Source organism: Salvia splendens, chromosome 12, assembly GCF_004379255.2.
Source record: "Salvia splendens isolate huo1 chromosome 12, SspV2, whole genome shotgun sequence".
NCBI classification, from domain to species: domain Eukaryota; kingdom Viridiplantae; phylum Streptophyta; class Magnoliopsida; order Lamiales; family Lamiaceae; genus Salvia; species Salvia splendens.
In genome coordinates, this window is record NC_056043.1 from 3,644,584 (window position 1) to 3,786,198 (window position 141,615).

Here is a 141,615-nt window from a genome sequence, read left to right on the forward strand (position 1 = left end):
AGGGCAGCATCAGATCTTACCGAGATCTAATGGATGCCTTCCACAGGAGGTTCTTTCAGAAAGCGGAAGCCCGAATCACTTCGGCTCAGCTGCTTTCCATTCGTCAAGGTCGCGACGAAAAAATCAGCGACTTTATGACAAGATTCCACAAGGAATGCCTGCAAGTAGACGATCTCAACGATCTGCTTGTCATCTCGGCATTCCAAAATGGAATCCTGCCCGGAGCTCTCTACAGGAAACTCGTTGAGTGCGGTCCGCAGACAGCTCAGGAAATGTGGGACATTGCGGACCAGTACTCCCGGGCCGATGAGGCAGACCGTCGCAAACGGTCGTTAGACAGCTCATCGACCCGAGGAGACAGAAGGAAGCCCGATCATAGCGATCAGGGGCATCCTCGCCGGACTCCATTTGAAAGAATTCAAAGGGCTCCGGTGCAAGACAGATTGGGACCCCGTCTCAATCCCGAGAAGCCGACCGCTCAGTTCGTACCGCTGAACAAGCCGAGAGCGGAAATTTTCGAACTGCACTCTGACCTATTCGAAAAGCCAAAGCGGATGACGAAATCAGCCGCGCGCCGACCACAGGATAGCTACTGCTCCTACCATCAAGACCACGGTCACGATACTGAGGAGTGCAGAAACTTGGCTGCAGGTATCGATGTTCTTGTGAAGGCAGGGACATTGAAAAAATACCAAAGCAAGCAGCCAAAGAAGAATAAGAAGCAGAGTGGTGCGAACTGCGCTCCTCAGGATCCGAAAAGGCAGCCGGATCCCGAAGACGATGACGAGCCGCAATATGATGGAGTAATCCAGACTATTGACGCTCTCCCGGCCGGGAAGACCAAGTCGTCCCTAAAGTCAGAGCGCAGAGGTTCCAATCGAGAGGAGCCAACGCATAAAAGGCTGAAGCAGGACGAAGTGATTACGTTCTCGGATGCTGATCCCGTCCCGGCCATCTCTCCTCACCAAGACGCCATTGTCATCCAAGCCGGAGTGGCAAACAAACTGATCCACAGGGTGTTTGTGGATACGGGAGCGTCGGTTAGCATTCTTTTTAAAGAGTGCTTTGACAAACTAGAAGTGGACCCAGCTCGGCTCAGTCCGGCTCCGCTTCCCCTGAAGAGCTTCGCCCAGGAGGACACCCGCCCTGAAGGTATTATCAGCCTTCCGATCACGGTGGGGAAAGCGCCTACTAGCTCCAGTACGATGATTGAGTTTTTCGTGGTGAAAGCTCGGTCCCCGTACAACATCATCCTGGGAAGAGACTGGCTCAACACAGTTCGGGCCGTTTGCTCCACTTATCACCTCACCATCAAGATCCCTACTAAAGGAGGGATAGCGGTCATCCGAGGTGACCAAAAGAGAGCAAAGGAATGTCTGCAAATTGCGCTTAGAAGTGCCGAGCAGTCAGATCGGCACCACCAAGCATAGCAATCACAGCAGCCGGAGTCAGAGGCGATGACCGAAGTCATACCGGAGCCGAACTCGATGACAGTTCAGCTGTACGAAGACGATCCATCCAGAACGGTTAAGATCGGCTTCGCGGGAACGCCCCTACTTCGGGAAAAAACCATCCAGCTCCTCAAGGAGTATAAAGACGTCTTTGCATGGTCTCCGTTGGACATGACCGGAGTGCCCCCCGAGGTAATCACTCATCGGTTAAATATTGATCCTTCAGTCCGGCCGATAAAACAGAAGCAAAGACTCTTTGCGGCAGAACGAAGTCAAGTCATCCATGACGAAGTCCGTCAATTATTGAAGGCGGATGTGTTATTCGAAGTGAAGTATCCTTCGTGGGTGGCCAATCCTGTCATGATCAAGAAAAAGGAAGGAGGATGGCGGATGTGCATAGATTTCACCGATCTAAATAAGCACTGTCCCAAAGATTGCTATCCCCTTCCGAACATAGATAAAAAAGTAGAAGCTTTGATAGGCTTTGAAATTTTTTGTTTTCTTGATCTGTACAAAGGATACCATCAAGTTTTAATGGATGAGATTGACGCTTCAAAAACGGCCTTCATTACTGATTTCGGCATTTTCGCTTATAAAAAGATGCCATTCGGTTTAAAGAATGCCGGAGCCACTTATCAAAGGATGGTAGACAAGCTTTTTCGGCACCTGATTGGAAAGGAGGTCGAAGTGTATGTTGACGATATAGTCGTCAAAAGCAAAAGCACTTCGGAGTACGAGCACAACCTCAAGTCCACTCTCAACGTGCTCAAGAAAGCCAACCTCAAACTTAATCCCCAAAAGTGTACCTTTTTGGTAGATTCGGGAAAGTTTCTGGGTTGTTGGGTTTCAAAGGACGGACTCAAGGCAAACCCCTCAAAAGTTCAAGTTGTTCAAAACATGGCGATGCCGAAGTCCATACATGACGTGCAAAGGCTAGCCGGATGTCTAGCCGCACTGAATCGATTCCTTTCTCAAGCAGCCGAAAAGCAACTGCCGTTCTTCACGGTGTTGAAAAAGGCACCAAAGTTCGAGTGGGGAGCCGAGCAGAAAAAGGCCTTTGACGAGCTCAAAAGTTATCTAGCCGAGCTTCCTATTCTCTCTGCTCCAACCGAAGCCGAAGTAATATTCTTATACTTAGCGGCATCGGATCAAACCATCAGCGCGGTGCTTGTACGAGAAGAAGGCCTAAAGCAGCTTCCCATCTACTTTACAAGCCGAGCATTAAGAGGTCCAGAAACCAGGTATCAACCTCTGGAAAAGATTGCTCTGGCATTAGTAAATGCAGCCAGGAGACTGCGGCCATACTTCTATGCTCACAAGGTATGCGTCTTAACTGATCTGCCACTTCGGCAAGTGTTGACCAAACCAGAAGCATCAGGCAGAATCGCCAAGTGGGCTATAGAGTTGGGAGAGCACACAATTGAATATCTACCTCGGAAAGCCATCAAGGGACAAGCCTTGGCAGATTTTCTTGCAGAAGCGAAGTTCGATCAAGCAATTCCTGTTATTGCCGAACAGAAGAATTCTGCCAGTGCCGAACTAGCACAGCCCTTGGAATCCGAAGTAGAGCCGCCGGACTGCTGGAGCGGGTTCGTAGATGGAGCTTCGAACAAGATGGGAAGTGGAGCTGGTATTTTACTTGTCGCTCCCGACGGACACGAGGTAGCCTACTCACTTCGGTTCCTATTCCCCACTACTAATAATGAAGCCGAGTACGAAGCCCTCCTGGCCGGACTCCAGTTAGCGCAAAGTCTGCTCGTCAAATCTCTCAAAGTCCATTGTGATTCACAAGTCATAGTAAATCACATGTTGGGTACAAGTGAAGCCCGTGACGAGAGAATGAAGAAGTATTTGGACAAAGCGCAAAGCATCAGCCGAAGTTTCTCCTATTTTCGGATAATCCGCATTCCCAGAGCGGAAAATAGCCGAGCAGATACCTTAAGTAAGTTGGCCTCAGATCCGAGCTCAAAGGCGGAAGAATTAATGCACCGAAGCATTGATGAAGCCGAGGTACACTCAGTATCCAGCTCGCCGAACTGGATGACGCCGATCTTGCAGTATCTGGATCAAGGACAATTGCCCGAGGATAAGAGAGAAGCTCGGAAGATCACGTGCCGAGCACTTCGGTACGAACTTCATGAAGGAGTCCTCTTTAGAAAGTCTTACCTCCAGCCGTTATTGCGGTGCGTAGGACCAGAAGAGACGGACTACATCCTCAGAGAAGTTCATGAAGGATCGTGCGGTAGCCACATCGGAGCCAGAGCTTTAGCTAAAAAAGTTCTGAGATGGGGATATTATTGGCCAACCATGGTACAAGAGGCAGTGCAGCTCGTCAAGAAGTGTACGAAGTGCCAAATTCATGCAAATGTCCCAAGGATGCCGCAGACCGATCTATACACTATGCAAAGCCCTTGGCCTTTCATGCAATGGGGCATAGACATAGTGGGACCACTTCCTCAAGCTCCTCGGCAAATGAAATTCCTTATCGTTGCCGTGGACTACTTCACGAAGTGGGTGGAGGCTGAACCATTAGCTACGATAACGAGCTCAAAGGCATTGGACTTCGTCTGGAAGAACATAGTGTGCCGATTTGGCATACCCCACATCCTCATCTCGGATAATGGGACTCAGTTCACCGACAAGACGTTCAAGAATTGGTGCCAAGAGCTGAACATTCAACAGCGGTTCACTTCGGTCTCCCATCCCCAAGCAAACGGACAAACGGAAGTAACGAACCGGATTCTGGTGAAAGGGTTAAAAGCTCGGTTAGAACAAGCCAAAGGACAATGGGTAGAAAATCTCCCTCAAGTCCTATGGTCCTACCGAACTACACCCAAAACCTCCAACGGTGAAACTCCGTATAGTCTGGTGTACGGCACTGAAGCCGTAATTCCGGTGGAGATCGGCGTACCCAGTCCCCGAACTCTAAATTTCTCCTCAGAAATGAATGACGACGGACTGAGAGCAGAACTAGATCTCGCCGAAGAAAGAAGAGAATTGGCGTGCATAAAAGCAGCCAAGTATAAGGAGCAAGTAGCCCGGTATTATAACCAAAGGGTGAAAAAGCTTCAATTTCAAGTGGGAGATCTCGTCTTGAGAAACAACGAAGTAAGCCGAGCAGAAAAGCTGGGCAAACTCGAACCCACATGGGAGGGTCCATATCGGGTGTCAGAAGTCCTCGGCAAAGGGTCTTATAAATTGACTCACATGTCAGGAGAACAAGTACCCCGAACATGGCACGTCTCCAACCTCAAGAAGTTCCACTTGTAAGAGACAAAGTCCGGTCAGTCTGTCTTGTGTCTAGTTCGGTCATAGGGGTACATGTTTTTATTTGTTTGTTTTTTACTTGTACCTTTTACTTGTCGTTTTATAAAAAGTTTAAAGTTTTTTTCTTTCATCTTTTTCATTTTTTCTCTATGTGTTTTGTCTCTATGTGCTTGTCGTCTCTTACAAATGGTACCAAGGTATATCGTTCTTTAAAGACTGATCCCCTTTTTAGATCGATTATTAAAGACTATTGTGAGTCCAAGCTTCTAAGGAGGATATAAGACCACAATTCAGCTTAACAAGCAGTCCGTCTGAAACGAACTGCAATAAGCCAACGATTGTGAGTCCAAGCTTCTAAGGAGGATACAAGACCACAATTCAGCTTAACAAGCACTTCGTCTGAAACGAACTGCAATAAGCCAACGATTGTGAGTCCAAGCTTCTCAGGAAGATACAAGACCATAATTCGGCTTAAGAAATAAGCACTTCGTCTGAAACGAACTGCAATAAGGGAAAGTCCGATCCACGCGATAAACCTCGCCGAATTAGGACGACCAAGTTCGGTCAAAGAAGTTTACCTCATAAGACCGGGGACGACCATGTCTGGTCAAAGAGGTTTACTGCATAAGACCACTTCGGTTAACTGGGAAAGTCCGATCCACGCGATAAAACTCGCCGAATTAGGACAAGGGAAAGTTCGATCCCGGCGACAAAAATCGCCAAATTAGAACACAAACCAAGTCCGGTCAAAGATGTTTATTTCATCAGACCAAAGACGAGTCCGGTCAAAGATGTTTATTTCATCAGACCAAAGACGAGTCCGGTCAAAGAAGTTTACTTCACAAGACCAAGGACCAAGTCCGGTCAAAGAAGTTTACTTCATAAGACCGAGGACAAGTACGATGAAATTTTTTCGCTAAGCTGTAAATACAGTGTTAGAAGCGAAAACAAAATTTCATTTTTCAAATCTTGTTCGGCATACAACTCAGCTACCCTACAAAATGGCGTTACGCTATTACAAAGGACTATTCTACTGTCCAGGGTTGCTGAAGTTAAGCCACCTATCTGCAAAATCCTCTGGAAGCCGAGTCCGGTTGTTCCGAGCAGATGAAGAATAAGCAGGTCGACGAGATGCTATCCTCGACCCAACACCTCTTCCGCGAGCCCCAGAAGCTCTAACCCCTCGGCGATGAAGAGTCTCTGCAATAAGCATCTGCTGATCTTGCTCGCTCATAGTCACAACTCCTCGGCGAATTTCAGTCTGTCCCTGTCTTGACGATTCCGGTTGCTCCTGAGCCCGTTCTCGTCTTGACGTTTCCGGCTGTTCCGGAGTTCGTTGTTGACTTGGAGTAGGATTTTGAACAAGGGAACCAGAGGCTTGATCTGGAGTGCGAGCATCTGTTGGCGGGAAATGCCTAAGGAATCTCTCGATTGCGGGACGCCGGGAAAGAATGATGTCGTACCGAGAAGCCCAGCGCCGTAATGATTTCACAACTTGTTGGCAAGCCGAGCTCTCCAGCGCATTGTTCCTCCGGAGTACATGATATTCCTCCCACAGTTCGTCAACTCGACTCTGAACATCTGATATGGTCACTCCCCCGCGCACACGGATGTAATCCTCGTACGCAGTCCTCTCAGCAATGGTCGTATTCAGCTCGGCCTCCAGATCCTTCTTATCGGACTCTAAGTCCTTATTATCGGCCTCCAGCTTCACTAAACGAGCCAGAAGCTCGTCATTCTTCGTCTGATCGGCTATAGCTCTTTTCTCAGCTTCGTCTAAAGCCGAAGAGTACAGCCGTTTCCAGTGAAGTATCTCCATCTCCTTGAGTACAAAGCAGCTATATTAGTTCGGCAGCTGTACCGAGCAGATAGTAAAATACAACAGGAATAAAGGCGAGTACGAAAAGCTATACGAAGACAAGTGTAGAGAATTTTTCATTCACAAGGAAAATTTTTTACACTAGGAGGGCTTCAAGGCCATTTTACAAGGAAGAAACTAGACTAAGAGAAGGGAGACGAAATCATACTCCGCCAGCTTCGTCTCCGGATCCTCGGTCTGGTTCAGCTTCTTTCTCCTGAGCTACCTCAGCCTCGGCCTCGCATCCTGCCGGCCTCGCCTCCGCCTCCTGATCGGCTTCCTTCTCCGGATGCCCGGCCCGCTCGACTTCGGCCTCCAGCTCCAGCGGCTCGGCCTCACCCTCTCCGTTGTAGGTCGAAGCGGGTGAAACGGGTCCCACGGAGGCAAAGATAGCCTCCAGGTTCTCGTCCCGATCAGCTCGACAACTCCGGACTCGGTCTGCAGAAAGCAGGACCGAGGATGAAGCGAGCTCCTCAAGGAGCGGCAGATTCTGAAGCCGAGCAGCTATCTCTCGGCTGTACAGAGGCAGCACGACGTCGGCCCCCTGCTCGCCCTTATCGGTAATTAGCCTTACCAGACTACCGACAAAGGCCGAGAACTGGCTGCTCAAAAAGAGTTTCTCCGTGTAAACACGGAGAGCCTCCCCCTGGGCAACCACGGCGGCAGCCTCCTTCTGAGCCTCCCGGTGCTTCGTCTGCTCTTGCAGGATGATGAGCTGGTTTTTGGCTGACCGAGCTTCATCCTGAGCCGAGATCTTAGCAGCTCGGGCCCTCTCAAATTTGGCCTCAGCCTGTTCGGCCAGACTACGAGCAAGATGCAACTCCTTCTGCATCTCCTCGTAGTCGTGGGATGCTTTGGAGAGCTCCACGGAGACGAGCTTGGCTCTCTGAAGATGAACAAGGAAAAAACTCAACACAATGGCCATCAAAAAATGTGGAAAAGAAGCCAAGTCAGAAAGCTTACCTCCACAAAATTCGTCGGCCATTGAAAAGGCTCAGGGACGTGTTCCGGGATGTCTGCAACCACCTCGGAGATGACCAGGTCTTTCCCCGGCACTCTTGGGGACTCATGAAATTTCCCCTTCCCTTTAGCCGAACACTGCTCCGGCTCTTTCGGATCCGAAGAAGAGGTTTTTTGCCTCTTCGGATTCTTCTCGGCTTCGGACGCCGAGCGAGGGGCTCTCTGCCTCTCCGGCTCCACAAGCTCGGAGGACTTTCGGATAGCCTTATTCAACATGTACACTGCCAAAAAGCAAGAAAGCCAGGTTAGTTTTCTTCGTTAAAGCAGTAGAGCATAAAGATAAAGAGAAATCCTCACCCTCGGCCTCTTCGTCCGAAGACGAGATGTCGAACACGACGTCGCCCTTGACGAGCTCAGACTCCGTGTATTGTTTCCTAACTATGGGAATCTTGTTGAGCTCGCCATCGAGCTCGTCCAACGGTTCAGGCCGAGGATGACGGATAACGGACTTCGGCCCTCTCCAGGGAAAACTAGGAGCCGCGGTCCTATCATAGTAGAAGAAGCGGTTTTGCCACTTCGGCCACTTCGTTTTACAAAAGGCCCTAAAGGGCTGTACAGGGATCAAGTAAAACCAAGACCCCTTCCTCTTAAATTGAAAGAATTTAAGGATCGCCTTCAAAGACAAATCCCTTCCTAACTCACGGAGTTCGGCAGCAAAGGCCGACAAGTGCCTCCAAGAGTTCGGAGTCACCTGGCCTAAAGGAAGCTGAAAAAAATCTAGTAAATCTATAAAGGCAGAAGGGAGGGGGAAACGAAGCCCGCATTCTAAGCAGGCCTCGTACACGGTGGCGTAACCCTCCGGCGGGGAGTCAGCCCTATGATCACCGTCAGGTACCACCACCTTCCCCCCAGGAAAAAAGTATTTTTCGGGTAGGGATATCACAGTATCCTTACTCAAAATACTATGGAAATACTCTACGGTCTTCTCCCCGGACTCTTTCCGGCCAGAAGACCCCTTACCCCCTCTCCTACTGCTACCCGACTCCGAAGAAGAAGAAGAAGATATTTTTCTTACTTTTTGAAGGTGAAGAAAGTCTGAAGAAATTCTTGAAAGCGGAAGAAAATTTCTCGAAAAAGAGAGAGTGCAGAAGAAGCAGTCGCAAAGGTGTTCAAATGAGGAAGAAAGAGCGTATTTATCAGATTCGGCGAAGATTTCAAAATCGTCGCACCGTTTCGAATCCCACCTTTTCAGGATTCAACGGCCGGATTTTACTGTCGCATTTAATGCAAGGCACGTCCCCTGACGTCAGCCTCCCCCTTACCGTTATCCAGAATGCCGAAGTGACTCACCTCGCCGAAGTGATTCACTTCGCTTTTCGGGGGGGGTAGTGATGGGGTACGAACTAAACCCTAATGGCAAGCCCAATAACAGTGACGGCCCATCAGCCCAGAGCCCAAGAAAGAGTATCTGTTCGGCACCAAAGAGTTCGGACTCAGCCTACAGCTCGGTAAAAGCCGACCAGTCAAGCTCTCCTCTCAGATCGGCAAGAGCTGATCGGTAAAGTCCAGCAGTTCGGTCTCAGCATTCGACCGAACTAGGAGTTAGTGGACTCATGAAAGGCCTCCACGACCTCCACTATACCCACGATCTATTTAGTGGTACGAAGCAGTTATTGAGCAGTTATTGCTCACCCACGATCTTGTTAGTGGGGCTGCAAACCACGATCCTAGTTCAATGTATAAATAGAACTTAGATCAGATAGAAAAAGGTTAAGCTCTCTAGAGATAAAATATCATATAGCAAGTCTGTGTTGTAAGCTGTAATCCCAGATCAAGCAATACAATCTTGCCCTCCCTTCTTCCCGTGGACGTAGATTTACTTCAGTAAATCGAACCACGTAAATTCATTGTGTCGTAGTCTTTATTCTCTACCAGCGTTTACTAACATCAAAAATTCGCGGATCCATCAAGGAGTATTTCGTTTTTAATCACTAAATTTAAACAAAGCGAACCAGAACAAGGAAAGGAGAAGGATTTTTTAGTTTAACGAGTACAAAATTTGAAATTTTATGTATGGTAATAATATGAGTATTTCGTTTTTTAATGGATATAGATCGAGATATAATAAGTTAATAAATAAATTACTCTATTTTACAAGTATTTTTTTAACATAAATAAAATTTTTAGAATTCGTGTAGAAGTCCTTAAAGTAGTTGGTTTAGGAATTTGGGCGTGGGCCTATTTGGCTATAAATATTAGACTTTGTCAACGCTGAAAGCTTCAAACAGATTATTCATTATTGTGTGAAATATCTAAGTTGTAACGCCTCAACTCCATTACGCAGTTGTTGGGGCATTCCGCCTCAAGTCTACCCACTTTCAATTCAGATCTGCTTCTTCACGGTGAGTTTCGCTGCATCAATTATCCTTTTCTAGCTCATTGTTGCGAATCTGTGATTGCTGTTCGATTGATCTGTTTTGTTTTTACGCTTTCCGATTTATAGGGGTTTCAGTAGTTAGATGGACTTATTGTTACCGAATTTGGAGTTTTCGAACTCCAGATTAGGTTGTTTTAGATCTACTCCATTCATGCCTGATTTATCGAAAATCTAGGTTACTCGTGATTATTAGGAATCATATGGAACAAAATTTCATTGTTGTTTAGGCAATTTCATTGTTTCGATCTTATTTCCTCATGATTTCAGTTTTGAATTGCAATTGTAGCTTGTAGTTTAACGATTTTGACCTAATTACAGCATGTTTGTAATGGTGTGTTGCGCAGGCTTGAGAGTTTGTGTGCGTTCATCTTCTGAAAAATGGGAGGAGGATTTAGGGTGTTGCATCTTGTGAAGCCATTCCTTTCGTTTCTGCCCGAAGTTCAAACCGCGGACAGGAAGATTCCGTTTAGAGAGAAAGTTATATACACCGTGATATCTCTTTTCATATTCTTGGTATGCAGCCAGCTTCCTCTGTATGGCATACACTCCACTACTGGAGGTGATCCTTTCTACTGGATGCGTGCTATTCTTGCATCGAGCCGTGGAACTGTCATGGAGTTGGGTATCACACCCATTGTCACATCTGGACTAGTGATGCAACTCCTGGCTGGGTCGAAAATCATTGAAGTTGACAACAATGTCCGCGAAGACCGGGCGCTATTGTAAGTTAGTATTTGTTTTGTGCTTTCCGCCACTTTATTCGCACAAAGGCCATCCTTTAACTGCCAATTGATTCATCTGTATCAGAGGTGTGTGTTTGACTCAGTTTAATCTTGTTTTGGCCTTAGGAATGGTGCTCAGAAGCTTCTTGGTATCTTGATTGCCGTTGGCGAGGCTGTTGCTTATGTTCTCTCGGGAATGTATGGAAGTGTTGGCCAGCTTGGAGTGGGGAATGCTATTCTGATTATTCTGCAACTGTGCTTTGCTGGTATTATTGTGATTTGCTTAGATGAGCTGCTTCAAAAGGGTTATGGTCTTGGTTCTGGGATTTCCTTGTTCATTGCTACCAATATCTGGTAACTACTAAACTTTTATTAAGTTTCTTAGTTGGTTCTTTAGTAGGAGTCTAGGGGACTAATGGTTCAGCAAATTAGCTTTTGGCAATGCAATAAAATTTTCTGCTTTCATTTGCAGTGAAAGTATTATCTGGAAAGCTTTCAGCCCTACAACTATCAACAGTGGCAGAGGTGCTGAGTTTGAAGGGGCTGTCATTGCATTGTTCCATTTGCTTATAACTAGAACAGACAAAGTTCGTGCACTTCGAGAGGCATTTTACAGGCAGAATCTTCCAAATGTGACCAATCTTCTTGCTACCGTTCTGATCTTCCTCATCGTGATATATTTCCAAGGCTTTAGAGTGGTGTTGCCTGTGAGATCTAAAAATGCCCGTGGACAACAAGGCTCTTACCCAATTAAGCTTTTCTATACCTCCAACATGCCCATTATTCTTCAGTCTGCCCTTGTGTCCAATCTTTACTTCATTTCTCAGGTAAGCCTAATTCCTGTTTCTGATTTCTTGTTTTTTTTGTTGCCTCTCTTGAACTTCATTTCATTACTTTGTACCACCTTGCAGTTGCTATACAAGAAATATGGTGGAAATTTCTTGGTCAACTTGTTGGGCACATGGAAGGATTCTGGATATACAGGCCAATCGATTCCAGTTGGTGGCCTTGCTTACTATGTCACTGCTCCATCAAGGTAAACTTTTTGTAATTGTTAGTCGATTTTTACAGGTCTCTTTAGCATGTATGCAAAGACTACCTTTTATTTCCTTTCTGGTGTGATATCTGAAGTTTATTTGACCATGAGTTCTTACTGATCTTCTTATCTCACACCATCTTTTCTCAGCTTAGCAGATGTGGCAGCAAATCCTTTCCACGCGCTTTTCTATATAGTATTCATGCTATCTGCGTGTGCCCTGTTCTCAAAGACCTGGATTGAAGTTTCCGGATCCTCTGCCAGAGATGTCGCTAAGCAGCTAAAGGCAAGAATTGTTAAATTCTGAACTCATAAACTACCTAGTATATCATACAGTAAAACACCTGCTTATGAAGTTCTATTTTGCTGAATACTATAATCCCACATTTCAGTTTTCTTTGCTCTATGATCAATTGTTGGATATCATGAATAAAGTTTATTTACTATTCATCCATTTCCATTAATTTGCTATATTTGTTTAGCACAGTGAATGCTGCTACGACATCCCAGAAAAGCCTTACTGATATTTTTATGCAATCCTGCTGATACTTTGCAGGAGCAACAAATGGTTATGCCTGGACACAGGGACTCAAATTTACAGAAGGAACTTAACCGCTATATCCCAACTGCTGCAGCGTTTGGAGGAATGTGCATTGGTGCATTGACTGTGTTGGCAGATTTCATGGGTGCCATCGGTTCAGGAACTGGAATCCTTCTTGCAGTGACGATCATCTATCAATATTTCGAGACCTTTGAGAAGGAGAAAGCAAGTGAGCTTGGTTTCTTTGGCTTTTAAGCCATAGGCCACTTAAGATAATCCTCAACCGTTATGGATAGTTTATACTGCACAAGCTGGAGCTTCCACAACTTTAAAGAAACTGCACCGTGTAATTTTAGTAGTAGTAATGTCTTCGTTTTTTTTTTCTCAAGACACGAGGTTTTAGAGCGAAAATATGCCTAGGTTTTTCTACTTTGTCTTGTATTAGCTTTAAATCTTCGGATACTTTGTATCTTTATTTTTTTATATAAATTCCGAATTTTGCTTCCTTAAACACTTGATGTAACTTAGTTAAATCTCGTCTCTGTTTATTTTATTTTAGTTTTTCGAATTTGCATGCCATATTGGATTGGAACTAGAGACTTAGATCCTTTTTTATGTGGTGTTCGGTTTTCAAGATACAATCTAAGATTGAGCTGTGAGATTATTTTAGTCATAGGGGGTTAGCTATGACTATCCATCTAAGATTGAATTGTGGGGTTGAATTTCATGAACCAAACACACTACAAATTTAATCTTGGATACAATCTTGCAAACCGAACATCCCTTTATGGTATCAAATCTTTTTTTTTTAATATTCTTGGTGGAACTGTCATTGAACTGGGTATCTACACACCCATTGTTATATCTGGTTTGGTGATGCAACTCCTGGCTGGCTCCAAAATCATCCAAGTTTCGGCTCACATTCTTCACACGAAGATCTATCGCCCCTATCTTGGCCAATTGATGATCCGTATCGTAGCATGTTGTTGGCTCGATTGAATGGTGTTTTGGCCTCAGAAACGGTGATCAGAAGCTTCTCGTTAACGAGACTGTTGCTTACGTTCTCTCGGGAATGTATGCAAGTGTTTGTCAGCCTGGAGCTGGGAATGCTCTTCTGATTATTCTGCAACTGTGGATTCTACTTTGTCTTTTGTCCCAATCATCTTTCCTTGATTTTATTCTTCCGAGTTTGTTTCATAGCCTTTTGTGTATTTATCCTGATTCACAAAGGAATAATAAAAGAAAATAAAATACCATTTTGATCAGTATCAAAAGTGGGGAGACTTCAACTAGTTGTTGCCTTGCTGGTGGGAAAGCATGCTGAGAAAGTAAGACGTGTGGATTCAATAGATTTTGAGTATTGTCATCCTTGTCTCTCTCTGCCTGTATTTAAGGATTAAACTGAAACACGATGGACCATTACCACTCTTTCTATTTATGACATCTACCACTAATCTCATAAACAATCATTTGACAAACAATCTATCCCATTATTTCGATGTGGCCGAATCAGACTTACCCCCCTATTAAAAGTCAACAATTTAGAAAAACTAAAACACTTTCGCTCTCGTTCCTTGTTGAAACGTACATGATCAGTGAAGGGAAGACCAACTAAACCCTAGTGAGATTCTATCCCAAAACTAATAAGTGATAAAACTAGACACTCATTAAATATTTAAGTTGATATTACCGTTTCACTTCACATTTTTTTATATTGAATAAGCTACATCTAAATATCTCAAACACATTTCATCTTTCATCTATTTAAAACTTCTCACTCAATACTTCTTCACAACTTCTTCCTCAAAATTTATTTGTTCTCTATCTCTAAATGTTGCACAATAGTAGTAGTAGTAATAAAAAATAGTCATATCATAATATCACTGGCCTTGCTTAAATTTAATACTAGAACATAAAAAGCAAAATAAAAATAGAAATGAGAAAACAACCTCACTTACAAAAGGATGGAGTGCCCTTTTCGTGTGAGCTCAAGCATGCGTGCTAATATGATTAAGTGTGATAAAAACTTCAATTGCAATTTCTAGCTACTACTTACTAGGTAATCATCTTTTAGAAAATTGTTTTTTTGTTAATCATTTATCAGTTGCAATTAAAATCATTTGTGCTATTAATTATATCCATATTTGGTTTGTATGTATATAGATTATAGCTAGACTAATGCTTGACGTGAAATCAAACTGACCAACCATGGGTGTAGAAGAAGCCGAATAATATAAGTAATAAAGTATTATGATTGCAAATGTTGGTAGTAGACTTGATTCTCAAGTTTAGTAGGTGTAATTTTAATCAGTCTTACTTATAACATGGTAGGCCCCCTTGATTAGGATTAATCAAATTTCTACAATCATTATTAACACTAATTTAATCTATAATTATGAATTTTTAGCATGCATCGTGATGAACTACTATATTCGAATCAACTTAGACCAATAGAATGTGATGAACAAGTTGTGAAAATGGCAACAAATGTCCATGAACATATAATAAAAATAGATTAAATCATTTGGGGTGTTATTTGTTTATTCGTTTTAGTGAGCAAATTAATCCGAATGAAATGAATCATTGATTTTTCTTTTACATATAAAAAATGGAGCAAATAAATCATTGAAAGAATTTAAATTCATTAGAGTGATTTGATACTTCAAGTAATTGGCAACGGAAATGTGTTTGTCTAAAGATATTGATTTGGAGTAATGTGATGAAGGAGCGTTGAGTCTTTAATTAATACAAAAGGAAGATAGAAACAATCATGTGTATTCAGTGGTTCATACTCCATGCCACACAATTTTAATACTTTTACCAATAGAAAACTCTTTTAAATATAAAGATAGTTCTTACTTATTAGTAGCTATAATAATCAACTAAGTTTTACTTTATTGCATTTCCAATTTAAAAATTCTTCAGCTTGCATGCTTATTTTGGACAGCACTACTATTACCACTTTTAGTAACATTATCATGCATAATTTGTCTCTTTACATTTCAAAAGGATTTTTTATTAACAAAACTAAAATTTGGTAGTATGTTTCATGTTTATTTCTATGTTGTTATCTCATTGGGATTGAAACCATAAAACAAGACCTTTTGACAATAAAGTGGAGACTTCAAATCCCAAGTGAATAAATCCCAATAAAGTGCTCCTAAGTGTTAAAATAAGCCTAAGAATAATTAATCATTTTTTTTTACCTAACAATCAAAAGTCTTGATATGGATAACTTGAAGTGAAAAATTAGAGAAGTAGATAGAGAGATAGCAACCCAAAAACATATACAAATATTAAAGTTCAATAAAATGGAAGCTTTTGGCCATTAAACCTGTCATGGAATGTTTGTAGCTTTCTTTGGAAAAAGAAATGTTATGTTATTAATAATAAGAAATGGGCCATTTTTTCTGACCAAAAAGAAAAAGGTATTGATACTATTACTACGTGATGCATCACTATCGTTTCATTGTCACTTGCATAATACATGCATGCACACTACATTTAATGTTGGATCTTGTTTCTGTATTTTATTCATTCTGTTTTTGTTCCTTTTTTCTTCATCAATTATTTCTTGCTTTGATTCATATCTAGGCGAGTACTACTATTTTATTTTAAATTAAATAAATAGTTTTTTCTATAGGTTTTGGAGGTTGAATTGTTTCGAGATTGGCGAAATTAAATAAAGACTTAAATATTAGTAAAAGATTAATTATATGTGACATTGTTTAGAGATAAAGTATTAAGTATGTTCTATATTTATAAGATATAATTTTATTTAATTTATCGATTTGATATAATTTGAAACTTTAACTTGAAGAAGACAAAGGAAAAAAGTGGAGTAGTAAAGAAAATTGAGAGACAACACACGTCAAACTTTGCGTTCGATTTTAGACCATGAATAGTGCTACTTTAATGTCCACATCTTCACTTTACCTATCTTACCAAGACTTGATTTAAGTCTTGTAGCAAGAGTAAATAATAGGAGTAATAGTAATTATTTTTTTGTGCTGTTTTATAAATTTAATGAATTATATATATAATGGAGATGGAATTATATATGTGGAATCGACAAATTATATATCGTTGTTGCCATTTAGCGATATTAGAACGTCCACTATAATGTGGACGCGGCTATAGCCGCGTTTGGGGCGGAAGCGGGGCGGCTTATAGTGGGAAGGGTGTCCGCCGCGGGGGTGGACGCGGCGGGTGGGGGAGGGGCGGCGGACGCGCGATCGCCGACTCCGGGGCGAGGACGCGGCTGAGGGTGGCTGGAGAGAGAAGGAGTGGGGCTATAGCCGCGGCTGACGCGGCGACGCAGCGGTTCGATTCAGGGGGCGGCGGTGGGAGGGGGCTGTCCGCCCCCTATTGTGGACACTCTTAGAGTGACAGATACATAGATTCCTCAACTTTCCTTGAGCTATATGGTCCTTTATGTAACCCAAAATAAACATGTTTGTGATGATTTAAATCGTCAAATCAAATTCTAGATATGATTTACTTTGTTAAATTCTAGTATAAGAAAAAAATAAAAATAAAAAATTTTAATTTTACATCTTAACTCGTCTATTAAAATTAGTCTTATTTCTATTTATTTATTTTTTTATAATTTTTCTCATTCTGTTTAATCTATTTTTTTTATTTTTCATACTTTATCAATTATACATGAAATAGTAGAAGAACTCCATTTCTTATATCCACTACCTTTCAATTCGATGTAACATTGAGATAAAAAAAATTAGAATATTATTAATTGAAATTGGATAAATAAAATGAAAATAAGTAACGAACTATGTTATCAAAATCGGAATATAATTAATTTTTGTAAAACCGACCAAAAATAGAAAAATGACCGTTGGTCATAGAGTATATTAGAAATAAATAATTATGATAAATTCGAGATGAATGCATTCCTTCTTCTCCGCGCATGCTTAATTATTTCCCGCCATTAATTTACATACTAATCCCCTGCTTTTTCCTCTCACTCTCAATCCCCCTTTATCTCCTTCCTTTTTCCCAAATCCAAATCCAATTTCATCTTCTTCTCCCTTTTTCCATGAATTGATCAATTCAGCAAAAGAAATCTCGTAATGGAACCAGCACGGCCCCGCAGCAGAATCGCCAAAACGTTTTCAAGAGTAATCAGTCTCAAATCGAGCTCCAAAAACCGCTCCAACAACCCAGGCTTCTGCCTCTTCCTCCCTCAGGAGAAGCTCCGATGCTGCGAGTCGCATCAATTCGAGAAGGAAGACGCAGAGGAAGCCATGGAGGAGTGCAAAACCCGCGCCGCCATGGAAGCCTTCGTCGCGAAGCTCTTCGCCACCATCTCCACCGCCAAAGCCGCCTACGCCGAGCTCCAATTGGCGCAGTTCCCCTACAACGGCGACGCGATCCAGTGCGCCGATCAAGCCGTCGTCGACCAGCTCAAGGCGCTCTCCGAGCTCAAGTACAGCTACATCAAAAAACAGATCGACTCGTCGCCGCCGCACGTGACGCTGATGCTGGCGGAGATCCAGGAGCAGCAGTCGCTGATGAAGACGTACGAGATCACGATGAAGAAAATGAGAGCCGAGATCGAGAGCAAGGAGGCGCGAATCGCGTCGCTGCAGCAGAGCCTTCGAGAATCAGTCGAGAGCAACAAATCGCTCGAGAAGAAGATGAACGCCAGCGGATCCTTCTCCGTTCTCGACGGCGTTCGATTCTCCGACGTCAGCCCTCGAGATTTCATTCTAGTTTTACACTACGCGTTGAGATCTGTGCGCGGATTCGTCAAGCTATTGATTCGCGAAATGGAGTCGGCAAATTGGGACATCGACGCCGCGGCGGATGCGATCCAGCACGACGTCGTTTTTAGAAACAGAGATCATAAAGCGTTCGCGTTTGAATCGTTTGTTTGCAGAGAGATCTTCTCCGGTTTCAACGATGCCGGATTCGCCGTCCAAGGCGGCGAATCCTCCGTTCGCGGAGAGACGCCACGTCAGCGCCGCGATTTCTTCTTCGATCAATTTAGGGTTTTGCGATCGGCGAGTGCGATCAATTTCTTGAAGCAAAACCCTAATTCGTTTTTCGGAAAATTCTTAAAATCGAAATACCTTCAGCTGGTGCATCCGAAAATGGAATTCTCATTCTCCGGCAACCTGAACCAGAGGAAAATGGTGAATTCCGGCGAGTTTCCGGAAACGGAATTCTTCAAGGCGTTTGCGGAGATGGGGAGGAGGGTTTGGCTGCTGCATAGCTTGTCGTTCTCGTTTGATCGGCGAGTCAGTTTATTTCAAGTGAGTCGGAATTCCAAATTCTCCGAAGTGTACATGGAAAGCGTGATGGATGAGGCTTTCGCCGCCGCAGACGGCTGCGTCAGGGTCGCGTTCACGGTCGTTCCTGGATTTAAGGTCGGGCAGACGGTGGTGCAGAGCCAGGTGTATCTCTTCCCGACAGACTCTCCGGCAAAGAGCTAGCTAGCTCCCCGCACGCGCTCTCTCACGCGCCGCCCCTGCAACGGTGGGGTCTCACAATCTTGAAATTAGATCCTCTCTGCACCATCCGGATTTTCTTTTTCAGGATTGCGATGTTGACAGCCCGCTTGGAAATAAAAGGTATGAGGAGGATCGCTTTTCAAGACGGCGGAGCAGCGGCGGCGCGTGGGCGTATTATGAAATGCGGTAATTTTAAAAGATGGGAGTAGTGAGACAGAATTAAAGGAGGGCCCCACGGATGAGGGAGAATGAAGTGGTTGTTTTTTTTTGGCGGGAAGGGGGCGGTGGAGAGAGGCGGTGAGATGGTGGGGACGGCGGCGCACAAAGTAGAGAATAGAGGGGCCCTTTGGCCGGAAAAAAAGAGAGGGTTAAATTATGGTAGTGTTTTTTTTATTATTGTTTTTGTTTTTTTTATGACGAGGAAAAGACAGATCGGAGATGTATGGAATAATTAATGTCATGTAAATAATTATTTAAAATATGGAGTATACGGTTTACACAAGTAGAGGAAACATCATTATATCATTCTCAATTATTCTATTTTTCTTTGCTGAATTTGTGAGTGCAAGTGCAATCATTAATTATTCGTAATGCGGAATGGAATGAAATTGATGAGAAAAATTTATTATTTTCCTTTTTGGAATATTTGCCTGTTCTTTGGAATGTGTTTAATTTACCATACTTGCCGACTTTCTTGGGGTAATTACTTATTTATAAATATTTTCTATTTGTTTCAAATTTGTTGGAGTACAAAATACTTGATTTTTGCATAAATTATTATACAAAAGTTTCGGCTATTTTTCACTTCGATATATTCCGACATTATATGAGTGGAAACGACAGTAACTATTTATCTACATAACATACAAATAATGATTTTTTTAATCAATATAAAACAATAATATACTCCACTTTTTGTACAAATGTAAAGTGATAATAAATCTGTTATGCTCCCTCCGTGCATGAATAGAGTTTTGTACACATTATTCTCTCTCTTACTTTTTATATGAAATTTTTGTGCTTATTCTAATACAAAACTTTCTCTTGATTATGTTTTATTAATTTATATTAAAATTCGTATAGTATATTGTCAAAATCGTGACGAATAGAAGATATTGAACTGCATAAAACTAAAGCCAACATCGAAAGGAAAAGATAAAAAGACTCGAGAAATTCAAAAGATTAATACTACTACTATTGAAAACTGAAATAGTGAAAATTCGTAATCTTTTTACTTTCAAATAAGGTAAGTAGGAGTATATAAGACTGATGATGTTTGGCGTTTTCTTTTGTCTTTGTCTAATGAAAAAATCAGAGTGATTTATAATCTAACATTTCGTATGAATGTTTTATCATTATGATGAAATGCATACATAGTAAAGAAGGTCCCTGTCCTGAAAACAAAATCCTGTTAAATCTTATCAATCGAATAATTTTTTTGGAGAAATGAATATATGTAAGTCATGTAGTAGTACAAGTTAAGAGATGTATTGACTTGGATAAAACTACATGTCGGGAGATGCTCCACATCAAAATACTCCCTCAGGACATCTGCAACGTCTATGCTCTTCGGGTATGCAAATGTCACCTTCTACAATAAAATACATTACACTTGCTGATGCAAAATGGTAGTAAGGGGTATGAATATTCACCATCAGAATCACGAAAAACACAGAATATTATAGCATCAAAGATTGAAGTATTGTGGCCGAGGAAAAAGGATGCAGGCAAAACGCGCGATTTCTCAGCGCACAAAATGGAAGCATTTGGATAGAAGTCAGTGTTAAGAGTTAAGAGTAATTCGTCAAATATCAAAGGGTAGTCTCTCAGACGCTCTCACAGGCGTTAGCGTTCTCATGCTTAATAATGACCACCTCGTGAAGTCAATCACCCATGTCATCTGCTCTTGAGATTTAGTATGGCATTTTCAATGACATAAACCATCTGCTCAAATGAAAAACAGAATAACTCCTATTCAAGTGACTCAAATATCCTAACGAGTCTTTTCAAATACCTTCAAATGGGGTTTGCTATCTTATGCAATACTACTATTAAAACCGCCAAAAAGAAAACAAAAAAATTTATGTGCTGGTTTTTAATCTATGCTTACACAGCCTAATCTCCAACAAAGAATTTCAATTTCTGTAATGAACACTGAAATAGAAAAACTGATCAAAACCTCCCAAAGATGAGAAACTTGATTTTAGTCATATTAGTCACATAAGCTAGTCTCATTTTAGTCATAACTTTTTACTATAACTCAAAATTTCCCGAAATTAAAGTAGATAATTAAAAATAATAAAATAAAATTCGAACAGCTAGTACATTATTTGAAACCAAAAATTAAACCTAAAGAAATACTAAAAAATGACATTGATTTAAACTCCTAAATTAAATTTTAATTGTCACTTTGAAATGAGTGAGGAATGTAGAAATGGATCATTTTCTAAAATTTAGAAACGTAAGATTGTTTTAGTCATGGGTTGCTATTGCAATTCAATTCGATTTCTTAAAGTGCCAATACTGTCTCAAGTCTCAACCAGCTCATCGCTCAGAGCAGAATCGACACTCTGCTATTGGTGAATTGGCCGTTGGCGGTGTGCTTCGTTTTTATGGTCCGGTTGAACCACTGTCCACCCATATTTTGCAGTGGTGAACCATATCCCGAGTCTTCATGTACGTTTCTTTTGAAATATTAACCTCAATTATCATATGAGATTTGGATGTCGAGGGCGTACCTCGTTTTACCTCCTAGTAATTTTATTGAAAAAAGCAAATACTACTAGTTTTTTGTTGGTTGGCGATGATTGAATATTTGCTAATATCCACATATACTTTGAAGATTCTCGTGATTTCCTCCACAGTATATTAGAGAACCTTGGCAAGATCAAATCAAAGATCGAGCCAAGGTTGGTTGCATGCAATGTTAAAGTGCATGAAGTGGACGTGAAGATGTTTGGAGCACGATATATAGCCAAAACAGTACGTACGTACGTACACAAGCTCACTGATAGACCCTTGATCTATCGGACTAGAGCACCAACGATTTGTAGCGAAACGAAGAATAAGATAAACCCTAGTTGAAGTGCTAGGGGGCCATTTCCGCCAGAACCGGAATGAGAATAAGTTTTAACTTTATTTCTCAATGATTTGAATTACGATAGAATTCTATTATATAGAATTCTAAACCCTAACACATGTCTTGCTAATCAAGAAACATAATTAAAATAAAAGATTACAAAAGATATGAGAAATAAATAAAGACAACTAACTAAAATAAAAGATACGCTAAAATATTGAATATATCTTCGACGAGATTTGCTAGATCGAGGACCCTATCAACTCTCCCGCCGTTGAAAACCACCTTGCCCTCAAGGTGGAAGGCAAAATAAGAACAGCTTAATTGATATCCTTCCTTCGTAGCTTCAATTGTAGCAGGATGAAAAGTAGTTCTTTCCTTCATTCCACCAATAGGAAGAATTGCGAGGTCCCGCTTTACGGGTTTATTCATGGTAAGAGATAGCATGGAGGTAATCATGGTGCAACCGACACTTGATCCATCCTTAGGGGTAGCACCTGGAACGTGAAGTTGAATGTTGGTGTTGGGAAAGAACTGATCCTCGGGATCCTTGACATCCATTAACCCAAAATGGTCTTCAACCAAAATTTCGTGAGCGCCAAGAACATCAAATTTCTCATCATTGTACTCTCCCCAAGGTCGAACGTCGAGTGTCACCGTGTCTCTCAATAGATAAACACAAACAACACAAACAATAAATCCAAAAGCATAAGGTCTGGATTTCAAAAACAGCCGCAACAAGGTGAGATCCAAAGCCAGGGAAATTACACGAAGCAAATTTTGAAGCCATATAAAGAAATCGTGAGCAGAATAGTGAGGAGGCTCTTCGACATCACCAACACAAGCAGAGACAGGGACGAAATCCGATGAGACCAAAATCTCGTCATCAAGCTTTCCAAGAATAACTCCATTGCAAACGACAAGACACATAGCTGCAAACCCATCAATCACAATGTGCCAATAAGGCATTATCCGAACAACATTATGAGAATAAACTCCTTGTGTTGCCATCATATTCTCAAAATCTCCAGGGTCAAAAATACGAACTCCTTTCATCGCACCAAAGTAGAACACTAATTCTCTTCCGTCATAGCTATCATTGTACCCAATAAGGATCTCCTTCCAACCGAATTGCTTGACAATTTTTGCATCGACGAAGTAACCTGCCAAAATAATTTTTGAGGCCAACTTCGGCCACATCATTTTCCTCTCACGTATTGCATCGATAGTGAACTGTGATACCATTCCATAGCCCGCGGACATGCCAACCACGCCAGTCTTCCATTGCGGCGCAAATGAAATAACATTCGTTGCCTGTTTGGGATCAAGAACCGGTGCAATCTCCTTTCCCTCTGAAATTGTGAGTTCAAAATCAAGTATTAATCCATCATCCACTATTGATTTCATAATGCTAGTAGACTCGCTAGGATCCCATGTAGCCGACAATTTCTCCTCATCGTTCTCACAAACCGGATTTGTGAAATAGGAACCAGACGGTATAGCGGATACATTGCTTTGACCACATAAATCCACTGAAACTCCCTTGTTCACTACTTCTGTATCCAATACATCTTCAGAAATCTTGTTAGATTCAACATGGATGAATTCGACCCCATCAAAAGCTCCTGGGTCAAATATACGAACCTCAGTTTCGGCAACCAATTGACGAGAAGCACGGCTCCGCTCAGTATCTTCACAACACGTGAGCAAGGAATGACCGTGTTGTGCAGTAGTCGGGCTGTCCGGCAACTTCATTCCCTTGCTGTCATAAAGGGTGGCAGGTGGCTCGGGCTGGACCTCCACACTGGAACTGGTGGCTAGCAATGATGCTGATGGTAGAACAACCACTGGTGACAACACATTAACTTGGGCGGAGCTGATCGGCACGCCAGCTACGGCGCCGTCCTAGGAGTAAGGGGGGCGTTTAGTGTGTGACTCGGCATGTGATGCAGCGAACTTTGGGGCTAACTTTAAGGCATCCTTTCGGTCTACATCATTCTTATAGAAATCTGGATCAAAGTGATGACAAAGGGCCAACAAAAACTCTTGCCAAGATGCCTCTGGATTGTTCTTTTGAAATAAATAGAGCCATTCGGACGCCGGAGAATCTATTAATAGAGGTACCAGTTCCAGACGATCTGATTCTGGAGTTAAGGATAAATTGAAATACCTCTCAATACCATAGATCACTCAATGGGATTTTCGCCAGAAAAATGAGGTGCCACAATGCCGAACAATAAACGCTCGCGATCGATGGCCTCGCTCAACTGCCTCTTCAGGCTGCCGAGTTCTTGCAGGATAAACTCATGTACGTCGTCGGACGAATCCTTAACAGGTAGGCTGGTAGTCATTTGAACGATACAGAAGTTGAAAGCTCAAAAGGGAGAAAAGAGGGATGGTGCGTGGGATTTTGTATAGAAAAAAGAGAAAGTATTGGCTTGGGATTTTGAGAATGTGATGGAGGAAGAGTAAACAATGGAAGCACCAATTGATAGACCCTTGATCTATCGGACTAGAGCACCAACGATTTGTAGTGAAACGAAGAATAAGATAAACCCTAGTTGAGGTGCTAGGGGGCGATTTCCGTCAGAACCGGAATGAGAATAAGTTTTAACTTTATTTCTCAATGATTTGAATTACGATAGAATTCTATTATATAGAATTCTAAACCCTAACACATGTCTTGCTAATCAAGAAACATACTTAAAATAAAAGATTACAAAAGATATGGGAAATAAATAAAGACAACTAACTAAAATAAAAGATACGCTAAAATATTGAAGATATTTTCGACGAGATTTGCTAGATCGAGGACCCTATCACTCACATTAAGGAGAAGTTTGTTACTGATACGAGAATATCTCTACGAATATCCCATATATCTATTATTTAGTTTAGTATTGATTTAGCATATCTTTCCATATATTCTTAGTATCTTTATTTCTTATTCCCTAAGTCAGAGTAGTCTTATAAATAGGAGATATTGTATTCTTTTATTTCAATCCAGAAATATGAAATTATCTTTTTAGCTTTTATCGTATTTTATCTTTTTGCAATCCTAAATCTTGGTTTGATCGACCGGCAAAGCTCCGGCGACTGCCTTTTATCGTGTTAAGGGAGTTCACCCTTAACAATTGGTGCTTTCATTGAGAGCTCATGGCCGACTTCAATCTTCGTTCATGGCCGGAGATATCGCAAGCATCCGAAGGCTTGCAACTGAATTCAACAACAACAACGTTGGAGTATATCCACGCTTGGCTCGCCCGACTCGAGACCCGATTGAGTGAGCATGAGCGTTGGGCAGCAGCCACGCTCCCTCCGTTGCGCCCCGAGCCTGACCCACCGGACGGCCCCCTGCTGTACGCCGTTGCACAGCCGCCTTACCAGCCCTACCAGCCACCATCGGCTCCTTATCAGCAAGAGATATACCCTTCGTTGGAACCTTACTACCAGCAGCCGCAACCAACGTATGGGCCTGCTCCGTACTTTTTGCCGCAACCCCATCACCAAAATCCTAACACTTACGGTTACCCGCCTGCGTCGCCTCGACAGCTACAACCGGTTCGAACCCGACTCCCGACCTGCTGGGACCCACCGCAAGAGTGGCAGTCCTCCGCTTCTGAACAACCCGCTCCATACCCCGACCAGCTTGATTGGCAGAAGGCATATCAGCCTTACACTCAGCCCCCGTACGCGGACCGTCAGCCCTATGCGTGGCCGCAACCGCCGAGCCATCACCTTCGACACTACGACCTCCCTCTGCCTGAGCAGCCTTACCACCAAGGAGCATCGCAGCAGCAAAGCACATCATCGCCTATTGAGCTGCCGCCCTAACATGCCGCACCAAGACCTTGGCAGCCCTTGCAACCGCTACCGATGACAACCCCATTATTTGTCTCAATCTCAAGGAAAAAAGAGGAGGATGCGAATCTGCCCGATGGTGAAGAAAAACTTTGTGCGAGAAAGAAGAGGTTGATAGAACTTAATAGGATGTTGAAGCAGAACGAGAAAGAGAATGACTCTACTGAAAAAGAGGTCAACAAGGATTTTTCGAAGCTGATCGAGAAAGGGATCAAATATGAAGATCTTAAATCTAAGTTAGAGAAGAAGGAAAAATATTTAAGGGTGCTGCTTGAGAAGCCGAGAAAAAACAAGAAGATGAAGATTCAGAGCCTTGTTGCAATTGAGATAAAAGAACACGACCTTGAAGTGGAAATGGAAGAGCAAAAGACTGGAGAATTGGTTCAGAAGGAGTGCGCAATCAGCCATATGATGAAAATATTGAAAAAGAGGGGTCTGACTTGTGCGTATGATCCAGGAGGGAATGTCTCGCCAAAGCTTAGGTTCGCGACACTCTTGGTTATGTCGTGGTTCCCACCTTGAGGACAATGTGGATTTTAACCGTGGGGGAGTTGATACGAGAATATCTCTACGAATATCCCATATATCTATTATTTAGTTTAGTATTGATTTAGCATATCTTTCCATATATTCTTAGTATCTTTATTTCTTATTCCCTAAGTCAGAGTAGTCTTATAATTAAGAGATATTGTATTCTTCTATTTCAATCCAGAAATATGAAATTATCTTTTTAGCTTTTATCGTATTTTATCTTTTTGCAACCCTAAATCTTGGTTTGATCGACCGGCAAAGCTCCGACGACTGCCTTTTATCGTGTTAAGGGAGTTCACCCTTAACAGTTACTCAGTTAACAACTAAGAGTGAGGACCACAAAGGTATATGGAGAGACAGATAGACAAACGTAGCAATGAAAGGAATAATAATAGTGAAGAAAATTGTTGGATGATCCTGTTTTTATTAAATCTGTAATCAAAGTTTAGCAAAGGATTCTAGATCCTTCTTAGTTATGCTATAAGTACATAATTGAATCAATGAAACAGTAAATTCACAATATGCTACGCATTCTTGTTTTGCTTTCTTTCTTCTTCATGTATTCCCATCTTTGTTTTCATCGGAAAATTGTTTGGAGACAATGTGTTTGAAGATATAGTTAAATTGTTTGGTAACGTCCGACTTTGTGGAATTTGGAAAAATTGCTACCTAACTTCTGACATGAATTTTGGTCGGCGTCACCACCGGAGCGCCGATTTTTCGCCCACGCCGGTTTGACGCCGAACCATTGGAACCGGCGTGGGCGAAATCGGCGTCAAAATCGGCGTCGCCATGCCGATTCCCGCGCTGACGCCGGTTCCCACGCCGATCCTCACGGGCGCCATTGTGGCTCCCGGATCGGCGCCAAACCGGCGTCGGATTTAAATATTTTTTTTTTTTTTCGCAAAACACAATATATACGCGCGTTGAACCTCATTTTCATTCGCACCACTTGTTTTAACGAGTACTCTCTCTCTACCTTACTTTCTGTACAAGATCAATAACGAGCAATGGAGAACAACTACGAAGGTACTCCAGTTAATCCCGGGGGATGGTCTCAGACTCCCCCGGCTCCCGGTGTAGGGTCTCAGACGCCCCCGACTCCCGGGGCAGGGTCCCATACTTCCCCGGCTCCTGGGGGAGGTGGTTGGCCTCCAATGAGCGGGTACTACAACGTGTACCCGTGGCAGCAGATGATTCCGGGGTGGGCACCCGGCATGCAGCCCCCTATGCAGATGATGCCGGGGTGGGCACCCGGCATGCAGCCACCGGCGCAGCAGATGATGCCACCGGCGCAACATATGATTCCACAGTCGCAGGCGACGCACGGGGGGGACAACGCCTATCGGCCGACTTTTGATTTTTCCACCGGTTCTTCGCACACATCGACCCCAACGGATGCACAGTATTCGGAGACCTTCTCCTTAGCGGACTTGGGTTTTGATATTAACGACGTTTCTGAAACTCTCATTCAAAGCCAGGGAGTAGGGCGGGGTAAGAAGAAGGGCAAGGCGAAGAAGGTCGGCGAGTCGTCGCAGCCCCGCGCCGAAATCCGGGGCCGGAGGAAGTGGACGGACGCGGAGAACGTTGCGGTTGCCAAGGCGTGGGTGAGTGTTTGCGACGATCCTCTCGTTTCAAACAACCAGAGGATCGTCAACTTGTGGGCGAAGATAGCTGCAGCCTACAGGGCATTTTGCCCTGAAGGGAGACCGTGCACCGGGGAGGAGGTCCGGAAGTGCTGGGACCGAATCAGGGCTGGCGTCTCTCGATTTTCGGGTTTGTACGCCAACGCCCTCCGCATGCAGACCAGTGGCCAAACAGAGGAAGACTGCAGGAGGATTGCGGAAAGAGCCTACCCCGATCCGGATAAGAAGTACTATGAGTTCACCTACTGGAACTGCTACGTTGTGCTCAACGAGTCGGAGAAATTCCGGGCAGGCGTCGACGCTGGCTGGCCGAAGAGGCAGAGACTGAACTATACCGGAGATTATAGCGGCAGCAGCGGTGGTTCGTCAGACCTCCCCGAGACGGCCCAGGAGGTCCCGACTCCTCGGTCGTTCGGTCGCCGACCTCGCCCGGTTGGGCAAAGGCGGGCGCAGCAGGTTGCGAGGGGGGGCACACCGAGTTCCCAGGATGTCCATTCGGCATCCCCCCTCGGCAGGTCTACCGAGGAGCTCAAATTCTTCGCGCGCCAACAAACGCGCGCTCAAATGGTGAAGACCTTAGCCGACTTCCAAGCGGCGGTGGACCCCGAGGTGAAGGATTTTCTTCGCGTATTGCTCCAGAGCCAGCGTGAAGAACTGGAGGCGATGAGGAGGGACACCGGCGGGAATAGCCGCGGCGTAGGTGGCGACGGAGGCGGCGGCGACGGCAGTGAAGAAGCGTTGGGCGACGACGGAGACGAGGACGGCGGCGATGAGTGATTTTGTTTTACTTTTTTAAATTAATGTACTTTTTACTTTTTGTAATTTTTTTAAATTGTTGTACTTTTTTTTAAAAGTAATGTACTTTTTAAATTTTAATATTATTATTCGAATTTTCCGTATTTGTCTCGTAAATTAAATTATGTATGTTGATACAATTGTAAATTAAATTATATAATTGTTATTAGTGATGTGGATAGGTAGTATGAAGGCTATTTGATGGCTATTTGATGTCCAGTTGATGTGGCAAGCTGATGTGGCAGGAGAATTGTAGTGCTGATGATGTGGCAGTGTGAAGGCTATTTGACGGCTATTTGACGTCCGCCAGCATTGGAGATGCTCTGAGCACCAACGAAATGTGAGGACCATGTTTTTAACCAAACTAATTAAATGCATTTTATTTCGCTTACAAAAATTGTCTTTACCTTAATTTTCAATGAATTATAGAAATGTTATTCTTAGTTCCACCATATGCTATCTAAAAATCAAATAAATCGGTAAAATCCGATTTTTGTGATAGAATGCATAGATTAAAATTTTAGATATTGATTTAATGTAAATAAATTCAACAATGAGATACAAATGCACGTGATAGAGATCTCCATGTTTACAACTTGTTGAAAAACTCTATTGAATGTCCAAATTGATAAAGAATAAGTTAAAATTTGATCTAGGATTTTATGTCAATTATTTATATACTTCCCCCCAACATAAAACCCTAAATTAATTTGTTTCCTTTAGTCTAATTGTGACATGACGTTTATTATATTTAAGCTAAATATTTAATTCGATGCCTCAAAAGGTAGATTATTGTGGAGCCTTAGTGTTGGTTTGAGACGAGCAATAAAACGTTAGCTATCTCAACGAATTGTAAAATTGTACTCCGTTCCATAGTAATAGAGACATTTCATTTTCTGCACTCGTTTTAAAAAAATGATAATAAATAGTTAAAGTGGAGAGATAGTAAAGTAAGAGAAAGAATAATGTAGAGAAGAGTCTTATCTGCAATATTCTCTCTTTTACTTTATTTTTTCTCCACTTTAACTATTTATAATTATTTTTTCAAAACGAGTGCGCAAAATGAAATGTTTCTATTACTATGGAACGGAGGGAGAACGTATTTTACGTTAATCAATAGAGCTATAATTGAAATCATTTCTTCATAATTGTGAATCTGTGATTACTAACAAATTTGGAAAACCGACAGCCAATTTCGTAGATTTACAAGTATTGCGAATTCAGCTATTTTCGTACTAAAATTAATTATTATTAGAGTGTAATGTGATGTGCGGTCGAATATATTCTTTAAGATTTGTTTTCACACACCACATAAATAAGCTGTATGCATTTGTGGTGAATAAAAATATACGAGCATAAAGAACCATCATCCACAAAGAAATTCAGCAATGAAATATAATAGTAGTATGGGGTCATTTAATTTTGGAAAAGAAAATGTTTGCCCCTAAAAAGGGAAGCCATATGGATCTTGCAAATTGGTGGGTTCAGGTCGGGTCATTATCATTGTCATGTCGATATAACAATGATACTATCTAATTAACCTAATTTGAAAATAAGTTGTTAACGAAGCTTTTGACATGAATATGAATTACACCCGATTGACTGATTCATTTACACGTGAGCACAATAGTAACAAAATTCACTTCGTATTGACACGACATGTTAAAAATCCAACATATATCCCGTACTAAATCTAAATTCTCACAAAAGCCAAAGATTAATTTTCAAACACACCTTGCCTAGTAAATTAAGAATTGAAAAAAATACTCCCCCCTCTCCGGCCGTATCTATATGAGACATTCTTTTTGGTCACAAAATTTAAGAAAATTGTATAAAGTGAGTTAAGTGGAAGAAAATAAAATACTACAAGAAAATAGAATAAAATAAGATAGATGGAATGTATTATTTTTGCCTAAAAAGAAAATGATTTATAGTGGACAATTCGAAAAGAATACTATTCAAGTATAGATGGACGGAGAGAGTAAGATTAAGGAGTAAGTGGTGCACGAATTCAAGCTGAACATAAATGATCCGCTTCCAAGCATGTTGATCATCAATGAATCACATAGTCACATGTATGATAGGGATTAGTATTTACAATTGCTTCATTAAATTCAAACTAATTAAAGCTGGAAAGAATATTAGATCTACCAAAATTGGCAAAAATTCTTGGAGCAATCTACACGAATAAGGTTCATTCTCGTATGATGGATGTATCCCTTACCACTGACTACTTAAATACTTTATTACTAATCTATTTCTTTTTTTGTGAGAGAAAATACTACTTAAAAAGTTACTAGTATTAATGTCATTTAACCGACATTATAACGACTGGTGGAAAAAGTCGAAAAAAACGCGTTACATGTTTGCCTTTCTCATTCTTGCCATCTACCTAACAAATAAATAAATAATCATGTATGTCACATTATATTTACATAAGTTTGATCAGTCTACAAACTTCTGATTTAGTTCATGTTAATGCATTAACAGTATATTTTGCATCAACAATAACCAAATTATACATTAAAATTTGGCCAAATTGTTATTATTTATTGGAATATGACCAAATTCCAAATTCCAATCCGTTCCATACATAATTTAAAAAATTAGCCAGCAAAACTTGTTCGCAATTATCTCATAATGAAAAATCTAGTTGCCCGTCTGTAAAATATTGTTGCTATTTTTCAACTAAACGCTGTCAATTTTTTATGAATAGACAACGTTGTGTTAGTCAATGACAGTGAATTAGATATATGATTTCCCGACTGTCATATCATATACAATTTCATTAAAACTCAAAGTTTGTGTCGTGAGACAGTAGTACTTGCTAACAAATCCAAATTTCATGAAGTATCATAATTTGACAAAACATCATAATTTTTACGACAATTACCCACACACTGAACATGCAAAACATCTACAAGATCTTATAGTAAAATAAAATTTTCATTGAGATACCAATTTAGTAACCAGTGATTTTCACACATTGTCTATGGTCTTCATGATCGGAACAAACACGTCGTCGACAAATAGCATCAAAAGAAAAATAAATTGAATAAAATAGAAAAGAAAAGAAAAAAAATAATCCTACTCTATACATTCACATGTGTAATTAATCATCTAATAATCTAGCAAATGATCAAAATATTACTAAGGCCTTTAATTTGCCTCAACAACAAAAGAATTCAAAAATTGTGAAGATAGAAGCTAGTGGCCCACACCGGGGCTCGGAACGGAGCGCAGAATCCGATCGAGGGCGGCGAGGTGGCGGGCGATGAGCTTTTCGTCAAAGGTGGCGGACGCCTCCACCTTCTCCGCCGCCGCCGTGTCTTCCCGGTGAGGTGGAATATTGCTATTTTCCACCTTCATCAATAGCTTTCTTCCTTGTGTAGACGACACCAAACTGCAAAATATGATTACTCCCATCACAAATACTGCACCTTTTAGAGCCATTTTTTGTAAAAATGATGTAAAGAAACTTTTTTTTGAGAGAGAAAGAGGGTTTTAGTGGAGGAAAGGGAGGAGGAGTTTAAAGAGATTAATTGGAGAATGTATATATAGAATATTGAGTGGAATATAAAAAGTGGGAACTACTACTATATAAGGAACACTAGGGAAAGAGTGGGACACAAGGTGGTTGGGCCAAGTCAAATTCGATAATGCATCTTTTTTTCAATGTTTTTTCATATAGATAATATTATTGTGTAGTATTACTTTATTCAATGCGTGTTGAGATGTAATATGACTAGTTTTTAATGCAAGCTTGAAGGATACAGCATTTTGTAGGAAAAAAAATTGAAATATGCGAATGTTGGTAGAATTTTAGTTTGAATTTGTGTGTGAGGTCAAACAAAATAAGGTGGATGGCACTACTAAGAGATGTAATTTGAGTTGAATGAAGGCCGAGTGGAAGCTGAATTAGGTGGGGAAGTGAGATAAGTCGCCGGCCATTATTTTTCTTGGTCTTTAATTTCGTGCATGTTTTACTTCGAGTCAAGCTCCTAAATATCCTCGTAAAATCATTGGTCACGATTAGTTCTTTGTCACACTGCTAGTATTTTATTGGGTACTGCTTGTCCTTGTTAGTTACGATCAAGTTGGATCACCATTTCGAGTTGTTTAGCTCTCACAATGAAATGATCAATTGTATCTAACTAAGAGAACTCATACTAAAATACCAGTCTCTTAGAGTTCGTAATACTAACCCAGGCCAGAATTCATTGGCCGGAGTCATTGTTGTGAGCAATTGAGTACAAGGTCAAAGTTTATAATTTTTCATCCGCTTTAAACTTATAAGAAATATCAGAATTCGACTAGAATTCGTGATTTTAATACCAGTAATTTTTTTGGAAATAAAGAATAATTTGAAAGTAATTTTACATTTTCAAGTTTCCAATCACATGGGACTAGCTCCATCGATGTAGCTTTCAAACATGCCTAATTTCTATTTACTTTTTCTTCTCCATTTTGTGGTTCATCTTCACACTTGAGCTGGCCGGCCCTCGTTTTTTAAAGTTCATTTCTTCCTGTCAAGTTGTATTCATATAAAGAAACGTTCAATATCATAATTCGATTTTGAATAAATTCTTTTACCATTTTCCATAATAGAGTAATAATTACTTAGAATTTAGAACTTTTTCCTTACATATATCGTATAAAAAATTAATACTAAGACTTTGTGTTTGAAAAATTGGCCAGTGTAGGTGGTATATTATGTCCAAATGCTGCCGTCAATACTTCCTTTTGGATTCGCCATTAAACCAAAAAAGAAAAATTCAATATGCGAATTCATACTCTTACATGTGTCTGCATTTATATATTCTTCCTTTGAAAACTGCCAATCAAAAGATTCGATCGACACGCTTTGAATCTGATTGGTAAGAAACTTAATTAAGTCCATGTTTGACAGATCTCTATGATACTCAAATGTCCTGCAAAGATATTTTGTCAAGATGGGACTTACATAAAATTGTAGCACTTGAAAGATGGGACTTGCATAAATTTCCGTCACTACAACAAAAAAATTGTTAAGATCACTTTTAATGCAATTAAAGACACTAATTTGTGTTTCTAAATATATCACCAACGCTTCAAAAAACGTCCTTATTATGTTCAAACTAAAAATTAAAGGACGCAAACGAAAGCGTCCCTAAAAAACAAAAAGATTAAGTTAATTTATCCTTAATTTATGAATATTTTTTTACATCCTAAATTATTGTTATTTTATAAAATTTTCAATGCAAGTAATTACGTCTCAACTTTTGTGTCGTTAAAAAGTAGTATTTCGGAGTACTAAATTTTATGTAGTGCGTTCGTTGACTTGTTAATAAATAATCAAGGAAGGTCCAATTTGAATATGACTGTATATATATTTTCATGTGCATGCATCTTTATAATTCATTCTTGATGTCAACCATCTTTATTTTAATAATTTATATCGTATCATAATTGATCGGTATATGTATATATTGTTCATGTATTAAAAGTCAACTAGGGAGAAGTCGTTTCCTAAACCTTAATTAGGTCAATATGGATTTTTTAAATTGAGCTCAGATGAGATTCAATTGCAAAATCGGTTACAACAGAATTCCTTATGACAATTAGGTACCAGAATATTTAAATGTGATCGATTACATGTTTCATATGAAGCAATTAATAATGGGATGCATCCAAATATTTGCTAAGATGCGATGTATTGCTAAACTACCTTTCAAATTATTACTTTATTAATAAAAAAATCCAATGATAAATGAAAAAACCTGCCAGATCTGGTAAATGTTAGAAATACTAGAAATTTGTACATTGTTCTCTTCATTGGAAATGAAAACGTGATCTTTTTACATGATTTTAAATAAGTTCTAAATTTTCAGACTTACATTTTCCAGAAAAAAGGACCAGTTATAAAATATGAAGAAGATTAAAACACATTATGATTTAAATTTTAAGGATTACCTTTTTATATTTTCACAGCTACAACTATTTTAGGCACAAAGTTATACGGAGTAATTTTTTTAATATTTGATTACTATTACTACTTGTATATTACGAAGAAACTACGAACTTATAAGACTACCACAAATCCTTTTTAGACAAGCAGCAAGAAAACGAAAACGAAAACGAAAACAAAAACTCAACAGGGATGACTTGGGCTAGAAAGTTCCACATATTTACATTGTAGCGTTTACCTCGCTTTAAGTCACTGAAATGCTTCGTCTTGGCTCCCGTAGTTCAACCATCTTCGCTTTCTATAATACAATAGAAAAGATTTGAACAACCAAGCTAGTACAAACTAGACCATACCCAAATTAGTTGAAAATGGAAACATAACCCCACGATTACGTGAAAATCAAACCATAGACCTCGCTAAGGAGAGACTATTGGTATTTAAGCTTAGCCACTTGGACCAGACCCCATCGCAAAAATTTGAGTTTCACATAATTTGTTCGTGAAGAATCTCATACCTTTTATAGTTTCCATGTTATCTTCCTTGAAGACACCGAGGGGTGAGCCACGTATGGACAGAAGCATCTCGCCATATTTTGGAAGCCTCGTGGTTTTGGGGGTTACCCCAACTGACAATCGATGGTTACTAACCTGTAGTTACATTATCAATGAGAAGTTAACTCGGATGCAGAAATCTGAGATAGGAGTAACAAATAACTACTAATTTTACATCAATAAACAAAGATAACCACATATTATATGTCATAATTTCAAACATTTACATACATTTGGAGTATACAGGTTATCCTTCAGTTCTAACATTTGTGATTCGGATGGCTCGTCAAAAACCTGAAAATTTTAATAGAGGGTAGCAGAGATGAGTATCTAGCAGCTAACAGAAAGCAAATAATGGCCTTAACTATCTCAAGCAACTGATAAACCACAGATAAATAGTAGAATAATTTATCGAGGAAGCATTAAAGAAAAGGACATACGAGACTCCTGGTCTCTAGTTTATCAGCAACAAAAAGGCTTGTTTTCACTGCGACATAATGATAAAACATCACCAGCTATACATGGAGAGAGAGGTCGGAAGATCAGGTCGTCTAGTTTAAACTTTAAAGAGAAGATTTCTCAATACCAGCTTGATTTGAAAATTTGAAGCCACATAGAGAAGGAATCCCTGAGGAGAAATCAGGATAAGCTAATGACAAGCGACGTAGAAGAGCAGAATGTATTGTTCTTTTATCACCATGGTCCACATCCACAGCTTCCCCTTTCGATTTCACTTCATACTGGCCATCCTCTCCAGTCTTTTCAAGGGTTAGGTTCGTTAGTTTTTCATCGAAAAACTGCAATACAGGAATCTGCAACTGGTCTTCACTGAAATACGAACGAAGTAACTGCAGCACAGTGCTAAAATGTTCGATTTCAACATCCCGGAGAGCTCTGATTGCAGTACATTGCCTTTCAGCTGATGAACAAATTATGCAAGTAAATTCTTAATGCCAAAATTGATGACCAATACATACTTCAAAGGAAGAACAAGTACAATTCAAAAGAAAAGCATCATATCATAATTTTGCTAAGCTAACCTAATAATCTGAATGTGCAATTGCAAAGTCAATCAAAAGTTGAGCAGTCAGCTAAAGTGAAAGTATGATTCAAGGCTATGTCCAACACACAATTGTGGTAACTAGTGCGCCTAAATTCGATAGAAATGCTTATTTCCCTCTCCACTCTTGTATTTCACATATTTAGCAATACACATTCGATAAAAGTGCTGATTTCCCTTTCAACTCTTCACTATTTCTATATATTTAGCAATATTGCGGAGGTGAAGAGTACACATTCGTAGTTGTCAAATGCCTCGTCTTTCTCTTTCAGTGAGGCGATTTTATCACTGCAATTCTGTTCCTCTCCACGCGGTCTTCCTCTTTTTGTTGCCATTGAAGCCTTTTACACTATCTGAGAGTAAACTTACAAAATTAGCAACCAAAAAGGGCAGCAATGAGAATGAGAATCAATTTAGGCAATATTTCCAATAATACATCAATTAATCGTAGAATCAAGGTACGCAACCAGGCGGCGGAGGCGGCGACTTGAACGGTGGCGCAGATATTGATCGTTGGCCGAGCTCCTTGGAAAAAAAGTGGCGTTTGTCATTTCTATGTGGTGCGGTTCTTGTGAAAAGGAAAAACTCTCAAAATTCAAATAAATTGCACAAGAAGGTTCCGGTTTTTGGTAATCGAAAAGCAGGTCCTTTTACATTTGATAATTTGGTTCAAATCCCTCAGGTTCTGGAAATTTTCAGTTTAATCCTTTATTTCTAAAAGCGGTTTTATAAAGGATACAAATTGTGCAACTTTCTTTGTGCAGTGCAATTTGTCTTTGCTTGGTTAATTTATCAAATTTTTAAATTTGGAACACATTTTAATTCGTACCTTTATCTTATCTAATTGTAAGTTTATTCTATAGATAATTGTATCAAACTTTGTTTTCCAATGAATTCATGTATAAATATACAGCGATTCTTGATATACCCAGAATTGAAAAAGTGAACTTCTCAATTAATGATTTTCTTGGTTTTGCTGAAATCTTGATATGCACACTCAAAATGCTAGTACTGTATAATTTATCAGACAAAAGTTTGTCTTAAACAATATACAATATGTAAATTAAGCATATGTTCCAGCCATATTTTGCAAAATCTGTCAGCCAAAAACTATGTTTTTATATATTGATAGATAGATGTATACTACTCCCTCCGTCCCGTGCTACTCGCACGTTTGCTTTTCGGCTCGTCACAAAGTCCTTACACTATTTATAATTTAAGTTAGAATTAATGCATTTAATTAATATGTTAGTTTAAGTTAAGAGCTCTTTTATTAAGTGATGTCTCATTACACCTAAAATTCTTTTTTAATTACACAAAAAAATCAATCCCAAATTTACGGCCTAAAATGAAAAGTGCGAGTAGCATGGGACGGAGGGAGTATTTTGATAGATATGTAATTTTAAATTAAATAATATAAAAACAAACTAAATAAAGCATTTTTATTGCTGTTTCAACTGCCATATCGACATCTAAAATTATTGAATTATTTATATGAAAATAGAGGAGTGAAGAAGGAGGAAAGGAGCTGAAAAAGCAATTCTTGTCACTGTAGTTATCTCCTCAATATTTTAGCTCTCCAAAATCCCACCCAATTTTCAACTACTTTACCTTTCTCAGCAGAGGCTTCGTTTCAGTGAACTGGATCCGCGGACCCGACCCCGCTACCATCCGAATCTGTCACAGCAATGTCGGGTTACCGGGCAGAAGACGACTACGATTACTTGTTCAAGGTTGTTTTGATAGGGGATTCCGGCGTCGGGAAATCCAACTTGCTTTCTAGGTTTACACGGAACGAGTTCAGCCTCGAGTCCAAATCAACTATCGGCGTCGAGTTCGCCACCAGAAGTTTGACCGTCGACGGGAAAGTGATCAAGGCTCAGATTTGGGACACTGCGGGCCAAGAGAGGTGCGCATTTATGTTAATTGTTTGCTACTCGTCTGATCTGCTGCTCCTGCATTTTTTTTTTAGTTGTATTGTTCGCGAATTGCTGAATCCAGTGATATTGTTCCAGAATTGCTCAGTAGCAATGAATTTTTTGAATTTTGCTGTTTATGGAAGTTGTGCTTGTAGATTTTTAAGTTATCTAGGGGGATGAGGGTTTTGTTTGGATGGATCTGTTGGCTGTGATGCTGTGGTGATATTTGAGTTTCAGCTGAAAGGGTAAAGTGATCTAGGGCTAATAATTGGAGATAATGTTTGATTTTTGGAAGGTAGATTCTTGACATTCTAAGTTCATTGGAATATACGATATTGTACAAGTCTTAGTTTTCTTTGTGCATTCAGTCATACTGAATTATGCCTTTATATTTTCCTGCTCATGGTGGGAAATGAGAATCATTAGCTGTGATGGATTATCATGAGTCGATTCGAAAATGCATCTGCAAGTGATCCTATGGAATATCTGCAAAAATATTTGCTTGGAGTTCCGTATTTGGTTTTATGCTCAAAGGAGTGCAAATGAATCTGCAAGTTTTGTGCAAAATCTGCTTGACGATTTTCTTACTTGCAAGGCCTTCAGAATCCTAGAACCTGGTTGTAACCATTTTCCGAGCTTCTTCGTCTCATTAATTTACGCCTTCTTGCAAAATTGTAATAGTGTATATGGCAATTTATCAATAATCATGGATGAAATTGCTGACTGTATAATATGCCTTAGGTTATTGATATGTATGAAGTGGAGTATAAAAGTCTTTGATGATTATCAAAGTAAAAATAGGTTTCTCTTTCGCCAACAAAGAATAGATACCTATTCAAGTTAACTAGGAGTTGTTGAAATCTAGTTTGGCATAGTCTTGCCTAATTCTAAGCAAAGCCCATTTAGGTGCTTTTTAGATGTCTTGAGTGTAGAGAAAATTTTCTTTTCTAAAGATTTACACTTATTGCTTCCCTTTTTTCTCATTTTATTATTTTCAAATTTTCAGCATTTTATTTCAACGATTTTTTATAACCGTCTGTTGGGCAGTTCCCTTTCTTGAGGTACATTTTTATTCTCTTGGCCGGTTAAGTTTTAGCCAAAAAATTAATTAATAGATGGAGATATGAGTTACAATCAGAATTTTGTTATGAGTCAACACAGTTCCACTGTCTTATGGGCTTGATGGTTACAAACCTTGTCTTGTCATGTCGGACCGTTGCAAAATCCAAAATCGTAAGATCAAATGTAGCTGTTATCCTTGAGGGTTTCATATCCTGGCTTGAGGTTAGAATCCTAGTTTAGAGATTAAACTAGCGAAAGGACATAGATAACACGAGTCAAGGTAGATTGTGACCCGCGAGGAAATACTGGACTTCTGGAATTAAATAGCTTTCCCTTTTTTTTACAGCTACTAACAGACATATAGATGAACACAAGATATGGGTTCAGTTATTCGGTCACTTGTTGTCTTTTCCACTCTGAACGGCATCCTTTCTGCAGGTACCGTGCCATTACAAGTGCATACTATCGTGGCGCTGTTGGTGCTTTACTTGTATATGATGTCACTAGACACTCCACATTTGAAAGCGTCGAAAGGTGGTTAAGGGAGTTGAGGGATCACACTGATCCCAACGTAGTCGTCATGCTTATTGGCAACAAATGCGACCTCCGGCATTTGGTGGCAGTCTCAACAGACGATGGGACCTCATTTGCTGAAACCGAGTCGCTCTACTTCATGGAAACTTCGGCCCTAGATGCTACCAATGTCGAAAATGCATTCACGGAGGTTCTCACACAAATATACCGCAGCGTGAGCAAGAAGAGCATGGAGGCAGGTGACGACGGGAACATGCAGACTGTCCCGACCAAGGGCGAGAAAATCGACGTGAGCAAGGACGTATCGGATGTGAAGAAAGGAGGTTGCTGCTCCTCGTGAGGTATGGTGCCATCTTTGTTTTCTGCTGCATCTTCTTTGAGATTATGGTGTAAACTTTTACCTCTGCAGATGTTAGAAATATGGACATGCTTTAATTTGTATTTTTTCATGGGATGCCAAATTCACATGATGTTTGTCTGATTCAGACATCAATATACGTGTCATTTTAAGAAAAAGGGGAAAAAAATCCTTACTACTTTATTTGTTAAGTTTTTTCTATAGTTTGTCAATGCTGTATGATGGTTACCAATTATCAAAAGATATTTTGACTAGTGGAAATGTATTAAACTTCAATGACTATACCCATGCGTGAGTCATGACTTGTAACAGATGTATTAAACTTCAATGACTATACCCATGCGTGAGTCATGACTTGTAACATGATATTATTGCAGCAAGATCTGTCTCTTCATCGCCAACTGTGCTATGTCCCTGCGGGTCTTGTAACATGATATTAACTATTAAGAGTGGTTGACTTGAAAATTGAAATAAATAAAATGAATTAAATCTAAATAATTATACTCATGCATCATGAGGCATGACTATAACATTATACTAGTATTAAGAATTGCTGACTTACAATAGAGAAAATGGATTAAATAAGGTCTTATTAAGTTTTACTACGCTACAGTCTTTCCAAATCTTTTTTGATCAAATTCATTTAAAATATAAATATACTCTGTTTTCTCAGATGAAATTTCTACCAGTAAGGTCAGATAAATTTAAGCTCTACTATTATATCTTTAGGAATTTATGTGTTCACCTTTTTTTATGGGTGAAATAAAGTGCATTTAAGTGTGTAATTTTGTGTTTAATTTTGGAGTTTATATATGCACTTTTATAGTTTAATCGCTTTATGTGTAATTAAATACTTTGTATATGACTGATAATAGATTTATATGGTAAATAATACTCCCTCCATCCGTGAAATGTGTCCAATTTTGTCATTTCGGTCCGTTCGTGAAATGTTGTCCATTTTGTCTTTTACTACCTTTTGTAGTAAATAGACCACACTTTCCACTAACTTATTACACTCACAATCTATTATTAAATTAATACATAAATGTGTGGCCTACAATTCACTAACTTTTTTTCATATTTCTTAAAACTCGTGCCAAGTCAAACATGGACAACATTTTGCGGACGGAGGGAGTACCTGCTATCAATTTTTGAGTGCCAAGATTTAAAAATTATGCTACTATCTCCGTCCATGAAAATAGTTTTAGTAGTGAACTACACAAGTGTTAATGTATAATAATTGATAAAATAAGTGAGGGATTGAGAATAAAAAAAAGATTGAAATGTTATTATGGAAAATAAAATTCATTCTAATACCAAATGAAAAAGTTATTAAAAATATATAAAGACTAATTTTGAGAGGCGGTGTTAAACGGAAAAACACGACTATTTTTAGACAAAGTATTACTATTATAAAGTAAAAAACGAGTACACATTGTTTTACGATGTACTAGTACAATATACCTCTTCGAATTAGATATTTTGAAGATCTGCTCGATTAATATATGACAAAAAAAGCGACGCCTTTACATAATTTTATGTAACCAATGCTACAACGGATAAGGAAGAGGATTAGAGTTGTTAATCAATAATTATGTAATGTTAATTAGGAATCGCACCCAACGCGATGAGATGCACGTGTAACATGTGGGGACTCATCTGTAATAAAGCTTTACTCTTACTACAACCAATCACATAGACAAACTAATCACTGGTAAATTATCTTATTTTTGGATCTTAATTAATGATTGAAAGGCAAGTTGTGTGGTCCTTCAAAACTCACCTACTACGTGTCTTTTCTTATCTTTTTCCATAAAATATAGCTCTAAACCTATCCTTATTATTAGTTAAAATGCATCATCATTACACAAAAATATAATAGTACAGTAGTTTTCATGAAATTAGGATTTTGCTATTCACATATTTTACCCATTCTTACGTTGGTGTTCTGAACACTACACAAATAGGAGTATCTTGTTTATGTATTAGAAGAATCTTAATAATGAGATTTTATCTAACGAAGCTTATCTACTAGAGACCAAAATGATCGAGCTTGGATGATGAGGAGGATTGAAAATGCGAAGAAAATACATGTTAATAGTTTGGTATATTTTTTTATATTTATTTATTTTATAAAAATATAGTAGTACGTAGGGATGTCAATTCAACCCGAAACCCGTGGGTCAGCCCGAATAGCCCGGTAAAATGAGCGGGTTAGGCTGTAATTTTATAACCCGAATACAAAACGGGCTAAACGGGTTGGCCCGAATGGGTTGCCGGGTTAAACTGGCTAAACGGATTGTAACTTTTAATTAAAATATATTGAGTTTTAGGGACTTTTGTACTTTTGAATTTCATGTGTCACAATCATTAGTCTTTTTCAATCTACATTCTACACTTTTTCGCTCAATGTCATACTATCAACTTTCAAGTTCCACGTCAACTCATTATTCTATCGTCTCATCATCTGTCACTACTGTCTTACTATCACCAACGTAAATCAATACAAAATTAAGAATTAAACCCATCAAAATTTCAATATATTTATCATTTTAATAATGATTCGTGTAAGATATGATTTTTATTTTATAAAGAATTAATTATAAACAATGCCAAAATAATTACACGAGCACAAGCTTTAATTAAAATTAATTGATTTAATTTTGATTTATCTTTGTTTAGATTGTAGTTGATCGAGATGAAAGACTTCTCTTATTGAGGAAAACTATGAAAAATTTAAAGATTTTATATGATCCTATCACTAAGAAGAAAAATATCTAAAATTTAAAATTATTTTATTGAGGAAAATTTGATTACAGGAGATTATTTTCGAAAGTTTTTAGGTCCGAATAGCCCGATGGGTTAGCCCGGAACCCTGCGGGTTAGGGTGATGGTTGAAAATTTATGACCCGAAAAATTCATAACCCGAATAGCTCGCACCCAAATAATTCCGGCAACCCGAGTGGGTTGGCCCGAACTCGAACGGGCTAGCCCGATTGACATCCATAGTAGTACGTATAGTCTTTATTAATATTTTTTATGCGTTTGTCACTGTTTTAGTAACATTTTGTATATACTACTTCCATCGTGTGAATATGTAACACATAGTATTTTCTTTTCACTCCATGTCTTACTTACTTTTTACTATATTCAGTAAATAAGTCATATATTTTACTAATTTATTTAATTCATATTTATTACTATTATACTATAAAAGTGATAATTATGTTCAATTATTTTTTCAATCATAATTCATACCTATGTTCTTCCACTTCTGTAAAATTTGAGCCTGAGTTAAAATGGAATGCATATTCGTAGACGGAGTAGTTGATATTAGAAATTCTGAGGTTTGAATTCCAAATTCCGTGGATTCACATTGGATTCAACTGTCCCCATTAAAAAGTCAATGTTGTTGAGATGTAGACTTTTGAGCTCTTTTCCCTTTAAGATTCAATCATTATGCAGTGTTTAATTGAGAAAATATGTTGTCCAAGTTGCTAGTTTGTTTGCAAATAATGATTGGGTATGCATGATTATTATGAAATAAAACTAATATAAGACCAATTAACTACATTTGGAACGAGAAAAAACACATGTGCAATGCGATTACAAGGTATGGGTCTTCCTCACAATTTTCTGCATATTTGTTACTTAATCTAATTTGGCAAGTTTTAATAAAATTGGACTTTGTAATTTTAATATTGTATCTTTGTTTTTTGAACTTGTTTTTATTGGAGGACAAAGCACTTAGCAATACGTTGGTAGCGTGGTATACCTAATTGCTTATTTAATTTACACGACTATATATATAACATCATGCCACTAAAACTCTGTTTATTCTTGAAAGAAAATTAGTTATTGTAACTCTTTATACATTCACATAAGGATGCTCAATAATGTTCTCAATTATTCATTGATATTCCTAATCATTCAGAATTACCAGTTAATCATAACTATACAAAGGGGTATGTGATGGTAAAATACTGGAATTTTCATCAATTTTTGGTTTTACATATCCACTTTAAAACCAACTTGTAAATTACTGATTTTTTTTATTTTTTTTTATTTTACAGCTAATATAAATTTCATAGCTAATATATTTTGATGAATTACTCATATGATACTATTAGACCAAAGACATCACATTTTAGGCAACATAATAATTTCCTTTTGCTGTACTCACCCTCATTATTCATTTTTCATTTTCTCCACTCAATGACATTCTTTTTTAATATAAACTCTAATTCTACCAACAAAATTACATAATTTAATACTCTAATAATGATTATAATATAATATGTATTCCGTATGTAAGTTATCAAATCGTATTAGTATTAGAATAATAATTACTACTTGCCAAATTAGAATAAATCTATAATTCATTAATTTATTAATTAATTTTAAAATTAATATACAAACCCAAAATTTAAAATCTAGAAATTTACGGCAAATTACCATTACAATTGAATTTCTGAAATAACAATGTGGGATGAACATAAACGACAAATAACGTTAATTACAAGGAGATTAAATTTATAACATAACCTGCTTTTTTTTAAAATTTGCTAACCACTACGCTGTTAAGTGTTGACAAACAGTAAAATTACATTAAACAAAATAAAAACTTTATCTCATAACATTTCTTTAATTAATTTAAAAAAATCTAAATCCTAATCCGGATCAAGGGCATGCGGCGGTAGCCAATTCCGACCGTCTCCGCTCCGCCTCCCTCTCCACCATCCCGCGGCGGAACACGGTGGAACACTCCGGCAACTCACCGAGATCCGCGAACAGCGACTCATCCTCCTCCCGCATCGTGAAAATCATCGCCATCTCGCTGTCGGCGCTAATCCTCTCCTCCGCCAGCATCGGACTCTCCATAATCCAATTTCCGCAATCGAAATCCGTAAACCATCCGAATTCGCCACTTTGGATCAACATCCCTTCTCCGCCGCCGCCGAATTTGCTATCCTCCGCCGCCGCAACTTCTTCTCTAATACGAGATTGATCGGATAGATCGATCTGGTGTTTCGTCTCTAATTCTTCGTCGTCTTCGTCGTCTTCATCTTCATCTTCCGATAACGGAGTTTTCGCGGCGGTTTTGTGGTGGCTGGCTTTGGAAACCGGCCAATTGTGGTTGTGCTCGCAATAATACGTTACGTGTAGCATTTTCGGATCCAATCGGCTCCTCTCCACCTGTTTTCTTGCCGGACATCCTTTCGAGCTACTGCATCGATAATAACCTCTGCAATACCCGAGTAAAAATTCAGTGATCTGAACATATTGTCACGTCAAAAAAAAATCCCCAAATTTTACCCTAATTGCAATTAATTAAGTTAACCACCTCGGATACGGGGAGCCTTTGATCGGCTTTTGGCCGTACTTCCGCCACGCCCATGAATCGGCCGGTGGAGCGCCGATCTGATCGCCCTTCTGCTTTAATCCAACGGCCTTGATTGGCACTGATACCACTCTCTTTTGTATGGCTCTCCTACTGCAAATTGTAAGGCCGGAGGAGAAATAAACAAAACATTATAAGAACACAATTTTTTGCTCATTTTTAGTTATACAACTCCAAAATCGATGAGTTATCTATCCTACCAAACTGACCTTAATTTATTTAATAACCACTCTCAGTCTCTAATTATCTTCAAGGTGTGTATATAGGCTAAACATTGTTTTGGAAATGGACAACATAATTTTTTTAACTTCTAACTGAACTATAGACTGAAAAATAAACACATTTCATGAAATAGAAAAATTAATTTTGATGGACATATCAAAATAAAAAAATAAAATAATTTTTTTATGAACGAAGACAGAATGCTAATTTACCTTCTTTTGGGAGATGATGTGGAAGCGATCTTGGTATCAGTGGAGACGGCGGAGGAGCGCGGCGAATCTCCTCCGCTGTTGGAGTTCTCGGAGTCGTCGAGGTCGTTAACAGAACGGTGGCGGTGGCGGTTGAAGCCGGTGTCCATGGCGGAATCGTTGCAGAGAGAGAACAAAAAAAGAGATTGATGAGAGCAAGAAAATGGAGGAAGAGAGGGTGGTGGGTTTTAAAATGGTGACAGATCGATAATTGTGTAGTTTAAAGAGGGACGTGCAAGCAAATGTGGGAAGTAATCCAAAGTTGATCATATTATAATGCAATGTAAAAGGGATCATTAATGTTGATTAATTACTCTAATGATGTGATTAATTAGCACCTCTGTAATGACGCAGCGCGTGACTACGCGATGCTGAGTTGTGGCTAATTTTATTAATTACTTTTATCCACATTTGAAAAGGCTCACAATATCCACAGACCACAATTGAATTTTCGAATTTAGTGTGCATTACTAATTAATTTTCTTAATGAGTGATGCTAAATGGCCATAATGTGGCCGGCCATAAAGAGTTAATTTAGTCCATTTACATGTATAAAAAATTAGAATTACTGATATAAACTTATATGTGTGTGAATGGACTTGTAAGTTGATACTTATCTTTGAATTCCATTACGTAAAACACATTAATATCACGAATTACTGTATACGTTGAGCAACAATCAAGAAATGACAGTAGTAATAAGTTGAGCAAAAACTACGAAAGAGCAACACTAACATGCTGAGCAATATATAATGAAGATGATATAAAAGTAAAATCAAGTAGTATTAAACCAAAAATTTGAAAAAAAATCAATTTTTTTTGTTATTTAATTAATTTATGGCTGGCCATAATGTGGCCGCGTAGCATTATTCTTTCTTAATTGCTTAAATCCAATGTTTTTTTATGACTGGATTTTGTGTATCTTGTGGAATCATGCTGAAATAGAATACGAAAAAATGACGTAAATTAATGAGTTTTGATTTTTAAAATCAGCGGGTTATTTAATGTTATCTTATCAGCAATATTAGGTTGCAGATCGTGACATTGTGGGTTTGGAAAGCAAAATGGTATTAGAATATTTTTGGCGTTAATCATTATCTATATATGTATAATTAAGTGTGTTTGCGAGGGGATACATTCGTAATTACATTTTGGTATTGAAAAATAAGCATATGAAGAAAAGTTGAAGAAATAATTACCATTGTTTTTAAAATATCGAATACATAGATTTATTTCTACTTACACATTCTTACAAACACAAACAGCGTTACCTCAATTTATCTGGACAAAATAAATAAATCCGTAAGCATTAGTATATATTTTCTTCAAACCCATTGCAAACATCTTGATAAGATGACCAATAATAATTCAAATTTTATGTTGTACTATAAAAAATAATTAATTAGTTGTATAAATCTTTAAATCTAGTGGGAAAATAGTGATTTTAACTTTTAAGGTGTTTTTATTTTATAGAGTATTATGGAATTAAACATAACTCAGCGTCCAGCGACAATGTGAAAATAAAAACATCATTCAAATAAACACTGAATGCTTTATTATGTACATATTACTCAGATTGCTTTTATAAATAAAAAATACACACACGATAAAAAAATTTAATCACCATAATATTATACATTAATCAAATTATATCCATAGTAATAGTGTTCATATTGATTCACGGACACTTATATCTATATATAAAATTCATTGTAAAAATAATAAATTAACTAATTTATAGTGATAATTTTAATTATTAATAATATACTATGAGAAAACCAACTACTTTGATCAGATCTAAATTAATACTACCATCTTTCCTTAAAACAAATAAAGAATAAAAATGTTATAAGGATTATAAGTATTAGAATATGCATGGTTTCAAGTCCAATATTTGAGGGTTGCATTCAAAACATTTAGGCCCTAAATAGATTCATCAATATACATTTCGGATTCTAATTATAAATCAACAGATCAATCTGATCCATAACAAAAATATGTAAGTCGAAATGCAAAGTATAATTTATTTAAGCATTGATGAAAACCTATAAATATAATCACTACATGGGGGACCATTTTGGATGAGCTCACATTATCCTATAAAGCAAAAACTAATTAAGAAAAACACATTAAATTATTTACGATTGAATGAGTCTAATCTTCTTAGTTGTAATTTCTATTTACTTGCTCTCTCACATATTTCTCAGATCTAACCCCGACATTAAAATATGAAAGTCAATATAATTATTTATTTTAAAAATTACATGGATGTTTAGTTAGTGGTTGCGTTGCCAGCATTCAAGATACCAAATCTTTTACTTGCATCCAATTTGATTCCTCGAATAAACTAGCTAGAAGAAGTCAAGTTTTGCTACTATTTTTTAAATGTGTAACACGCAACTTATTATTCATTTTTTATTGGAAAATGTATTACTCTATTAATTAAGGATGCCCTCTGTAATACCTCCAAGTTTGATGGTAATCCGTTACTCAACCTAAATCAAATAGGGTCTAGTTGAATCTAATTTAATAACCTGATTTGTTTTTTTGTTTTTTTATTAATGAGTTCATGTATTTGCAAATATATCAAGTGATTCTAAACACATGATTAGTGTAAAAGTTGAGGTAATATCTGTTAATTCTATTTTATAATCTATTTTTTATACTCTCTGTTCCATAAGAATATGCACTCTTTTCTTTTTAGTCCGTCCCACAAGAATCCGTGTTTATCCCAAAGTGCATATTCTTGTAGGACGAAGGGAGTATAAATTAATGTGATGATATATGTAGAGTTGTATTACAGCCACGCCAAGTCCAGTTGAAATTAGTATTAACTTGCTTAATCATGAAATTGAGTACATATAATCTTTTGGGGATCGCATATATGATATGTCCCATATTAATTAGTCTCTAATCAATTTGTCTCTTATCCATTTACTCACTTCGTGATTTAAGGCATTCAAAAGGTCAACTCTTTACAAGAAAACAATTGGATATTCGATGCAAGAATATTAATCATGTGATAAATTTCACTTCAGCCATTAATATTATAATAAAAATTTCACCCTCCCTCAAATGCCTCTTTTCAATCATAAAAATCAAAGAAAGAAAAGGAAAGGTAAAACCTTTCAAAATTGAACAAAACTCAGGTGCGGACATCCGCAAATTAATGGTGTTTAAGTAATCCTTAGTTAACAAGCAATTAGGGATTTTCAAGTTCTTAATTAAAATTTAAGAATTACTATAAATTTTATTTAAGTAGCTCAAGTAATGTACATGATTCATGGGGGCCCAATTAAATGTCACTACTCACTGGTAGTACATTTTACAGATGGACCTCCAGCCTCCTTATATTAACATCTTAGAACGTGGCCCACTTTTAAATTAAATGCTACTATAAAGAAAATTATATTATTTAATTAAAAACATCAATAATTTATTATAAGTAAATGATCGAAAATTTTTCATTGTTAGTTAATTATAAAAAAAATTCTAAATACATGGTCTTGCCAACTAACTTTTAAAGTTGTTTGACAAACAAAAAAATTGACCAAACTTTGTGTTTTCCTACAATTCGCTTAGTAAAACTTTTCAAGCATTAAAATATACGGGAAACAATTTTGGTTTACGTACATGACTTACTTTGAAGTCACGCTAGGAGAAAAAATACTCCTCCATCTGTTCCATAAAAATATGAATTTTTGAAGGAGTATGAGTTTTAGTGTAGAATTGGTAAAGTAGAAGAAATATTAAAAAGATTTGTTGGAGTATTGTTAGTGGAGAATGTGACTCACTTCACTAGAGAAAAAAACATTTCTTAGGTTAGAAAGTTCATAATTTTAAGGGACGGACGAAAAATGTAATAGTTCTTATTTTTAAGGGGCTTAGTTTTATGGAGTATAACATAATCGTGGAGTACTATTTTCATTGCATTTACTTATGTTTGATGCATATGATGCTACATATCAAGAAAAGATTGATAAATATTCTCCTCAATCCTTATGAATATTTTGGATTTGGCCGACCACGATGAAAGAATATTAAAATCCCAACATTTACTAAATACTGGTAGTACTTGATACTATGTCGTTCATCAAAGTTCAAATAATTAACTGATCTTGAATCCACTAACAATTGTAACATTAGAGCTAGTCCATATCTTACTTATTCAAGATACTTGAAATAACAAACATTAATTTTCTCCAACTTGTTGAATCAATGAAAATGAAGGCAATGAACAATTTACAAAGTTTGAAACACATTATTCACGTGCTATTTTGTGTCTGCATTCGGACAAGGTCGAAAATTGCCTTGTTCAAGACTGCGGCGTCGATGTCGGCTTCAACAATGGCTTCTGATGGATCCGCGAATTTCTGAGGTTAGTAAAAGCTGGTAGAGAATGAAAACTACAACACACAGAATTTACGTGGTTCGATTTACTGAAGTAAATCTACGTCCACGGGAAGAAGGGAGGGCAAGATTGTATTGCTTGATCTGGGATTACAGCTTACAACACAGACTTGCTATATGATTTTATCTCTAGAGAGCTTAACCTCCTTCTATCTGATCTAAGTTCTATTTATATCTTGAACTAAGATCGTGGCTTGCATCACCACCCTAAGTCGTGGATGTCGTGTAGGTCATGGCCTAAGATCGTGGATGTAGCGTAGGTCATGGCCTACGATCGTGGCCTGAGTTGACACCACGTGGTAGTGGGTGTGTTGGACATCCTGTATGGGTCCACTAACTCCTTGTTCGGTCGAATACTGAGACCGAACTGCTTTGGTTGCCGATCTGAGAGTAGAGCTTGATGCCGACCTGAGAGCAGAGCTTGATTGGATGGCTTTTACCGAGCTGTAGGCTGAGGCCGAACTCTTTGGTAATGCCGAACTCATACTCCTGCTTTGGTTGCCGATCTGAGAGTAGAGCTTGATGCCGACCTGAGAGCAGAGCTTGATAGGTTGGCTTTTACCGAGCTGTAGGTAGAGCTTGATGCCGACCTGAGAGCAGAGCTTGATTGGTTGGCTTTTACCGAGCTGTAGGCTGAGGCCGAACTCTTTGGTAATGCCGAACTGAACTCTTCCTTGGGCTTTGGGCTGATGGGCCGTCATTGCTGTTGGGCTTGTTTAGTACGCACCCCATCACTACCCCCCCCGAAAAGCGAAGTGAATCACTTCGGCTAGGCGAGTCACTTCGGCATTCTGGAAAAGGGTACGGGGGAGGCTGACGTCAGGGGACGTGCCCTGCGCGTGACTGCATTAAATGCGACAGTAAAATCCGGCCGTCGAATCCTGAAAAGGTGGAATATGAAACGGTGCGATGATTTGAAATCTTTTCCAAATCTGATAAATACCGCCTTTCTTCATCATTTGAACACCTTTGCTATTGGCTTCTTCTGCACTCTCTATCTTTTGCGTGAAAAATTTCCTTCCGCTTTCAAAAATTTCCTCAGGATTTCTTCAAACTTTCAAAGAGTAAGAACCATGTCTGCTTCTTCTTCGTCTGAGTCTGGTAGCGGTAGAAAAGGGGGTAAGGGGTCTTCTAGCCGGAAAGAATCCGGGGAGAAGACCGTAGAGTATTTTCACAGTATCTTGAGTAAGGATACTGTGATATCCCTTTACGAAAAATACTCTTTTCCTGGGGGGAAGGCGGTGGTTCCCGACGATGATCATAGGGCTAACGACCCGCCGGAGGGTTATGCCACCGTTTACGAAGCCTGCTTAGAATGCGGGCTTCGTTTCCCTCTTCCCCCACCTTTTGTAGAGCTTCTTGATTTTTTTCAACTCCCTTTAGGTCAGGTGACTCCGAATTCTTGGAGGCACTTGTCGGCTTTTGCTGCCGAACTCCGTAGGTTAGATAAGGATCTGTCTCTGCGGGCAATCCTTAATTTTTTCCAATTTAAAAGGAAGGGATCTTGGTTTTACTTGATCCCCTTACAGCCTTTTAGGGCATTCTGCAAAACCAAGTGGCCGAAATGGCAAAACCGCTTCTTTTTTTATAATAGGACAGCGGCTCCGGGCTTCCCCTGGAGAGGGCCGAAGTCCGTGATTCCTCATCCTCGGTTAGAACCATTGGCCGAGCTCGATGGCGAGCTCAACAAGATTCCCGTAGTTAGGAAACAATACACGGAGTCTGAGCTCGTCAAGGGCGACGTCGTGTTCGACATCTCGTCTTCGGACGAAGAGGCCGAGGGTGAGGATTTCTCTTTACCTTTATGTTCTACTGCTTTAACGAAGAAAACTAACCTTGCTTTCTTGCTTTTTGGCAGTGTACATGCTGAACAAGGCTACCCGAAAATCTTCGGAGTCCAAGGAGCCGGAGAGGCCGAAAACCACCAGCTCGGCGTCTGATGCCGAGAGGACTCCGAAAAGGCAAAAAACCTCTTCGGATCCGAAGAAGCCGGAGTCAACTTCGGCAAAGGGGAGGGGGAAGGCCCAGAAGCCCCCGAGAGCGCCAGAGAAAGACGTGGTCTTGGCGCCTCCTTCGGAACATATCTGTGAGCCGTTTTTATGGCCCACGGACTTCGCCGAGGTGAATTCTCTTCTTGATTTTCTGGCCTTGCTTTTTTCCTGTATTTTTTGTGGTCCCTTAGTTGACTTTTTTCTTTATTCATTTTCAGAGGAACGATATGCTCTCCAAGCTCGTCGCCGTCGAACTCTCCAAAGCGTCCAATGACTATGCTGAGATGCAGAGGAAGTTGGCGGCTGCTTGTCATCGGGCCGAACAGGCTGAGGCTAACTTTGAGAAGGCCAGAGCTGCTAGGATTTCGGCCCAGGATGAAGCTCAGTTTGCCAAAAACCAGCTCGTCATCCAGCGGGAGCAGACGAAACGGAGGGATGCTGCTGCCGTGGTTGCCCAAGGGGAGGCTCTCCGTGTTTACACGGAGAAACTCTTTTTGAGCAGCCAGTTCTCGGCCTTTGTCGGTAGTCTGGTAAGGCTAATTGCCGATAAGGGCGAGCAGGGGGCCGACGTCGTGCTGCCTCTGTACAGCCGAGAGATAGCGGCTCGGCTTCAGAATCTGCCGCTCCTTGAGGAGCTCGCTTCATCTTCGGTCCTGCTTTCTGCAGACCGAGTCCGGAGTTGTCGAGCTGATCGGGACGAGAACCTGGAGGCTATCTTTGTCTCCGTGGGACCCGTTTCACCCGCTTCGACTTACCACGGAGAGGGTGAGGCCGAGCCGCTGGAGCTGGAGGCCGAAGTCGAGCGGGCCGGGCATCCGGAGAAGGAGGCCGATCAGGAGGCGGAGGCGAGGCCGGCAGGATGCGAGGCCGAGGCTGAAGTAGTTCAGGAGAAAGAAGCTGAACCAGACCAAGGAGCCGGAGACGAAGCTGGTGGAGTATGATTTCGTCTCCCTTCTCTTAGTCTAGTTTCTTCCTTGTAGAATGGCCTTGAAGCCCTCCTAGTGTAAAAATTTTCCTTGTGAATGAAAAATTCTCTACACTTGTCTTCGTATAGCTTTTCGTACTCGCCTTTATTCCTGTTGTATTTTACTATCTGCTCGGTACAGCTGCCGAACTAATATAGCTGCTTTGTACTCAAGGAGATGGAGATACTTCACTGGAAACGGCTGTACTCTTCGGCTTTAGACGAAGCTGAGAAAAGAGCTATAGCCGATCAGACGAAGAATGACGAGCTTCTGGCTCGTTTAGTGAAGCTGGAGGCCGATAATAAGGACTTAGAGTCCGATAAGAAGGATCTGGAGGCCGAGCTGAATACGACCGTTGCTGAGAGGACTGCGTACGAGGATTACATCCGTGTGCGCGGGGGATTGACCATATCAGATGTTCAGAGTCGAGTTGACGAACTGTGGGAGGAATATCATGTACTCCGGAGGAACAATGCGCTGGAGAGCTCGGCTTGCCACCAAGTTGTGAAATCATTACGGCGCTGGGCTTCTCGGTACGACATTGTTCTTTCTCGGCGCCCCTCCATAGAAAGATTCCTTCGGCATGTCGTGCCAACAGATGCTCGCACTCCAGATCAAGCCTCTGGTTCCCTTGTTCAAAATCCTACTTCCAGTCAACAACGAACTCCGGAACAGCCGGAAACGTCAAGACGAGAACGGGCTCAGGAGCAACCGGAATCGTCAAGACAGGGACGGACTGAAATTCGCCGAGGAGTTGTGACTATGAGCGAGCAAGATCAGCAGATGATTATTGCAGAGACTCTTCATCGCCGAGGTGTTAGGACTTCTCGGGCTCGGGGAAGAGGCGTTGGGTCGAGGATAGCATCTCGTCGACCTGCTTATTCTTCATCTGCTCGGAACAACCGAACTCGGCTTCCAGAGGATTTTGCAGATAGGTGGCTTAACTTCAGCAACCCTGGACAGTAGAATAGTCCTTTGTAATAGCGTAACGCCATTTTGTAGGGTAGCTGAGTTGTATGCCGAACAAGATTTGAAAAATGAAATTTTGTTTTCGCTTCTAACACTGTATTTACAGCTTAGCGAAAAAATTTCATCGTACTTGTCCTCGGTCTTATGAAGTAAACTTCTTTGACCGGACTTGGTCCTTGGTCTCATGAAGTAAACTTCTTTGACCGGACTCGTCTTTGGTCTGATGAAATAAACATCTTTGACCGGACTCGTCTTTGGTCTGATGAAATAAACATCTTTGACCGGACTCGTCTTTGGTCTGATGAAATAAACATCTTTGACCGGACTCGTCTTTGGTCCGATGAAATAAACATCTTTGGCCGGACTCGTCTTTGGTCTGATGAAATAAACATCTTTGACCAGACTTGGTTTGTGTTCTAATTTGGCGATTTTTGTCGCCGGGATCGAACTTTCCCTTGTCCTAATTCGGCGAGTTTTATCGCGTGGATCGGACTTTCCCAGTTAACCGAAGTGGTCTTATGCAGTAAACCTCTTTGACCAGACATGGTCGTCCCCGGTCTTATGAGGTAAACTTCTTTGACCGAACTTGGTCGTCCTAATTCGGCGAGGTTTATCGCGTGGATCGGACTTTCCCTTATTGCAGTTCGTTTCAGACGAAGTGCTTGTTAAGCTGAATTGCGGTCTTGTATCCTCCTTGGAAGCTTGGACTCACAATCGTTGGCTTATTGCAGTTCGTTTCAGACGGACTGCTTGTTAAGCTGACTTGTGGTCTTATATCCTCCTTAGAAGCTTGGACTCACAATAGTCTTTAATAATCGATCTAAAAAGGGGATCAGTCTTTAAAGAACGATATACCTTGGTACCATTTGTAAGAGACGACAAGCACATAGGGACAAAACACATAGAGAAAAAATGAAAAAGACGAAAGAAAAAACTTTAAACTTTTTATAAAACGACAAGTAAGAGGTACAAGTAAAAAACAAACAAATAAAAACACATACCCCTATGACCGAACTAGACACGAGACGGACTGACCGGACTTTTGTCTCTTACAAGTGGAACTTCTTGAGGTTGGAGACGTGCCATGTTCGGGGTACTTGTTCTCCTGACATGTGAGTCAATTTATAAGACCCTTTGCCGAGGACTTCTGACACCCGATATGGACCCTCCCATGTGGGTTCGAGTTTGCCCAGCTTTTCTGCTCGGCTTACTTCGTTGTTTCTCAAGACGAGATCTCCCACTTGAAATTGAAGCTTTTTTACCCTTTGGTTATAATACCGGGCTACTTGCTCCTTATACTTGGCTGCTTTTATGCACGCCAATTCTCTTCTTTCTTCGGCGAGATCTAGTTCTGCTCTCAGTCCGTCGTCATTCATTTCTGAGGAGAAATTTAGAGTTCGGGGACTGGGTACGCCGATCTCCACTGGAATTACGGCTTCAGTGCCGTACACCAGACTATACGGAGTTTCACCGTTGGAGGTTTTGGGTGTAGTTCGGTAGGACCATAGGACTTGAGGGAGATTTTCTACCCATTGTCCTTTGGCTTGCTCTAACCGAGCTTTTAACCCTTTCACCAGAATCCGGTTCGTTACTTCCGTTTGTCCGTTTGCTTGGGGATGGGAGACCGAAGTGAACCGCTGTTGAATGTTCAGCTCTTGGCACCAATTCTTGAACGTCTTGTCGGTGAACTGAGTCCCATTATCCGAGATGAGGATGTGGGGTATGCCAAATCGGCACACTATGTTCTTCCAGACGAAGTCCAATGCCTTTGAGCTCGTTATTGTAGCTAATGGTTCAGCCTCCACCCACTTCGTGAAGTAGTCCACGGCAACGATAAGGAATTTCATTTGCCGAGGAGCTTGAGGAAGTGGTCCCACTATGTCTATGCCCCATTGCATGAAAGGCCAAGGGCTTTGCATAGTGTATAGATCGGTCTGCGGCATCCTTGGGACATTTGCATGAATTTGGCACTTCGTACACTTCTTGACGAGTTGCACTGCCTCTTGTACCATGGTTGGCCAATAATATCCCCATCTCAGAACTTTTTTAGCTAAAGCTCTGGCTCCGATGTGGCTACCGCACGATCCTTCATGAACTTCTCTGAGGATGTAGTCCGTCTCTTCTGGTCCTACGCACCGCAATAACGGCTGGAGGTAAGACTTTCTAAAGAGGACTCCTTCATGAAGTTCGTACCGAAGAGCTCGGCACGTGATCTTCCGAGCTTCTCTCTTATCCTCGGGCAATTGTCCTTGATCCAGATACTGCAAGATCGGCGTCATCCAGTTCGGCGAGCTGGATACTGAATGTACCTCGGCTTCATCAATGCTTCGATGCATTAATTCTTCCGCCTTTGAGCTCGGATCTGAGGCCAATTTACTTAAGGCATCTGCTCGGCTATTTTCCGCTCTGGGAATGCGGATTATCCGAAAATAGGAGAAACTTCGGCTGATGCTTTGCGCTTTGTCCAAATACTTCTTCATTCTCTCGTCACGAGCTTCACTTGTACCCAACATGTGATTTACTATGACTTGTGAATCACAATGGACTTTGAGAGATTTGACGAGCAGACTTTGCGCTAACTGGAGTCCGGCCAGGAGGGCTTCGTACTCGGCTTCATTATTAGTAGTGGGGAATAGGAAACGAAGTGAGTAGGTTACCTCGTGTCCGTCGGGAGCGACAAGTAAAATACCAGCTCCACTTCCCATCTTGTTTGAAGCTCCATCTACGAATCCGCTCCAGCAGTCCGGCGGCTCTACTTCGGATTCCAAGGGCTGTGCTAGTTCGGCATTGGCAGAATTCTTCTGTTCGGCAATAACGGGAATTGCTTGATCGAACTTCGCTTCTGCAAGAAAATCCGCCAAGGCTTGTCCCTTGATGGCTTTCCGAGGTAGATATTCAATTGTGTGCTCTCCCAACTCTATAGCCCACTTGGCGATTCTGCCTGATGCTTCTGGTTTGGTCAACACTTGCCGAAGTGGCAGATCAGTGAAGACGCATACCTTGTGAGCATAGAAGTATGACCGCAGTCTCCTTGCTGCATTTACTAACGCTAGAGCAATCTTTTCCAGAGGTGGATACCTGGTTTCTGGACCTCTTAATGCTCGGCTTGTAAAATAGATGGGAAGCTGCTTTAGGCCTTCTTCTCGTACAAGCACCGCGCTGATGGTTTGATCCGATGCCGCTAAGTATAAGAATATTACTTCGGCTTCGGTTGGAGCAGAGAGAATAGGAAGCTCGGCTAGATAACTTTTGAGCTCGTCAAAAGCCCTTTTCTGCTCGGCTCCCCACTCGAACTTTGGTGCCTTTTTCAACACCTTGAAGAACGGCAGTTGCTTTTCGGCTGCTTGGGAAAAGAATCGATTCAGTGCGGCTAGACATCCGGTTAGCCTTTGCACGTCATGTATTGACTTCGGCATTGCCATGTTCTGAACGACTTGAACTTTTGAGGGGTTTGCCTTGAGTCCGTCCTTTGAAACCCAACAACCCAGAAACTTTCCCGAATCTACCAAAAAGGTACACTTTTGGGGATTAAGTTTGAGGTTGGCTTTCTTGAGCACGTCGAGAGTGGACTTGAGGTTGTGCTCGTACTCCGAGGTGCTTTTGCTCTTGACGACTATATCGTCAACATACACTTCGACCTCCTTTCCAATCAGGTGCCGAAAAAGCTTGTCTACCATCCTTTGATAAGTGGCTCCGGCATTCTTCAAACCGAATGGCATCTTTTTATAAGCGAAAATGCCGAAATCAGTAATGAAGGCCGTTTTTGAAGCGTCAATCTCATCCATTAAAACCTGATGGTATCCTTTGTATAGATCAAGAAAACAAAAAATTTCAAAGCCTATCAGAGCTTCTACTTTTTTATCTATGTTCGGAAGGGGATAGCAATCTTTGGGACAGTGCTTATTTAGATCGGTGAAATCTATGCACATCCGCCATCCTCCTTCCTTTTTCTTGATCATGACAGGATTGGCCACCCACGAAGGATACTTCACTTCGAATAACACATCCGCCTTCAATAATTGACGGACTTCGTCATGGATGACTTGACTTCGTTCTGCCGCAAAGAGTCTTTGCTTCTGTTTTATCGGCCGGACCGAAGGATCAATATTTAAACGATGAGTGATTACCTCGGGGGGCACTCCGGTCATGTCCAACGGAGACCATGCAAAGACGTCTTTGTACTCCTTGAGGAGCTGGATGGTTTTTTCCCGAAGTAGAGGCGTTCCCGCGAAGCCGATCTTAACCGTTCTGGATGGATCGTCTTCGTACAGCTGAACTGTCATCGAATTCGGCTCCGGTATGACTTCGGTCATTGCCTCTGACTCCGGCTGCTGTGATTGCTATGCTTGGTGGTGCCGATCTGACTGCTCGGCACTTCTAAGCGCAATTTGCAGACATTCCTTTGCTCTCTTTTGGTCACCTCGGATGACCGCTATCCCTCCTTTAGTAGGGATCTTGATGGTGAGGTGATAAGTGGAGCAAATGGCCCGAACTGTGTTGAGCCAGTCTCTTCCCAGGATGACGTTGTACGGGGACCGAGCTTTCACCACGAAAAACTCAATCATCGTACTGGAGCTAGTAGGCGCTTTCCCCACCGTGATCGGAAGGCTGATAATACCTTCAGGGCGGGTGTCCTCCTGGGCGAAGCTCTTCAGGGGAAGCGGAGCCGGGCTGAGCCGAGCTGGGTCCACTTCTAGTTTGTCGAAGCACTCTTTAAAAAGAATGCTGACTGACGCTCCTGTATCCACAAACACCCTGTGGATCAGTTTGTTTGCCACTCCGGCTTGGATGACAATGGCGTCTTGGTGAGGAGAGATGGCCGGGACGGGATCAGCATCCGAGAACGTAATCACTTCGTCCTGCTTCAGCCTTTTATGCGTTGGCTCTTCTCGATTGGAGCCTCTGCGCTCTGACTTCAGGGACGACTTGGTCTTCCCGGCAGGGAGAGCGTCAATAGTCAGGATTACTCCATCATATTGCGGCTCGTCATCGTCTTCGGGATCCGGCTGCCTTTTCGGATCCTGAGGAGCGCAGTTCGCACCTCTCTGCTTCTTATTCTTCTTTGACTGCTTGCTTTGGTATTTTTTCAATGTCCCTGCCCTCACAAGAACATCGATACCTGCAGCCAAGTTTCTGCACTCCTCGGTATCGTGACCGTGGTCTTGATGGTAGGAGCAGTAGTTATCCTGGGGTCGGCGCGCGGCAGATTTCGTCATCCGCTTTGGCTTTTCGAACAGGTCAGAGTGTAGTTCGAAAATTTCCGCTCTCGGCTTGTTCAGCGGTACGAACTGAGCGGGCGGCTTCTCGGGATTGAGACGGGGTCCCAATCTGTCTTGCACCGGAGTCCTTTGAATCCTTTCAAAAGGAGTTCGGCGAGGATGTCCCTGATCGCCAAAAGGAGTTCGGCGAGGATGTCCCTGATCGCTATGATCGGGCTTCCTCCTGTCTCCTCGGGACGATGAGCTGTCTAACGACCGTTTGCGACGGTCTGCCTCATCGGCCCGGGAGTACTGGTCCGCAATGTCCCACATTTCCTGAGCTGTCTGCGGACCGCACTCAACGAGCTTCCTGTAGAGAGCTCCGGGCAAGATTCCATTTTGGAATGCCGAGATGACAAGCAGATCGTTGAGATCGTCTACTTGCAGGCATTCCTTGTGGAATCTTGTCATAAAGTCGCTGATTTTTTCGTCGCGACCTTGACGAATGGAAAGCAGCTGAGCCGAAGTGATTCGGGCTTCCGCTTTCTGAAAGAACCTCCTGTGGAAGACATCCATTAGATCTCGGTAAGATCTGATGCTGCCCTGGGGGAGGCTATCGAACCACCTTCTCGCGTTCCCGATGAGCAGCTCGGGAAACAGCTTGCACATGTGGACCTCGTTGAGACCCTGGTTCGCCATGTTATACTGATAGCGCCCCAAGAAATCGTGAGGGTCCACGAGCCCGTCGTAAGTCATCGACGGAGTTCGGTAGTTCTGTGGTAGGGGAGTTCGGGTGATGTCGTCCGAGAACGGAGTCTTCAGTGCTCCGTACACGGCGAATCCGATATCTCGTCGGTATGGAGGAGATTGAGTTCTCCTGTGATTCCGGTACCGAGGAAGAACAGGAATATGTCGGGGTTGAGGATTCTTCTTCCTGGAAGACACGGCACTACTGCGGTAGTGACTTTCATGTCTGGATGAGGAAGGAGAATCCTCCGTTTTCGTCTTCGGCTCTTGGCTCTTTTGCAGGAAGGCTAAGAACTCATCCTGCTTCTCAGCCAAGAACAGCTTGACAGCCTCATTCAAATCAGGCTGCTGGGAAGACTCAGTGGGACGATTTTTGGAGCGGCCTGTTCCTTCGCCATGAGAACTGGTGGTGGATTTATCCCTAGGCTGTTTTCCAGACCTATGGGATGGATTGGCTTCCTCCTGGTTCTCACGGGCAGGAATACGGGTACTCTGCGATCTGGTATGCATTTTTTGGGTGGAAAAAAATGGATCAAAAATTCGCTTTATCACAAATTTTGTTCTCTGCTTCCCACAGACGGCGCCAGTGATGGATCCGCGAATTTCTGAGGTTAGTAAAAGCTGGTAGAGAATGAAAACTACAACACACAGAATTTACGTGGTTCGATTTACTGAAGTAAATCTACGTCCACGGGAAGAAGGGAGGGCAAGATTGTATTGCTTGATCTGGGATTACAGCTTACAACACAGACTTGCTATATGATTTTATCTCTAGAGAGCTTAACCTCCTTCTATCTGATCTAAGTTCTATTTATATCTTGAACTAAGATCGTGGCTTGCATCACCACCCTAAGTCGTGGATGTCGTGTAGGTCATGGCCTAAGATCGTGGATGTAGCGTAGGTCATGGCCTACGATCGTGGCCTGAGTTGACACCACGTGGTAGTGGGTGTGTTGGACATCCTGTATGGGTCCACTAACTCCTTGTTCGGTCGAATACTGAGACCGAACTGCTTTGGTTGCCGATCTGAGAGTAGAGCTTGATGCCGACCTGAGAGCAGAGCTTGATTGGATGGCTTTTACCGAGCTGTAGGCTGAGGCCGAACTCTTTGGTAATGCCGAACTCATACTCCTGCTTTGGTTGCCGATCTGAGAGTAGAGCTTGATGCCGACCTGAGAGCAGAGCTTGATAGGTTGGCTTTTACCGAGCTGTAGGTAGAGCTTGATGCCGACCTGAGAGCAGAGCTTGATAGGTTGGCTTTTACCGAGCTGTAGGCTGAGGCCGAACTCTTTGGTAATGCCGAACTCATACTCTTCCTTGGGCTTTGGGCTGATGGGCCGTCATTGCTGTTGGGCTTGTTTAGTACGCACCCCATCAGCTTCCATTCCAAAGAAGTTCTTGCAGGTGATGCTCGCTTGCACAACATTCAAATTCAATTCTTCAAACATTTCAAGAATCGACCCCATGATTTGCTCTCCCTTCTTGCATCTCACCCTCACTGCTAGAAATCCTCTCCCAACATTCTCCACTTTCACCTCCTGCACCATTTTTCCATCCATTCAAAACCTACTATGTCTGTGTGTGTGTGTGTGTGAGAGAGAGAGAGAGAGAGATTTACATGTATTTGATTAATAAGTTGTTGGCACTCTTTCTTGATTGCTTCAACTTGTAGCTTCAATTTATGGATGTAGAGAGAAGTGTCTTTGATAGTGGAGCTCCTTTTCTCCTAAATAAAAACACAACTAAAATTAATCATGTATGTAAATCATGAATTTAATAAAGGAATGCAAGAGGCTTACTGATTTGGATTTGGTAAGGGTTCTCAAAATTTGAAGCTTTCTGCGCAATGCAATTTTTCTGTGTATTATTTTACATGCCATTTCTATCTTTCTTTGTGTGTGTGTGTGTTGTGTGATGGAATGGTGATGGATGGTTTATAAAGAGGGAGAACATTTCTGGGAGTCACGGAATGTCAAGATATGTACTGACATATGTCGCTCGTCTCATTCTATAATTATTAGTAATAAATTTGAAAAGCTCATTCATTTTTAGTACAAATTATATATTCCATCATTCACTTTGATAACGACAGATCATGTTATCACTTTTCACTAGACAAGAAAAGAAATGTATAGTAGTACTAACTTTTTATGCCATTGCTAATTTGCATTTCATTCATTTAAGCTAATAGTCGAAAATACTCAATTATAAGTCAGTTCAAGTATATCTATCACCAATTTTGAATGTGTTGAAAAAATTCATAAACTTATATTGTGTGTAGCTATTTCCTACTATCAACTATTCCACGACATTAAATATCACCTTTGTGTGTCCAGTTCCAATTTTAAATGACGTGAACATGACATGACAAAATTAGTATAGGAATGGCAAGTGAACAACACATCAACGATGTAGTACCAGTTTTGATGATTAATTGGGTGAATTCTTATAAATGATTTGAAATTTTAAATGACGTGAAGATGACATGACATGATAGAGTATAGGGAATGGCAAATCAGCACATCAAAACGATGTAGTTTTGATGATTAATTGAGTTAATTTTTATTATGTGATTTGAAATTTTTATGTACTCCCTCCGTCCCGCACTACTCGCACATTTCCTTTTGGGCACGAAGATTAAGGAATGAGTGATAGACAAAGTCAACAATTACGGCTGTATGTATAAATTGTTACTAAAAATGAAAAGATTGCAAATAACTTGGGACGCCCAGAAAGGAAATAAGTGCAGGTAGTGCGGGACGGATGGAGTATTTATTAATGAAAGACGTCGTTTTTGGTCTAGTTGGATATTAGAACATGCCACTTCAGACCAAGAAAGACATCCTTTTGGTAATTTCCATATGCCACATTAGATTCGATCTGGGCAAAATTTAATTTGTGGGAAATTAGGCACACACTAGCTAGATGTTCATGCAAGTTTTTCACCACATTTAAATTTGATGGTAAAATCATGAATTAATCTATATAGAGTGTTTTTTTTCCCTTTAAACTTTAACCCCTTTTGAAGTTTACCTCAGGATAGAATGAGTATTCTTATTTGAAATCTCACATTACTATATACCCTAAGCAAAAAAACAAATTCAATGGTGGAATTAGGTCTAGCAAACGAAGATTTAAAAAGCATAGGAATGCCAATTATGCCATACATGTCGATTAGGCCTGCTTATTCGGTCGGTTCCGGTTTTAACCGGACCAGTTAACCGATTAACCGGTTTTAATTTTTCATAAATCCTAGAACCGGAACCGACTGGTTCCGGTTCGGAACCGGAACCGGTGTATAAATTTAATCTGAATTTATTTATAATTTTAAATAATTCAATACTAATAAAATAATAATCCGACATCTGGAAATATAACAAATAATACCTAAAAATTCAAACAAATACACAAAAAAAAATACAAACCAACAATATAATAATTGTAATGACAAGTGTAGTAGGTCGGACTAGTTTATGTTGGCAATTCTTTTATAAAAAGGAGTTCTAAAATTTAGTATTTTTTTAAAAGGAGTTTTAAAATTGAATTCCATTTTCCTTTTTTTTTGCTAATAAATATTTAACAGAATTTCTAATACTTATTGATCTTGTTGTGACTTTTTATTTAATATGGAACAGTTAATAAATCATTCACAAACAGATTAAAATTGTATATTAAATGAAATATTACATAAATTTGTTATAAAGTTAAATTTCTATAATATGAAATGATATTGTATTTGTATAGCTCTTTTGGAAATTAAAAACAAACTTATGATGTTCTACTCATAGTAGTTAGTTCATAAAAAATGGATTGGGTAATTGTAGATTTAAAGCATCACAGTTTAAACATTTTAAATACTTCAGAAAATAGAACTCGCAAATTTAACACTGTTTGAATCTTAAATTCACTTAATGTTTCAAATTATTTTATTTCCAATTCAATATTAATTCAATTACGTTAGATTTATTAGTATATTAAATTATAAAAAAAATAAAATTGAATTGTAATCCGGTTCCATTTAGAATCGGAACCGGTTTTATATAAAATGTTGGAACCGGTACCGGAACCGGAATCGATTTTTCGGTTATCGGTTCCTCAATTAACCGGCCGGTTCCGGTTCCGGTTCCGGTTAACCGAGAATTGGGGAACCGTTTAAGCACCCCTAATGTCGATCACAAGAAAACCCTAAACCATGAAATTCTTTAAAAAATTCAATCTTAGATACGAATCCATATATTGTACTGTAGTAATTTTTTAATGGAAGAAATTTGCATAAGATGATCTTTTTCTCAAATAATTGATCTTGTAATGCCAATGAGAATGTTATAATTAATTTATAAACAAGGAGGAAACCCTAATATTCTATATATGGCCCAATAAAATAAAGTAAGTGCCAATTAGTGCAAATCACACCTCAACATAAAATATACACATCATATTGAAGCAGGCATGCACCAAAAGCATCAATATCTGTAGTGTAAGGCCCTAAAGGTGAATTTGGAGTGACAAAAACACAGCAAATTTGGCATGTAGACTGATACTCAGAAATTCAGAATCATGTCACACCATATATAAAAATAAAACACACACACATACATGTGGGTGTGTGTGCTTTTTTGATAGTATCACGAGTGGCTTCCCTAATTGTTCTACTTGCAGCTATTGGTATGGCGTGGTAATGGTTTCACTTTGTCTGAATATTCACATGCTGTCCTAACAGTAGAGCCACTATCTGCTCCCACTACGCCCCTTTTTCTCTTTTTTTGAATCTTGATTTCTAATTATTTGGCATTATTAGTTCACCGATTGATTTGTTGAAATTTGTCGACTTCTGGGAATTTGTGAGAATATTGCTATGGATTCATATAGTGGGATGAAGGATACACTTAATTGCTTTGTGTGGTGTGTGGATTATTTTGGAAGATTTGGGAGGTACTATTATTTTGTTAGGGTATATGTCAATTTATTAATATGATTATTATTTCAATACAATTTATCATTAAAATTTTATAGTGAATTTAAATTAAGAAAATTATAGATTAAAATACGTACTACTATATTTATTCCACACCCTAATATTTATTCTTAACTCAAAATTCAAATTAAATGCTAAAAACAATTATATGTCCTAATTGATCGTAAGTAACTCTAACTAACAATTATAAAATTAAACTAAAATACACAATAATAGAATCGAAGAAATATAGAAAAAATTTGAAGTAAGGACAACAAGAAATCCCAAGAAATATTTAAGTAAAAAAATCCATTGTTTTAACACTAAAAAAATTATATACATTTTTTATTCAATTAAGAATGTTAATTTTTATTTACAGTTTATGAATGAAAATCGTCCAAAAAAAAAGGAAAAAATTATTATGTAGTTGACAATATTTTTCTCGGGCACTAAATTTTGGCAATTTTTGCATTTGCAGTGTGAGTAAACACTAAATTATCAAGAATATGAATTGTAGAATGAAAAAGTGTGGATAGCAACAGTAATAATATTTCAAGTGTTGTGTATTGAAAAGTAGTAAGAGAGAAACAAGGAGTATAGATACGAATTTGACAAGACCTGTCGTCTTGATATTTTGTTTATCTGTTTTACGATTCACCAAAAAATTGCTGACTGCAGTGGAAATATGAGAATTTATGAGTAAACAATAAAACATAAACTTTTGTTGTTTAGTGTGAGTGGTAACGCCCCCCCTTTTAGGTCTTAGATCACTTTCTGTCTACTCCTTTTCTTGATATTTCACTAAGCTCATATCCCCATCCTCTTCTTTGTCTCTATCTTATTAACATATCTATCTCTCTCCTTTGCATTACTTCACCACTCAAGAGATATACATACATAGTACATATGATAGGTTTGTCTAAAAACTAAGAAGTTTAAACTTTTTTGTTCGTCCATAGAATCTCTATATGTGGATAATATTCACATGACCCATACTTACTTACTCCTCTAGCTTTAAGCTTAAGGACTCGTGATACATAATTGGCAACATTCCATTTGGCTTCATTTCAATTCGATACAATTATTCACAACCGCTAATTAAAGATTGTTATTTCTCTATCTATCTATCTATTGTATCGAGTATATCGATTGTCTTAGTGACCGGGTTTGGATTGTGAAAACGGAAGGCATTCTCAGATCAGGTCTATTTTCTAGATATGTGGAAGTTTGGCTCTTTTAAGTCTAGCTCATTAAGGAATAAGCCCATGTGATTGATATGAATTTTATGGTTGATATAGTGATGCTGCCGGTTCTGGAACAACTGGCTCAGGTTTTCCGATTGGAACCAAAACCGAACCATAAGGGATCCAAGTGGTTCCGGTTTGAGTGTATTTGCTCACCTTTGAAAATACATGCATGTGAAAACTACTAAACTAGATCTGTATGTAATTTATTACTACTATAAATTTGATTATTGTGAATATAATTTATACTCCCTCTATTTCATAGTAATAGAGTCATTTTGTTATTTTGGTATGTTCCATAGTAATAGAGTCATTTCCCTTTTTAGTAAAAGTCAACACATTTTTCCACACCTATTTTACTCTCTCTTACTTTATTCTCTTTTCATCTCTCTACCTTTTTTCATTTTTCACTTTAGTTAACTCACCTAATACAATTTTTTTTAATCTCTGTGCCGAAAAGAAACGCCTCCATTACTATGGAACGGAGGGAGTATATGAGATTTAAATAAGAAGAAAAATAAAATTATAAAAAAGGTATTGGGCCTTCAAGAAAGCAGTTGAATATTGTTAAATCCAGCCTAGGAAATCCTCAATGCGAAGGCCCAAATGAATAATCTGATTCTTTTAAAAAGATATTTTCAATATTTATTGGAACAATAAATGTGATATACCAATAAATTAATAAAAGCCCGGCCCACCCCAGCTCAGACATGAGCCTGGCCATGCCGGGCCAAAATATAGGCAGGCCTCTTCCGGGCCAGGCGAGCCCAGCCCACTTAACATACCAATAATCCAATATTTCCGTATATCTCTCCACCCCTTGTTTGTCAACATCAATTTTTATAAGTTAAACTAATTCTATACCATTAATATATGTGTTCAAATACATAAGGATGATCATAAATAACATGGAACGTACATTACAACTATACATGGTAATTGGTAACATGCATAATATCACGTTTACTTATAGATTACATTCATCTCAGAGAATCTTTTATACGTATAGTACATTTTGAATGAGCCTCCAATATTAATTGTAGCTTTTTCATCTAAGAAACAGTTTTTTCTATCTCAGATGATGACCTTGGGGCAATTAGGCATGACCATGGCCATGGAGCTTCTTTCCACATAAAGCATCGATCTACCGCTTCTTCGCTTGAAACGACGTCGTTGGCTGTGTTTTTGCCTCCAAATGCAGGGCACAATTGAATCTTCTTTTCATTTCGTTTATAATAGTCTTCCCTGTAGTTTGCATTCTCTTTTCTTGGATGTTCATGAAAATGAGCATTTTTCCACCAAAGCTTGAGTGCCTTCACAAACAAATCAAAGAAAATAATACTACCTAAAACGTTTTGGCTATAAAGGGCAAATTGCTGTAAAAACCACAAGGTTGATCAAATTTTGTTTAATTCCGCAACTTTCAAAAATAACCAACTACTGTATCATAACTTTAACACGTTTTTAATTTTTAAATTTAGTTAGATAATTGATTAGATAAAATATAGTACTATACATTTGAATAACTTTAACACGTTTTTAATTTTTAAATTTAGTTGGATAATTGATTAGATAAAATATAGTATACATTTGAAGATATTTATATTACTTACAATCCAATAGGAAATGATTGAACCTCTATGAGGCTGCAACCAAAAGAATGCTTCAAGATCATCTGGCGTTGTAGAAGAGATCTCAACTTTCTTGGCTTTCAAAGTCGCTATAAAATAATTATTGCCAAATTTTGGATGTTCAATTGAAATATAAGCATACAAATCTTCTCCTGGTTCATTCACTTTGAGCCTCCAATTACCAAGCATATCCTTCAAAATTTAGAAAATTCATTAATGAATATCTCGATTTCGAATCTCATAGACTTTTTTTGTTAAACTACCCAAAATACCCTCACGAGTAATGAGTAGTTTAAAAATAAATTAGCATAATGAAGAGTACGAAGTACGAACCGAGAAAGCGGTTATATATTGACATATTGGGACTGAATCGGAGCTTGGATTGAACACAAATGTTATACTTTCTCCCCATGGTGTATTAGTTCCCTAATTCAAATTCAAATTCAAATTCAAATTAAATTTATCCATGAATGATAAATATTTAGTGGTGTAACTTTTATGATAATATAAAGTACGTGACAAAGTTACTTGCCTCAACTATGCATTTCTTGAAAATTTTCTTGGAGTCTTCGATTTCATAGCAATAGTAATAGCTCACTGGAGTGCTTCGATATCCCAAACTTGGAAGTGTTGTCAGAAGATATCTAGTAAAAATGTTTTATAAGGGGGCTATTCTAGTGAGAACTTTGAGAACTGAAAATCATATCAGTTCGCTGATATATTAATATCAACTTGGTATCAGATATTAAGTTAGAAACTGATATCCATGAGTCAAAGAACTAATAGAGTCGAGAACTGATATATTTTGTAATTTCAACTGATATTAATGTATTTACGAACTGATAAAGTTCCATGTTCCAAACTTTAAGAAAAATTCTGAAATGACCTATCTTCTGTCGTAATTAACAAGTTTTTTATTTAAAAAAAATGAGGCGCTTATAATGAGACAGACTGAATATATGAGTTGATAGTATGGCCTTACACGGGTCCATTAGTCTTGGTAGCTCGGCGAGCCTCATCAGCAGAGAGGTAGGTGGGTGGGGCGTAGGGTGCACGGTCAAGGTCGATGAGAGCAAAACGTGTAGTGAACCGAAAGGAGTTGTGGACTGGATTGCGACGCTCGTGATGGAGAGTGCCTTCGTATAGTGCAATGACATTTCCGACATCCCCATTGGCGGTGCTTGAATTGAAAAGGCGGCGGCGGAGGAGGCGGAAGCCGAGGAAGAGAGACAATATGGTGGTAGTGAAAGTTGTGTAGATGATGTAGCAAAAAAGAAACAGTGGAGTCACACTCATCTTGATTTTAGAAAGCAATTGAATAATAGTCTCTCGCAATATATGTCTACTACAAGTCACTTTGTGTGTTCATGAGATACAAAGATAATTTAAAGGGTATATTTATAGTGTTTTGTGATCAGATATTATCATTAAAATATGTTTTTTGCAAAGAGTTGCCGTGTAATTTTTGGTAATGAAGTTAATTCTTGTATAATAAACATGATGCATGTTTAACAATTTTGTCTTAGTTGTTTTAAAACGCTAGCTATATATCTAAAACTCAAAAAGCTAGTAATTTGTACTCCCTCCGTCCCGGACTACTTGCACTTATTTCCTTTCTGGGCGTCCCAAGTTATTTGCACTCTTTCCATTTTTAGTAAAAATTATCACCTACAGCCGCAATTGTTGACTTTGCTATACACTCATTCCTTAATCTCCGTGCCGAAAAGGAAATGTGCGAGTAGTCCGGGACTGAGGGTTATTTTCACGCCCCAAGGAAACTCTCTAACTCACAGTTCACCTAGGCTATATATGAGTTTATATGTACTTTTTAATCATAAATACTGGGCATGGCTATCTTATTACTAGGGAGGGACAAAAGACCCCACCCCCAAAAATATATCTTCATATATTTATTAGTTTTTGTTTTGATCTATTCACTAAATGCTTATCCTCAAAAGTTAAAATTTTCTTATATAAATTTCTCATAGTAAAATAATTTTATAGCTTCATTCCTGATGTTATTCCTAAGAATTCAAATCAATTTATTCCATAAACAATGACTAAATAAATTAAATGGTCAAGATTGAATTTTCTTCACATACAAAAATATTCTTTAATATACAAAAATGCTTCTTTGTATGACATTTTTTCTAACAATAATGTTATTAAAAGTGTTTAATTACATTGATATACAGAGATACGTAGTACTTATTTTGATTTTTGAAGCCTACATAAATTTATTTCCCATTTTGTAGTACTATGTGTTACATTGCCGGCCTACACTATATATAGTTAATTAGTACTCCATTCACTACCTACAATCTAGCTTTCCCCGTTCCTAGAAAAGAATTCAGCACTGTTGAGATTACTTAAGACATAGTATAAATTATTACAAATGACTTACCGGAGTATTATTTAATTATCACATAATTATATATCTATAATTGAGTTGTTGGATTCAATAATCAAACACACTATATATTTAATTTTGAGATACAATCTTATAAACCGAACAACATGTATATATGTCCAATATAGTGAATTTGGATTGAAAATAACACAAGATTACACATTGTTAACACATCAATTGAGTCACTGATAATCTGATACGCTAATTGTCAAGCATGAACACAAGCTAATGCAAATAGACAATATTTTACATATAAGTTTGTGATATTACGTATAGTCTAATAGTACTCTAAAATGTGAGTACAATTTTTTCTCGATCTTTATAAGTGGGTCGATAATTATTCTCTATTTTTCTGTCATCTCAACTTTCATCAAATCAAACCTGTAGATATATTTAGATATTCTTATGATATTTAATATTAATATTAAATCTCCAATTTTTGAGTTCCTTCTCCACGGGCAATGAGATTGAGGAAGGGCATGGTGAGTATTCGGATATATGAAACTTAGCGGTAAATTTCTTCACAAATTGCTACTGTTTGTACATTTTATGCTTCAGTTCACGTTTTCATTTTGCTGCTATTGTTTATGTTTTCCTTTCTGAATTCGAGATCTCATGCTGCCTAGCAACTGCTCATTTAGCTTATAATATTCGTGATCACATGATTCAGAAATCAGATGATTACGGAAGCGCGCCAAATTTGTAGGTGTTGAATTTGGTATAGATACACGCAAAGTGTTTAATATATGAACCTAAATCTCTGCTCCCTTGCATAATAATTGGGTAATTTTGGCATTGGCAAGTCCTTCTTGACCTTGTCGATTTCTGTAACCAATTTCTATCGATTCATATAAATTTCGATATATGAACTTGCTTGATAATAGAGAGTATTCAACACAATTATGGAAATGTAGAATGGCGAGCAATTCTCCTTTGGCAGAATTAGTCACAATTTCACACACAATGGCATTATTCTGCCAAAGGAGAAGCACATTCTCATTGTTCTCCATTGCGTGTACTGTTTGCACTTTGGAGTCTGTTAAGCTTCAGCGGAGGTGGAGGGAGGGGGTATTCTCAAAATATTCGCGCCTTATTACGTGGATATTCTGTAGGAATTCAATGGTATATGCTGTGGAACAATGCCTCTAAGCCTTCTTTCACTTTTTATGTTGCGTACATGGTCCCCTTGCAGGTCTTGGTTTATCTTCATCAAGGAATCAAGAATAATGCTGGACTGCACTTATCAAGAAATCCAACAGAAAGCTCATGATAAGTTGCTTGAAGCATTGTTAATAAGGTTTGTCCATAGCTTAATGTGTCACTGGATGTCAACACTTACTTCCATGAGTATTGTTTTTGCTTAAGAGGATTGGACTTAATTAACACTGTAGTTAGGTATATGCATAGTCCAACTTATGCACTCACGTTTTAGAGTAAAAGTTTGGTTAGACCATCCATAGTCTTAATGCTGATTCAAAGAAACAGCATCATCTGAGTATAAAACAAAACACATTCTCCTAAATTGTCTAGGAGTAGCATTTAACTGAAGCAACCCGTGAGCTCTGATTTTAACTAATTCCTTGGTATGCCTAGGTTGTAGTATTTAGCTGAAGCATGTTGATGATCACATAAAATATGATGAATTGCCATGTTGCAATATGGCTTCCACTGAAAATGCGACATCCTTCCTCTACACTTATTGGATGGATAACTTGGCTAATCTCTTTCTCATGCTTTGGAACGCGCACATATCACCTCAGAGATACTCACTCACACTGTCACACATTTGTTTTCATATTCTAACCATTCTGAAAAGGTTGGGCTGCTTAAATACACCAAGTCCTGTGATCTACGATTCAGATTTTGTTCGAAAAACTCTATTACAGATAAGGAACTAAGCATTATTCTGACTTCTATCCTTATGCTTTTACCTGAATATGATCCCACTCTTCTATTAAAGCATCTATCAGAACATGTAACACAATAACAGAAGCAAAAGCTGAGTTTTGTATTCATTACTTTGGTCTTATGAGTGATGTTGGACAAGGGGTAGTTAAATCTCTGGTGCAGGTGAATTATTGGGAAGTCTCCTTTAGCATACAGTAGTCTGCTAGGCATTTATGAGATCCATGCCTTCTTTGAATGTCTGCCAAAGGAGATTTGCCCACTAATTGTCCTACAAAATTATTTACGGTCATCAGTCTTGTCTTCAACGAGTAGCACTTTGAGGTGTCTTGGAGTTCCAATGGTCATGTTTAACAGATTTGTTGGGGTTTTAAGAGGTATTTACATTTGATTTTCACATGCATTTCCTCCTTCACTAGTATTGTTGTTCTGGTGGCGGCTTATTGCTTTCTTTGGCTAATCCTACTTGTCTAGAAAAATGGTTGATTACTTATTTCTCATTTAGTATGTGAATTTAGATTGAAGATATGGTATGGTGACTCATTGATGATCTAGTGTTTACACAAAAATTGTGTTCATGTTGTCATCCCACATCAGGAAAACCGAAATAGGGAGCATGCAAATTGTTTTATCATAGAGAAGAGGGTATTTGGTAATTTATATGATAAAATTTGTTATTGCTATGCAGTGGTGTTTAAGGATAACTGTCACGGTGAGGAATATTAGCAAGCTCAGGTCCTTCTCTGCTTGGTAAGGATATTTGAATCATAACTGCCTAAACCTTACTTCTTATTCACCAGTGCTTTGGTTGTAGCTGCTTCTTGTGCTAAGTAGCTTTATGAACTTCATATTTTGGATATACAGATAACAAGCTCACTGTGATCGGACGATTACTTAGGTGGTTGATCATACATGCCAAGGCCTCCAGATTGTGCCTGCATTACAGGTTTTTTATTTACATGACACTTTATTGGCACCAATTTATTGCTTCAATTTTTTACTGTGGCATTGTTTGGAAGAACTCAAGTGATAGTTGAGATACATATTAGGACATTGCATGTTCCACTAACTGGTTTTAACTGGCTGATAGAGAATAAACTGTAGAGACAAGACTGTAAAGGAAAGTGACAATGTTATCCAACAATCAACAAATAGAACTCTTGAACAATTGTTATAGTAACGTATAACAATTGACTGCTGACGTTGGGAATAGCCAGAAGTCGGACACTGCCCGTAGAACTAGTAGCCAAGTTGCTGCATCATCAACCAGCCAGAATTGAAGGACTGCAAAGTAGAACTCATATTAGCTTGCTTCTTGCTTGGCCCAACTTTCTGGATGGTGGGAAAATTCACCAAAGCAACATGTCTACCTAAGTTGAAGAATAGAACTTAAAATAGTTAATCACCATTCACATACACCAATAAAAGAAAAACACTGATTCTGTAGTGCTGCATTGTGGGATTGAATGGCAGGGCAATTCTCCTTTGGCAAAGAAACAAGTATGCATGTGCATGTTCTTCCTGCCAAAGGAGGATCACACTGTTATTCTCTCCACATCGTTATTATCTTTCTTCAACCCAATCCAAATATAAGTTGGGTGAGCTGATGTCCAGCCTTTATATAGGACCTAGCTAAGCACCTTCAATGGCATATGCTTATGTTAAACTTGAATGAGGACATAGCATATGCTTCCAGTCTATTCTGATCCTTTTTGTTTTTACACCCTTTACTTTTCTTTAGGGTCATGGTAATTAAAAAAAGTTCTTACCTTCACTCCCCCCCCCTTTCTTCCATGGATATGCGGTTTTACATTGATCTTATTTTGCCATGTCGTAAGGAATCAGATCCTTGGTTTTTTTGGCTTTCTTGCATATAAGATTCCTCATTCTTGTGTCGTTAATTTTTCTTCACCAGGCATTACGCTCAATTTTAGTAACAACACATATGTAGTAAAGAATTGATAAAAATGATTCTTGTCACTAGGAAAATCACCCTCTTCGATTCCTAAGCATCTCAAAACCTCAAGTTTGGGATTTGATAAATAGGTGCCCATTCAACCTTAACATTAGTAGGGGCATTTGAGGATTAGAACTTTTGGAATATCTCAAATTCCTTGATAATAGTTGTTAGTCATATCTCATTAAAATGGTGGAATTTGAGAAATCTACAGTAACGAAGATAAAAATACTCAATCATGAAAAATAAATGTCTTCTTTTATTAATATGTTAGTACGTATATAAGGATAGGTTATGCTGTATAATGAAATTGCGTAGGCATCATTCTAATCAATATGTATGCTGTACGTAATTATTGAAGTTAATTCATGGTATTATAGAAATAATCTTGTGATAATGGCATTATAAATTCCAATAGCCAACATGAGTCTACTTGGAATCAAGCATCAAATCACATCTGATTCAGATAGACTAAAGTAAGCTAAATCAAATTATAACCACCTAGAAAGATTACGATTGTCTTGTACTACTATATTATCTTATACTCTATTAAACCAAATATATTAGAGTTGTCTTTTGTCTATGGACACGACTGAATGGATCAGTACTTAAAATTCGATATTAGTAAATATTAGTACTAACTCTTGTCAATTTGTTCTTAATGCCAGTATGTTGTCGGCTTGCCTATTAGATTCCAAAAATCACCAGCCAACGAAATTTAGATTCATGCCAAACAAAAAGATATTACAAACTCTTTGCTATTCCATCTGTGCTTCGAAATGAACAGTTTATTCCTGGTGAGTAAGAATATGCTTGAAACATAGCTGTGGAGAAACCGTGTGTAATTAGGGTCAACTATAAATATAGAGGGAATGGCTCTCAACTGTTCATCAGAAAATGGAGCATTGTGAAAATAGGGATGCATTACTGGGTAATTACTTCTTTGGCAGTAGGCATATGATGCTAACTTTGCAGTCAGCACACTGCCAAAGGAAATTTGCCCCGCGATACATACATCCTTATATTAATTATTCTATGTCTTTGGCTTTTAAGATGTCTTCACAAGATGAGGTAATATATATAGTGTCGTCGAGTCAATATATATAGTTTGTTTTAGAACTATAGGCTATAGCTATCAATTTCATTTTATTTTTTAAATATAAGTACCTTGGAAAATGGAGCGAACTTTAATCCTTCTTTTTCTCTCCTTTTTTTTCTCGCAACCCACTAAAAGAGTTCTTCTCGTTGCAGATTTTACTAGGATTTTTTAAAAATGTTGTAGACGGCTTTGAGGAATGCTTTTGTTCCCAATAGAAGTCTTATTTGAAAACATAATTATTAATTAAGCATTTTTATATCTTCATAACATGCTTCAGTTAATTTATTTTCAAATTTTTAGAAGCTCAGATATTCTGATTCTTTTAAAACTATGTAGTAGTAGTTTTATGTATTTCGTTTCAGATAGGTTGGTTGTTATACTGTAAGAAAACATCAAATAAGCTAGAAAGTCACATTCATATACATCAAGAAGCAGCTACTAATATTAACGATCAACTGCACTCTTACATCTTTTATACGTTTAATATTTATTATTTTATGTATATATACATATGAATATGATTATTATGATACTTGAAATATATTCGAGTTGCTTAAAATAGGCGCATAATATTTTTTTATCGTGGTAATAAAAAATCAATCCAGACCATTAATGTTTGTGTGATATATTGTCCTAAAAAGAAGCAGTGATGTAGTAGTATATATAAAAGTATCGACATGCAAAATCCATTTTATAAAAAATATTAATTCAATTATACAAACATTAATTATTTAAGAGAGTTATTTCAATGTTGTTGATGTAATAGATAGGATAAGCAGTAGTTTTATCGCAAGTACAAACTGCTTTGAAAATATGATGACAATATCCTATAAACTAATGACGGTGTTCAGAGTCACGTCCTTGGTGAAAATCAGAGGGCGACTGCAATAGGTTACATTAACTTTTATAGAGAAAAAATGATAGACTAATCTCTTGTTTATTTTGAAAGATTGGTGTTTTGGAATATCACAAGGCTTTAATTAAGTTATTTCGTTTTGTGCTAATTTTGTTTGATTCATATCTCATTGAAAATGTGAGATTCGAGAAATCCTAGTAATAAAGATAAAAATATTCAATCATCTTAATTGTAGAAGTACATGCTCTCAGTCTCCGTAAACTTAATTGGGTCGGATGCTCCTCTACCTTATAATGTATTATGTGAAATCTTAGCGTTGATATAAATTTATTAAAATTCAGGTTAAGTGATAAGGGACCTACACTCAACTATGAGGTACATTCTGGAATTGTAGTGCTGAGATTTTCCGGATGTTAAAAGAGACATGAAGCTTAATCGATACGTATAAATAAGCAAAGTTGGATCTGAAATTACAACATGAGGGAAAAATATATTAGCACCATCAGGAATACTACAATAAAAAAATAGTGTATATTTGTTAATTAGTAAATATAAAAATTATTAATATTTTTTAATAATTATTTTTGAATATATATGTTCTTGCAATTTAAAAATGATTCCACAGTCCCTTCGAGACTTCAGATTATAAATGATTCAGTAGATTCATGTAATATTCTAACATAACATTTTCTTTCCTTCCCTCTAAAACAACCATTCTCTTTGTGATTGGAAAATTACATAGGTGGTTGATCATACATGTCTAGGGCTTCAAATTGTGCCAGCATTTCAGGTTTTTGTTTATTTACATGAGACGTTATTGACACCACTTTATTGTTTCATTTTTTTTACTGTGGAATTGTTTGGAAGGACTCAAGTGATAGTTGAGATACATATTAGGACACTGGACATAGCATGTTTCCACCAACTGGTTTTATAGTCATCCCTAGTGATTCCACTGGCTGATAGAGAATAAACTGTAGAGGCAAGACTGTAAAGGAAAGTGATAATGTTTTCCGACAATCAATATGTAGAAACATTTTTAAAATAAACAATACATAGACTCGACAATCAGTTATGCAGTTGGGAATAATCCGAAGTTCGGGCCATTGCTTGTTGAACTAGTAACCAAGTTGCTCCATCATCAAGCAACCAGAATTGGCCGGACTTTCTGGATGGTGGGCAGTCACCAAAGCATCTGTCAACTTAAGTTGAAGAGTAGAACTTGAAATAGTTAATCACCATTCACACACTTCAATTGAAGGAAACCACTTGTTTAGTGGTGCTGCATTGTGGGATTGAATGGCAGGGCAATTCTCCTTTGGCAAAGAAACAAGTATGCATGTGCATGTTCTTCCTGCCAATGGAGGATCGCACTGTTATTTGCTCCACATTATTATTATTATTATCTTTCTTCGACTCGACCCAAATACTATAAGTCAGGAGAGTTGATGCCCAGCCTTTTATATAGGACCTAGCTAAGCACCTTCAGTGGCATATGCTTATGTTGAACTTGGATGAGGACATAGCATATGCTCCCAGTCGATTCCGATCCTTTTTGGTTTTCACCCTTTGCTTTTCTTTGGGGTCATGGTAATTACAAAAAAGTTCTCACCTTCACTCTCCCTTTTTTTCTCCCATGGATATGCTCTTACATTGAGCTTATTTTGCCATGTCGTAAGGAATCAGATCCTTGGTTTTTTGCTTTCTTACATATAAGATTCCTCGTTCTTATGTCGTTAATTTTTCTTCACCAGGGACTACATTCACCATCATTAACAACACACATGTAGCTAAGAATTAAGAAAGACAATCCTTGTCAATTGGAAAAGTACCCTCTTCGATTTCCTTAATAAGTAACATGAAATCTTAAAGTGTGAGACTTCATGAATAGGTTCCCTTTCAACCTTTATATCAGTAGGGCATTTACTTTGAGGATGAACCTAAATAGACTTAAAGGGATTAGAGCTTTGGGATATCTCAAGTTCCTTGCTAATAGTTTCCATTTGGGCTAATTTTAGGTTGAACCATATCCCTTTGAAATAGTGGAATTTGAGAAATCATGAAAAGTAAACTTGTATCCTTGCATTATTATTTTAGTATGTATATAAGGATGGCTTATGGTGTTTATTATAGACATAATCGTGTGAAGATGACATTATAAATTCCAATAGTCGACATGAGTCAACTTGGAATCAAGCATCAAATCACATCCGATTCACATAAACTAAAGTATGCTAAATTAAATTGTAACCGCACGTAGAAAAGATTACGACTGTCTTGCACTATGTTATATGCAATGAACATTAAAAAATATTGTGAACTCTTTGCTATCTCTATGTGTAGAAACGAATAGTTTATTCATGAGGAGTAAGAATATGCTTGAAATATAGGTTTGGAGAAACCGTGTATTTAGGTTCAACTATAAATATAGAAGGAAATGGCTCTCGAATGTTCATCAGAAAATGGAGCCTTGTGAAATTAGGGATATATTACTGGGTAATTACTCCTTTGGCAGTAGGCAGCGGATAATGCTAACTCAGCACTTAGCATACTGCCTAAGTGCCAAAGGAGATTTGCCCCGCGATACATCCTTGAATTAATTATTTTACGTCTTGCCTTTTAAGATGTTTTAGCCAATGATCGTATCAGTCATGTCGAGTCTATATATTGTTTATTTTTAAAATGTTTTAGATGGCTTTGAGGAATGCCTTTCTTCCCAAACGAACACTTAATCAGAAAACATAACTAGACAGGGAGTATTAGTTAAGCCTCTTTATACCTTCATAACCTGCTTTTTGTTTTTTATTTTCGAATTAATTCAGAAAGCTTCGGGGGATATTCTGATTTTTATTTTTATAATTCGTTTTCGATAGGTTGTTATACTATAAGAACATGACTATTGGTAGTATTTGGCAGTAAATTATTTTATAATATTGGCAATTTTCTTTTTCATGTTCACTTAAATAAATAGGTCATTCATGCATGCATGATGCATGTAGATTCAATAATAATACTAATCATTTTCATCAAGAAGCCACTACTAATTTTAACGACCAAGTGCATTCTTATAACTTCATACGCTAATATACTATTAGTTATTTTCTGTATGTGCACATATGATACTTATATTCGAGTTGCTAAAAATATACTAGTACAAATTAATACGCACTATTCTTTATCGTGCTAATTAAAATCTATATGAGCACGACTACACGAGCAGTACTACTATAAAAAAAATCTTTATTAATCAATAAATATTAAGATTGTTAATAATTTTGTACGAATGTTTACATTTTAATTTTCTTATGTTATGTATATATATTAACTTAGGAGTACTAAATATGATCAATCTTGCAATTTACTAAATGATTTCCTAGTCCCTTCTTAATTAACCTTTTATTTATCTTTCTTAATGAAATACATCGTTATGAACATTATCGATAGACGATATTTTGTATATAGATCGATGAGACAACTGAGAAAACTTGAAACTTTAAGATTTAGTAGTCCGATCTCAAACTTTGTAGGACTGACCAGAATTTGATAAAATTTCATGATTTAACTATTAAGCCTATATAATATCATGATCATATTAGTTGATTCATTCATTAAAATAAGAACTATATAAGTTAATTGATTTATTAATATCAGTTGATATATGCTCAAAATCAGTTTGCTGATTTATGAATATCAATAGAGTTTTGTGATATTGAAAGTTAACACTATATGTTTTGTGATGTAGTAACCGATATTAATGATTTAACAAACTGATTGCTTCTTAAATTCTCTAGTTCTCAATTGACCAAAATTCCACGATCATATATGTATCTTATGATAATATAATATGCATAAGTAAGTCTCTACAAAAAAAGTCTCTACAAAAAGATTGAGTCATGCTTTAATTCCTATTCGCCATTAACCCCACTTTTGACTGCTTTATTAAAAGCACCCGCGCTCGAGTTGCCACATAAATTCACCATAACAAGAAACTCTCTTGATTACACCTATTTTACGTATATATTTATATATTCTTCCCAAATTGGGATATGCTTTAGAAATGTGGCATATCCGGGGACAATTCCTGCCCTAAAATCTTGAAAATATATATTATAAAGACAATAAAATATATTCCCCTTCTATTTTAGAAAAGTGATGCTGGGGCCACCAGTATAAGTTCTCATAGAATCCCCTTTCAGTTCAACCCAATTTATATATATTTCTCCAACAAATTTGTTTACGTCCTCATTGCCACGTTTCGATCTACTCCATATGCAAATCCATCTCTTATGAATATTGTTCCGATTTAAACATGTAATTGTTTAAATATCTTGAGATTATTTGATGGAATAATGGTATTTTAGTGACTTCAATTTGATAGACAACAAGTTGATAAATTGACAGTTATTCTTAGTTTGTTTCAATTTATTTCTTGTTCTATATATATTTCAAGGATAATAGCTAAAGCATCTTAATCTGGTTTACCAACTTTCAATAATCTTTTATATATAAAAAAGAATCATTATACTTTTCTTTGTTAATAATAAGCCCTTGTAATTTCCTTTTTAAATATAGACGAAGTTTTGGAGATGCATACGACTGAAGTAATTAAGTCACTTGACTCAAATATTTACATATATATTCATAATCAACTACTAGTATTTATTTCATCAAACCGGCCAATGAAAAAAACATTGGATATAATGATTGAGGATCCAGAAATTTATTCTTGAGAATGTGCCGTTTGGTATTTTCATTTGTGGTTTTGCTTATATTTTTTTGGATAACTTTGTACATATCAAGTTGTGAAAGAAGAAAAAAAAGTTATACTACAAAACAGGCTGTAGATGCTTAGATTTCGAGCTCTTTTTTCCAGTATTTGCCTTCTCCATCTTCTTCGCCCCTTTGAATGTTAAAGGGCCACGTTCTTATCTTTTTAATTATCTATTTCAGCAATTTTTATTAATTTATCAAAATTCCTTTGGTCTGCCGTGTGCTTACCTTTTAATTATATCTCAATCAACTAAACTAAACACACATTATTAAGGAAAAATAAAATTTCGACATGATGTCGTTATTAATAGAATCCGTATCAAAAGCATAGTAGAAAAAATTAGAAATAAAGATAATCATTTTAGAGGATATATAAAAATATTATGCATGCATCAGAATCAATTGATCTCGATAGACGGGTTAGAGCATAAAGAATTAATGCAGAATGTACTATTTGTACGACCTGGAGTACGCTATATATACATGAAGCCACTCATTATTATTGGTCACAAGACTCCCAACAAACATTTACAATTTTTTATGATGTGTATATTTGTGTTACGGGGTGACTACTCTTCTGGCAGACGCACGAGCTAAATGCTTAATAAGCTACTGCTAAAGGAGATTTGCCCCGCAATACAACATAATACAAAAGTTTACGCTTTCTCGTTGTCATTTGTCGCGAGAAGCATTAGCTGGGGTATATGTATATTTGTGTTACAGGGCATTACTCTTCTGGCAGTCGCACAAGCGAATGCTTAATGAGCTACTGCCAAGGGAGATTTGCCCTGCAATGCAATTTTATACACTACTACAAGATTTTACACTCTAACTTCCATCTTATATCTTTTCATTTTTTTTGTACTCATAATTGTTCGTCACGAGAAACATTAGCATTTGTATATGTTTATTTGTGTTACAGGACATTACTCTTCTAACGGTCGCACAAGCTCGATGCTCAAGAGCTATTGCCACACAATCAATTTAATGCAAAAGTTCACATCTAAAAGATTGATGGGGTACGGACTAAACAAGCCCAACAGCAGTGACGGCCCATCAGCCCAAAGCCCAAGGAAGAGTATCAGTTCGGCATTACCAAAGAGTTCGGCCCCAGCCTACAGCTCGGTAAAAGCCGACCAGTCAAGCTCTACTCTCAGATCGGCTAAAGCTGCTCGGCAATAATTCAGCAGTTCGGTCTCAGTATTCGACCGAACTGGAAGATAGTGGACTCATGCAGGATCTCATGCAAGATAGTGGACCAAGTACAGAGATAGTGGACTCATGCAGGATCTCATGCAAGATAGTGGACCCATGCAGGATCTCCATGACCTCCACGACATCCACAACCATCATTAGTGGTGATGCAAGCCACGATCTTAGTTCAATGTATAAATAGAACTTAGATCAGATAGAAAAGGGTTAAGTTCTAAAGAAGTTCTCTAGAGATCAAAGATAAAATAGCAAGTCTGTATTGTAAGCTGTAGAAAACAGATCAAGCAATACAACTCTGCCCTCTTTTCTTCCCGTGGACGTAGATTTACCTCAGTAAATCGAACCACGTAAATCTCTGTGTCGTGATCTGTATTTTCCTGCATTCATCACCATCAAAAATTCGCCGCCTCATCACTGGCGCCGTCTGTGGGAAACAGAGAACCAAATTTGTGATAAAGCGAATTTTTGACCCTTTTTCCACCCAAAAAAAAAAAAAAATGCATACCAGATCACATAACACCCATAATACCGTTCGTGATAACCGTGAGGAAGCTAGTCCAGCTCGCAGGTCTGAAAAACGGCCTCGGGAGACATCTACCTCCGGTTCTCACGAAGAAGGAACAAGCCGCTCAAAAGGTCCACACACCGAGTCTTCCCAGCAGCCTGATTTGAATGAGGCTGTCAAGCTGTTCTTGGCTGAGAAGCAGGATGAGTTCTTAGCCTTCCTGCAAAAGAGCCAACAGCCGAAGACGAAAACGGTGGATTCTCCCTCCTCTTCCAGACATGAAAGTCACTACCGCAGTAGTGCCGTGTCTTCCAGGAAGAAGAATCCTCAACCCCGACATGTTCCTGTTCCTCCTCGGTACCGGAATCACAGGAGATCTCCATCTCCTCCATACCGAAGAGATATCGGGTTCGCCATGTACGGAGCATTGAAGACTCCGTTCTCGGACGATATCACCCGAACTCCCTTGCCACAGAACTACCGAACTCCGTCGATGACTTATGACGGGTTGGTGGATCCTCATGACTTCCTGGGACGCTATCAGTATAATATGGCGAACCAGGGTCTCAATGAGGTCCATATGTGCAAGCTGTTCCCCGAGCTGCTCATCGGGAACGCCAGAAGGTGGTTCGACAGCCTTCCTCAAGGCAGCATTAGATCCTACCGAGATCTAATGGATGCTTTCCACAGGAGGTTCTTTCAGAAAGCGGAAGCCCGAATTACTTCGGCTCAGCTGCTTTCTATACGTCAAGGTCGCGACGAAAAGATCAGCGATTTCCTGACGAGATTCCATAAGGAATGCCTACAAGTAGATAATCTCAATGATCTACTTGTCATTTCGGCATTCCAAAATGGAATCCTGCCCGGAGCTCTCTACAGAAAGCTCGTGGAGTGCGGTCCGCAAACAGCTCAAGAAATGTGGGACATTGCGGACCAGTTTTCCCGTGCGGATGAGGCAGACCGTCGAAAACGGTCTTTAGACAGCTCATCCCGAGAAGAGAAAAAGAAGCCCGATCAAAGCGGCCAGGTGCTTCCTCGCCGAACTCCTTTTGAAAGAATTCAAAGGGCACCGGTACAAGGCAGATTGGGGCCACGTCTCAATCCTGAGAAGCCGCCCGCTCAGTTCGTACCATTAAACAAGTCAAGAGCGGAAATTTTCGAACTACATTCCGATATGTTCGAAAAACCAAAGCGGATGACGAAATCAGCCGCGCGGCGACCTCAGGATCAATATTGCTCCTTCCATCAAGCCCACGGTCACGATACCGAGGAGTGCCGAAATTTGGCTGCAGGTATTGATGTTCTTGTGAAAACAGGAACGTTAAAAAAGTACCAAAGCAAGCAGCCGAAAAAGAACAAAAGGCAGAGAGGTGCGAACTGCAATCCTCAGGATCCGAAAAGGCATGAGGATCCCGAAGACGACGACGAGCCGCAATATGATGGAGTAATCCAGACTATTGATGCTCTCCCTGCCGGGAAGACTAAGTCGTCCCTAAAAGCAGAACGCAGAGGTTCCAATCAAGAGGAGCCAACACATAAAAGGCTGAAGAAAGACGAAGTGATTACATTTTCAGATGCCGATCCCGTCCCAGCCATCTCTCCTCACCAAGACGCTATTGTCATTCAAGCCGGAGTGGCAAACAAACTGATCCACAGAGTATTTGTGGATACAGGAGCGTCAGTCAGCATTCTTTTTAAAGAATGTTTCGATAAAATGGAAGTGGATCCAGCTCGGCTCAGTCCGGCTCCACTTCCTCTGAAAAGTTTCGCCCAGGAGGACACCCGCCCTGAAGGTATTATCAGCCTTCCGATCACGGTGGGAAAAGCGCCTACAAGCTCCAATACGATGATCGAGTTCTTTGTGGTGAAAGCTCGGTCCCCGTACAACATCATCCTGGGGAGAGACTGGCTCAACACAGTTCGGGCCGTTTGCTCTACTTATCACCTCACCATCAAGATCCCCACTAAAGGTGGGATAGCGGTCATCCGAGGTGATCAAAAGAGAGCAAAAGAATGTCTGCAGATTGCGCTTAAAAGTGCCGAGCAATCAGTTCGGCACCATCAAGCATAGCAATCACAGCAACCGGAGTCAGAGGCAAGCGAGATGACCGAAGTCACTTCAAAGCCGAACTCAATGACCGTTCAGTTATACGAAGATGATCCATCCAGAACGGTCAAGATCGGCTTCGCAGGAACGCCTCTACTCCGGGAAAAGACCATTCAGCTCCTCAAGGAGTACAAAGATGTCTTTGCATGGTCTCCGTTGGACATGACCGGAGTGCCCCCCGAGGTAATCACTCATCGATTAAATATTGATCCTTCAATCCGGCCAGTAAAACAGAAGCAAAGACTCTTTGCGGCAGAAAGAAGCCAAGTCATCCATGACGAAGTCCGCCAATTACTAAAAGCGGATGTACTATTCGAGGTGAAATATCCTTCTTGGGTGGCCAATCCTGTGATGATCAAGAAAAAAGAAGGAGGATGGCGGATGTGCATAGATTTTACCGATCTAAACAAGCACTGTCCTAAAGATTGCTATCCCCTTCCGAATATAGATAAAAAAGTAGAAGCTTTGATCGGCTTCGAAATTTTCTGTTTTCTTGATTTATACAAAGGATATCACCAAGTGTTGATGGATGAGAGTGACGCTCCGAAAACAGCTTTCATTACCGATTTCGGCATTTTCGCTTATAAAAAGATGCCATTCGGTTTAAAGAATGCCGGAGCCACTTATCAAAGGATGGTAGACAAGCTTTTTCGGCACCTAATCGGAAAACAGGTTGAAGTGTATGTCGACGACATAGTTGTCAAAAGCAAAAGCACTTCGGAGTACGAAGACAACCTCAAATCCACTCTCGACGTGCTCCGAAAAGCCAACCTCAAACTCAACCCCCAAAAATGTACCTTTTTGGTAGATTCGGGAAAATTTCTGGGTTGTTGGGTTTCAAAGGACGGACTCAAGGCAAATCCCTCAAAAGTTCAAGTTATTCAGAACATGGCGATGCCGAAGTCCATACACGATGTGCAAAGACTAACTGGATGTCTAGCCGCATTGAATAGATTCCTTTCCCAAGCAGCCGAAAAGCAACTGCCGTTCTTCAAAGTGTTAAAAAAGGCACCAAAGTTTGAGTGGGGAGCCGAGCAGAAAAAGGCTTTTGACGAGCTCAAAAGTTATTTAGCCGAGCTTCCAATTCTCTCTGCTCCAACAGATGCCGAAGTGATTTTCTTATACTTAGCGGCATCCGATCAAACCATTAGCGCGGTGCTTGTACGAGAAGAAGGCCTAAAGCAGTTTCCCATCTACTTTACAAGCCGAGCATTAAGAGGTCCTGAAACAAGGTATCAACCTCTGGAAAAAATTGCTCTGGCGTTAGTAAATGCAGCAAGGAGACTGCGGCCATACTTCTATGCTCACAAGGTATGCGTCTTAACCGATCTGCCTCTTCGGCAAGTTTTGACCAAGCCAGAAGCATCAGGCAGAATCGCCAAATGGGCCATAGAGCTGGGAGAACACTCAATCGAGTACCTACCTCGAAAAGCCATCAAGGGACAAGCCTTGGCAGATTTTCTTGCAGAGGCCAAGTTCGATCAAGCAATCCCTGTCATTGCCGAACAGAAAAATTCTGCCAATGCCGAACTAGCACAGCCCTTGGAATCCGAAGAAGAGCCGCCGGACTGCTGGAGCGGATTCGTAGATGGAGCTTCGAATAAAACGGGAAGTGGAGCTGGTATTCTGCTTATCGCTCCCGATGGACACGAGGTAACCTATTCACTTCGGTTCTCATTCCCAACCACTAATAACGAAGCCGAATACGAAGCCCTCCTTGCCGGACTCCAGCTAGCGCAAAGTCTATGTATCAAGTCTCTCAAAATCCATTGTGATTCACAAGTCATAGTGAATCACATGTTGGGTACAAGTGAAGCCCGTGATGAGAGGATGAGGAAATATTTAGACAAAGCGCAAAGCATTAGCCGAAGTTTCTCTTATTTTCGGATAATCCGCATTCCCAGAGCAGAAAACAGCCGAGCAGATACTTTAAGTAAGTTAGCCGCATGTCCAAGCTCAAAGGTGGAGGAATTGATGCATCGAAGCATTGATGAAGCTGAGGTACATTCAGTAACCAGCTCGCCGAACTGGATGACGCCGATCTTACAGTATCTAGATCAAGGACAACTGCCCGAGGATAAGAGAGAAGCTCGGAAAATCACATGCCGAGCACTTCGGTACGAACTTCATGGAGGAGTCTTATACAGAAAGTCCTACCTTCAGCCGTTATTACGATGTATAGGGCCAGAAGAGACGGACTACATCCTCAGAGAAGTTCATGAAGGATCGTGCGGCAGCCACATCGGAGCTAGAGCTTTAGCTAAAAAAGTTCTAAGATGGGGATATTATTGGCCAACCTTGGTACAAGAAGCAGTGCAGCTCGTCAAGACATGCCCGAAGTGCCAAATCCATGCAAATATCCCAAGGATGCCGCAGACCGGTCTATCCACTATGCAAAGCCTTTGGCCTTTTATGCAATGGGGTATAGACATAGTAGGACCACTACCACAAGCTCCTCGGCAAATAAAATTCCTAATCGTTGCCGTGGACTACTTTACGAAGTGGGTGGAAGCTGAACCATTAGCTACGATAACGAGCTCGAAGGCATTGGATTTCGTCTGGAAGAACATAGTGTGCCGATTTGGCATACCCCACATCCTCATCTCGGATAACGGGACTCAGTTCACCGACAAGACGTTCAAGAATTGGTGCCAAGAGCTGAATATTCAACAGCGGTTCACTTCGGTCTCTCATCCACAAGCAAACGGACAAACGGAGGTAACAAATCGTATCCTGGTGAAAGGGTTAAAAGCTCGGTTAGAACAAGCCAAAGGACAATGGGTAGAAAATCTCCCTCAAGTCCTATGGTCCTACCGAACTACACCCACAACCTCCAACGGTGAAACTCCGTACAGTCTTGTGTACGGCACTGAAGCCGTGATTCCGGTGGAGATCGGCATACCCAGTCCCCGAACTCTAAATTTCTCAGCAGAAATGAATGACGACGGACTGAGAACCGAGCTAGATCTTGCCGAAGAAAGAAGAGAATTGGCATGCATAAAAGCAGCCAAGTACAAGGAGCAAGTAGCCCGGTATTACAACCAAAGGGTGAAGAAGCTGCAATTTCAAGTGGGAGATCTCGTCTTGAGAAACAACGAAGTAAGCCGAGCAGAAAAGCTGGGCAAGCTCGAACCCACATGGGAAGGTCCGTATCGGGTGTCAGAAGTCCTCGGCAAAGGGTCTTACAAATTGGCTCACATGTCAGGAGAACAGGTACCCCGAACATGGCACATTTCCAACCTCAAGAAGTTCCATTTGTAAGAGACAGTCCGGTCAGTCAGTCTTGAGTCCTGTTCGGTCAATGTGCTTTCTTTGGTTTGCTTGGTCTTTGTTTGTCTCTGTGCGTTTTGTCTGTGTGTTTTGTCTGTCTCTGTGCGTGTCGTCTCTTACAAATGTTACTGAGGTATCTTGTTCTTCGAAGGCTGATCCCCTTCTTAGAACATATACAAGCCAACGATTGTGAGTCAAAGCTTCTAAAGAGGATACAAGACCACAATTCAGCTTAAACAAGCAGTTCGTCTGAAACGAACTGCGATAAGCCAACGATTGTGAAGTCCAAGCTTCTAAAGAGGATACAAGACCACAATTCAGCTTAAGAATCAAGCACTTCGTCTGAAACAAACTGCAACAAAAGTCCGATTCACGCGATAAAACTTGCCTGAATTAGGACAAGGGAAAGTCCGATCCACGCGATAAAACTCGCCGAATTAGGACAAGGGAAAGTCCGATCCCCAAATTAGGACAACGGAAAGTCCGATCCGAGCGATAAAACTCGCCAAATTAGGACACAAACCAAGTCCGGTCAAAGAAGAGTTTACTTCATAAGACCGAGGACAAACATCAACTTACCCCGTACCTTTATCCAGAATGCCGAAGTGACTCGCTTCGCCGAAGTGATTCACTTCGTTTTTCGGGGGGGGTAGTGATGGGGTACGGACTAAACAAGCCCAACAGCAGTGACGGCCCATCAGCCCAAAGCCCAAGGAAGAGTATCAGTTCGGCATTACCAAAGAGTTCGGCCCCAGCCTACAGCTCGGTAAAAGCCAACCAGTCAAGCTCTACTCTCAGATCGGCTAAAGCTGCTCGGCAATAATTCAGCAGTTCGGTCTCAGTATTCGACCGAACTGGAAGATAGTGGACTCATGCAGGATCTCATGCAAGATAGTGGACCAAGTACAGAGATAGTGGACTCATGCAGGATCTCATGCAAGATAGTGGACCCATGCAGGATCTCCATGACCTCCACGACATCCACAACCATCATTAGTGGTGATGCAAGCCACGATCTTAGTTCAATGTATAAATAGAACTTAGATCAGATAGAAAAGGGTTAAGTTCTAAAGAAGTTCTCTAGAGATCAAAGATAAAATAGCAAGTCTGTATTGTAAGCTGTAGAAAACAGATCAAGCAATACAACTCTGCCCTCTTTTCTTCCCGTGGACGTAGATTTACCTCAGTAAATCGAACCACGTAAATCTCTGTGTCGTGATCTGTATTTTCCTGCATTCATCACCATCAATGCAGGAAAATACAGATCACGACACAGAGATTTACGTGGTTCGATTTACTGAGGTAAATCTACGTCCACGGGAAGAAAAGAGGGCAGAGTTGTATTGCTTGATCTGTTTTCTACAGCTTACAATACAGACTTGCTATTTTATCTTTGATCTCTAGAGAACTTCTTTAGAACTTAACCCTTTTCTATCTGATCTAAGTTCTATTTATACATTGAACTAAGATCGTGGCTTGCATCACCACTAATGATGGTTGTGGATGTCGTGGAGGTCATGGAGATCCTGCATGGGTCCACTATCTTGCATGAGATCCTGCATGAGTCCACTATCTCTGTACTTGGTCCACTATCCTGCATGTGATCCTGCATGAGTCGACTATCTTCCAGTTCGGTCGAATACTGAGACCGAACTGCTGAATTATTGCCGAGCAGCTTTAGCCGATCTGAGAGTAGAGCTTGACTGGTCGGCTTTTACCGAGCTGTAGGCTGGGGCCGAACTCTTTGGTAATGCCGAACTGATACTCTTCCTTGGGCTTTGGGCTGATGGGCCGTCACTGCTGTTGGGCTTGTTTAGTTCGTACTCCATCACTACCCCCCCCGAAAAACGAAGTGAATCACTTCGGCGAAGCGAGTCACTTCGGCATTCTGGATAAAGGTACGGGGTAAGTTGATGTTTGTCCTCGGTCTTATGAAGTAAACTCTTCTTTGACCGGACTTGGTTTGTGTCCTAATTTGGCGAGTTTTATCGCTCGGATCGGACTTTCCGTTGTCCTAATTTGGGGATCGGACTTTCCCTTGTCCTAATTCGGTGAGTTTTATCGCGTGGATCGGACTTTCCCTTGTCCTAATTCAGGCAAGTTTTATCGCGTGAATCGGACTTTTGTTGCAGTTCGTTTCAGACGAAGTGCTTGATTCTTAAGCTGAATTGTGGTCTTGTATCCTCTTTAGAAGCTTGGACTTCACAATCGTTGGCTTATCGCAGTTCGTTTCAGACGAACTGCTTGTTTAAGCTGAATTGTGGTCTTGTATCCTCTTTAGAAGCTTTGACTCACAATCGTTGGCTTGTATATGTTCTAAGAAGGGGATCAGCCTTCGAAGAACAAGATACCTCAGTAACATTTGTAAGAGACGACACGCACAGAGACAGACAAAACACACAGACAAAACGCACAGAGACAAACAAAGACCAAGCAAACCAAAGAAAGCACATTGACCGAACAGGACTCAAGACTGACTGACCGGACTGTCTCTTACAAATGGAACTTCTTGAGGTTGGAAATGTGCCATGTTCGGGGTACCTGTTCTCCTGACATGTGAGCCAATTTGTAAGACCCTTTGCCGAGGACTTCTGACACCCGATACGGACCTTCCCATGTGGGTTCGAGCTTGCCCAGCTTTTCTGCTCGGCTTACTTCGTTGTTTCTCAAGACGAGATCTCCCACTTGAAATTGCAGCTTCTTCACCCTTTGGTTGTAATACCGGGCTACTTGCTCCTTGTACTTGGCTGCTTTTATGCATGCCAATTCTCTTCTTTCTTCGGCAAGATCTAGCTCGGTTCTCAGTCCGTCGTCATTCATTTCTGCTGAGAAATTTAGAGTTCGGGGACTGGGTATGCCGATCTCCACCGGAATCACGGCTTCAGTGCCGTACACAAGACTGTACGGAGTTTCACCGTTGGAGGTTGTGGGTGTAGTTCGGTAGGACCATAGGACTTGAGGGAGATTTTCTACCCATTGTCCTTTGGCTTGTTCTAACCGAGCTTTTAACCCTTTCACCAGGATACGATTTGTTACCTCCGTTTGTCCGTTTGCTTGTGGATGAGAGACCGAAGTGAACCGCTGTTGAATATTCAGCTCTTGGCACCAATTCTTGAACGTCTTGTCGGTGAACTGAGTCCCGTTATCCGAGATGAGGATGTGGGGTATGCCAAATCGGCACACTATGTTCTTCCAGACGAAATCCAATGCCTTCGAGCTCGTTATCGTAGCTAATGGTTCAGCTTCCACCCACTTCGTAAAGTAGTCCACGGCAACGATTAGGAATTTTATTTGCCGAGGAGCTTGTGGTAGTGGTCCTACTATGTCTATACCCCATTGCATAAAAGGCCAAGGGCTTTGCATAGTGGATAGACCGGTCTGCGGCATCCTTGGGATATTTGCATGGATTTGGCACTTCGGGCATGTCTTGACGAGCTGCACTGCTTCTTGTACCAAGGTTGGCCAATAATATCCCCATCTTAGAACTTTTTTAGCTAAAGCTCTAGCTCCGATGTGGCTGCCGCACGATCCTTCATGAACTTCTCTGAGGATGTAGTCCGTCTCTTCTGGCCCTATACATCGTAATAACGGCTGAAGGTAGGACTTTCTGTATAAGACTCCTCCATGAAGTTCGTACCGAAGTGCTCGGCATGTGATTTTCCGAGCTTCTCTCTTATCCTCGGGCAGTTGTCCTTGATCTAGATACTGTAAGATCGGCGTCATCCAGTTCGGCGAGCTGGTTACTGAATGTACCTCAGCTTCATCAATGCTTCGATGCATCAATTCCTCCACCTTTGAGCTTGGACATGCGGCTAACTTACTTAAAGTATCTGCTCGGCTGTTTTCTGCTCTGGGAATGCGGATTATCCGAAAATAAGAGAAACTTCGGCTAATGCTTTGCGCTTTGTCTAAATATTTCCTCATCCTCTCATCACGGGCTTCACTTGTACCCAACATGTGATTCACTATGACTTGTGAATCACAATGGATTTTGAGAGACTTGATACATAGACTTTGCGCTAGCTGGAGTCCGGCAAGGAGGGCTTCGTATTCGGCTTCGTTATTAGTGGTTGGGAATGAGAACCGAAGTGAATAGGTTACCTCGTGTCCATCGGGAGCGATAAGCAGAATACCAGCTCCACTTCCCGTTTTATTCGAAGCTCCATCTACGAATCCGCTCCAGCAGTCCGGCGGCTCTTCTTCGGATTCCAAGGGCTGTGCTAGTTCGGCATTGGCAGAATTTTTCTGTTCGGCAATGACAGGGATTGCTTGATCGAACTTGGCCTCTGCAAGAAAATCTGCCAAGGCTTGTCCCTTGATGGCTTTTCGAGGTAGGTACTCGATTGAGTGTTCTCCCAGCTCTATGGCCCATTTGGCGATTCTGCCTGATGCTTCTGGCTTGGTCAAAACTTGCCGAAGAGGCAGATCGGTTAAGACGCATACCTTGTGAGCATAGAAGTATGGCCGCAGTCTCCTTGCTGCATTTACTAACGCCAGAGCAATTTTTTCCAGAGGTTGATACCTTGTTTCAGGACCTCTTAATGCTCGGCTTGTAAAGTAGATGGGAAACTGCTTTAGGCCTTCTTCTCGTACAAGCACCGCGCTAATGGTTTGATCGGATGCCGCTAAGTATAAGAAAATCACTTCGGCATCTGTTGGAGCAGAGAGAATTGGAAGCTCGGCTAAATAACTTTTGAGCTCGTCAAAAGCCTTTTTCTGCTCGGCTCCCCACTCAAACTTTGGTGCCTTTTTTAACACTTTGAAGAACGGCAGTTGCTTTTCGGCTGCTTGGGAAAGGAATCTATTCAATGCGGCTAGACATCCAGTTAGTCTTTGCACATCGTGTATGGACTTCGGCATCGCCATGTTCTGAATAACTTGAACTTTTGAGGGATTTGCCTTGAGTCCGTCCTTTGAAACCCAACAACCCAGAAATTTTCCCGAATCTACCAAAAAGGTACATTTTTGGGGGTTGAGTTTGAGGTTGGCTTTTCGGAGCACGTCGAGAGTGGATTTGAGGTTGTCTTCGTACTCCGAAGTGCTTTTGCTTTTGACAACTATGTCGTCGACATACACTTCAACCTGTTTTCCGATTAGGTGCTGAAAAAGCTTGTCTACCATCCTTTGATAAGTGGCTCCGGCATTCTTTAAACCGAATGGCATCTTTTTATAAGCGAAAATGCCGAAATCGGTAATGAAAGCTGTTTTCGGAGCGTCACTCTCATCCATCAACACTTGGTGATATCCTTTGTATAAATCAAGAAAACAGAAAATTTCGAAGCCGATCAAAGCTTCTACTTTTTTATCTATATTCGGAAGGGGATAGCAATCTTTAGGACAGTGCTTGTTTAGATCGGTAAAATCTATGCACATCCGCCATCCTCCTTCTTTTTTCTTGATCATCACAGGATTGGCCACCCAAGAAGGATATTTCACCTCGAATAGTACATCCGCTTTTAGTAATTGGCGGACTTCGTCATGGATGACTTGGCTTCTTTCTGCCGCAAAGAGTCTTTGCTTCTGTTTTACTGGCCGGATTGAAGGATCAATATTTAATCGATGAGTGATTACCTCGGGGGGCACTCCGGTCATGTCCAACGGAGACCATGCAAAGACATCTTTGTACTCCTTGAGGAGCTGAATGGTCTTTTCCCGGAGTAGAGGCGTTCCTGCGAAGCCGATCTTGACCGTTCTGGATGGATCATCTTCGTATAACTGAACGGTCATTGAGTTCGGCTTTGAAGTGACTTCGGTCATCTCGCTTGCCTCTGACTCCGGTTGCTGTGATTGCTATGCTTGATGGTGCCGAACTGATTGCTCGGCACTTTTAAGCGCAATCTGCAGACATTCTTTTGCTCTCTTTTGATCACCTCGGATGACCGCTATCCCACCTTTAGTGGGGATCTTGATGGTGAGGTGATAAGTAGAGCAAACGGCCCGAACTGTGTTGAGCCAGTCTCTCCCCAGGATGATGTTGTACGGGGACCGAGCTTTCACCACAAAGAACTCGATCATCGTATTGGAGCTTGTAGGCGCTTTTCCCACCGTGATCGGAAGGCTGATAATACCTTCAGGGCGGGTGTCCTCCTGGGCGAAACTTTTCAGAGGAAGTGGAGCCGGACTGAGCCGAGCTGGATCCACTTCCATTTTATCGAAACATTCTTTAAAAAGAATGCTGACTGACGCTCCTGTATCCACAAATACTCTGTGGATCAGTTTGTTTGCCACTCCGGCTTGAATGACAATAGCGTCTTGGTGAGGAGAGATGGCTGGGACGGGATCGGCATCTGAAAATGTAATCACTTCGTCTTTCTTCAGCCTTTTATGTGTTGGCTCCTCTTGATTGGAACCTCTGCGTTCTGCTTTTAGGGACGACTTAGTCTTCCCGGCAGGGAGAGCATCAATAGTCTGGATTACTCCATCATATTGCGGCTCGTCGTCGTCTTCGGGATCCTCATGCCTTTTCGGATCCTGAGGATTGCAGTTCGCACCTCTCTGCCTTTTGTTCTTTTTCGGCTGCTTGCTTTGGTACTTTTTTAACGTTCCTGTTTTCACAAGAACATCAATACCTGCAGCCAAATTTCGGCACTCCTCGGTATCGTGACCGTGGGCTTGATGGAAGGAGCAATATTGATCCTGAGGTCGCCGCGCGGCTGATTTCGTCATCCGCTTTGGTTTTTCGAACATATCGGAATGTAGTTCGAAAATTTCCGCTCTTGACTTGTTTAATGGTACGAACTGAGCGGGCGGCTTCTCAGGATTGAGACGTGGCCCCAATCTGCCTTGTACCGGTGCCCTTTGAATTCTTTCAAAAGGAGTTCGGCGAGGAAGCACCTGGCCGCTTTGATCGGGCTTCTTTTTCTCTTCTCGGGATGAGCTGTCTAAAGACCGTTTTCGACGGTCTGCCTCATCCGCACGGGAAAACTGGTCCGCAATGTCCCACATTTCTTGAGCTGTTTGCGGACCGCACTCCACGAGCTTTCTGTAGAGAGCTCCGGGCAGGATTCCATTTTGGAATGCCGAAATGACAAGTAGATCATTGAGATTATCTACTTGTAGGCATTCCTTATGGAATCTCGTCAGGAAATCGCTGATCTTTTCGTCGCGACCTTGACGTATAGAAAGCAGCTGAGCCGAAGTAATTCGGGCTTCCGCTTTCTGAAAGAACCTCCTGTGGAAAGCATCCATTAGATCTCGGTAGGATCTAATGCTGCCTTGAGGAAGGCTGTCGAACCACCTTCTGGCGTTCCCGATGAGCAGCTCGGGGAACAGCTTGCACATATGGACCTCATTGAGACCCTGGTTCGCCATATTATACTGATAGCGTCCCAGGAAGTCATGAGGATCCACCAACCCGTCATAAGTCATCGACGGAGTTCGGTAGTTCTGTGGCAAGGGAGTTCGGGTGATATCGTCCGAGAACGGAGTCTTCAATGCTCCGTACATGGCGAACCCGATATCTCTTCGGTATGGAGGAGATGGAGATCTCCTGTGATTCCGGTACCGAGGAGGAACAGGAACATGTCGGGGTTGAGGATTCTTCTTCCTGGAAGACACGGCACTACTGCGGTAGTGACTTTCATGTCTGGAAGAGGAGGGAGAATCTACCGTTTTCGTCTTCGGCTGTTGGCTCTTTTGCAGGAAGGCTAAGAACTCATCCTGCTTCTCAGCCAAGAACAGCTTGACAGCCTCATTCAAATCAGGCTGCTGGGAAGACTCGGTGTGTGGACCTTTTGAGCGGCGTGTTCCTTCTTCGTGAGAACCGGAGGTAGATGTCTCCCGAGGCCGTTTTTCAGACCTGCGAGCTGGACTAGCTTCCTCACGGTTATCACGAACGGTATTATGGGTGTTATGTGATCTGGTATGCATTTTTTTTTTTTTTTGGGGTGGAAAAAGGGTCAAAAATTCGCTTTATCACAAATTTGGTTCTCTGTTTCCCACAGACGGCGCCAGTGATGAGGCGGCGAATTTTTGATGGTGATGAATGCAGGAAAATACAGATCACGACACAGAGATTTACGTGGTTCGATTTACTGAGGTAAATCTACGTCCACGGGAAGAAAAGAGGGCAGAGTTGTATTGCTTGATCTGTTTTCTACAGCTTACAATACAGACTTGCTATTTTATCTTTGATCTCTAGAGAACTTCTTTAGAACTTAACCCTTTTCTATCTGATCTAAGTTCTATTTATACATTGAACTAAGATCGTGGCTTGCATCACCACTAATGATGGTTGTGGATGTCGTGGAGGTCATGGAGATCCTGCATGGGTCCACTATCTTGCATGAGATCCTGCATGAGTCCACTATCTCTGTACTTGGTCCACTATCTTGCATGAGATCCTGCATGAGTCGACTATCTTCCAGTTCGGTCGAATACTGAGACCGAACTGCTGAATTATTGCCGAGCAGCTTTAGCCGATCTGAGAGTAGAGCTTGACTGGTCGGCTTTTACCGAGCTGTAGGCTGGGGCCGAACTCTTTGGTAATGCCGAACTGATACTCTTCCTTGGGCTTTGGGCTGATGGGCCGTCACTGCTGTTGGGCTTGTTTAGTCCGTACCCCATCAATAAGTATGTTGGTAGTATTGATTTATATATTTGTAATACTGCAACACATGTTATATGCATCTCGCAGAAATTATATTTTTTATGTACAATAAAAGGAGACTAAGAGCATCTGCATCGGTGCTCGATGCTAAGGCGGGCCGTCGTGCCAGTGGCGCAGCAAGCAGCTGCTTGCTGCTGTGCTCTTGCCAACGGCACGACCCTGCTCGATGCATCAAGCACCGCTGTGCCGTTGAGCAGGATGACGTGGCACGATTTTATTGGTCAACGGCAATGCCTTTGGCATTTTCCTTTTTTTTACAAAAAATTGAAATAAATTAAAAAATCGAATTTAAATTTTAAAAAAAAATTCCCACTTCCCAATAAAATATATCCATTTTTTCTCCATTTTTAATTTATTTTTCATTTTTTAACCCCGAAATTCACATTTCATCTATAAATACCCCCATTTCCACACAAAAGTTTTTACACCACACTATAAAAAACAATTCTCTCATCAATTCTCTCTAAATCCTCTCATCAGTTCTCATCTAAATTCTCACTCTTTCACTCTTGCATAAACTGTCCGGCTCCGGCGATCACCCCTTCGACTCCCGCCGATGGAACCACGAATGGTTCGGCTCATCGACATTCCCTAATCCGGATACGGATATCTCGTCCCCTCCAAGGTTCGCATATTCCGGGTGGCTACCGGCCTTACCCGGTGGACGAGCAAGATGACGAGGGGCAAGACGGGTGGGGTCCCGAAACTGGCACGGGAGGGAGTGACCTGACGCCACCGGAGGGTGGTTCCTGCGCTCCTCCTCCTCATCGTAGTGTTCGTGTCCGTACTCGTGGCAGTACCGATGAACCCAACGTCCGCACCCCGTACACTCCCGGGGAGATGGAGAAATTATTCAAAGCCTATTTAGTGATCTTCAGAGATGCGGAAACCGGCACGAACCAAACCGGGGACAGGTTTTGGTGGCGCGTCTCTCACCGGTACAATGTCAGCCGACCGGATGTAACCATCGAGCGCAATAAGAGTATGGTGTGAAATGCCATCGGAAGAGCCAACGATGAAATCCAAAAGTTTCAGGGGTATTACCTCCAAGAACAACGGTCGACAGAGAGCGGTACGAGCGAGGTTGACATCATCACGGCCGCCATGTCGACCTACCAATAAATTCAGTACAAACCATTCAAGCATCTCAACGCTTGGCAGGAGGTGCGCCATCATCCGAAGTATAAGGGAGGCGTCGCATCCTCCTCCAACTCCTCTAGCAAATGGTCGAGGTCGGTATCCATATCCGACACCAACGAGCATGAGGTGGCTAGCCAGCTTGCCGGAGCTAACTTGGGTATCCCCGACCACGGGCCGAGCAGTTCCCAACGCCGGCCGCAAGGAAAGAAACATGCGACGACCAACCGTCGTCGCGCCGCGACCCTAGCCGCACCGCGAGCTCCCGCTCCCTTTGTGCCGCCTCCACCCCCCACCAACTCGTTGCGGGCCATTTTGGCACAAGCCAATATGGCCGATACGTCTCGGATGATTCTCGAACAACTTGATTCACATTTCGCAATGATACAAGCTCTCCGACAAACATTGGGGATACCGCCATCGGGATAGTCTTCTTTAAATTTCCACGGGTGTATTTTTTAGGTTTTAACTATGTAATTTTTTATTTGTAGGATTTTAATTATGGAATTTTTATTTTTTAGGATTTTAAGTATGTAATTTTTATTTTTTAGGATTTTAAGTATGTAATTTTTATTTTTTAGGATTTAATTATGTAATTTTTATTTTTTTAAAAAATTTGTAATCGTATTTTGGGTATTTTTAATGCATTTTAATATTGTGAAAATGTTTTTAGTAATTGAAATATTTAAATTGAATAATAGAATGATGAGACCTTGAGCATGCTCTTGCGGAAGAGCATGAATGTGGTTGTTGTGCTTTTGCGAAAGAGCATGGAGTAAAAAATGAATAAATGTGGGTCCTGGCCTACATCCATGCTCTTTGGCAAGAGCATGGATGTGAATGCTCTAATAATGTAATTTTGTATGGTTACTTGTGTATTTCCAAAATTTCCATTAAAATTTAACAAAATAATGGGATGTAAATGAAATGCTATATTTCAGAATGGTATGTAGCATCAAAATTTATCTAATTGTTTTTGTGAGATTATGGAATTTCTATTAGTACACATGACAAATAGTGTCCTAACTTCTTTTGAAACTAGTTTTAAATAAATTGATTGAACGTATAATGTATTATAAGAACGAGTGTCTCGTTTTTATTGTAGTTTTACATTTATAAATTTATTTGGATGTGTTATAAACTTATGAATAGACTAAAGATCTCACTTTTATTATAGTAATAATACTTGTAGATTGCGATGGATCTAAGAGCATCCGCAGCGGTGAGAAATTGACGTCCGTCCGTGCCAGCGGCATGGCACCCGCTGTCCGCCGCTGGCACGGCGCTGCTCGATGCATTGAGCACGTTCGTGCCAGATAGCAGCTGACGTGGCGCGTTCTAATTGGCCAACGGATTTATCCGTTGGAAATTCAATTTTTTTTAAAAATAAAAAATAATACAAAAAATTTAAAAAAATATATTTTCAGATTCTCAAAAATATGGCCGTTTTATTACCGTTTGTAGAATTTTTTTGATTTTTTTAATTTTTTTATTCCCAAAATCATCTATAAATACACACATTCATCGTCCATTTTTTTTATTGAGCTACAAGAAGACCTAATCAAACACATTTGGGCGAAATTCAGCCACAAGTAGTGGATTTTTTTTTAATTTTTAGGATTTTAATTATGTAATTTTTAATTTTTAGGATTTTAATTATGTAATTTTTAAATTTTTTTGTAATTTGTAATATTATTCCGGTTATTTTTAATGCATTTTAATATTGTGGAAATGTTTTTATTTAAATTGAATAATAGAATGATGGGACCCTTGAGCTCGTTCTTGCGGAAGAGCACGGATGTGGGTGTTGTGCTCTTTCCTAATAGTAGGGAGTAAAAGTGGGTCCGAGCCCTTATCCGTATTCATTGGTAAGAGCACAGATGAGGATGCTCTAAAGATGACAATATTGTTAAATAAGTAGATGAGTTTGATCAGATTATAATTTAGTATTCGTGTGCACCATAAATAGATTAAAAAATAATATACTTCCTCCGTCTATGAAAAATAGTCTTATTTGTGAACGAATCAAGTTTTAATGAGAAATTGATAAAGTAAGAGAGAAGCAAGATAAAATAGATAAAGTAAGAGAAAAAGTGTGACATCCCTAATCTGAAACATGCATTAATATGTACTCCATTTGTCCCATTAGAAATGAAACGTTTTCCTTTTTAGTTTGTCCCATTAAAAATGAAACGTTTCCTAAAATGGAAACATCTCTATCTCTACTTTTTCATCTCTCTTACTTTACTCTCTCTTCATTAACTCACAAAACAACATTACATAAAAACCCGTGCCGATTTCCAAATGTTGCATATTTAATGGGACGGAGGGAGTATATTTTTTTGATTCAACTAAAAGAATATATACATATATAGTTTTGTCCATATTATAATATAAATTACTTTTACATATTAAATGGAATAGTAAATTTAGAAGTGTGTGCATGGAAGTATATATTTCTAAAAGAACACGCTTAAATATACTTGTGAGCATTAAATTATCTAATTAAATGATTTTTGTTGGTATATAGTCATGTATGTGCACAAGTTACGTTAATACTGTATATATGTAGCCATGCACAATGCTTTTTATTAATAATTTAATTATTAGGGATAACTTTTAAATATGTACATTGCTACGTGTAAGAGTTTCAAATGCCCAACAAATAAAGTTTGTGTATGTCGTGTATCGGTTTCAATAGCCCAGCTAATCAAGTTGTACATGTTAGTATAATAATAATTCACCTAATGAAATGGAGGAAAAAAATACAAGGGGCCGAGAGGAAGAGTGTTTTTGGAGAGGGAGTGTGAAGATGTTATAATTACTTTTAGTAGTAATTTGAGAGACATTTGTGTAAGATTTCCATATAAAGGAATAGAGACTCAGAAAAAAAGCTTGGTCGAGCTAATGTTCAGATTCAAGCTCAAAGGGAAGGATGATAGTAAATTACGTGTTCTGATCATGTAGGTATAAATCACACTTTTAATTTTATATATTTTATATGATTGATTGCTATGTGTTAAATTGGAGTGAATATATGAATTATATGACGTGAGCTTGAAATGGTTATGTGTTATTTGATATTTGATATTGATGGTGTAATATGATGTGGATATATGATTTGTGCAATAGATATGTTTATCTATAGTATTGGAATTAATCGATGGCATATATGGATATGTAATTGGTGCAATGAATATGTTTGATGTATGGTATTAGAATTATTTGAATAATGAAATTAAAGAGGACATGTGACAGTCTTGCTCTGGATTTGATATGCAATGGTTATAGACCTACGGGTCATATATAATGATAATAGACATACGGGTCAAAGAAAATATGTAAAGAGGGACCTTCGTGGAAAGGTCAAATCAAAGAAGGGCCTTCATGGAAAGGTCAAAATGCAAAGAGGGACCTTTGCGGAAAGGTCAAATCAAAGAGGGACCTTCGTAGAAAGGTCAAATAAATAAAAGGGACCTTCGAGTCGTATACCATGGAAATCTCGGGCAGATACCAGGCTTGATCAGTCACATAATATTAAAAAGAATCATAAAGGCATATCCATATAGATGTGAAATTGTTTGTGATATTTATATATAGTGGAGCGTTATTCTCCTATTCATCCCTTAGATCCTTTATTCTTCTGAATATGGGCCGTTAGATCTCATTCATCAACGGTCCAGATGATCTGCATTATTACACTATAATGGTGCATTATTAGTCGGTGTGCATTATTCAAATGAAAATCTGCATTATTACACTATAATGGTGCATTATTAGTCGGTGTGCATTATTCAACTGAAAATCTGCATTATTAAATGACACGTGGCACCAATCTAACCGTCGGATGACAAAATCGTGGGGCTGAGATTAAAAAGAACAAAGAACAAAGAACAAAAGATACAAAAAGGAAATGAATATATCCATATATATATATATATGGATATATTCATTTCCTTTTTGTATCTTTTGTTCTTTGTTCTTTGTTATATATATATATATATTGTGGTTAAAGAATATGCTTGATTTTTCTGTGACGGGAAATTAAAGGTGAATTTTATATACACTGAGTTGTGACTCATATAAACCACTAATATTTTTCAAGCAAAGATATCACTAATGTTTTGGTTGATATGAGTTTTAGAAACTCCACGTGTTATCAAGGTTGGCGGCTGATGCATTATATCAACCTTCTCATCCTCGTCATTTTACATGTAGACGAATGTATAACATATAGAGTGGTGAGAGAGTCTCAATACAGTTCAAAATGTTTTGAAATATGAAACAAATTAATGTTGATTTCTGAGTGTATTTTATATGGGTGTTTTACAAATTTTTACATGTAGGTTATTTGCTAAACAAATTTCATATTTATATAATTAGAATATACGACAAAGAGGTTGGTTGGGGTGTGACAAAAAGTAAGAGGAAGGGGGAAAAAGTGGGTAAAGTATGATAGAAAGTTTTTATTTTTGAAATAGGACTACTTTTTGTGGACACCCTAAAATGACAAAATGAGACTATTTTTCATGGACGGATGATGTACTAATTCGCAAAATGAGATATTAGTCTTGAAGTAGGTAGTAAGTACTCCATCCGTCTGATAATAAGAGTCCTGTTTTGCTATTTCGGTCCGTCCCACAATAAGAGTCCTATTTCACTTTTATCATAAATGAAAAGTAGGCTCCACATTCCTCCAACTTATTTGACTCACATTTTGTTATAAAACTAATACAAGTGAACCTTATATTTCACTAACTTATTCAACCAACTTTTCTTTACATTTCTTAAAACCCGTGTCATAACTAAATAGGACTCCTGTTTCGGGACGGAGGGAGTATGAACGATTTCCTTATTAGTCCATCCCTGAAACTCATTTCTCTCTAATGAGGTGAGACTAATTCTCCGCTAACAATAATTTAAAAACTTTTTCTTTCTATCATTTTCTTACTTTTCCAATTATACATTAAAATCCGCGCCGAACCAAATATTCATACTCTTTGGGGACGGATGAAGTATAATATTGCTCCCTTTGTTCCGCAGCAGTGAAGACGTTTCTTTTTGGTACACGATATAAGAAAAATTGTATTAAGTGAGTTAAGTAAATGAAGAATAAAGTAAGAAATGAAAAGAGTAGAGAGATAAAGAGAGAATAAAGTAATACATAGCAAAGTAAATAAGAAGAAATATGTTAACTTTTACTAAAAATAAAGAGTGAACAACATAAATGGTACTTGATCTTTCACTTTCGCACATAAATGATATCTGATCTTTATTTTATATCATTTTTGGTACCATGTGACAAAAATAACCCTAGGTACCAAACATGTGATTTTTTTTGTTATGGAGGATATTTTTGAAAATTTCAATTAAATAGTATACCAAACATGTGATAATTTTTTCTTCCTCCTATTTCTTTTTAGTATTTTATCTTCCTTTGTTCTTTCTTTTTCTCCTTAGTTTATGTTTCCTCTTTTTTCTTTTCTCTTCTTTTCTTCTTTCTTTTTAGTGTTTTATACATACATTTAATTGCATTCATAATATAATTCAAGAACAAAACACCTAACTAAATTAATTATATAAAGTAATTATATCAATTGAATATTTTTTATTAAATTATATTATACTCATTTTACGGTTGAAACACCTAAAAAAATATTCAACTATTTATATCATTATGAATACAATTCACAATTTTAAATTTTTATTACGACTATACCGATTAGTTATTAATTTAATATAAATAATAATAATTATTATTATTATTATTATTTTTATTATAATTATTATATAATATTATATTATTCATAATTTAAGTATTTATACTATAATTATTTATTAATTATTACTAGTTTTTAGTATTATAACAATAATATTATTATAATAATTAAATATAATTATAACTATAATTATAATTAAGTATATTTCAAAAAATAAATTAATTATTAATTTATAACATCAAAATAATAATATTAATATTGATTAATAATAATAGTATAAGGGTATGTTTGTTTGGCATAATAGACCAACATATGTTAGCATATAACCAACACCATATTTATGTTTTGTGAAATGTATAGTAATCACCTAATGGTGTTTGTTTGTCAATATAGTTAACACATGTTTGCAATTTGTGTGTTTGGTATGGAAAACGAAATGTATGATACAATGGGTAAATTCCCAAAACTGTCCTCATTAATGTTTTATAATTCCATAATTGCCCTCCGGAAAACCCTAGTGGCGCGTCCCCAAATTTGTTTTCGCGCCTCACATTTCGATTTCCCTCAAAATATGAATTAAAAGCCAACCTAAGATGTTTTTTGACTAACATTTGGCGAAAGCTAGCATTACAATCCGATTGAAGCGGTTACAGCGTTTGTTGACTCCGACCGTCGCAAGATGTCGACCATCGGGCGTAAGTTTCTATTAGGCCAACACGGTCACGCAGAAGGCGACATAATCTACCAAACGTGTTTCTATCCATTCGAAGATTGTCTATGCATGATCTATCTGTCACACGAACTAGTCTGTCTAACTGTTTGACATGATATGGAATTGAGTCGATGAGCTTTTGTGGTGCATCTTTACAACCACGTTTTCTTTTTTTCGGGTTAGGTTCAAGCATAGTGAGTAGCATGCTTACCAAGAGGAGATTCAGCCTTAGATTTTTCAGTACCTCCTCCAGTAAAATCAGAACGGTGGTAGATTCCTCATCTTTCCGGGTTACCTACACGGATTATGTAAAGCTCAACAAAATTTCACTTAGCAAGTTCAAGTATTACAGATTACATCAAACCACATACAGAATATAACATCCTAAATACAGACATCCACAAAGAAGAACTTAAGCACCCAAAGTTTATCTAGCACATGCACAATAAATCGAAGACCGCTAACGAATCGAACATGAAATCAGAAATTACAGAGTTTTTGGAAAACATTACCTTCACACTCAGATCTTGATCGGTCATGGCTCCTATGCAATTGAAGCAGGAATTTTGCTCTGGTTTAAGAATTGGAGTGAATCAGCAATAAACGCCCAAAATCGTCGCAAACCCAGCCTAACCGCCGATGTGGGTGTTGGTTTTTGAATCGCAGCAAAATCGCCGCAGATCTTCAATTCATCGAATTTGGGAATCCTAATCGATGAAGACGATGGTGGGTCCAAAAAAGCTTCGGGGGTAATTGTGTATTTTGGTGGATGCTCCCCTATCAATTTATTGCAGGCAAAACTCTAACACACAAATCAGTAGTGATAGAGTTAACAGCTCTTCGGAGCCTAATAAACACCACAACAACCGGGTCGTGTGTTAAGAAGCCGGGTCGCTGCTACTACTAACATACCATTCAAACACACACATAAGGGTTGATAGTGGGCTCTATCCACCCCCTAACATACCAAACAAACATACCCTAAAGAGTAAGGAGAATGAGGGAAGATATTATAATATCACTTTCAGTACTAATTTTGTGTATGCCCAAATTATCCTTTATGACATAAAATGGAAAAATGTATTTGTTTAGAGGGTATTTTGGGGTGAAAATTGCACGAGGTACCAAAAATGTGATTTATAGATACCAAAAGTGATATAAAATAAAGATCATGTACCATTCATATACGAAAGTGAAAGATTAGATACCATTTATGTAGTTCACTCAAAAATAAAAATGAATTTATTATATGAAACATACTAAAATGACAAAATGACTATACAATTAGGGAGGAACGGAGGGAGTTGAATCAAAGTTCTCGTGATCGCGATAGTCCCGTTTGCACGTGAGGGTGGAAATAGATAGAATTAATAAAATTCGCAATATTTCCGTCAACAGTGAACGGTACCTTTACGAAAATACCCTTCAGCAAGGTTTGGAAATTAGTATTCGTACAAAGAAAAATTTGTTGTTGAAAGTTAGAAACAGTCAGCGCACGCCAGCGTGGCTGCTTTGACCAAAAAAAAATGTAATGTGTGCCTTTTTCATTCACACAATTTATACATTAACAAAAGCAAGTTTATCCATAAATATCTCAATTCTTTTTAAAATAATAAACCTTATACTCAATGAAATCGTAGATATGTGGAGCCAAATCTTTCAATTGCTTTGAGTGTGTATGAAATTAAATGATATATAATTTTTATACATTACTTGTCTATCAAAAAAATATTAAAATTTTGAATTTATTGTATTAATTAATTAAATGTAGTAATTAACTAATTGCCTCAATAATTGAAGTTGAATTTTTTAATTGATCAAATAACGATAATAACATAATCATATGATTCATAATTTTAAAATTTATGATTTACTTAATATATGCTAATAATAGAGAATATAATAAATGTAATAATTATATTAATTTTTTTATTATTATAATTCATAATTTTAATAAATAGTATGTTGATACTTTATTTATAAGTTAATAATTGATAACAACATAATAATTTACATTTTGATTTTCTTAATTAACTATTAATTTATAAAATAAAGAGTAATATTATAATTATCCTTTACTTAAAAAATACTAATATTATTATTTTTTTCACAAAATAATGACACATTTTACTATTTTGTGATATTCATAATTTAAAAACTCATTAACTTTTTTTTATAAGTGGGTCTCATACTATTATTACATTCATATTATATCATTACACTAATTTTACACTTAATTTCCTTCATAAAGTTAAAGCAATTTCTCTAAAAATAAAATTCATATTGAATCAAAACAGATTACAAAATTTATCTAGTAACATGATTAATCCAATCATAATTTCATAACATTTACAATCATATTACGACCAAATAACCAAGAATATTCAAAAAGCATATATGCAAAAATTAGAAGAGTCGAGGAAAGTCAGAATGTTGGTCAATAGTCATAACGGTAATGTTATTAGAATTTTAAAAATATTTAGGACGCAAAAACGAGTAAATTAGGAATTTGCATAACAAGGGCATTTCCGTCCATAACAAATTCACAACCATCATACATAAACAAACTCCCTCTCATAATCTAAACCACATTCAACACCTTCACTCTTAATCAGCCGCCATTTATGGAACCACAAACTGTTCTAAATCTCTTCGATTCCAGGTGGTTCCACCTCGGAATCATCGGAGCACCGCCGGAAACCTCAATCTCACCAGCGCCGCCACCATTCCCCCACCTCCAAATCCCACAGAATCAACCCAATCAAAAAGTTTCGCGCCAAATTTCGTCTCTCGCGAGATCGAAGAGCGAAGAGCTGTCGAGTCTCACAACACACAACCCCTCTCCCGATTCAGTCCTCAAAACCCCCCACCTCCAAACCATATTCTCCGACAGAGAGTTCTCAATTTCATCGGAAACTCCGAAGATTTCGCTGGCGAGGAAAGCCGCCGTCGACGGAAGGAGGAAGAAGCGGCTCAGCAAGAGCATGTCGCAGCTGGAATTCGAAGAGGTGAAAGGATTTATCGACATTGGCTTCGTTTTTTCGGAGGAAGACAAGGTGGATTCGGCCCTGGTTGAAATCATCCCCGGCCTGCAAAAATTAGGGCAGAAAATTGATCGAAAAATTGAGGAAGCTTCTAGAATGAGGGCGAAGCCGTATCTATCAGAAGCGTGGGAGTTTTACGAAGAGGAAAGATTGATGAAATGGAGGGTTCCTTCTTCTGCAACAAGTGAGATGGAAATCAAAGATAATCTCAAATCTTGGGCTCACACAGTGGCTTCTGCTGTTAGATGATGAGATTAGTGTTAATTTTTTTTTATTTAAGTAGTGTTTCATGTTGGGTTTTCTTCTTTTTTGTATAGTTCAAAATTCAAATTCAAATTCAAGTTTTTCCGTAAATATCACCTTCAGCTGCATTAGATTCAAATTGACACATTCATTGATTCATTTTATATGTATGTATGTGTGTGTATCTATTGATGGGAGTTTTTTTTGTCATGTTACATGTGTTATGCTTTTATTTTGTTACTGATATCTGATCAAAACTGAATCTTGATTTCCGTGGATGAGATTTGTGTTTTATTACAGTTTGTCATGTGGATAATTCTCATTGCTCGTCAGAAACCAATCACCATAATACTTCCATAGATTAGATAGTATTTCAGTATATGTCCTGATTATCATAGTTTTACAGTGACTGGGTAGTTTAGAATCGAGTACACGAGTACTATATACTAACGAGTTTTCGATACTATGGAAGAGGTTGCTGATGATTGGCTTCATTTCAGATTGTTGATGTTAAGCAACAATGTCTATACAAAACATTGAGAGCTGGTGTTTCCTTTCCTTTGCAATGTCTTCATATAGCATTCAGTTTTAATTCATTCTTCTTTTCCTTCATCATCAAATCACTTTTCTTTCATGCTTTTCCTATTGGCCTTGATTAAGTCGGCCAAGGCCCAAGGTAGTGATGCAATTGTTTATTCTTGAGAATTTCATTGTGTTTCTGTTTGAAGACTATTCAATCTCTAATGCCTTCTTATTATAACCTTTTGTCTTCAGATATGCTGCAGTGTCCAGTTCCTTCCTTGGAGATCTTGGGAAGGTATTCTCAATAATATATCTAATTCTAAATTAGTATATTCTGTTTTCGAAAATAAAATCTTATAGGAGTATATCTGTGCCTTGTGCTTTGCTCTTTGAATGTTCTACTTATCTATCCTTGTTTTTTGCTGTCATCACTGGTTTTTGAAAATAAAATTATGAACTTTGGTATCAGTATCATTACCTTGTGCTTTGGTGTGTGACTGTGTTATTTTTGGATGCACATTTTTTCACATAATGCCAAGTCATTGACTTGCAAGTCTTTGGCACCATTTGTTACTCTTGTCATTTCCTGGCACTTCACTGCAATTTAATAGCCAGAAATTGGCTGCCTCAACATGCTAAACAAGCTCAATCTCACTCTACAACCATGATATCCCACCCTCTTTACTTGTTCTTCCTCATCTCTATACATTCAACACTCAAAACCGTGGAAGCGTACACCGCCACAGAACTAATCCTCCTTAGCTGCGGCGCATCAGCAACCACAAACGACACCAGCCTCCGGAGCTGGGAAAGTGATCAAGGTTCGAAATACACCCCATCAGTCGCCCCCTCCATATCTTCCTCTTCCTATGCTTCCACCATGGAATCTTCGGTTTTTCCAGTCCCTTACGAGACTGCTCGTGTCTTCCACTCCCCTTTCACATACACTTTTCCCCTCAGTGAAGGCCAGAAATTCCTCCGCCTTTACTTCTATCCCAACGTCTACTCGGACATTGACACCCGTCTATCTTTATTCTCAGTCAATGCAAATGCCTTCACCCTGTTTACAAACTTCAGTGCTTTCCTTCATTCTAAGAATTTAACAAAACCTTCTTTTATGTTGGAATTCCTTGTTAACATCAGAGCAACCCAAAAACTCGATCTAACCTTCACTCCTAATCCAAACTCCTCTGCTTTTGTAAATGGGATCGAGATTGTGTCGATCCCTGATAAACTCTACCTTTCGGAAGAAGGCGTGGAAATCAAATTTGAAAACAGTTTGTTTGATCTCAACAGCGACAAGGCTTTGGAGAATCTTTACCGTCTGAATGTGGGCGGCGGCACTGTAGACATCGGAGAAGATAGTGGGCCTAGTCGCGGCATGTTTCGGGGATGGAGTCCTGATGATGACTACATATTCTGCTGCGATTATGGGTGGACGCCACATGACAAGGGAGTTGTGATCAACTACACCAACAGTACTCCTCCCTACACTGCTCCGCCTAATGTATACAAATCTGCTAGAATTATGACCAACCTCAGCATAAGTTTAGAGTGGGCATTTCCTGTTGATTCTGGATTCCAATATCTGCTCCGTTTCCATTTCTGTGAATTTTTTCTCAAACATACAAACGAAAGGGTGTTTAACATAAACATCAACAATAAAGTGGAAGGTAAGGTATTGAAGTTGATGTCATCTCCTTGGCCGGCGGGCCTGATATTGGAAATCGTGGAAATCGTGGAAGGTATTGAAGTTGATGTCATCTCCTAATGTTGGAAATCGTGGAAAGCAAGACCTGCGGTTATCTTTGGTTCCTACCCTTGGGACAGAACCAAGATACATTAACGTTTTGCTGAATGGCTTAGAAATTTTCAAACTCAATGATTCGGCAGGAAGTTTTGCTGCATCCAACCCTGAACTCGTGATAAATTCACCGCCGGCGTCACTAGAGTGGAACCACCTACCAGCAGCCGCAAAGAAGAAGAAAATCGGTGTTGTGGTGGGGAGTGTTATCGGCGTAGTTGTGGTGGTTGCAGCCGTGGCTATGTTGATTATGCGGCGGCAGAAAGTGAAGGACACGGCGGGCACAAGTGTGACCGAGTCACCGTTGGCAACACTTTCGACGAAGTCAAGGTCGACTCCTGATTCGTGCAGGTATTTGTCCATCGACGAGATCAAGGTCGCCACAGACAACTTCGACGACAGCTTCGTCATCGGCAGGGGAGGCTTCGGACGCGTCTACAAAGGCCTCATCCGCAACGTACCTGTCGCAATCAAGAGGCTCAACTCCACCTCCAGGCAAGGCACTATCGAGTTCCTCACCGAGATCGACGTGCTCTTCAAGCTTCGCCACCTCCACCTAGTCTCCCTTCGTCGGCTACTGTGGCGACGATGGCGAGATGATCCTGGTGTACGACTATATGGCCCACGGCAGCCTCCACGACCACCTCTACAACTCCGAAAACTCACCCTTGACGTGGAAGCAGCGCCTCCAGATCTGCGTGGGTGCCGCCAAGGGGCTGGACTACCTCCACAGAACCGTGACATCAAGTCCAGTAACATCCTTCTCGATGAGAAATGGGTGGCCAAGGTGTCGGACTTCGGCCTCTCCAAAATGGCCAAGTCCATACACGTTAGTACGGTCGTCAAAGGCAGCTTGGGTTATGTTGACCCAGAGTACTACCGCCGAAAACAGCTGACGCTGAAATCCGATGTGTACTCATTCGGGGTGGTGTTGCTGGAAGTCTTATGTGCAAGGCCGCCAATAATCGCAACATTACCAAGAGAGCAAGTGAATTTAGCAGAGTGGGCTGCATTTTGCTATGGGAAAGGGACAGTTGATCAGATTGTGGATTCCAATCTCAAGGGCCAGATTGCAGCTGAATGCTTGAGCAATTTTGGAGAAATAGCCGTAGCATGCCTCGTGGAGAAAGGGATTGATCGGCCATCAATGAACGACATTGTTAGGAAATTGGAGTTTGTAATGCAGCTACAAGTTAATGGAGGTGCACGGCCGTTGATTGGGATTAGCGCGTGTAACACAACGGACGAGGACACGTGTTCGAGATCGAAGAGCAGCGAGTTCTCGACTAGCAGTAGTGAAAAACTCAATCCGTTAGGCTGCTAAGGTCGTAATTTCTCTAAGATAAAGTACTTTTCTTTGTACTATAATCATGTTTTTGGACATGAGATAAGGTAATTAGCACGTGGCCTGACCATACATAGAAGGCAATATACTATAGATATTTTTGAATTTTATTGTGGAAAAAATTATCCAAATAAACGAACCACGTTATTTTAAGAAGCCCTTTCTAACGAAAGAAAAAAACAAAATCTTGACTGGAAAATAATGGAGGTTGAGTCATGAGTGAAGACAATTAAAGTAGAATGAGATTAGTAAAATATTACTCCTACTAATAAGTTTGTGTATTGTTATCCAGTAAAGAATATCATTACATTCTCAGTAGTTCAATAGGTAAGGATCTAAATATGCAGAATCATCATAGAGGAAGCAAAGAAGACCTGGATTTTTAATCGTATGTGACCACTGCATTAAATAGTTAGAAGAAGTTATAATCTTGAAAACACCTTGAAATTGGAATGATGAGGATTATATTCAGGGACTTTGAGGGGGGCAAATATATATATATATAAAATAATTGAGAAAATGGAGGGTTCCTTCTTCCAACAAGTGAGTTGGAAATCAAAGATAATCTCTAATATTGGGCCCACACAGTGTTAGATGAATTCACTTGGGATGGCTCCAGTCATTTCTCTAGTGGGATTTGGTCTTCTTGATAGAGGCTTTCCAGTGGTATGCCTGTTCGATATTTCAGTTTCAGATGATCCTATTTTGTTGTTGATTAGCACATAAAAATAAGGTAACTGATAACTGATCATCCCGAGCTAACTCAGATGAATTGCTGCACTGACAGAGCAAACCTCATCTCTTCAGCACCATGGTTAGTTAGTTTGATAGGATGTCATTGTCTATGAATGGAAAAACTTATGTAAAGTTTGGATGGAATGTTTAGGACAGATACTGGATCCACAGTTTCTGTGCAAGTGTTTTAATCTGTTTGAGTGGATTGGTAGGTCTATTTTTTACAGGGTTCACTTTCTGACATGTTTACAAATGAAAACAGTGAAAATATTGTTCTTCTTGGAAGCACTAGAGTTGGCAGTCGATGTGTAATCCAAATTTCGGCTGGTTTCATGATCTTCTTTGCTTCTAGGTAAGCAATGCTGCCGTCATATCATATCATCGAATTATGCAAACTGAGTAAAACAGGTTGAGTAGAGATAGTGACAAGTTTGAATATGTGCAGGCAAGTTTGGAGCATGTTTTGCATCAATACCTTTCACTATATTTGCAGCTATATATATATTGCGTTATGGTTGGCCTTGTTGATGAGCGTTCTGTTATCTTGTTGTTTTTGTTGTTGTTCCAACGTAAAATGTGATCGATCGATTGATTGTGCATGGATGGGCATGGGGCAGCGTCTGTGGGGCTGGCGTTCTTGCAGTTCACGAACATGAACTCGTTGAAGAACCTTTCATAGTCGGGGTGTCTCTCTTACTCGGACTCGGACTCGGACTGTCCATTCCCGAGTACTTCAGAGAATACACGAGTGCTGCTCTTCATGGCCTGCTCATACAAATTTTTTTTTTTTTTTTGGTCTTGATACTCCCTAAACTGTGAGCCCATGATTTAATGGGGTGGTACTTTTGCCTCTAAAATAGGAGTACTTAATTGATACTCCATTCTACTACTAGTTCGTAGTTTCATGTTCATGTGAGGCAATAAATGTAGATTAACCATCCATTTTAGGAGCATTCATTATGGTAGTAGTAAATAATGTGACATTGTCAAAACAAATGAAAATTTCAATAATTTTTCGGAGCCTAAAACGAAAGGAAAGGAATTATTTGTAACCCAAAATGCATGTTAATGCTGAAATAATCAAATTGAATTGCCACAATTCAGAGGCAATGGGCGGAAAGATGGATTTCAACATTTATTTTCTAGATTTCAAATTGTTAAATAAAATTTAAATTTCCTGTTTGTAATTATTAATAAATATTTAAATAAAATACCTAAACAGAATTTTAGTTTTGCATCTAAAATATAGGTTGATTTTAACAGTCGTAAAAATATTTGTGAATTTAAGATGGATAAATATTTCATTGAACCAGCAGAAAATAAATTCAACTTTAAGTGAATCTAAATATACGACTGATATTCCTGAGAAATGAGAATACCTGTTTCCAGCTATATGTAAGGCGTATTGGGTTTCGGACCACCAACAGTAGGTAGTCTCAGTCTTATGTGTGGTTCAATAATTAATCTCCAAAAGGGTCTACACATTTTCAGTGGTTTTTAAGATATATATTTCCAGCTTTCATATATGATTGAGTAATGAAAAAGCCTATCTCATGTTGAGATTAAATAAAACTAGCAACCGAAAAATACCTTATCGAATTACACAATATACTCTCACAAAAATTAAATAGTACTACTACTTGAGTTTTTCTGCATAACATCAAAGAAAAATTAACATATTTTAAATCACCAATATACTCTCACAATTGCTTAAAGTATTTTCTGCATATCTTCAACAGATTTTGAAATCGAAAAATAATTTATAGAACCATTAGAGCATCTCCAGTGGGCGGATGTCCCACTAGGACATCCACTAGGACTTCCCAAAAACACCTCCTGCCACGTCACTAGGACTTCTCATCCCACTGCCACGTCACTAGGACATCCCCTTCACAATCCGCCCTTCCCATCACCCTTCCCACTAGGACTTCCCGCAATAAAAAAATCATAAATTCACAAATAAAGCAATTTACGTTTACGGAAATAAAATTTCAACACGAATACGAACGGGAAAAATTAACAACTTCATTTAAAAAAAAACATACATGATTTGAAAAAAATTACATAGTAATAAAACAAAAAAAAGTACTAACATCAACGTCAACCCTTCCGCGTCCAAACCTCTTCGATAATATCGTTCTGAAGTCGAACATGGGCATCTGTTTGCCGCATGTCGGCAAATGCACGCATCCGCTCGACCTCTCCATGAGGTACCCCCATATTCACATTCGCGGTGGCCACGCCGTGACTTGGACCTGCACCCGTATCATCTTCATTGGTCCACTGAGTCAGTTCCGCAGCTTCATTTTCGACAATCATGTTGTGCATTATGATACATGCGTACATGACATCGCCGATGTTGGGAATATACCACTGCCGTGCAGGACCCTTGACTACCGCCCATCGACTCTGGAGCACACCAAATGTCCGCTCCACATCCTTGCGCGCTGCTTCCTGACGGCTCGCAAAGTATGACTTCTGTTGTCCAAGCGGATGCTTGATTGTCTTCACAAAGACGGGCCAGTTTGGGTATATCCCATCCGCCAAATAGTATCCCATATTGTGCTGGTTGCCGTTGGCGACGAAACTGATGGCGGGACCAACGCCATTGCACTGAGCATTGAACAGGGGCGACGACTGGAGAACGTTGATGTCGTTGTTCGACCCGGCGACTCCAAAATAAGCATGCCATATCCACAGCCGGTAGTCAGCTACAGCTTCAAGGATCATCGTGGGATGCTTGGCTTTGAAGCCAGTAGTGTACATCCCCTTCCAGGAGGCGGGACAGTTCTTCCACTCCCAATGCATACAATCTATGCTGCCCAACATCCCAGGGAAACCGTGCACCGACCCATGCATATCTATCAGACTCTGGCAGTCTTCGGGGCTCGGACTCCGAAGATACCGCTCACCGAATATCGCTCTCACGCCCGCGCAAAAATTCTGCAGACACTCGACGGCTGTCGACTCGCCAATGTGGAGGTACTCGTCGAACATGTCGGTCGCGCCTCCGTACGCCAGTTGTCTGATTGCGACAGTGCACTTCTGTAAGGGCGTGAGTCCGGGTTTGCCAGCTGCATCCTCCCTGATCCTAAAATACAGGTATCTTCTCTCTAAAGCACCCACGATATGCATAAACAGCGGACGATGCATCCTAAAACGTCGCCGGAATAAGGCATCCCCAAAACGCGGCTGCGGAGCGAAGTAGTCCTGATACAACAGAATATGTGCAGCAATGTGGTCACGGGGTATTATAGTTCGACGACGGATCGGCCGATGTACCGCCGCCTGCTGCCGCCGCTGCTCCCTCTGGTGTAGCAGCCTATCTATCGCACCTTCCACAGCGACCTCCAATTCATCCCCGCTATCACTGTCACTAGCCATTGTAGATATACTTGAAAATAGAGATGTAGAGAGAGAAACTTGTTAACACAAGTGGTGCGAATGAAATGAAGTTCAACGAGCCGTATATATAGAGTTTAAAAAAAAAATTAATATACCGGACATCCGACCCGGACATCCGACTCACGCCACAATGGCGGACGTCCGCCCGCCCGTCGCCGCAGCGTCCGAGGACATCCGACGTCCTTACAGGACGTCCGTGTCCGAGTTGAAACGCCACAATGGCGGACGTCCCGGTCGCCTGTCGCGGATGTCCGACCGGACGTCCGCCATTGGAGATGCTCTTAAACTCGATTGCCTTTGAAAATTTTATGCGCCAACGTAGTAAGTACTTTTATTAAATATATACAAACAAACCCAGGCCCTATTTATTAAAATTTCATCAAACCAACTGTCACACTCACTCATCACTCAAATCATCATCATCATCCCTACATAAAACTTGACATATCACAAAACTAAATCTTTTACTATTACACTCGCAAAAATGGCACCAGATCCCTCTCCCCTCCTCCTCTTCCTCTTCCTCTTCCGCCTCTCCCTCCTCCTCCACCACACCGCCGCCGCCGCCGCACCCCCCACCCCCAGCCCAAAACCCCCCACCAGATCCTCCCCCATTTCCCCCTCAACCCTCGACCCCAAACAGCTCCTCGCTCTCCAATCCCTCAACATCCCCACCTCCAAAGACCCTTGCTCTCACTCTCCCTCCATCTCCTGCGACTCCTCCTCCCCCTTCCGCCACCTCCTCTCCCTCACCCTCGCCAACTGCTCCGACGACGTCGCCCTCTCCCTCACCGCCCTCAAATCCCTCTCCACCCTCACCTCCCTCTCCTTCCTCAACTGCCCCGTCTCTCCCATCAAATTCCCCTCCGAGCTCGCCTCCAATCTCCGCTCCTTCGCCGCCGTCAGCAGCCTCAACAAACTCACCGGCGTCTGGCTCAGCCGCCTCCAGAATCTCACCTCCCTCACCGTCTCCCACGTCGCCGTCACCGCCAGCGGCCCCACCATCATCCTCTCCGGCATGAAATTCCTTCATTCCGTCACTCTCTCAAACACAAATCTCACCGGAAATCTCCCCAAACACTGGCATTCTTCAAATCTCACATTCGTCGATCTATCGACGAACAATCTCAAGGGGAAAATCCCCAATTCACTCACCCAATTAGAGAATCTCCTGCATCTGAATCTCTCCTCAAATTCCCTCAACGACACGATTCCTTCCACAATCGGCGACTTGAGCTCTCTCCAGAATCTCTCTCTTTCATCCAATTCTCTCTCCGGGCCAATTCCGGAATCCCTAGCTGCAATGGCGGCGCTGACGCATCTCGATCTGAGCTCAAACCAGCTCAATGGTACAATCCCCAATTTCATCAGAGACATGAAGAAGCTGAAGCACTTGAATCTCGCGAGCAATTCCTTCCATGGAGTATTGCCATTCAATGCGACGTTTATACAGCGATTGGAGGTGTTTAAGGTCGGTGAAAATTCCAATCTTTGCTACAACCGCACGGTTTTGGGGTCGAAATTGAAGCTTGGGGTTGCCGCCTGTGATAAGCACGGGCTGCCTCTGTCGCCGCCGCCGGCGAAGGATTCGTCGGCGGATGACTCGAGCGATGGGGATTATGATGATGAAGATGAGAATGTGGGGGAGAAGAAGAAGCATAGCAGTGGGCCGAGTAAGGTTGTTCTTGGTTTTGCAATTGGGATTTCTTCGATTGTGTTCTTGATTGTTTTCTTGGTTCTTTTAGCCAAGTGTTGTAAATGAGATTGAATTTTTTTTTCTTGGTTGATTAGGTTAGGGGATTATGATTTATTGTGACATTAAAAAGATGAGTTCATTGAGTTTGTTTCTGTATGATTTATTTTGGAGCAAGAATTTCGAGAAAGAGAAAGGGGTGAAATGAAAGGATGATTCTTTTTATGTGTGTGTGTGTGTGTGTGTTTGAAGTAGTGACTCCAGACCTTTAAAATAGTTATAGTACCTCTTCAACTTTGTGTATGTTTGGATGCAAGAATCTGTTCTTTGATCATCTTCTTAATCTGGGTCTTTTCATCTTTTTTTTACTACTACTTTTTTTGGACTGGTTGATTTGATTCATTGAATTATGAAATGTAGTAGTAGTAGTAGTAGTTTTTTCCTTGCGAGTTGCAAGAAAGAGTGTTGCCACTTTGATTTGGTAAATTAAGTGTTTGATTTGGGCAATAGTAGTTTTTTGTTTGATGACTTGTTACTTATTTTGTTGACTTTTTATTTCAACAAATGTTGTCTTTCACTATATATCTCATTGAAAGTCACTCAAATAAGTTGACATACTATTTTTTATTTGCATAGGAGTTGGATATTATTGTATTTCATTTAAAGTTGCCATATGGTTGTCATTTCACTTTGTTTTTGGTATATCAGTTTTGGAGGCAAAGAGTTGCATTCCTTTAATGAAGGATGCGTGCAGTTGTAGGTTTATGTGGCTTTTTGAGGAGTTTTTTCCTTCAAGACTTTGGTTCATGTCTTTAATGGGTAGGACATGAATTGAATTATCTAAGTTCACTCAAATAACTTTGCAAAGAATCATATCTATCTTGCTTCCTATTTAATTTTGTCTACCAAACCTAACGTGGTAGTGTTATTGTTTGGGTTGGGCACTTGGACATGCATGTGGATGTGGGAACCTTCATCCCATTTTATGGTGTTCTACACGTGTACAAATATTAGTTCTTGTATTTTAATACCTAGTTTTAACTCACGTGTGATGCACGAACGAATATTTTTTATCATACAATTTTAAATTGTTAATTGATTAATTAAAATGAGAAACAATATAACTATATAAGATTTAAAATATAAAATATATTATATAATAACAAATCAATAATTATATACTCCTCAATTCATTTTTACACCTAAAGACATAAAATTAAATATATTCAAAATGGAATCAAGACAAACACAATTATTTGGACAACAATGAAGAGAGTATATCAAATGTTGACACTTTTGAAAAATATGTTTAAAACAGTCCTTCATATCTCTCTACTAAAAAAATGTAAATCACACTTTTAACAAAATAATGAATCGATAACTCATAATAATCAAAACGTCAAAATTATGACCATAAAAAAATCGGAATGATAAACTACACAAAAATAACATTACATTAATGGGTTGAATTGACATTATTACATTATAACTTTTTAAATGTTGGAGCATTTATCTTTATTAAACGTGGCTTGTTGAAACATAAAACATCTATACTATTTTTTATGCTACTTTACAATTCTCAAAATACTGCAAATTTTCTTTTTGTAAAAATATATTTAATTACTCAGCATGCTCACCTATAGATAAGATAATTAGATTCTTCATATAAAATCAGTTGTATCCCAGAACAATTAAGTGCTAAATCTTAATTTCAAAGTATTAGTAAACCAAAATTTGGTAGCAGACTATTTTATTTTATTTGAATAACTAAAAGTTTGATCGACTCGATTTTGCTAGGATTAATTATATCATTGCTAATATACATATATACGTATATATACATGAATTTATTAATTCATCATAAGTGATCAAATATTATTTTTTGTGACACCACTTAATATAATTATAGACAAAAATAATAAATTGTGTAAAGATGAAGATAAATATTATGTATGTTTGAGTTAAGGATATTACAATTCCTCACCCTCCAAGAATTGTAGTAAGAAATTTTGGGGTAGAATTCTTAAACCATATATACATGCGATACTCTAACTATTGCAATCAAAGAAAAAAAACAACAATAAATGAAATGGAAATTACAGTGAAAACTATAAAATAAACAGAACTATTAAGTCTAGTCGAGAAAAACTCTCTTTCCGCAAGACAAATTACATCACGGTTAGTGCTCTCTGATCGACATATCATCCCCTAAGATGTAACGACTTCCTCCTAACGTATATTGCATCTCAAATTCGCTAGGCACTGATGAACCTGATGGGGCTCCAAAAATTGAGCAATAAAATGTACCTAAAATGTACAATAACATGTTGAGAGCTTGAAATAGAATAGAGAATGCTTTTGTTGGTGTGTAATTCATCCATAACTCAATGTCTTTTATAGGCATAATAGTAGAACATGAGAGATCATGGAATTAAAACATCATAAATTATAAAATTAAGAAATGGAGTTTACAAAATTTGTTTAATGCTCAAAATCCTATTTAAATATCTAAATTCATGAGAGTTGCTTATAAATATTCAAATTCATGGGCATGTATTAGTTATTTCACTATTTGGACGTTACTTCTTAGAGAAATAAATTATCATCATTAGAGAAATAAATTCCCCTCACCATAACCGTACAAATATATATGATTATGATTGTAATCAATTATCTAATTTAATAATTTTTGGTTATTGCATTTATTGCACAAAATAGTTATTCAAAATAATCCAAAACTCAGCCTTTTATATATACTAGTATCACGCCCGTGCCTTGCACGGGTCATTTTAATTTCTTCATATTTATTTCGTTATGCGAAATAAAATTTGTGAAATGATAAACAAAAGAATATTCGACATCCTCTTCCTTTGGATTATACTGTTTCAATTACATTAACCCCACATGGCCACAAGAGTGCGTTTAAATGCTAACTTTTCTTAAAAATATCAACACGATCACATTAAAATTTCAACACATATTTATGTTGACATTTTAATAAACTGTCTTGAAATTTAAATATCAGACTTAAAATTAAAAAGCATTTTAATTCTGTGAAAATATGAATTAACCGTTGAGTTATAACTGCATGAGCAAGTTTACGTTGCAATAATTTACGATTGCACTGGTGAGACACTTCCTAGTCGAGCTTCATTTCATTGCAATATAGTGACCCTATACACTAAAAACCCAAACCTTGAAACCTAAATCATAAACCCTTAACTTTAAAATATACTCATCGTGACCTACAAATGAGTCAAATATCAATAAAATTCTCCCTCCGCCCCAGTTCAATTTTACTTTGTTGACCACTTATTCAAAATATACTCATCATGACCAACAAATGAGCCAAATATCAATACAATTCTCCCTCTGTTCCAATTCAATTGTACTGTGTTAATCACTTATTCTACTTGATAATCCTTACTGATAGTGGAGGTTTTTTACCTGAATCTTGTCTGTAAATCTGCTTATATGCTCATATCAAGAAAGTGCTTTACAATAGGGCTATGTGAACGGTAAACAAAAAAAAACTTGCTTGCATTCATCCAAGCATTAAAATGAAAAGGTTTTTAGTGATAGTAAATTTATTTAAAAGATTTCTTCAGTTACATAACTTGTGTAATTATTTATTTTGGAAATTATGAAAGAGAACGGTTGGAATTGAGAAGGTCGAGATGCCGTTAAAATGTAAAAAAAATCTGTGTGAATTAAGTGTACATTTCATATGCTACTAAATTGGGGATTTTCAGCTTTTGGCTTGTCATTTTAATCAAATACTAATAATATTGTAACTGAAGAAATCTTTTAAATAAATTTACTATCACTTCTAAAGAAAATGTATAAGAATTTTAAAAAAACATAAAACTCAATCAATTTGACATTTAAATAATGCAAATACATACACCGATATATTTTGACTATAATACTTTTGGATCTCTATACAACTTTAAACAATTATACTAATATACGCATGTCCTTTGAATTTCCTCATTAAATGTATGTCATTCATGTTTTAGAAAATAATAGTAACTCTCTATTTTGGAAACTGCCGCATTGAATAAAAATAAAAATCGCAACTGCTAAATTTTATTTTACAACTTTCCACCAATTGTACTACAAATAATTACTCTTCATTTTTCAGTATTTATGATATGATTAAAACTATAAATTAAATTAAATTACTACATATTATAATACTTTTTGAATCAATTTTAATTAATTAGTTAAAATTAAACAAAATATTTAAAAATTTATTTAATTATTGTGAATCAAGTAATGACAAAAATAAAAAGCATTTTCACATAACATACTCATTAATTTTATTAAGCAATCCATATTATTAATCTCAATTCAATTTTATTACGTACCATACAATCCTATAACTGATCATGTTATTAATTATTTTTGGTAATATTGAAAATTCAAAATAGTTTTCCATAAGTGATTCTATTATTGATTATTATTAATAATGTTGAAAATTAAAAATACAACTCATGAATTACACTTTAATGCCCAACGAAAAAAGGCAATCTCACTTTTCATCAATAATTCGTGATTATAAGTTAGAAAAGTCAATCCCACTTTAATACATTATGCTGATTGAAAAAAAATAATTCGCATAATATATATTTTATCATACATCCAATATTTGAATAAGGAATGATCAAAATCTTTCAATCGGGACGTAAATTTACCCATTGACATCAATATTATTGAAAGTGGTACTATATTAGTATGTGGTTGTAGATTAGACTTTCTAAGCTAAATCCAATTACTACCATTTAAGAATTTCATTAATTGAAAATCAATTAACAATAAAGTACTATTAATAAACTCTTTTAATCAAGAAATTATAGATTAGAAAGAAATGAAAATTTCAATAAATTCAATTAGGTTAAAATCTGTTTTCCACATATATAATATGAACCACCATAAGTTATAAACCTACTAAAAACATACAATAATTAAATCAATACATTAATATGATACAATACAAATAAACTAAATCAACCATCCATTCTTGCCCCAAAAAAACCCTAAAGAAGAATCCAACGCCTCCGTCATAATTGCCAGAAAATTCACCGACGGCTATGAGAAACACAAACACAAACTCGCACCACCAACACTACTCATCTTCCCTTTCAATTTTACATTTGATCTATCTCCAGGTTTGGTCATTTCAAAAACACAAACGCCTCGAAATTTGATGATTGATGAAGTTATGCTAGACCGTACGTAGATCATTGAGGAGGATGAATTTTTCTTCTTCTAGGAAGATCACAATATTAGTAACATAACAATCACACAAAAAATTTGTGTAAAATAGATGAATATAAATATACTACTATTGGGCATTAGTGAAGAGCAAAAACCTATTGAAAACAAATTTTTTTCCTTCAAAGAATTCAATGATCCAACGGAAGAAAGTAATACAGAAATGAATAATAAGTTTTGGTCTTGGTTTAGAATATTTATGAACTTTTGGATGTGAATTTAAATATTAATAAGTTTTGGACTAATTTGAGTATTTTCTTAATATTGTACCTGCCAATTACTCATAATTGTATTAATGATAATTCAATTAAAAGTTTGACTGTTGCAAACAATCTATACAGATATAAAAGTTGCGTTTTGGCCTTGGTTTAGAATATTTATGAACTTTTGGATGTGAATTTAAATATTAATAAGTTTTGGACTAATTTGAGTATTTTCTTAATATTGTGCCTGCCAATTACTCATAATTGTATTAATGATAATTCAATTAAAAGTTTGACTGTTGCCAAAACGCCAAAACCAAGGCCAAAACGCAAGGCCAATATTGTACCTGCCAATATTGTACATGCTAAATATTTAAATTCACATCCAAAAGTTCATAAATATTCTAAACCAAGGCCAAAACGCAACTTTTATATATGTATAGATTGCTTGCAACAGTCAAACTTTTAATTGAATTATCATTAATACAATTATGAGTAATTGACAGGTACAATATTAAGAAAATACTCAAATTAGTCCAAAACTTATTAATATTTAAATTCACATCCAAAAGTTCATAAATATTCTAAACCAAGACCAAAACTCAACTTTTATATATGTATAGATATATATATATATATATATATATGACAATTATGAATTCAAATTAACTATATCCAACTTTAGTACTAGTATAATTAAGTAGATGATATCATACGTATAAACACATGATTAATCATGTGCTCCGTTTGCTACTTGGGATGTTGACATCATTGTATCTTCCCTGGAAAATCAATTTTGCAACCTAATTTCACTTCCAAATCCACTTTTTTTCCTTTTATTTTGGGGAGGGTCTTAATTAAATCTTAAACATGCATTTTATATACTATAAACAAGGTTCGTAAATCTTAATTTAGGCATCGACCATGTGCAAACCAAAACATAACTAATTTTAACTTTGCTTCTTAGGATCTTGCTACATCAAAGGGATTATTTCATGATTAATTGAATAGGGTTAAAACCATGGAAATAACTTCAAATGAGATAATTAGATAGTAGGGAAAAGGAAAGGAGAGGCCTGACGAATAACATGCAAACATAAATTTACTACTACTATTATTTTGACTTAATTTTCGAAAGAAACTACAAGCACTATATTTGGCAATATAAGGAGGATTTTGTTTTCATTTGCGGGAATATAGATATTAATTATCAGTAACTAATTTAGAAAACTATATCACTTCCTATTTGGGACTTCAAGATTTAGTGGTCAGGTTTTTTTGTCTTACCATTTTTATAATAATACTATTGTTTGAATTTTCACTTACCAAAAATCGATCATACTACTTGAGAAGCTATGTATTTTTTATAATTTAATAAACTATTACATGAGTATTATTTTATAAAATTGTAAATTTTCAAAAAATATTAATTCTATATTTGAAGCTCACTAATTTCTGGAGTGGATAATATAGACGTACGGATTCTGCTAGATGTGGTGTATTTGAATTCCAGGTCTTTGCATTTTTCGCCAGAAAATATGGGAGGATGCCTTCTCAATCTTCTTCAATCTCCATCCCTCTCTGCATTCGCCCCACTCAGATTCCGGCAACCATACTTCTCAATTAAAGGTAGTAATATAATCTCGCTTCATCTCTTCGATTATTTCTTTGCCCTGAATTTTCGATTACGTCAATTTGCTGCTGTGTAGATTCGTACCTTTTCAAATTGCAGTTGGTTATTATAGCTGTGTTGTTAATTTATTTGGATTGTTTTTGGTGAGGAACCCCTAAATCTCTCGCGACACGGCCTTCATTTCTGCAAATCCCGTTGCATGCTGTTCAATACTTATCAATCTCAATAAATTTGGTGCATTAGGTCATACATTGGGCAATGCTCTTGATAGGATGGAAATAATTTTGTTTCCCTTATCCATGCGATGCAGGATAGTACGATATTTGCTAGGGTAACACCTCTTAATGTGGTTATGATTTCACTTGGGGTCTTAAATAGAACTGTGGATCATTCTCTGTAGGTTTTTTTAATGTGAATTTGTTAGTACGTCGTATGAATCTGTTTTCAACACCGAACAACTGAGGTATCATTTCTTGATGCAGCTTGTTCAATTTGGCAGAAATATCTGATCGATCTTTGGTATTGAGCATAAGAGCTGATGATGGAAAGAAAGGAAGGCATAATAAAAAGAACCCTTATTCGGGAAGGGCACCTAAAACAGAGGGGGCGGATGATGGTGCTCAATCTTCATCTCTGTCGCCTAACAAGGAAGAAATCCTAGCCCTCTTTAAGCGAATACAATCTTCGATCTCTAAAGGGGAGACAGTAAATCCCAAGAAGAGAACTCCCAAACCGGCTGAAGATAGGCTCTCTCCCTCGCCCTCAACCTCGGCTGAATCAATTCTGGATGTTCTTCATCAATCAAGAACACAACGATCACAACAAAAAGGTGAAATCTGATTTGTGCCAATAATTGGATTTGTGATGTTATGTGGAGTTTCACTATCATTTGCTTTAGTGTCTTGATTGATCTGAAGTTAGTGCTTGTTCCATGACAGGGAAATCTGTAGCCAAGAAAGGCGATAAATTTCTCGATACTCAAAAGGATTCGCTGAAGGAGAAGGAGAGTGCTGCAGCTGCAGCTGCAGAACATATATCAACAAGGCCGCCATCAAGTTTCACCAGGAGGTCTCCGATACGCTCTCTATCGAGCCCTAGAGAACAAGTTCAGTCACCTACTATCGCAATTCCAAGGGATGAAACTGAGCTGACAAATGAAACATCACAAATAGACGATGACAGTGAGCATCAAGCCATAAAGTTGGCAGAAATGAAACTTCCCGAGCTAAAAGAAGTTGCCAAATCCAAAGGGATCAAGGGCTATTCCAAACTCAAGAAGAGCGAGCTCGTAGAGCTCCTAAGCAAGTCGCTGACCGACGCCTCTCCTTGAATCTAAGTTGTTCAATGACTGTTAATGCTTTAACTTACCTTAATTTTCCCCTTTTTTCATTTCCATATTCATTAATTTATTGAAGGGTGCTTTAGTTTGTCAAATATTCTTCAATTGCTTCCATTTTTATCTATTCCCAACACATCTTGATTAATTGATATGGCCATTGCTTATCTCTGATGATTCTTGATTGAATTGAAGCTACTGAGTGTTGCATATACAGCAAAATCAAAACAAATTTACTCGAAAAAACCAAGGGAGAATGAATGCTATAACTAAACAAGCCATCAAGAAATTACAAAGTGGCTGCCCCTGCAAACATCTTCTGCTTCCATCTGAAGCACTGCTGTTGCTCCCATCACTCCATCGCCTCTCGTTCCACTCCTCCACGAAACTGCTGTCACCGGTGCCACTTATATTTATCGCAGCCTCGCCACATATTTCACACAATCTACAACCCAAATTCAAGAAACCAAAACTCATACATGAATCAACTAGCAAACTACCAAACTAAACAGATAAGGTAAGACAGAGTTACTTACCTGTTCCCTTTAACTCTAAACCAAGCCTCGGCGCATTGCAAGTGAGCGAATCCAAGCTCACCTTTACATCCGCAGCCAAGCTCAATCAGCTCAGCTCCGCTCTTCCCAATCTCCTTCGCACTCAAATGGCACACTCTACAGAGCCTCTCGTTCCCCGCCACAGCCTCCATCATCGAGCCAGACGAACATGCCTCCCCCCTCTCCACATCCACCACCAATGTCTTGTTTCCACCTTCTTCCAAGTCTCTGCCTCCCATTGCAATCACACTTTCCAAATTTCTTGAACTATCACAGTCTTCACTCTTTTCTCTCAGTTCTTGATCCATTAGCCCCTCTTACACAACCAAATCACAATGTCAATGTATGCATATGATCAGTTTACATGACATACTTTTCCTGACCAAAGATAGTGGAGTTCCATATTCTTTGAGAAGTTGACTCATCTCTCTCTAATCTACATATTCTTTGAGAGGCTGAGTAATAGTACTATATAATGAAACAACATATTCTGTCCGAGACCATTAAATGTTGATAGATAACATATTCTGAAGCAGACGTGAATTATTGGGTTGTTACAAGTTACTCTATTTTGCTTACAATAATCACACAATTTTAGTGCAAATAAAAGACTGTATAGTGGATATAGTTATAGACAACTGTATTGTGTAGGCTGGCATTGATCATTACAATTGTAGTTTGGGAGAGAGAAGCCAAGCAACATCGACATCAATGTGGAGAATGTGGTTTGTACAGTTGAACACACAAATTGGAGTTTTGTTTTTTATGTGATTAGTAGTTATGAACCAGTTGTACACGTCTTTCAACTTAAATCATTGAATTCTCTTAATAAATGATTCAAGGTATCAGTCAATTCTATATGCTATCAGTTTAGATAGAGAATTTATATACTCCAACTACTAAAGTTTAAGTCTGCAGTCTGCACCAAACCTGGGAAATATCGGAGTATCTTTTTATTTCAGGATTTAAATATTGATGCCTTTAAAGATATCAACATGATTAGGTCCATGATAGATAACTGGATCAACACTTGGATTATTATTTTATGACCCCTCAAAAAAATTATAATCCAAAATTTCAAAAATACCCTCACAATATCTGTTTTGCTTATCCTCAAATTTATTCATTTTTGCAACATCATATACAAAGAGACCTATTTTTTAAAATTTTAGTCATATTCCTAATACAAAACTAAATGTCCAACTAATACATGTTTGAGGAGCTTATAAAATGCAATATATCAAGAACTTATAAATTGTCATAGAATTTGGATAATAAAGCTTATAAACCATAATACTAGCATATTTGTATATTGATAACAGAAAATAAGATGGGGTTTTTATCAAAGAATTATAAGCTGTTCATGAGTCACGGCCTAAACTTGATACAGATTAAAAAGGTGTACACGGGTTGGTTTTGGGCCTAACTAGTTCTGGCCCAGTGAATTTGGGTTGGGCCGGCTTAGACCAAATGTTGAAAAGCCCATGGCCATAAAATAGAGCGATGTTAAACGGTAGTTGAGTCAGTTGATAAGGGCCCACGAAAGACACATGTCAACTTTGTGTTAGCCAAAAACAAGCCTTTTTGAGTGGCCAAGCCATCTTTTTTTCCCTCAAATTCTTCAAAACAAAGCATGGAGATTTTTTTTAAAAAATATATACCAACTCTGTTCGGTAGATAGTTGCTTTTGACAATGTGATCTTTTCTTGAAAATACATTACTAAGAATATATTTTTAGTCCCATATGAATAATATGATGTACCAACAACTGAAACTTAACTTGCAATCCCTGCTTATTCTTGATGTTTCTGCTTCATCTAATCCCATTGTTCCATTTTCCCACCAAACCTCCATTTTGTCCCCATGAATATCATCTCACACAAAAGAAAGTGGAAGAAATAAAATCAAAGCTACAGAGTTTGGTGTGTTCATCCATTCTTAGGCTGATAATGTGTCTAAAGATAAGTTTTTTTCATTGTGATCTTACTTAGAATTCAAAAGGTTTAGAAGAAATGGGAGGAAAGCAAGGCACTCGTCCCAATTCGTTAAGCTTCGACGCTACATCCGGATTGAAGGATCATATGTTGGTGAAAGGATTCAAGAATGACTATGCCAAGTTCAGTGCTTATGGTAAAGGAGCTTATGCTGGCAAACGCCACACCTGGTGGCCTCGTAGGCATGTGAGATCCGTTGTCTTCACCTTCGCGTTGCTTGGATTCTTTTTCTTGCTTGATTCATTCATGTACTCCTACTTTGATCCCACTTTCTTCAAGAATGGCCCCACACCAGCTTATGCACCAAGGGTAAACAAATCTACACCATTTCAATTGATTTCATCTGCATTTACATTTTATGGGCTACTTCTGTTTGTGTTGCAGGACTTAAATGCTGAAAATGAGGCAAATGAAAGAGGGCCTGTCATGTACTCCCAGCTAGTGCAGATGGCGTCGTTTTCACTTGCAAAGGTCTTATTCGAAAACATACTTGTGATGTTAAGAGTGGAAACTTGAAAGACAATTTAAGTCTGATTTGTTTGTTGTACAGATAGACCAAGAACAAAATGTGACCAAGTTTTGGAAGGAAACACGTCCTGAGGCATCCGCTTGGAAGCCCTGTGCAGATAAGAACCAGAAAAGGTGCATCTATATCCTAATTGATTCCAAACTTGTTTCCAACCAACACGTTTAACCATTTGTGTTGTCAGGGCAGGGACGCGAAAAACACCACCGGTTTTATACTGGTCAGTGCAAACGGTGGCCTAAATCAGCAGAGAGTCGCTGTACGTGCACTGATAACTGTCTCGTGTTGTTTGTTTGTGTCTTTGCATTTGAGATGAGAATTTTAGGCTATTTGTGCAGGTGTGTAATGCTGTGGCTGTTGCATCACTACTAAATGCAACATTAGTAATTCCAAAATTTCTTTATAGCAATGTGTGGAAGGATCCAAGGTGGAGACTATCATTTAAATGCAACTTAGCTTCATTCTTTCACTCTTCGTTTGATGTGATATCGATTTTACTGACATTGGTTATCTGCAGCCAGTTTAGTGATATTTATCAAGAGGAGACATTTATGAACATGCTGAAGGATGATGTAGATATTGTAAAAGAGCTCCCTCTTCACCTGAGATCGACTGATTTTGAGGCCATTGGCAGCCTAGTACGTCGCCTATTCAACCTCGAGTTTCTGCAGAAAAGTTCTCTCTAAGGCCTCTCTTAAACCTTTTTTTTCAGGTAACAGATGCAGACCTTTCGAAGGAAGCAACACCTGATGAATACATACGAAACATATCTCCAATATTATCGCGTAATGGAGTTGTTCATTTCCTCGGATTTGGCAATAGGCTTGGCTTCGAATCAGTGCCTTCTCATCTCCAGGTGAAGTCTATACACAATGCCATTTTTTCACTCATCTCCTTGTTTTTTAACAGTTTGTGATTGTGTAAACATGTGCAGAAACTCAGGTGCAAATGCAACTTCCACGCCTTAAAGTTCGTACCAAAAATACAGAAAATCGCAGCCTTATTGGTGAAGAGGATAACGAAATACGAAGCTTCAAGAAGCTTGTTGGATAGACAGCTTCTTGGAAGCTTCATCCCAACGGAGCGTGTTGAGGCAGCAAATCCATCCAAATATCTGGCCTTGCATTTGAGATTTGAAGTTGATATGGTGGCATATTCTATGTGTAATTTTGGAGGCGGAGAGAGAGAGAGAGCACAGCTCCAAGCATACAGAGAGGAGCATTTCCCTCTCCTTCTCGAGCGTTTGAAGAAAGCAAAGTAATCAAAAACACAAAATGATGAACCACAGCTCTTTCTAGCTTCCCCTAATAGTACTAAACTTTGTGTTTTCATGGCTGCAGACCGCCTTCTCCCGAAGAACTGAGGAAGATGGGGAGATGCCCTTTGACACCGGAAGAAGCTGCACTCGTTCTAGCTTCTCTTGGATTCGACCATGGAACATACATCTATCTTGCAGGATCGCAAATCTACGGGGGCGAATCAAGGATGCTTCCTCTAGTCAGCCTTTATCCTAATCTAGTGACGAAAGAGGACCTCCTCTCACCAACTGAACTCGAACCATTCAGGAATTTTTCATCTCAGGTAAACTTAGGCCTTTCTAACATTCAAATTTGATGAATATTGTTTGTTTGTTAAGTCTTGTTATTAATGGATGGATTGATGCAGCTTGCAGCATTGGACTTCATTGCATGCGCCGTTTCTGATGTGTTTGCCATAACAGACTCCGGGAGTCAGCTGTCGTCCCTAGTGTCTGGTTTCCGGACATATTTTGGTGGAGGAGATGCCCCAACGTTGAGGCCGAGCAAGAAGAGGCTGGCTGCAATATTGCAAGAGAACAGCACCATCAGTTGGCATAGTTTCGAGAAGAGAGTGAGGAAGATGATCGAGGAAGGTCAGAGAGTGCGTCTCAGACGACCTGGCAGAAGCATATATCGACAACCTAGATGCAGAGACTGCATGTGCAGTGATAATCAATAGTTCATTATTTAAACCAATTGTCTTCATGCCTATTTTGAGTTGTAATGAGATAAAATTTTGTGCTTGAAGACGAGAAGAAGAAAAAGATGATGATGAAATTTATCGTTATTGGATTAAACTGATATAACCCGAGCGAAAAATGGATGGTTAAAACAAAAGAAAAAATAATTGACAGAGGGTGATCTGTCCAAACATTGATCATGATGGAGGGAAGAATCTGTTGAGATTGAAAGGAAGGGTGTAGAACTCCTCGTTGCGCGTGTCTCCTTTGAAGGTTCTGAACTTGGCCCACCAAGGCATCCCGCGCTCCTTGGCGCTGTCCTTGTAGTCTAGTGTGTTGTCGAGGAACACAGACACGAGCAGGGCCACGGTTGGGGACGACAAGAATATGGTGTTCAGGAGATCATTGAACTGCATTGCATCACTTAAGAGTTATGATGGAATTTTCATCAGAAACAAGGAAGAAAAAAACAAAGTGAAACTGACCCATCCAGCCTGAGTATGAGCAGGGCCATGAAAAGCAGCACTTGTGTATTCTCTGAAGTACTCGGGAATGGACAGTCCGAGGAAGAGAGACACCCCGACTATGAAGAGGTTCCTCATCGAGTTCATGTCCGTGAACTGCAAGAACGACAGCCCCACAGACGCTGCACCATCCATCCACGCACAATCAATCAATCACGTTTTATGTTGGAACAACAAAAAGATAACAGAATGCTCACCAACAAGGCCGAACATAACGCAATATAGAGCTGCAAATATAGTGAAAGGTATTGATGCAAACAATGCTCCAAACTTGCCTGCACATATTCAAACTTGTCACTAACTCTACTCAATCTGTTTACTTGGTTTGTACATTTTGATGATATGATAAGATAGTAGCATTGCTTACCAAGCATAGCGAAGCAGATCATGAAACCAGCCGAAATTTGGATTACACGACGACTGCCAACTCTAGTGCTTCCAAGAAGACCAATATTTTCACTGTTTTCATGTATAGAAAGGTCAGAGAAAGTAAACAATAGGCCAACAAATCCATTGAAACAGATTATAACACTTGCACTGAAACTGTGGATCCAGTAACTGTCCCAAACATTCCATCCAACAAGATCCCAATGCCCTGCCAGCCAATTCCCCGGCTAAGAACATGGGCAGGAGGCGGTGTGGCGCTTGCTAAACGAGAAGCTGCCTTATATGCTCCGGTTGACTGCATACAAAAAAAGGAATTTCAGAGCTATGAGAAAATTACAATCCAAGAAAAAAAACATTGGGAAAAGTAGAGTTTTGATGTGTACCTCAATCATGGAGACTAGTACAGCAGCCATCATTCCAAAAGCATGACCAGCATTGAATATAGGTGCACCCCACTGAAGTGGATATGGGATTTTGATCCTATTCAAGAACCAAACTTTACATGAGTTTTTCCATTCATAGGCAACGAAAACGACATCCCATCAAACTAACTAACCATGGTGCTGAGGAGATGAGGTTTGCTCTGTCAGTGCGGCAATTCATCTGAGTTTGCTCGGGATGATGCTTGTACGCACCGCTTGCTGTTAGGAGGTGCGCGTAAGCCCATATAACAGTCACCGACAACAGAAGAGCGAATCGCTCCAATACTGGGATACCTCTAGTTTGGAAGTGCTTCAAGTACTATTCAACAAACCCCCCATAAACACAAGCATTTTAGTGAACCATAGCTACTTAGTTTGGAGTTCATTTCAAATTGAGGGAGACACTTTACAATACCTGAGAAAAGGCAATGAACAAGACTAGCATTGGAATGCCGATTTCTACACATCTTCCAACCTGTTACCAAATTATCAATTACTGTACCTTATTTTTATGTGCAATCAACAAGAAAATGGGATCATCAGAAACTGAAATATTGAATGGACATACCACTGGAAAGCCTCTATCAAGAAGGCCAAATCCCACTAGAGAAATGACTGGAGCCATCCCAAGTGGACTGAAAAACCTGATCAAGAAAGCATTTTTCTTTCAAATTAACTCACTCATATATAAAAGAGCTACATATCATTGCTTTATATATCTAGAGTGAGATATATACCTGGAGCATATAGCCCACAGCTGACTATATCCCAAAATAATCTGCACACTCGAAGCTACTATCAAAGCACCTTGTATGGTTCTCATTGTATTTTTAAATCTCTACAAGTAGCAATTATCCAAATCAATCCATAATTTATACACCATATTTACAGTATCAAACATCATCAAAATGCATATTAGCCTACTCATAGTCATAGTTAAGAAAACACAAGGAGAAAGCAGACATACCATTTCAGGGTCTGTGATACTTTGCAGAGATGGATCATGGATGATGGAAATTATAGGGACCATGAATGCCCATGAGCCTCCTATAACAGTAGGTAATCTAGTTCCAAACAATGTCTGAAGCAATGTGTTTATCCCTCCAACAAACAGCAATGTCTGAACCACCCTCACTTTATCATCCTAACCACAACCAATAAGAAAAAAATCATAAATACCTAAACTCATGATTAGTTAAGTTTATGAAATAGTGATTGATTAGATTACATACATCGGTGCCTCCCATCAAAGGTACAAGAAAGGTTGGAATCATCACAGCCGTTCCTAAAGCCAAAATGTAATGCTGAAATCCAATTGCTGCTGATTCCCCTGTTTTCACAAGCTTATAGCATTTTTAAACAGAAAAAAAATCCCACAAAATGGACAAGGAATGGAGGAATCAATTAGCCTACCCCAAGAAGGATTTGAATCGATGCAATACTCCAAGCCTTGGAGCTGGTCCATTGGCGGATGGCTTATTTCATCTGGTTTTGGAGCTGCCATCACTACTAAACTCTTCCAAAAGGGATTCAGCAAATCTAAGAATGTAGCTAGAACTAATGCAAACCAAAGAAGTCTTGGTTTGCAGTGATGAAAGGTACAAGTTTTGTCAACAAAAGGGGAAGTGAATAGAGAAAAGGAGAGTGGAAAAAGGTGGCAAAGGGGGAGAGGGAGGGAATGAGAAAGACAGTCAGTGTGAAATGGACCGTATATTTATATGAACATGTAGTGAAAGAGAGGGCAGTGTTGAAGCTTTTTCAAGTTTTTCTTGATTTGCTTAGTTTGTATTTTTGCTCCCTTATTTACGGTATTACCCCTTAAGGAACTGCCAAAACAAGATGTTACCGTTAGAACATGAATTTGTGACTGTACTTACTCTTTTTCTTTTTCTTTTTCTTTTTCTTTTTCTTTTGCTGATTTATAATATTTCAACTCTTTTTTTAAGTGTAGCGTTTTTATAAAATTTTGTTTTACAAGTTAAATGAAGAGTGAATAAAACATAGATAATGATTCTATTTTTTAAAAAAAATTGTGACATCCCAAACGAAATGGGGGTGGACGAAATACTTTGCAAGATGATCACAAACAAATTGTATACATGGATTTAGTGACGAAGCTAGGATTTCATCGTTGGGGAGCCCAAATAGCCGTTAACAATTGTAGGGTATTTAAGTTATTGTTCATATAATGGGATATTTTCTCGTCGGTGCATAGTGATAGACCACACTAAAATTCAAGGTAGATGATAAAAAATGAATCAATACAAAATGAACTTGCAAAAAAAATAAGATATTTAATAGTGTGTATAATAATAGAATAGATTTTTGTGAGTGTTTGTGTGGAAAAATTAAATTAAACTAAAACTAAATTAAAGTAACATAGAAAATAAATGAAGAGATCAAGTGCATATTTTTTAGAGTAACATAATTTATGAAAGGAAACAATTCATATATAACTAAAAAGAACTAAACTTAACTAAATTAAATTGAAATGAAGAAAATCGCATTATTTTTAACTAAGACAAGTTGAAATAAGGAAGTGAAACAAAATAAAAGAACAAGTGCATATTTTTTGGGAGTAAAATAATTTGTGATAAGGAAAGATTTCTAATTAAATTAAACAAATTAAAATGAAATGAAAAAAATCACATGTTCTAAGACAATTTTGAATAAGGAAGTAAAATAATTATGAAAAATAATTATGAAAATGAACTAAATTAAAATGAATTAAATATAAGAGGAAAAAATTTAGCACCTGGGTCGCAGAGACCATCTGAGCTACACAATTGGTAGAAAGATTGGATTTTTGGAGATACAGGGAATATACTTTGTCATACACAAAGTTGAAAAGATTCCTCTGAAGTTATCATTAGCCTGATTCCAATTAAATTACAATCCAAAGAAATAATTAAAATATCAACGGCTTTCTTGCCAGCAGTGGAAAGACAAAATTAGCTTTGTTTTTAAGTTTCATTGCTACATTTACATTAAATCATTATGACAATTACAGGTCGTGAACATAGACATGCGTTATAGTAGTATATATATAAATTGGAGGAGTTCGGTTTGCAAGATTGTATCTGAGATTAAATTTGTAGTGTGTTTGGTTCATGAGATTAAACCTCACAACTTAATCCTAGATGGATAATGATGAGATAATTAGTCATAGCTAACCCGATTTAACTAAAATAACCTAGCAACTCAATCTTAGATCATATCTTGATATTATTTTATGCAACCTTTAAATTTATCCTTATTTAGTTTTCGAATGAAGCTAATAGTTTAATACTCATAATACTGCAAACTCTTATTTTTCTCCGATATCAATGCGTGCTAGCCGGAGTAACAAAAATTTTTGTATCTAAATAAATTCTACCCAGTTCACAATATAAAGTAGGACTTAGCATAAATTTTAAGAAATTGTTTATCTTTACGAAAATAAAGTTTGTGAAAAAAAAAGTAGGAGATATTTATTTACGATTTGGGACATAACTTAGAGGCAAAGAAAATAGAGGATTAAAAACGTGGTAGTGAGAGGCATGTTGACAATAGGTGGAAAGATCGCACTAAGGTAAAATAAATTAGTGGTAAACAACTAGCAATAGATAGTACTATAAAGTATGAGATTGGTTTATTTCTCAATCAAAAAAGAGGAGGAGACTTGCCTTTGATTCCATATCATCAATGAAGGCATCTGACTACAGACAGTGACATAAGATGGATTATAACCAAATTACAACTCATCATGACACAAAACACAAGAACAGCATTTCACACTACATGTTGATTTACCTGGGTGTTACAGTTCAGGTATATACGAACCATTAGTGCAACGTCGCCACCAAAATACTGGAAGGTAGGATTGATATCGATGGCCATGCATACAACGTATGTTCTTTACACAGAATACGGTCTTCAAATCTCTGTAACTATATGGGCAGCTTCATTATCTTCTGTCCGATTTTCTATCACTAGATCGTCTATCTTCTGCCTCCTTCCTTCGTTGTTGCCTGTCACAGAACCAAATTTGACTCGTTCAAATACCTAACTGCTAGAATATTGCAGAATGCAAATGCAGTGTAAATGTTGACTGTGCATACTTTGAAACTCAATCCCAAAACTAGAGCAGAATACCAAGATAAAAAAAAAGGTATGCGGAGCAACAGAACTACCAATTCTCGAAAGATAAACTTACGCAAATGCCGAGTATCCACTACCAGCTTTAGCAGCAGATAGGAGTGCAGCATGAGCACCAACAGCAGGAAGATTTTCTTGCCCTCCAGTGGTCAAAGAACTCTTTTGGTCAACATCCACCTGAAACCCATTACGATAAATCAATTATCTCAAACACATGATTCTCTTTAGAGCTGCAAATAATTTTCAATAGAACAAAACCTTATCCCATTTTGACTTTTTGTTCTGTCTACCATCCCGACCCATGCTTTCTGAAGTAGCTGATGGTATGTTTACTACACCAGAAACAGCAGTCAATCCTTAGAAGACAGGCTAAAATAAGAATGTAAACCACATGCGGTATTCGAAAGGGTAATATGCTGAAGAGTAAGACGGGTACCTGGAGTTGGTATGTTGATTTTTGGTGTAGGGAGAGCATTCCCTGGCTGTACTCCTCCAGGAGTGAACTCTAACTTCTGACTTTTTTTCCTTTCTTGCTCTTTCCTTTCGAATTCCCTTCTCATGTCAGCTTCTAATTAGCACAATTAAAAGGCGAATATCAGAACATATAATGATTGTTTTTCCCTCAGAAAAATGGTAATTAAAATTAATTCTATAAATTAAACAGTATCTGTACAATTAGCCAGCAAAATTCAAAATAATTACTGACAAGTAACAACAAAAGTTAGCAAAGAAATAATACATAAAGAAACCCTAAGTATATCTCAGATCCACCATTGAATAAGCAGAATGGACTTCCTTTTTCTGATACTTTAGAAAGACCGTTTGTGATTGTGGCATGCAAAAATCTCTCAAACCAACAACGATGTCAAGTGGAAAAGAATCTTCTGATAAATTCACCCATCACAAGTTTATTTGCTAATAGTGTATACAAGCAATGATTAATTCCAAAAGTTATTAGGTGATAACTATGCTCATGGTAATAGGGGTGCGTTAAAATGCTAACTTTTCTTAAATTGCTAACTTGCTAACTCATCAACGTAGTGTATTAAAAATGTCAACACGATCACATTAAAATGTCAACTCATGTTTGTGTTGACATTTTAACAAATTGTGTTGACATTTAAATATCAATGTTAACACAATGTATTAAAATATCAACATAAGTTTATATTGTCATTTCAGTATCATCGTGTGGACATTTTTAATACACTGTGTTGACAAGTTAGCAAAGGATCACACCCCCATGGTAATATAGGTGCATGTACAAGCTTATTAGTTTATACTCATGGTACAGAGTGATTTTGTAAATGCACTTAAGAACCATTAATAAAATTTATCAGAGAACAAATCAGAAAACATCGAAAGAAACAATTAATCCTGCCTCCTACACAAAAATATAATATCTGTGCACCAATTTGCATAATGAATATATGTGGCAGACACACATCAAAACTATGATTCTTTTGCATGAGGGGAAGAATGAAACAGAAAAAATGAAATGAAAGTAATGCGCCCATCTCAGGGGAACTGGATCCAGTAATAAAGGGCAAATGCAGCTGTGGAGAAAAAACAATTCGTTCAGACCAAAAACTAAAGCTCTAGAAATGGTTCTTTGTGTGCTTGAATTTTCATATCAAACTAGCCCCTTGAACATAATTAACATATTCTCAGAGGCAAACCCTTGAAACACAACGAAAATTTCAGGCTGGAAAAATTGGCAAGTTTAAACCTGCAAACATCTAGAAGTTGATGCATCAGATAAAATCAAAAAGATATAATCCAAATAAATCTGGATCTAAATAAACATCAAACAACTGAGAGAAAAGGAGGCACTAAACACATTCCAACACAAACCTCAAACAGACAAAGGTGGTCTTTTGTGGGAAAGATATCATTTAAATTCTAAGTTTTCATGACAGCTAACAAAGGGAATACATGTAAGCTAAATCCGGGAAATCAGCAATCAAACCTATTTCATCGTAGAAGTCACTCTTGTCATATCCATGTGGGTCAAATACATCTTTACTGAAGCAGGATCCTATCTGATCAATATCTTGGTAAGTCACAGCATGCAGCAGGAAATCAGGATTTCGATATTCCTTTCTATTCCGCACCTCTGCATTAAAGCTTCTTCCAGTAGTCTTCTTTAGAGCAAGAAACCTACTAATCTTCTCCTGAAGCAACAAATCAGAAAGAAAATTTTAGATTTGAATGAAAGCTGATACGAGAATATTCTGCAGCATAACATAAGTAACTGTAACACTAACGTACCAAAATGTGAGAACATTCTACACATTAATATATTGATTTTTCAATCACACGTCACACCCCTTCTTTGCCTAGGTGTCTTAATTTCAGCATTATCAGCACAATGCTCTATTCCAAAATGAAATATGCTTGAGTGGAACAGAGAATCTAAAAAAAATCGAAGCCACATTCCAGATAACCTTTAGACCATGTTTGACATAATTCAAGGTAAGAGATAAACCAGTAAAGTGTTCATGATTCCGACACTAACCGACCAGAAGCTTAGTACGCTAAATCACAACTAATCACTTCATACCTATTGGTCCATGTTGCAGTAATTTATATATTTTGCTACTCTATCAATGCTTACTTGAGATTTATTTATTTTTCAATATCGACTATATAAAAGCATCCTCTTTTATGTAGCTTTACTTATTCAATGTGATGAAACTAATGCTCAAATGTAGCTATACCATTTCAGAATATACAGCTAAGTTCTAACTAATGCTCAAATGTCAGGCTCTTGCAGAGCATCAAATAATCACAATGTTGAAAAGTTGACCACTCCAGGTATATGAATTATGAATTTGAAAAACTGAGACCCTACGCAATTTTGAAATTTATGCTTTAACATTATGGCCAAGTATACAATGAACCAAGATGACTATACAGTAAAGGCTTAGTTTTTGTCATATTTCAAAATGAAGTAGTGGTTTTATTGAAGTTTTTTCTTCAGTTAGAGCGCTTACTTGCAGTTCTTCTGAGCATTTGGACTTGGGAGGTGGGGGCAGAAATTTATCTAATGGATCAATATTTTTTTGATCCTCAACAGAAACCATAACAGCATCCTCAGTCCCTGCAGCTTCTGATTCATTTGTAGCATAATCCATGGCATTTGTTTCAGGCTGATCTGGTTCCAATGATTGTGGGGTAGCAGCTTGAGTACTAGGCGTTGGAAGCCGCGCCATACCTGGTGATTTTTTTTCTAGTGATTCACCTAAAGCACAAGCAGTGATTGTAAAAACTCTTGCAAACTAAAGAAACTTTAAAATGTTAGTATTTCGCTTTCATGTAAAAGGACCTTAAGTGTTCGAACACCACAGTCTGTGCTTTCATGTAAAAGGACCTTAAATCTTCATACACCACAGTCAGTGGCTCATAGTAAATTTATATGTATATAATGAACAGCATGATTATCACATTGTTTTCGGTCTTAATATGTGGGGGGCAGAAGTTATAACTATGACTATCAAGAACACACAAAAGAATACAGCTAATGCACTATCAAGGAGTATTGAGGCTCTTAACCATTTGATGTATCAGTACACCATCCGTTCAAACAATATTGGGTTGAAGATTTCTAATTTGCTACTAATTATAAACTACTATGCCAGAATCCTATAAATGCCATCGACTTCTACACAATTTTATGCAAGAAAATTAAGATAAATACAGAAGCAACGTGAGAAGACAAGTACCATCACTGCTTTGAAGTTGCTCCCCATACATTACTCGTCCAGTTGCCTTTATTTGACCTTCCTGCAATTATACAAGTTAACAACCAAATTCCAAAAAAAATAAAGTAATAGAGAGAAGAAAAACAATCACGCCATAAACATAAGAACCTCTGCTTCTGGAGACATCGCGCCCTCTTCATGACCATAATCCACAATAGTCGGCCGACTCTTTTGGCTCTGACCATTATTCAAATCCGAACCGAACTGCTGCGCTTGCAGCCGCTCTTGGGGCGAGAAGATCGTTTGCTGTGGAGTGGCGGAAGCTGGAGGAGTGTAGCTGTTGAATCGACCACTCTCTTCCTTGCTGTAATCTGCAATACCATCGTTATCGTTCACGGCGACGGCATCCGACGCCGGAAGGGGAATTCCACCTTCATCGATATTTTCTACTTCCTCGTCGACTTCTTCCATCTCATCATCTTCGTCGCCGTACATCGAGAGCAACGCTATGCCCTCTGAAGGTTTCTTCTCGGATGCCATTCCCCCAAAATTGAAACCTAATGTGATTTTCCCCTCTTTCGGCTGAACCAAACTATATCCCTCGCGATCCAATTAGAGAAAGAAATTGAGGATTTGTGAAATTAGGGTTCAAAATTCAAATTGTATAGAGCAATTGTATAGGACTATAGGTTATAAGGAGTAAATATTTTGAGGGAAAAATAATTAATCGATCAGTTATGCTAATTTAAAAAAATTACTTGTTCTTAAAGCATCAGCAATGGCGCCCGTCTCGGCGGAATTCCGACCGGCGTGCCTGAATTCCACGGCGGACGTCCACCATTGTATACGTCCGCCGTGGAATTCCATGGTACGCACGAATACGGAATTCCGCCGAGGACACCGCAGTTCCGCGACGTTATGCGGAATTCCGTCGCGGCGGGCGTGCGGACGTCCGTCATTGCGTTGACTCCCACGGACGCCCGCGCAGAATTCTCGTTTATTGCATTAAATTTTTTAATTATTGAAGACAAGCTCATATTCGGCTCCAGAACGATATTATTGAAGAAGTATGGCAGCGGAGGGGTATTCGTTGATGTAGTTTTTAATTATTGAAATGTTTTTTTAATTTGTTGAAATGTACTTTTCTTTTTTTTATTCAATGGAATTTTTTTCCTATTTGTGTCGAAATTTTAATTCCATAAATTGTTTAATTTGTCAATTTGTGGTTTTTTTAATTGTGGGAAGTCCTTCGGGAAGTCCTTGGGGATGTCCGTCACTGTGCAGTGGAAAGTTCTTATAACGTGGCAATGCAGTGGGAAGTCCGTATGACATGACAGGAGGTGTTTTTGAGAATTCCGCGGGAATTCAACGGCACTGCTGATGCTCTTAAGATAGTTAAATGGTTGGTTTTAATTATGGGGCGTATATATTTTGAGAAAAATAATTTAGCTGAGAGAATTATACGGGTTTGAGTTGTTTTCAGGACAAGTAAATAGACCCCGTTTTGGTTTACTAACTAGTATTTCCTTTGTTTTTTAAAGAATTTAGAAATTTTCTATTTTAAAATGTTGCTAATTTTTCTCAATATATTGATTAAAATGTGAAAAAAACAACAATTAATGTAATTGGTATAATAATGATAAAAATAAATAACTAAAGAATGATTTGTTTAGTGGTATAATATAGTTTATATATTTATATATTAGTAGTAGTAGTAGTATTATTTTGTATAATAGTTGTTATTCTAATAGATGTAGTATAATTTATATACATAAAATTATTATTTGTGAATATATTCTTAATAGATAAGAAT

The 141,615-nt window shown here is 38.8% G+C and overlaps 14 protein-coding genes, 1 long non-coding RNA gene and 1 pseudogene across 23 annotated transcripts; 9 read left to right on the top strand and 7 right to left on the bottom strand.

Moving 5' to 3' along the window:
- Positions 1-9,791: 9,791 nt before the first annotated feature.
- On the top strand, positions 9,792-12,783 carry LOC121759032 (protein transport protein Sec61 subunit alpha-like). The gene is made up of 7 exons (XM_042154522.1): positions 9,792-9,938; positions 10,318-10,695; positions 10,822-11,049; positions 11,168-11,522; positions 11,607-11,731; positions 11,882-12,017; positions 12,288-12,783. Exons 2-7 carry the CDS (start codon positions 10,352-10,354, stop codon positions 12,525-12,527), a joined length of 1,428 nt encoding a protein of 475 aa, XP_042010456.1. The 5' UTR covers positions 9,792-9,938; positions 10,318-10,351; the 3' UTR covers positions 12,528-12,783.
- Positions 12,784-17,167: 4,384 nt separating this feature from the next.
- Positions 17,168-19,373, top strand: LOC121759753 (protein GRAVITROPIC IN THE LIGHT 1-like). 2 transcript variants are annotated; one of them, XM_042155440.1, is made up of 2 exons: positions 17,168-18,295; positions 18,371-19,373. In XM_042155440.1, exons 1-2 carry the CDS (start codon positions 17,363-17,365, stop codon positions 18,725-18,727), a joined length of 1,290 nt encoding a protein of 429 aa, XP_042011374.1. In that variant the 5' UTR covers positions 17,168-17,362; the 3' UTR covers positions 18,728-19,373. The 2 variants fall into 2 exon arrangements, with proteins under 2 accessions (XP_042011374.1, XP_042011373.1); XM_042155439.1 differs by having other exon boundaries at positions 17,170-19,373.
- A 14,844-nt stretch (positions 19,374-34,217) lies between these two features.
- LOC121759241 lies at positions 34,218-36,773 on the bottom strand. 2 transcript variants are annotated; one of them, XM_042154756.1, is made up of 7 exons: positions 36,652-36,773; positions 36,451-36,568; positions 35,742-36,074; positions 35,596-35,642; positions 35,387-35,449; positions 35,119-35,251; positions 34,218-34,902 (listed from the first exon to the last, which is right to left on the bottom strand). In XM_042154756.1, the coding sequence occupies exons 2-7, from the start codon at positions 36,548-36,550 to the stop codon at positions 34,886-34,888; spliced, it is 693 nt and encodes a 230-aa protein (XP_042010690.1). In that variant the 5' UTR covers positions 36,551-36,568; positions 36,652-36,773; the 3' UTR covers positions 34,218-34,885. The 2 variants fall into 2 exon arrangements, with proteins under 2 accessions (XP_042010690.1, XP_042010691.1); XM_042154757.1 differs by having other exon boundaries at positions 36,683-36,765.
- A 944-nt stretch (positions 36,774-37,717) lies between these two features.
- LOC121759242 (ras-related protein RIC2-like) lies at positions 37,718-40,271 on the top strand. Its single transcript, XM_042154758.1, has 2 exons — positions 37,718-38,124; positions 39,635-40,271. The coding sequence occupies exons 1-2, from the start codon at positions 37,904-37,906 to the stop codon at positions 40,068-40,070; spliced, it is 657 nt and encodes a 218-aa protein (XP_042010692.1). The 5' UTR covers positions 37,718-37,903; the 3' UTR covers positions 40,071-40,271.
- A 4,268-nt stretch (positions 40,272-44,539) lies between these two features.
- On the bottom strand, positions 44,540-46,220 carry LOC121759238 (probable WRKY transcription factor 65). The gene is made up of 3 exons (XM_042154755.1): positions 45,924-46,220; positions 45,433-45,582; positions 44,540-45,333 (listed from the first exon to the last, which is right to left on the bottom strand). Exons 1-3 carry the CDS (start codon positions 46,067-46,069, stop codon positions 44,769-44,771), a joined length of 861 nt encoding a protein of 286 aa, XP_042010689.1. The 5' UTR covers positions 46,070-46,220; the 3' UTR covers positions 44,540-44,768.
- A 15,282-nt stretch (positions 46,221-61,502) lies between these two features.
- LOC121758550 lies at positions 61,503-62,158 on the bottom strand. Its single transcript, XM_042153931.1, has 3 exons — positions 62,039-62,158; positions 61,858-61,965; positions 61,503-61,777 (listed from the first exon to the last, which is right to left on the bottom strand). The coding sequence occupies exons 1-3, from the start codon at positions 62,117-62,119 to the stop codon at positions 61,580-61,582; spliced, it is 387 nt and encodes a 128-aa protein (XP_042009865.1). The 5' UTR covers positions 62,120-62,158; the 3' UTR covers positions 61,503-61,579.
- Positions 62,159-67,311: 5,153 nt separating this feature from the next.
- LOC121758007 lies at positions 67,312-69,429 on the bottom strand. The gene is made up of 5 exons (XM_042153448.1): positions 69,051-69,429; positions 68,601-68,712; positions 68,402-68,494; positions 68,051-68,260; positions 67,312-67,750 (listed from the first exon to the last, which is right to left on the bottom strand). The coding sequence occupies exons 1-5, from the start codon at positions 69,362-69,364 to the stop codon at positions 67,490-67,492; spliced, it is 990 nt and encodes a 329-aa protein (XP_042009382.1). The 5' UTR covers positions 69,365-69,429; the 3' UTR covers positions 67,312-67,489.
- Positions 69,430-70,853: 1,424 nt separating this feature from the next.
- Positions 70,854-78,336, top strand: LOC121758491. 2 transcript variants are annotated; one of them, XR_006041482.1, is made up of 5 exons: positions 70,854-70,960; positions 71,671-71,775; positions 73,072-73,133; positions 73,248-75,137; positions 76,637-78,336. It is a non-coding gene; the product is annotated as an uncharacterized LOC121758491 (long non-coding RNA). The 2 variants fall into 2 exon arrangements; XR_006041481.1 differs by lacking the exon at positions 76,637-78,336 and having other exon boundaries at positions 70,854-70,989; positions 73,248-73,434.
- Positions 78,337-106,960: 28,624 nt separating this feature from the next.
- Positions 106,961-107,629, top strand: LOC121757418. Its single transcript, XM_042152969.1, has one exon. The coding sequence runs from the start codon at positions 106,961-106,963 to the stop codon at positions 107,627-107,629; it is 669 nt and encodes a 222-aa protein (XP_042008903.1).
- A 1,159-nt stretch (positions 107,630-108,788) lies between these two features.
- On the top strand, positions 108,789-111,424 carry LOC121758024 (annotated as a pseudogene).
- Positions 111,425-115,903: 4,479 nt separating this feature from the next.
- LOC121757033 (receptor-like protein 51) lies at positions 115,904-117,340 on the top strand. Its single transcript, XM_042152499.1, has one exon. The coding sequence runs from the start codon at positions 115,919-115,921 to the stop codon at positions 117,194-117,196; it is 1,278 nt and encodes a 425-aa protein (XP_042008433.1). The 5' UTR covers positions 115,904-115,918; the 3' UTR covers positions 117,197-117,340.
- A 6,741-nt stretch (positions 117,341-124,081) lies between these two features.
- Positions 124,082-125,674, top strand: LOC121756970 (SAP-like protein BP-73). Of its 2 annotated transcripts, none has more exons than XR_006041139.1 (3): positions 124,082-124,236; positions 124,723-125,069; positions 125,179-125,674. XR_006041139.1 is itself a non-coding variant. In XM_042152414.1 (3 exons), the coding sequence occupies exons 1-3, from the start codon at positions 124,146-124,148 to the stop codon at positions 125,568-125,570; spliced, it is 813 nt and encodes a 270-aa protein (XP_042008348.1). In that variant the 5' UTR covers positions 124,085-124,145; the 3' UTR covers positions 125,571-125,674. The 2 variants fall into 2 exon arrangements, 1 of the variants encoding a protein (XP_042008348.1); XM_042152414.1 differs by having other exon boundaries at positions 124,085-124,236; positions 124,740-125,069.
- A 114-nt stretch (positions 125,675-125,788) lies between these two features.
- LOC121756971 (E3 ubiquitin-protein ligase MARCHF8-like) lies at positions 125,789-126,621 on the bottom strand. The gene is made up of 2 exons (XM_042152415.1): positions 126,113-126,621; positions 125,789-126,021 (listed from the first exon to the last, which is right to left on the bottom strand). Exons 1-2 carry the CDS (start codon positions 126,436-126,438, stop codon positions 125,799-125,801), a joined length of 549 nt encoding a protein of 182 aa, XP_042008349.1. The 5' UTR covers positions 126,439-126,621; the 3' UTR covers positions 125,789-125,798.
- A 1,288-nt stretch (positions 126,622-127,909) lies between these two features.
- Positions 127,910-130,745, top strand: LOC121759015 (O-fucosyltransferase 8-like). 2 transcript variants are annotated; one of them, XM_042154501.1, is made up of 10 exons: positions 127,910-128,433; positions 128,509-128,595; positions 128,675-128,766; positions 128,840-128,909; positions 128,989-129,077; positions 129,168-129,288; positions 129,363-129,506; positions 129,585-129,907; positions 129,991-130,231; positions 130,316-130,745. In XM_042154501.1, exons 1-10 carry the CDS (start codon positions 128,143-128,145, stop codon positions 130,625-130,627), a joined length of 1,770 nt encoding a protein of 589 aa, XP_042010435.1. In that variant the 5' UTR covers positions 127,910-128,142; the 3' UTR covers positions 130,628-130,745. The 2 variants fall into 2 exon arrangements, with proteins under 2 accessions (XP_042010435.1, XP_042010434.1); XM_042154500.1 differs by having other exon boundaries at positions 127,910-128,595.
- On the bottom strand, positions 130,715-133,806 carry LOC121759017 (nucleobase-ascorbate transporter 2-like). Its single transcript, XM_042154502.1, has 13 exons — positions 133,375-133,806; positions 133,194-133,291; positions 132,929-133,105; positions 132,699-132,799; positions 132,530-132,605; positions 132,377-132,436; positions 132,096-132,280; positions 131,923-132,019; positions 131,689-131,834; positions 131,520-131,611; positions 131,350-131,427; positions 131,114-131,274; positions 130,715-131,038 (listed from the first exon to the last, which is right to left on the bottom strand). The coding sequence occupies exons 1-13, from the start codon at positions 133,463-133,465 to the stop codon at positions 130,826-130,828; spliced, it is 1,575 nt and encodes a 524-aa protein (XP_042010436.1). The 5' UTR covers positions 133,466-133,806; the 3' UTR covers positions 130,715-130,825.
- A 1,789-nt stretch (positions 133,807-135,595) lies between these two features.
- LOC121759492 lies at positions 135,596-140,473 on the bottom strand. 4 transcript variants are annotated; one of them, XR_006041669.1, is made up of 9 exons: positions 139,971-140,473; positions 139,824-139,884; positions 139,095-139,342; positions 138,068-138,272; positions 136,535-136,666; positions 136,357-136,454; positions 136,157-136,275; positions 135,754-135,971; positions 135,596-135,655 (listed from the first exon to the last, which is right to left on the bottom strand). XR_006041669.1 is itself a non-coding variant. In XM_042155088.1 (8 exons), the coding sequence occupies exons 1-8, from the start codon at positions 140,340-140,342 to the stop codon at positions 135,908-135,910; spliced, it is 1,299 nt and encodes a 432-aa protein (XP_042011022.1). In that variant the 5' UTR covers positions 140,343-140,473; the 3' UTR covers positions 135,596-135,907. The 4 variants fall into 4 exon arrangements, 2 of the variants coding, with proteins under 2 accessions (XP_042011022.1, XP_042011023.1); XR_006041668.1 differs by having other exon boundaries at positions 135,596-135,659; XM_042155088.1 differs by having other exon boundaries at positions 135,596-135,971.
- Positions 140,474-141,615: the final 1,142 nt, after the last annotated feature.

Coding starts and splice junctions, on each gene's coding strand:
- LOC121757033 (XM_042152499.1), top strand. CDS start 115,919: ATGGCACCAGATCCCTCTCCCCTCCTCCTCTTCCTCTTCCTCTTCCGC.
- LOC121759032 (XM_042154522.1), top strand. CDS start 10,352: ATGGGAGGAGGATTTAGGGTGTTGCATCTTGTGAAGCCATTCCTTTCG. Junction 10,696..10,821: donor CGCGAAGACCGGGCGCTATT/GTAAGTTAGTAT, acceptor TTTTGGCCTTAG/GAATGGTGCTCAGAAGCTTC. Junction 11,050..11,167: donor TTCATTGCTACCAATATCTG/GTAACTACTAAA, acceptor TTTCATTTGCAG/TGAAAGTATTATCTGGAAAG.
- LOC121756970 (XM_042152414.1), top strand. CDS start 124,146: ATGGGAGGATGCCTTCTCAATCTTCTTCAATCTCCATCCCTCTCTGCA. Junction 124,237..124,739: donor ACCATACTTCTCAATTAAAG/GTAGTAATATAA, acceptor TCAATTTGGCAG/AAATATCTGATCGATCTTTG. Junction 125,070..125,178: donor ACAACGATCACAACAAAAAG/GTGAAATCTGAT, acceptor GTTCCATGACAG/GGAAATCTGTAGCCAAGAAA.
- LOC121759242 (XM_042154758.1), top strand. CDS start 37,904: ATGTCGGGTTACCGGGCAGAAGACGACTACGATTACTTGTTCAAGGTT. Junction 38,125..39,634: donor GACACTGCGGGCCAAGAGAG/GTGCGCATTTAT, acceptor TCCTTTCTGCAG/GTACCGTGCCATTACAAGTG.
- LOC121757418 (XM_042152969.1), top strand. CDS start 106,961: ATGGAACCACAAACTGTTCTAAATCTCTTCGATTCCAGGTGGTTCCAC.
- LOC121756971 (XM_042152415.1), bottom strand. CDS start 126,438: ATGGATCAAGAACTGAGAGAAAAGAGTGAAGACTGTGATAGTTCAAGA. Junction 126,022..126,112: donor TTTAGAGTTAAAGGGAACAG/GTAAGTAACTCT, acceptor TTTGGGTTGTAG/ATTGTGTGAAATATGTGGCG.
- LOC121759241 (XM_042154756.1), bottom strand. CDS start 36,550: ATGGCAACAAAAAGAGGAAGACCGCGTGGAGAGGAACAGAATTGCAGT. Junction 35,643..35,741: donor CAAATTTTCAAATCAAGCTG/GTATTGAGAAAT, acceptor ATTATGTCGCAG/TGAAAACAAGCCTTTTTGTT. Junction 35,450..35,595: donor AACTAGAGACCAGGAGTCTC/GTATGTCCTTTT, acceptor TAAAATTTTCAG/GTTTTTGACGAGCCATCCGA.
- LOC121759753 (XM_042155439.1), top strand. CDS start 17,363: ATGGAACCAGCACGGCCCCGCAGCAGAATCGCCAAAACGTTTTCAAGA.
- LOC121758007 (XM_042153448.1), bottom strand. CDS start 69,364: ATGAGTGTGACTCCACTGTTTCTTTTTTGCTACATCATCTACACAACT. Junction 68,713..69,050: donor ACCAAGACTAATGGACCCGT/GTAAGGCCATAC, acceptor CATTTTTACTAG/ATATCTTCTGACAACACTTC. Junction 68,261..68,401: donor AATATATAACCGCTTTCTCG/GTTCGTACTTCG, acceptor TAAATTTTGAAG/GATATGCTTGGTAATTGGAG.
- LOC121759017 (XM_042154502.1), bottom strand. CDS start 133,465: ATGGCAGCTCCAAAACCAGATGAAATAAGCCATCCGCCAATGGACCAG. Junction 133,292..133,374: donor CGATTCAAATCCTTCTTGGG/GTAGGCTAATTG, acceptor TTGTGAAAACAG/GGGAATCAGCAGCAATTGGA. Junction 131,428..131,519: donor GATCTGCTTCGCTATGCTTG/GTAAGCAATGCT, acceptor GAATATGTGCAG/GCAAGTTTGGAGCATTGTTT.
- LOC121759015 (XM_042154500.1), top strand. CDS start 128,143: ATGGGAGGAAAGCAAGGCACTCGTCCCAATTCGTTAAGCTTCGACGCT. Junction 128,767..128,839: donor GCAGATAAGAACCAGAAAAG/GTGCATCTATAT, acceptor TTGTCAGGGCAG/GGACGCGAAAAACACCACCG. Junction 129,078..129,167: donor AATGTGTGGAAGGATCCAAG/GTGGAGACTATC, acceptor GGTTATCTGCAG/CCAGTTTAGTGATATTTATC.
- LOC121759238 (XM_042154755.1), bottom strand. CDS start 46,069: ATGGACACCGGCTTCAACCGCCACCGCCACCGTTCTGTTAACGACCTC. Junction 45,583..45,923: donor ACATCATCTCCCAAAAGAAG/GTAAATTAGCAT, acceptor TACAATTTGCAG/TAGGAGAGCCATACAAAAGA. Junction 45,334..45,432: donor AAAGGCTCCCCGTATCCGAG/GTGGTTAACTTA, acceptor CGGGTATTGCAG/AGGTTATTATCGATGCAGTA.
- LOC121758550 (XM_042153931.1), bottom strand. CDS start 62,119: ATGGCATGTAAAATAATACACAGAAAAATTGCATTGCGCAGAAAGCTT. Junction 61,966..62,038: donor CCCTTACCAAATCCAAATCA/GTAAGCCTCTTG, acceptor GTTTTTATTTAG/GAGAAAAGGAGCTCCACTAT. Junction 61,778..61,857: donor AACTTATTAATCAAATACAT/GTAAATCTCTCT, acceptor AAAATGGTGCAG/GAGGTGAAAGTGGAGAATGT.
- LOC121759492 (XM_042155088.1), bottom strand. CDS start 140,342: ATGGCATCCGAGAAGAAACCTTCAGAGGGCATAGCGTTGCTCTCGATG. Junction 138,273..139,094: donor AATGCTCAGAAGAACTGCAA/GTAAGCGCTCTA, acceptor TTGTTGCTTCAG/GAGAAGATTAGTAGGTTTCT. Junction 136,667..138,067: donor TGACTTCTACGATGAAATAG/GTTTGATTGCTG, acceptor TGTGCTAATTAG/AAGCTGACATGAGAAGGGAA.